Source organism: Arvicola amphibius, chromosome 7 (assembly GCF_903992535.2).
Source record: "Arvicola amphibius chromosome 7, mArvAmp1.2, whole genome shotgun sequence".
Classification (NCBI taxonomy): domain Eukaryota; kingdom Metazoa; phylum Chordata; class Mammalia; order Rodentia; family Cricetidae; genus Arvicola; species Arvicola amphibius.
The window spans coordinates 95,211,471-95,322,544 of record NC_052053.1 but is presented as its reverse complement, the minus strand read 5'-3'; the positions used below and the strand labels follow the sequence as shown (position 1 = coordinate 95,322,544).

At 40.2% G+C, this 111,074-nt stretch overlaps 2 protein-coding genes across 6 annotated transcripts; both read left to right on the top strand.

Annotated features, from left to right (window-relative positions):
• Nucleotides 1-854: 854 nt before the first annotated feature.
• Rbm25 (RNA binding motif protein 25) lies at nucleotides 855-53,255 on the top strand. Of its 5 annotated transcripts, XM_038336015.1 has the most exons (22): nucleotides 855-1,038; nucleotides 9,035-9,100; nucleotides 12,046-12,163; nucleotides 12,272-12,392; nucleotides 14,785-14,834; nucleotides 16,641-16,808; nucleotides 21,181-21,238; nucleotides 22,542-22,699; nucleotides 24,448-24,495; nucleotides 29,512-29,697; nucleotides 30,791-30,844; nucleotides 31,064-31,147; nucleotides 34,456-34,736; nucleotides 37,397-37,619; nucleotides 37,717-37,806; nucleotides 40,481-40,554; nucleotides 41,420-41,570; nucleotides 43,049-43,373; nucleotides 43,772-44,046; nucleotides 47,335-47,433; nucleotides 48,770-48,817; nucleotides 51,715-53,255. In XM_038336015.1, exons 3-22 carry the CDS (start codon nucleotides 12,122-12,124, stop codon nucleotides 51,805-51,807), a joined length of 2,628 nt encoding a protein of 875 aa, XP_038191943.1. In that variant the 5' UTR covers nucleotides 855-1,038; nucleotides 9,035-9,100; nucleotides 12,046-12,121; the 3' UTR covers nucleotides 51,808-53,255. The 5 variants fall into 5 exon arrangements, with proteins under 5 accessions (XP_038191943.1, XP_038191944.1, XP_038191947.1 ...); XM_038336016.1 differs by lacking the exon at nucleotides 9,035-9,100; XM_038336019.1 differs by lacking the exon at nucleotides 12,046-12,163.
• A 5,791-nt stretch (nucleotides 53,256-59,046) lies between these two features.
• On the top strand, nucleotides 59,047-105,107 carry Psen1 (presenilin 1). The gene is made up of 12 exons (XM_038336040.2): nucleotides 59,047-59,173; nucleotides 68,303-68,374; nucleotides 68,468-68,607; nucleotides 85,301-85,551; nucleotides 87,536-87,677; nucleotides 91,239-91,306; nucleotides 93,748-93,968; nucleotides 97,935-98,033; nucleotides 98,602-98,688; nucleotides 101,811-101,984; nucleotides 102,878-102,996; nucleotides 104,522-105,107. The coding sequence occupies exons 3-12, from the start codon at nucleotides 68,521-68,523 to the stop codon at nucleotides 104,675-104,677; spliced, it is 1,404 nt and encodes a 467-aa protein (XP_038191968.1). The 5' UTR covers nucleotides 59,047-59,173; nucleotides 68,303-68,374; nucleotides 68,468-68,520; the 3' UTR covers nucleotides 104,678-105,107.
• The last annotated feature ends 5,967 nt before the right edge of the window (nucleotides 105,108-111,074 follow it).

Here is a 111,074-nt window from a genome sequence, read left to right as displayed (position 1 = left end):
ACAACAACTAAGGAAGACGGCAGGGAGTACGAATGATAAAGTGGTCAGGGTTTGCTACTTGTCGCTCCGGGGCTCCAGTTCTCCCAGGACAGTTTTAAATCTCTCACTCTTACTTTCTGCCTCCTTGGCATAGCACCAGGCAAGATCCCTACGAGTCAATGGTAAGCCTTCAGAGTAGCAAGAAAACAAATTAGTGGATACTGCTTATAAACTCCATAAATTGAATAACCCAGAAACTTGTGAGCATTCACTTTTTCATTATTTTAATATTCTTCTTAATCATTCACACACTACAGAAAGCTGTATTAAATATTCTTACAGGTTTCTGAAGCTATCAAGCATCTAGTTACCTTTTGGATCCTATTACCTAGCCTAAGTTGAAGTGCGTGTACGCACAAAAAGTCCAAAAAAAAAAAAAAAAAAAAAAAAAAACAACCAAAACCCAACGTAGTCAGTTGTTTTCGAAGGACAAATGACATTTGGGCTTTCTAGTGAGGATCTCGATCCCGCACAGGCTATCAGTTCATTGAACCTCAAAGAATCAAGAGATCAAGGTTCTAATTCCCGGAAAAGAACCACCAAAAAGTGATAAACCCTCTAACAAACCCCGCGCGGGTAACCAGCCAGAACCTTGACCTCAAGATGGCGTCGCGTAGTCAGAAGATTCAATCGGCTCCAATCAAAAATGGCAGGGCGGGTCCTCACGTACAGCTCGAGTCTCTCTAGGCACCACCAGGCGCTGCTTCTCTATGGTTATCCTTCTGTGCGCAGTGACTCAGAGGCAACAGTGGCGACTATCTAGGTGCACTCTTCTCTATGGTTTTCCCTCTCCACGCCTCCTGGCGCAGTGCACGCCGGGCAAGAGGAAGACCTCCAGAAGCTCCCCGCGCTGCGCGGCTGGGTTTGCGGCCTATGCGAGTAGGCGCTTCGGACCCAGGCTCTCAGCCCGGCGGCGCTCGGAACCCTCGAACCGGTGGAGCCCACTCCTAACCTGACGCCCAAGAGGCCGCGAAGACCGTCCCGTTTTCTCAGCGGCGGGTGAGTTGACGCTTCCGAACGCTTGAGGAAACCGGTCGACCGGGGACCTCAGCTGCCGGAGGAGGAGGCGGAGGAGGAGGAAAAGCCAGGGTGGCTGCTGAGGGCCGGGTGGGGTGGGGGTGAGGGGGTGGGGTGGGGGAGGGGACGGGCACGAGGCTTGGGGCTTCTCCGCTCCTCCAAGGCCTCGGGAAAAAAACAAAAAAGAAAAAAGAAAAGGCTGTGGGACCGGGCGCCCTCGTAGGCCGGGCCCATGTCCTGAGCGTGCCTCCGTGGATTTCTGTCGCCCACTCTCTCTGTCGCTTCCCGTTCCGTCTGGGAGTGGATCGCTTCGGCTCTGACGGGACTCCCTGTTAGACACGGCTAGGATCGGACCTTGTAGGCCGGGGCCCGGCGGCCCCTTTCTCCTCGGGCCTCCAGATCCACCCCTCGCTAGATTTCCGGGGCCAGGGACTCCCGGGGCTTCAAGGCTGTCTGTGCCTTCAAACTAGCCTGCGCCCACTCTTCTAGCGGGGTGCGGGCCGCCAACGCATTTCTTTCTCTCTGGTGGTCGGTCTACTTGGCGCCGCCAAAGAAGGGCCCCACCCCTCCTTGAATTTAGCGAGTGTCCACTTTTTTGTTTTCGAAAGCCCCTTTCCGGCTCGCCGAAGACGGTGATAGTTTCCCATTCTTGTCCCCTGTCTTCTCGAAAGGATGCTCGATCTCCATTCATTCTAGGTAGCGCCGATCTTCATATTAAAATGCATTACCATCCTTTTGTTTTCAGTATTGATTTTTAAATACGCTTTTAGAAATAGGGCATGAAGGTTATCTTGACGTTATGTAATAGTAGATTAATATTGGCCTGAAAATGCCGTTTTTATACAGGGCAGAGTAAAGCACACCACAAGGAGGGGAAAGGATTGGGTTTCTCTTGCATCACAGTGCTTTGGAACTGAAATAAAGTGTAGTAGGTAGCTGGCCGTATCGAACACACAATCTTATTTTTTTTGTATTGTCTGTGAACATCTTCAATTTCCTTCATTTTTCAAAATCTCTTGATTTTTGAGTATATTTTAGACTTGAAGAAAGTCACAAGTAAGAGGGTCTCTGTATACCATTGATGCTTGTAAGACTGTATATAGAACTAGGAACTGTAGACGGCTTAATGGGGAAATCTTCACACCACAAACGTAATTGTGAAAAGTTTAGGTTTTTATTTTTAAGGGTATTCCAAAAACCTTGAGAGGTCTCAAGTCATTCGGTTGTTCAGTTCTTGTGATTCAAGTGTGTTCTTATTAAACTTTTTTTAAGTCTTGGTTTTCTTCATCGATAAAATGAGTTTGTATTACCACCCACTTTACGGATTGGACTTGGGGACTGAAAAAGTGTATGTAAAATTCTCAGTAAGATATATATTCCTATAACATGATGGTTTATATTGATAAATGTCACTTAAGAACTAGAATGAGATGTTTCAGAGACTTTACATTTCTGCCTGTGTGCTCAGAGTAGACTTTAATAGTTCTATTAATTTTTTTGTCTTGTTTTTCGAGATAGGGTTTCTCGGTAGCTTTGGAGCCTGTCCTGGAACTAGCTCTTGTTGACCAGGCTGGCCTCGAACTCACTGAGATCTGCCTGACTCTGTCTCCCTAGTGCTGGGCTTAAAAGTGTACATACACCACCACTGCCCAGCTATTGATTATTTTTTGTTTGTTTGCTTGTTTGTTTTGTTTTTCGAGACAAGGTTTCTCTGTAGCTTTGGTGCCTGTCCTGGAACTAGCTCTAGTAGACCAGGCTGGCCTCCAACACACAGAGCCCCCCCCCCCCCCCATTAAAGGCTTGCATCACCACTGCCCGTCCTGGCTATTGATTCTTAAATTCCTTTCTTTCTTATTGAGACCTTGTAGCATAGTGAAAGCAACCTCTGAATTGGTAATTTCAGGATCGTGGGGAACCTTGGTGTCTCCACCTACTTAACTGTGTATCCCTGAACAAATTAGCTTTTTTTTTTTTTTTTTTGGTTTTTCGAGACAGGGTTTCTCTGTAGCTTTGGAGCCTGCTGGAACTAGCTTTTGTAGACCAGGCTGCCCTCAAACTCAGAGATCCGCCTGCCTCTGCCTCCCAAGTGCTGGGATTAAAGGCATGTGCCACCACTGCCCAGTTTAAATTAGCTTCTTAATCCATAAAGACAGTAACAGTTGTACAGCAAGTAATTTAGGAGATTAAAAATGGCGATTCTGGGGCAGGCCTCAGTCCCAGCACTTGGGAGGCAGAGGCAGGTGGATCTCTTGTGAGTTCAAAGCCAGCTTTCTTTGCCCAGAACAGCCAGAATTTACACAGGGAAACATTGTCTCCCCCCCCCCCCCAAAAGGACTTCTGAACATAAAAATAAAAATGTTGACATCACATTGTTTTGGGGGGGTTATCATTTCTTTTTTCTTTTTAAAATTTATTTTACGTGTATGGGTGTTTTTGCCTCCCTGTATGATTGTGTGCCACATTTGAGCCTGGTGTGGCAGGAGGCAAGAAAAGGATCCCCTATAGCTGGAATTAAAAGTTGCTGGGAAACACCATATGAGTACTTGGCATCAAACCCACGCAGGTCCTCTGGAAGAGCTATACAAAGCTCCTAACTAGCCGGGTGCTGGTGGCGCACGCCTTTAATCCCAGCACTCGGGAGGCAGAGGCAGGCGGATCTCTGAGTTCGAGGCCAGCCTGGTCTACAAGAGCTAGTTCCAGGACAGGCTCTAGAAACTACAGGGAAACCCTGTCTCGAAAAACCAAAACAAAAAAAAAATAAACAAAAAAAAAAAGCTCCTAACTACTGAGCTATCTTCTTCTTTTGATAGGATACCAAAGACTGCTAGGAGAAAATGTTTCATTGTGTTTTTTGTTTAGCCGTCATAGTTTTGATTAAATATTTTTATTCTGTGATTATCTTTTTTTTTTTTTGCAGTATTGAGTCTCTTGATGAAGATACACATACACATATTTTTCTATATGTTAATGTTGAGTAAAGACTTCATAGCTGACCAAGGATTTTTTCACAAGTTAATTATTATTTTAAGATTTATCACTTATACAGTGTTCGGCCTGCATGTATGCTTGCCCGCCAGAAGAGGGCACCAGAATTTATAGATGGTTGTGAGCCATCTATAATTGAACTCAGGACCTCTGGAAGAGCAGGCAGTGCTCTTAACCCCTAAGCCATCTCTCCAACCCCCAATTATTATTATTTTTGGTTATTTGAGACAGGGTTTCCCTGTTAGCCCTGGCTGTCTTGGAACTCTCTGTAGACCAGGCTGGCATCAAACTCAGAGATCCACCTACCTCTGCTTCCTGCGTGCTGGGATTAAAGGCATATGCCACCATTGCATGACTAGTAATCACTATCTTGAAAGAAAACATCCTTTATATTTTTTTAATCTTTTAAAAAATATTTTTGAGACAGGATCTCTTTGGCTGTCCTGGAACTCAACTATGTGTACCAAGCTGGCCTCCAACTCATGTAGATCCACCTGTCTCTGCTTTGTAAGTGCCAAGATTAAAGGTGTGCTCTACTGTACCTGGTCTTAAAAATGTTTATAGGGCTAATATAGTTATTTATTTACTGTATGATGCTGGGGAGCAAATCTAGGGCCTTGGAATTAATTAGGCAAGTTCTGTACCTTTGAGTTAGTGCTTCAGTCTTTTTTTTTTTTCCTCCCACCCTCCTCACCGTGCTTCATCTGTCTTAGAACTACCATTCACAGTAAAGGGGATTCTGATTCCTTAAAGCCTTCAGTACCTCTGTACTTTTAATCTTGATACAGGATTTCAGTACTCAAATTCAAACTTTTGCCCTGGCATCCCCAATGCTGGCTTCTTTGAGACAAGATCTCTTTGGCCCTCCTAGAACTCATATGAAGATCAGGCTGGCCTCCAACTCACTGAGATTCACCAGGCGTGCTTCTTTTTGTACTTAAAATAACTTTTTTTTTAAAAAAAAACATATTTGGAGAAAATATTACTAAGAATTATTAGTTTTGCAGTTTTATCCTCATTTTTTCTTAAAAATTTGAGATAGCATCTCATACTCTAGCCCAGACTGGTTTAAACACATATTGTACTACAGGCTGACCTAGAATTCATGGCAGTTCTCCACTTTTGCCTTTTTACTTTGACATAATTTAAAATTTACCCAAAGTTAACAAAGTAGTACATGAATTCTCAACCATTCTAACTCTTGAGTTTCCTTAGCATCTACCTCCCTTATGCAGGTATTACAGGGATGTGCCACCACTGACAGCTAGATTTGAACATTTTTGCCAATTTGATTTTGTTCTTCCTCATTTTCTTCTGACATATTTGTTAGTAAGTGGCTGAAATAATGCTTCTAAACTCACAAATACTGTAGAGTAATTCCTGGAAGCTTTAGGATTTTTTAAAATTTTTATTTAAAAATAGTACAGTGATAACAATCAGGAATTTAATATTGGTACAATTTTTTTTAATCTTCAGTATTGTTTAATTTCGGTAGTTGTCCTTAATTGATAACTGTTCTTGCCTGGTAGTGGTGGCACATGCTTTTAATCCCAGCACGTGGGAGGCAGAGGCAGGCGGATCTTTGTGAGTTCGAGGCCAGCCTGGTCTGCAAGAGGGACAGGCTCCAAAGCTACAGAGAAACCCTGTCTCGAAAAACCAAAAAAAAAAAAAAAAAAAAGATAACTTCTTTTAAAAATAGTAACTTTAGAAAGCTCAGTGATTTTTTTTTTTTTTTTTAATAAATATACAGAGTTGTATAACCATTACCCAAAAGTATCTCTCTAGCCAGGTGGTGGTGGCACATGCTTTTAATCCCAGCACGTGGGAGGCAGAGGCAGGTGGATCTCTGTGAGTTCGAGACCAGCCTGGTCTACAAGAGCTAGTTCCAGGACAGGCTCCAAAGCTACAGAGAAACCCTGTCTGGGAAGAGAAAAAAAAAAAAAAAAAAAAAACACAAAACGTATCTCTCTAGCCTATTTGGGAAGCACTGTGTATTCTACCTTAGTTTGTGGCAATCATTGATGTATCTATATAGGCAGTGCTGCCTTTTCCTCATTGAAAGTAAAAATTTCTGAGAAAAAAAAGTTTATGTTTTGGAGATTCAAAACACTTTAGTATTCCCTTCCCTGTCTCTTGCCATCCAGTTTTTCTATGTATTTCCCTGTCAACAGGGCCTTCGCTGTGTTAGTAGACGAGCTCTGTGTCAGAGTTATCCCCAATCTGCTGAAAAGTTGTGGTATAAAAGTTTCTTTTCAACCTTTTCATTATTTGGGCACAGATTATTCCCTCTTTGCTCACAGTCTCTAGTAATGTGCAGATTGTAAGCAGGATAGGAAACTGTTAAATTAATAGTCACATGCATTGTAAAGCCATTGAATTAATTGTAAAGGTAAAAATCTTACCCTTTCGTAACAAATACAAATGCTTCCTAGAGGAGAGCTTGCAACAAGAAGCTAGGTTCTTATGAGTGTTTGCTGGGGGAAATAAAATGTATTGGCTCATTCTTAACCATTTCAGAAATTTGGTATATTGTCCCAAGAGAGCTAATGTGCCACTCTTTCCCTGGTGACATTTGGATAAGTATGCAGTAGAGGATTGGTTATATGTTGTACACCTGTGGCATTCCCAGGTGTAGAGATAAAAAGAGTGGACCAAGAAAAAGTAAAGTGAGAGTAGAAGTAGAATGAATGCATATGGTGGGAAACTATAAATTATTTTATCTTTTCCTTTTTAGACAAAATACCTGTGTAAATTATACATAATAAAATTAATACATTTTAAATTGCAGTGAGTTTTTGACAAGTTGGGTGGCCACTATTATAACAGATAGATACTGGGAATGCTTATATCACAGATACTTGTTACTTCAGGACATAAACTTCATAGTTAACAAATAAAAATATTTTTTAGTCTTTTAAAAGTTAAAACATATTAGGCTAGGCATGGCAGCACACACCTTTAATCCCAGGATTTGGAGGCAGGGACAGCAGGATTGTTTAGGCCAATCTGGTCCTCATAGTCAATTAATTTCATAACAGCCAGAACTACATAGAAGTGACTAGGTGTGGTGATATTACATTTATATTTTAATAAATAAAGCTTGCCTGAAGATCCGAGAGTAAAACAGCCCCTCTGATCAGTTTATAGACCAGGCCGTGGTAACACACACCTTTAATCCCTGTAGCCACACTAGTTTGTCATAGAAACTGGGAGATGCCTTTGATCCCAGTGGTGCATGCATTTAATCCCAGCCCTGGAGAGGACTGTAAGACAGGAGGAGACAGTTCACAGACACAGTCTCATTCTGAGATTCCTGGAGGCAGGATCGCTATTTCAGACTGGGGTTGAGGTAAGAGCCAGTGGCTGACTGCTTTGCTTTTATGACCTTCGTGTTGAACCCCAAATTCTGTTTCTGAGTTTTTATTAATCGTGCTACAACTGGATCTCAAAAACAAAAAAACACCCCCCCCCCCCAAAGCTCTGTAAATCAAAAACAAAAATCAACTTGTAGCCAGGCAGAGGCAGGCAGATCTCATAGAGTTCCAGGCCAGTTTGGTCTACAAAGCAAATTCCAGGATAGCCAGGACTACCCAGAGAAACCCTGTGTTGACAAACAAACTATAAAACAAAACAAAAAATAAAAATTAAAAAATCCCACATCAAACACATTATTATAATTAATATTAAGATAATTTCAGTATTGATAACTATCTTCTCTCCCATCCAAGTACTAACCAGGCCCTACTCTGCTTAGCTTCTGAGATCAGACGAGATGGGACACCTTCAGGGTGTATGGCCATAGACTTGATAACTATCTTGTATTCGATATAATCCTCAGGAAATCTTTTTGGCTGTCTTTAAAATATGTCCAGAATCTAGCAACTTGTTAACTTCTGTCTCCTACTGGGCACACTCTTGTATTATTGCAGTAGTTTCTTGCTTACATCCTATTTCCTTTCTGGTTTAACAGGGTGACAATGATTATGTTAAGTGAGAAACCTTTTAAAATGTGTTCCATTCCATTTAAAGTAGCAGCCCAGACATTTACATTGTAGTACTTAACTACACTCTACTACACTCTTCCCCTCTTCCCCAGCTAATGGTCTTTTTTTTTTTTTTTTTTTTAACCTGACTCCATGTTTATTCTCCTTGTGACATAAAGTTGATTGTGCTGATCTTCCTCAAAGGCTTTGTGTGTGTTTTTTTGTTTTTTGTTTTTTTTATTTTTTGCTTGCAAGACTCTTCCCTCGGATATGAATAGGCCTTCATGCCTCAGCCTATTTCAGATCTTTTGTTCAAATCTTCTTCACTTAGTGAGGCCTGACCTGATTACTGGAACTGAAAGTAAACCTTTCCCTAGCTCTTTTTCTTGCATTATTTTTCTATAAAACCTTCCAACTTCCAATGTCCCTAAAACTTATAAGTATATTTTTAAGTTTGAGTTTACTTTAAAAATAGAATCTGGTACACTTTGTTATGGTTCTTTCATTTCATATAACAAGTATAAAACTGTTCATAATTTGAATTGTCAAAAGCATCAGGAATGTCTGATTTTTGATTTCCCAACAAGGGATCCATTATCTCAAAGGAAAAGGGACTGTTCATAAACATTAACTGTTGACTAATATTTTTTCACCTTGAAGTCCAGCCCATGTTAAATTTTGAACAGCTTTAAATAAAAGGGAGGTATTTCATAGAAAAATTAGAAATGTATGCAATATTTATATTGAAACTAAAATGTATCTGGTTAATTAACTTTTAATAGTAAAAACCCTAAAATATAGCTTAATCCTTAAGAATATAGCTTTACTTTAAAAATACTGTTTATATCTAATAATTGTGGGAGAGAAGTGTCTGTAAAAGTGAATCTATGGCCCAAGGTCATAGCATTGTGAAAGTGGACTGTTGCTGATATGTAGTAGCTGTTAAATAAATTTGTCAATGGGTCCTCAGGCATGTTTACTCCTCATTAATTAATTTATTTATTCAACAGGTGCTATACCAACTGCCTTCCTAAGAAAGTGCTGAGCTAGAGTATTATTATAATACAAGAGCTTCTGTAAGTAGGATAGTAGCCTTCTGTTTTAACAGATACACCTTCCCTCTCCTTTCCATGCAAAGCATTTGTAATACAGGTTATAAAAAACTCAATGGGGAAGGGGAACAAATGAGAGCATAGTATAAAATGTATGAAGATATATAATTGAAACCCATTATTTAATGTGGTAATTTTAAAGGTAGTAATTACAAAAGAAAAGCAGCACATAGAAATTGAATGCACAGTATCTTTTAAACTTTGTTTCCTTTCTGAAATGTGCCTATGAGTAGCTTTTCTAGCATCTTTTTGCTACTATAGGAATCATTCTGACAACTCTGATTTGTGAATAAAAACACTTTTCTGAAACCAAAGCTTAAATTTTATAGTTTTTTTTTTAATTATTTTTTTGAGACAGGATTTCTCTATGTAATAGCCATATCTGTCATGGAACTAGCTCTGTAGACCAGATTGGCCTCAAACTCCGAGATCTGTGTGGCTCTGCCTCCTGAGTGCTGGGATTAAAGGCATGTACCTGGCAAAGTATTTTTAAAAGTATTCTTTTTTTTAATATTTTTTTTTTTTTACATACCAATCCCTGTTCCCTTTAAAAAATACTTTTGAAGTTGCTGTTTACTTATTTTGGGGTGTGTGTTTAGTGGCACATGTGTGTGTAAGCCAGCTCGGTGTGTCTGAGGTATGAAGTTTAAACGTCAGTCCTGGTGGCAAGTACCTTTACCTACCGATCCATCTCACCAGCCCTTAGAGACAATTAAAAAGTTAGACGAACAGTTGTGAGCATATAGTGAGTGCATGGTTTTCTTTTTCTTTTTCTTTTTTTTTTTTTTTTTAATTTTTCAAGACAAGGTTTCTCAATGTAGCCTTGGCTGTCTTGACTCACTGTGTAGACCAGGCTGACCTCAAATTCACGGAGATCCACCTCTGCCTCCGGAGTGCTGGGATTAAAGGCATGTGCCACCACCGCCCGGCCAAGTGCATGCTTTCCTGTTTCAGAGAAACACTAACAGGTAAAAATAGCTTTAGGGATTGAGGAACTAAACTGAAATAGGTTGTTTTGTTTTTAAACTTCAGATTCTTGTAAGTTAGATACAGTGCTGATAGAAATATAAATATACACATTAGATTGGAGGGAATGATTTAGTACTAGAGTTTGGATGCAAACAGTGATAATCTGTATTACAGAATTATCTGTGGGCTCACAAAATGGCTCAGTAAGGGTGTGCTTGCTCCTATGCTGACAGCCCAAGGTTAATCCCACCAAGACCCAGGTGATGGAAGAATTGACTCTGCGGCTTCTTCTCTGACTTCATACACGTCACACACATACCCAGACACACACAAATAAATAAATGTAATTTAAAAAATTCTAAATATTTACTAAAATAAAATCAGATGTCCAAGAATTTTCATTGTTAATGAACTAAGGCAACTGGTGTTTCTGTATTATATATAATTTTCTGTATAAAGACAAGAATTGATAATGAAGAGATGTTAGTGACACTGAAGGAGAAATGCAGGTAACATTGTAGTATGAATATATTATAACAAAGCACAAATTATTAAATATTTGTGTAGAAAAAGATATGTACAAAACATAACATAGCTAAAGGTTGGGATTTGGTGGGTAAGAGAAAAGTAGAAGATAACTTAATAAGAAGCCAGGCATGGTGGTAGTTGAAAGGCTAAGGATGTTGGGTTTGAGGCCAGCCTGGGGTCCCATATAACGTCTTAAACTGAAAAACCAAATAAATACATGCACTCACCTACTAAAGATAAAAATAAAACATACTTTTGAGACAGGGTTTCATGCAGCCCAGGTTGGTCTCAAAGCAAACAGCATTGCTACATAGCAATCTGGCCTTGAATTGATCCTCATGCCTCAACCTCTCAACTTCAGGGATTACAGTCATGTGTCGCCATGCCCTGCTTGGAAAGAAAATATGTTTAACAGTTGTAAGCTTATTTTCTTTTATAGGTAGAAGAAATTTTGCTAGTTTGGCAGAAGTAACTGCTGCTTAGTATAAAACAAAACAAACAAAAAACTAATTTTATTGGAACCAACGACAAGTTCATTTTAGCTTTTCTTTTTCTTTTTTCTTTTGAGACGGTCTCCCCAAGTAGCCCTGGATGGCTTGACAATGTAGACAATGTGGTTTTGGCTCTTTCTCCCCAGTGGAATCTGCTCAGCCCAGACTTTTGATTTTTTTTTAATATTTTATTATGTGTACAATATATGCCTTCAAACCAGAAGAGGGCACGAGACCTCATTACAGGTGGTTGTGAGCCACCATGTGGTTGCTGGGAATTGAACTCAGGACTTTTGGAATAGCAGGCAATGCTCTTAACCACTGAGCCATCTCTCCAGCCCCAAACTTTTGATTTTTGAGACAAGTCCTAGCATACTCAAGATTCTGCTTCCACCTCTGGGATTAGGGTTACAGGCTTGTGCCACCAGGCCTGGCTAAAGGTTTGCTTTAAGAAAAAAGTAAACTGTATGGTGGTATATACCTGTAATCTTGGTACTTGATATAATGGAGACAGAAGGGTCAAGTGTTCATAATTGTCATCAACTATAGTGTTAAAGGCCAGCTTTGACTACTTGAGATCCGTGTCTTCAAAAAAAAATGTTACCTTATTACAACTTGTGTGCTCTTTATATGTTAGAGCTGTTACTATGTGGGCTGATAGGGGTCTCCTCTTTCTCCTAAGTTTATAATTTAATGACACGTTTGTCTTTAAGAACTAGTTAACACTGAGTTGTCAAATACTGAAGTTTTCAGAGTTGCTCGTTTAAAAATGAATGTATTAGAACACTTAGAAAATTATCTACCCTCCTGGATTCTCAGTTTGTTTTAAAAGATTCGTTGATGTTTGGCATTTAATTTTTTGATATTAACTGAACCTCAAAATTTTTTTCTTCCTTTATATGTATTCCCACATGATTGTAGGAGTCTATCCTGAACTTAGTTCGTGTACATTTTGGGAACTTATTTTAGAAAAGATCTAAGTTTTAAAAAATTCTCAATGGACAGACAGAGAAAAGAGGGTCTTTGCCAACTCCTTTGGGTAAGAAACTTTAGAATTTTGCAGATACTCTAAAAATGAAGGTCAACAATATAGGCATGTCGAATTAGAAAGGTTTCAAATAAAATGATTTGTCATTTTTTTCTTTAGACTGGTGCAGTCAGAATGTCTTTCCCCCCTCATTTGAATCGCCCTCCTATGGGAATCCCAGCACTCCCTCCAGGGATCCCACCCCCACAGTTTCCAGGCTTTCCTCCTCCTGTACCTCCAGGTAAGTTTGATCATATTTTTAAATTTTTTTAAGGCTGAGTCTTTGTCATTGTGATAATACCTTTGGAACATGATACTCGTGATTTATTAGTAAAGATGTGGTAGTCTTACTGTGAAAATGGATATCTGATTTTTATGTGGCCTTAAGTTGTTTGGGGACAGAATCTGTTGCTCCAGGTGCACCCTTACCTCTTAGCCAGTCCTTCATGGTCCTGCATGCTGGGGTTACAGTTGAACCTCCTCTGTACCTGTTTTGATTTGTATTTGTTGCTGAGTTTCAAACTCATCTTGGAAATTTCTTATTTATAAGCTTCAAAAATTTAGAAAATAAAGTTAGCAGTGACTATTTCCTCTTATAGCAATATCAAATAATAGTGTTGTTACTGGCCTGTTACTGTCAAAGGGAAACCAAATGATAGTTGATTTATCTTTCAAGATGTCATAGACTAACGTTTACATTTTTATTTTTGTTTTCTTTGTTTTAGTTTTTCATGTGTGTGTGTGTGTGTGTGTGTGTGTGTGTGTGTGTGTGTAGCCTTGGCTGTCCTGGAGCTTATTCTGTAGACCAGGCTTGAACTCACGGAGATCCACCTGTCTCTGCCTCGTAAGTGCTGGGATTAAAGCTGTACCAACACTGCCTGGCTTTTTTGTTTGTTTGCTTGCTTGTTTTTGGTTTTTTGAGACAAGGTTTCTCTGTGTAACAGCTCTGAATATCCTGGAACTGGAGTTGTAGATCAGACTGGTCTCAAACTCAGAGAAAGAAAGACTTGCCTGACTCAGCCTCCCGAGTGCTGGAGTCATTGCCTCACTTGTGTTTTGTTCTTGTTTGAACATTTGGTTTTCCTTTTTTTTTTCTTTTTTTTAATATTTATTTATTATGTATACAATATTCTGTCTGTGTGTATGTCTGCAGGCCAGCAGAGGGCACCAGACCTCATTACAGATGGTTGTGAGCCACCATGTGGTTGCTGGGAATTGAACTCAGGGCCTTTGGAAGAGCAGGCAATGCTCTTAACCACTGAGCCATCTCTCCAGCCCCTTTTTTTCTTTTTTTTTTTAAAAATATAATAATTTATTTAAATTTATCTTATGTGCATTGGTGTGGAGGTATCAGATCCCCTGGAATTGAAATTAGATACAATTGTAAACTGCCATGTGGGTGCTGAGAATTGAACCCAGGTCCTCTGGAAGAGCAGCCAGTGCTCTTAACCACCTAACCATCTCTTCAGCCCTGGTTTGGTCTTTCAAGATAAGGTTTCTCTAGTTTTGGAACCTGTCCTGGAACTCGCTCTGTAGACCAGGCTGATCTCGAGCTCACAAAGCTCTGCCTGCCTGTTTCTGCCTCCCTGAGTGCCAGGTTTAAGGCGTGCACAATCACCTCCCAGATTTTTGTTTTTGTTTTCTTGGTTTTTTTGGAGACAAGGTAATGCCCTGTTTCCTGAGTTTGTTTGGAACTGTGTAGCCCATTATTGTCTTGACTCATGGTTATCCTCTTTCCTCAGTCTTACAGGTAATTGTCACCACACCCCAAATTTCATCTCTTACTATTAAGCGCACACACCTTAATGGGGACTGGAGAGGTTGAGTCAGGCTTTCAGCTGTGTCTGGAACTTGCTGTGTAAAGGGGCTGTTATACTTCAGATCTTCTTGTCATATCTCCTAAGTGTGGAAATACATATATGTTCGCCGGCATGCCTAGATCTAAATATTTTCTTGTATGTACTTTTCTTTGTAGCCTTGGATATCATATATGGGGGCTTCTGATTATATTCATTATTACTATTTAGTGTATGAGCTTGTGCTCAGGTACAAATGCAAGGATGTGCTATGGGATAGGTACGGAGGACAAAGGACAGCTAGAAACAACTCTCTTTCCACCATGAGGTTACCAGGGACTGAACTGAGGTTACATTTTTTAATCTGCTGAAGAACCATCTCTCTAGCTCTCTCTGATTAATGCAGGATGTTTTTGTGGGACTGGGGCTTCTTTTTATGCAAGTATGGCTTGCCAGTGGTCCCTATGCTTTTGTTTTATGTGGGTGCTGGAGATTGAATGCCTGTCCTCATTCATGCCTGTGAAACAAATACCTCACTCTGTCAGACATGTCTAGCCCACCCTGTAGTTATTTTTAATTGTCGTCGTCTTCTCCTCTTTCTCCTCCTTTCTCCTTCCTCCTTCTTCCTTCTTCCTTCTTCTTTCTTCTTCTGGTTTTTCGAGACAGGGTTTCTCTGTAGCTTTGTAGCCTGTCCTGGAACTAGCTCTTGTAGACCAGGCTGGCCTCAAACTTACAGATCACCTGCCTCTGCCTCCCGAGTGCTGGGATTAAAGGCGTGCGCCACCACTGCCCGGCTTAATTGTATTCTTAAAATATGTTATGCTTTTTTCCTTTTAGGGACACCAATGATTCCTGTACCAATGAGTATTATGGCTCCTGCTCCAACTGTAAGTATACATTTTTGTTTTTGAGACAAGAGTCTCATCACTTCCTGATGAGTCTTGGATTTACTTTGTAGCTGAAGATGACCTTGAATTTAGATTTATTTTTGCCTCTCCCTCTTAAATGCTGGTATTACAGGCATATTAACCATGCCTGGTTAATGTGTTGGGGATTGGACCTAAGGCTTCATTTTTATAGGGAAGTACTCCAAGTTGAGTACTCTACCTTTCAACAGTAAATATAAATGAAAAAATAAGATTTAGAATACAGCTAGTACTTTTTGAAATATAAAATTTGTTAACCTTAGATAGCTTAAAATGTTTAAATGTGGGACTGGAGAGATGACTCAGTTGTTGGGAGCGCTGACTGCTCTTCTGAAGGACCTGGGTTTGAATCTCAGCACCCACATGACAGTTCACACCTGTCTGACTCCAGGTCCAGGGGACTCGACACCATCACACAGACATACATGCAGGAAAAATACCATTGCACATAAATTAAATAAGTAAAAATATTTTAATGTATGTTTGTGTTCTACTTGTCAATGTGGGCAGAATTTGCATGCAGTGCTTTTGGAGGCTTGAAGATGTTGTGAGCCACCTGCTGTAGTTGTTTTGAACTGAATGTGAACCTTCTGTAAGAGTAGTGTATTACTTTTTAAAAAAAGGACTTATATTTATTTAGTTTACAGTGTTCTGTCTACATGTGTGCCTGCAGGCCAGAAGAGGGCACTAGATCTCATCACAGATGAGTTGTGAACCGTGTGGTTGCTGGAAATTTGGAAGAGCAGTCAGTGCTCTTAACTGCTGAGCCATCTTTCCAGCCCCTATTAGTTACTTTTATATTGCTGTGACAGAACACGAGGACAAAGGCGATTAATAGAAGGAAGGGGATTTACTTTGGCTTACTGTTGTAGAAGGATTAGGGTCTGTATTGTAGGAAATCTTGGCACAGACGGAAATGATGGCTGGAAGAGCTGAGAGCCTGAATCTGAAATACCAGTAGATAGCAGAGAGTAAAAAAAAAATGGTGGAAATTTTTAAACTATCAAAGCCCACCTTCTACACTTCTACAAGGCCACACTTCCTAAACCTCGCAAATAGTTGGGCAATTTTTTTGTTAAAATTGCTTTTTTTTGGGACAGTGTCTTACTTTTTAGACTGGCCTGGAATTCATTATGTAAACCTGGTAGGTTCTTTAACTCAGTGGGGATCCACATGTCTCCCTGGTGTTAGGATTAAAGATGTGTGTGTGCCACCATACCTGGCCTAGTTCGGTTTTTTTAGAAGCTTCCAAATGACACTCACTTTGTATTGTAGAATAGAGAAAGGTGGAATTGGGGTTTGGAGAAATTATACTCGTTCACAGTTTTTTCCATGTCTGTTGAGTTGTAATGAATTCTTTGTTAAGTATATAGATTTCTGGTTAAAAGTGAAAATAAGCTAGTAACACAAGGACCTTATAAAAAGCAAAAGTGTGGGCAGTGTTGAATTTGCTTTCAATTTTGTTCTGATTATAATTGTGTTGAAATTTTTATGTTTTTAATAATCTCATGGTTTATGTTTTAAAATTTTAAACATGGTAAGCAAAAATGCTTGACTTTCTATCCTTTTTAAAGGTAATTAATGGAAATTTATGAAAAATAAATTTGCATTAATGAAACATACTACATGCTTAAGGAATTTTTGATTAATTATGTAGGGCCTTTAATAATATGCTATATATTTATACTTTAAATTTGGAGTTTTTAGCATAATGTCATAATTTCAGATCAAATATTTTTGTCTTTCTATATTTTGTCTTTATTATAGGTTCTAGTACCTACTGTGTCCATGGTTGGGAAGCATTTGGGAGCAAGAAAGGATCATCCAGGCTTAAAATTAAAAGAAAATGATGAAAATTGTGGTCCTACTACTACAGTTTTTGTTGGCAATATTTCAGAGAAAGCCTCAGACATGCTTATACGACAACTCTTAGCTGTAAGTTAAACTGTGTTCCCCCCGCATAATAATAATCTCGACTATCCTGACTTCCAACTCACTGAGATCCACCTCCTAAGTGATCATGTTGAAGGTGTGTGCCATCACCATCTGGCTATTTTCTACTTTTTTAGACTTACAAAATCAAATTTTGAGGACATCCTGGTCTACATAGTGAGTAGAAAAAAAAAAAGAAAAAGGACTATTTCGTTTTTTGTGGCTGGCTGGCCTCAAACCCAGCAACGTGCTTCTTCTGCCTCTCAGGTAGTAAGGTCTAAGGCCTGTGCCCTCATGCCTAACTTCTCAGTCATTTTTTTTTCTTAGCATTTTGTTATGAAAAACAATTTAGATCTGCAGAAGAAAAAAAAGCAGGGCAGTGAGCAAGCACATTAGTATTCTTTGATACAGATGCATCAGTGAACTTAATTTTTAGTTTGTTTTTTTGAAACGGTTTCTCTGTAACTTCTCAGGCTGTCCTAGAACTTACTCTGTAGACGAGACTGGTCTCAAACTCAAAGCGATCCACCCACCTCTGCCTCATTGAATTGAATTGAATTGAAACCTTACTAGTTTTCAGTTTATGATGTAATGAATGAATGAATTTGTTTCATTTAATTATAGGCCTCTTTTAGATAACTCTGGTTTTATTTTGCTTGTTTCCTTGACACAAGGCTAGATCTTTCATAAAATATTTCTCAGTTAGAAATTGCTCAGTATTTGTTCAGATTTTCTACTCATTTTTTTACACAAGTGTTTCATGTTGTCTTTATTCCCAGTTTTGGTGATGCTGAGTTAATTTAGTTAAAGTGATCAAAACTTACCATAATAAGAGTGTGTTAGTAATCTTTGGATTAATATGTTGTGATTTTATGAGTACTTAGTGAATAGATTGATTTTGTTTTTCTGTAGCTTTGGAGCCTGTTCTTGAACTCCCTCTGGAGACAGACTGGCTTTAAACTCAGAGAGATATGCCTGTCTCTGCCTTCCAAGTACTGGGATTAAAGGAATGTGCCACCACTTATCAAAGAAAATTTTTGTACAGTGTATTTTGATCATTAGAAGATTTTGACATTGGTGATAATTTTGATTCTTTTATTCATAGCAGAAATAGCATGTTATTTAGATACCTTGAAGTTTTTTTTATTTAAAAAATATCTTTATTATAGAGCAAAAAACCTAATTACTTTTTTCTTTTTTTTGGTCCTCAAACTCATAGAGCTCCACCTGCCTCTGCTTTAAAAGTGCGGGGATTAAAGGTGTGCGCCACCCTCGCCTGACTGATTATTTTATATTTGTTGAGTATTTTGCATGTATGTTCACCATCTGTGTGCCTGTTGGATCCCTTGGAACTGGGGTTACAGATGGTTATGAACCACCATATGGGTGCTGGAACTTAACCTAAAGTTTCTGAAAAAGTACAGTTGCTCTTGACCACTGAACTATCTCTCCAGCCTTAAACAAAAATCATTGGTACATGGGTATTGCTGCTTCCCTTGAAAACCTGCTTCTCCAGGCATTGGTGGTGAACGCCTTTAATCCCAGCACTTGGGAGGAAGAGGTAGGTGGATCTCTGTGGCCAACCTGATCTAAAAAGCTAGTTCTAGCACAGGCACCAAAGCTACATAGAAACCCTTTCTTGAAAAAACAAAGCAAGAAAGAAAACCTAGTAACTTGAGGCAATTTTTTTTAACGTATGTAAAGGTGGAAACAGAGAACTGGCAAAGTCTTTTCCTTCTTCCTACATACTTCATGTGCCCTCAGTCATGCACACATTTTACACATACATATACATACACAGATACACATACACAAACACACAATAATGTAATATAATAATGTAGAGATTTTTTTTTCAAGTGGTCAAGTGTTGGTTCATGACTTTAATCCCAGCACTTAGGAGGAAGAGGCAGATGGATCTCTGACTTTGAGGACATCCTGGTCTACATAGTGAGTTCCAGGACATCTGGAACTGTACAGAGAAAACCTATATTGAAACAAAAATGACAATAATTTAAAAAGAAACATACATGCTATTACATGGAATGGTATTAGATGGATTTGTAATGAAAAATAATGGTGCTTATTCTCATGCTTTCACTAATGCTACTTTTATTTTTTTCTTTTGTTTTTTTGTTTTTTGTTTTTTGAGATAGGGTTTCTCTGTAGCTATGAAGGCTGCTTTGGGACTCATGCTTTTAGACCAGGCTGTCCTCGAACTCACCGAGATCCACCTGCCTTTGCCTCTTGAGTATGGGATTAAAGGTGTGCGCCACCACCGCCCAGGTCATTTATTTGATTTGTTTTTAAAGATTTTACTTATTTATACAGTATCCTGCCTATAGGCCAGAAGAGGGCACCAGATCTCATTACAGATGGTTGTGAGCCACCATGTGGTTTCTGGGAATTGAACTCAGGACCTCTGGAAGAGCAGTCAGTGCTCTTAACTGCTCGGCCATCTTCCCAGCCCCCTTGATTTTTTTCTTTTCTTTTCTTTTTTTTCTTTTTTTTTTTTGGTTTTTTGAGACATGGTTTCTCTGTGGCTTTGGAGTCTGTCCTAGAACTAGCTCTTGTAGACTTGGCTGGCCTCGAAATCTTATTTTTTAAGTAATTCAGTAGCTTTTTCCATTTTGTTGGTTGTGTGATCCTTAGCATCAAATGAAAAAACAGAATCCATAAATTCCAGCTTTGTTAAATTTTAATGTTTTATGATTCATACTCTTTCTTTCATTAAAATAAAATGTTAAAATTGGAAACTTTTTGGGTGCAGTCGTGGCACATGCCATTAATCTCAATACTTGGGAAACAAAGGCAGGAAGATTTCTGTGAGTTTGAGGCCATCTTGGTCTACAAAGCGAGTTTAGGTCAGCCAGGGCTACACAGAGAAAGCCTGTGTCGAAAAATACTGAAAAATAGGACAAAAAAACCAAGCTCCAGTTACCTTTCTTTTTTTCTTCTTAGAGACGAGTCATAATTTATTTTTTCTTTTTGAGATGTAGTTTTTTTTTGGTTTTTTTTTTTTTGTTTGTTTGTTTGTTGTTTTTCGAGACAGGGTTTCTCTGCAGCTTTAGAGCCTGTCCTGGAACTAGCTCTTGTAGACCAGGCTGATCTCGAACTCACAGAGATGAGATATAGTTTTTATAGCCCTGACTGTCTTAGACTTTGGTGTGCATGCCAGTCTGGTCTCAATCACAGAGATTAGCCTGCCTCTGCCTCTGTAGTGCAGGAATTAAAGATTTGTGCCACCTCATCCTATGAGTCACTGTTCTGTTTTTGGTTTTGGGGGGCACTCAGGATAGGATATAAGATTTTTTTTTTAAAGATATATTTGTTTATTTTATATTCACACTCTAGAAGAGGAGACCAGATCTCATTACAGATGGTTGTGAACCACCATGTGGGTGCTGGGAATTGAACACAGGTCCCCTGAAAGAGCAGCTAGTGCTCTTAACTTCTGAGCCATCTCTCCAGTCCCCAGATGTAAGATTTCTTAATGAAGACCTGGGGGGGAGGGACAGAGATTCCATATAGGGAAAAAGCAATCAATGCATTGTCCAAGAGGACCGTGATCAGCCATGTCTTGCAGAACATAAAATAAGCCGTAGAATAAATGATAAAGAATACCCCCCTCCTGTTACTTTCTGCTAGCAGCTAATAAGACTCCCTTTTTTCTTTTTTTCCCCTTTAAGCTTATCTTTTTTTTTTTTTGGGTTTTTTTTCTTTTTTTTTTTTTTTTTTTTTTTTTCTTTTTTTGAGACAGGCATTCTCTCTGTAGTCCTGGCTGTCCTGGAACTCATTCTGAGGACCAGACTGTCCTCAAATTTAACAGCTTTCTTTTGTCTTACCTTTTGAGTACTAGAATTACAATGTGACACTTGCCTGACTAAAGCTTTATGTTTTTGTTTAAGCAATTTGTTACATGTCTTGTGTTTATGGGAGACTTAGTATCTTTTTTAACAAGATTAGTTGCTGGCATGATCTTTCTTTTTTTAAAAGATTTATTTATTATATATACAGTGTTCTGTCTGCATGTATGGCTGCATGCCAGAAGGGGACACCAGATTTCATTACAGATGGTTGCTGGAAATACCTCAAAGACCATTGGAAGAGCAGCCTTTACTCTTAACCGCAGAGTCATGTCTCCAGCCCACTGGCATAATCTTGTTTGTTTTCTGTTTTCCCCCCTGTATTGATGGTGTCATTATTTTGAAACTGGGTCTCAAATTGGGACCCAGGCTGCCCTCTAACTTTTTCTACCTGAGCCTCTTGAATTACAGGTGTGAGCTATCATACTCTGTAACTTTTAATTGTGATCTTACTTGTCTTGAAGCTATTTCATTTTATTAATTGGTAAATTCTTAAATTTCTTTTTAAGAAATGTGGTTTGGTGCTAAGCTGGAAAAGAGTACAAGGTGCTTCAGGAAAACTTCAAGGTAATACGTATTTTCCTTACTTGTTGCCTTTATTGTAACCTGTTTGCATAAATCACTTAGCATGCTTTAATTTTCTATTAGGATGTATTAAAAGACAATTGAGCTGGATGATGGTAGTGCACATTCAGGAGGCAGAGGCAGGCAGATTCTGTGAGTTCAGTGCCAACCTGGTGTACAAGAGCTAGTTTTAGAATAGGTACCAAAGCTAAACAGGGAAACCCTGTCTTGACAAACAACAAAAAGGCCATTGAGAAGGTTTTTGGCTGAGATTTGGGATTCGAGGATTCAAAAATTGCAATAGAATGGAGGTAGAAGAGGAAAAAGTTAAAATTACTAAATGGTTTTCTCATCCCCTTTTTAAAATATGGTTCTAGTGGTTCTTTTTTTTTTTAAAGATTTTATTAATTGCCTGTAAGTTATGTGTGGGTTTTTGCATGTGAGTTCAGTGCCCATCAAAGCTGGAAGAGAGTATTGTATCCCTTAGAGCTGGAGTTATAGTTGGTTTCCAGCTTCCTGGCGGATTCTGGGAATCTGTCTTCAGTAGTATGTGTTCTTAATTGCTGTGCTATCTCTCCATCTCTACCACTAGTTTTACATGTTTAAGGTTATTTTGTCTGAAAGAAATGCCGCCTGGTTCGGGTTGAGCATTTAGAGCTCAGGAAGAGAGGAAAGATAATCACATGACTTATTTATTTATTCATTTATTTCTTTTTTTGACACAGGGTTTCCCTGTATAGCTTTGGAGCCTGTCCTGTAGACCAGGCTGGCCACAAACTCATAGGGATCCACCTATCTCTTCCTCCTGAGTACCGGGATTAAAGGCGTGTGCCACTGCTGCCTGGCTTTTGTTTACATTTCTCTAATGTCAAATTTTAAATATTTATCCCATTCAGGATATAGGTGAGCTTCTTTTTTGAAAGTCATTGGGAATTTGTTCTAAGTCTTCTGATAGTTACAGCTATTCCAATCCTCCTTTGCTTCTATCTATGCCCTGTCATACCCAACTAAAGTCTGGATGCTTAAAACTATATCTTCAGTCTATTGACTGTCGTTTTTTTCTTTAATTTCTTAAATTTTATTATTTTTCTTTCCACTGGTCTTTTATATTCTTTTGTTCTCTCTCTCACACACAAACACAGACCTCATTGGTTTGCACATGCTAAAAGTGAAATGGTTATTAGAGAGTTAAAGAACAGGATTGGAGTGTTGACTTCAGTACCCTCAAGTAATGTCTTTAATCATTTTACTTTGCATTTTTTAACTTTTTATAACTTAAAATTCACAATTTTTTATTTATTTCTAGCTTTTGGATTTTGTGAGTATAAAGAGCCTGAATCTACCCTCCGTGCTCTCAGATTATTGCATGACCTTCAGATTGGAGAGAAGAAGCTACTTGTTAAAGTTGATGCAAAAACAAAGGCACAGTTGGATGAATGGAAAGCAAAGAAGAAAGCTAATGGGGTATGCAATATCTTTTCTAATCTGGGTGCACTAGTTCAGTGTGAATACTTCATATTGTCATAAATCTAAAATGGGGACTCAAAAGATCATTATTGTAATATGTGCTTATGGCATGTGCAGGAGTGTATTTTCATAGTTTGTAGTTAAGTGTTTTATCTACCCACAGTGGGTGGATGACTGTTGGTTTGCTTGTTCCAGGTTGGGATGAAGGTAGTAAGGGAGGCTGGACAAGGTAAACTTGCCAGAGAAAACACTTGTACAGACTATTCCAATCAGAGCTAATTCATTAAGGCAGCTTTGTAAGTAAGTATAAAATATTTCAACCTACACAATGTTTATTAGTACCCTCTCTTAGATGCACACAAATTGGATTCTAAAATGACTGGAAATTAGTCGTACTACTTAATGTACTGGGGTGACTTAGAACATTTTCTTATTTTTCATTTTAGTTCTGTTATTTTTAATGAGGACAAAGTTTTTTATGTCTTGTGTGATAATGTATCTATTGTCTCCTTCACAAAACAAATCTTAAACCTGAGTATATATTGCGTCCATTTTTTTTCTTGTCTTCATTTCCACTTCCCACTAAAAAGCAAAGTAACCTTTCTTCTCATCAAACTTTCATATAGCTTCCTTTAAAGATTATTTTTTAACTCAAATTTAAGCAAAATATAAAAGGAAATCAAGTTTTGCCATACCCAAAGTACTTTAGATATTTTGGTCTCATGTTCTTGAAGACATTTTCTTCTGTGTGACTAAATGTAGTTTTCTGTTGTCTTTTTTATTTCTTTCAATGCTGAGGGTAGAGCCCAGAGCTACTGTTTGACAGGCAAGCACTCTGCCACTGATCCATATTCCCACCCCATGAGTATGAGTATAGTGTTAATTAGAATAGTTTCATTTCATAAAAGCAGATTAAAGCCAGCTGTGTGGCTTTGGGAGGTAAAGGCAGTTGGGTTAGGAGTTCAAGCTCACCAGTTATACAAGGAATTTGAGTCTATTCTGGGCAACATGAGACTGTCAAATCAAAAAGGATTATTTTATGAACATCTTTCCCTCCTGCTTAATTCTGGTTTTCTTTGGACTTCTAGTACTTAAACAATTTCACTGACACACATTCTGCATATATTTATACAGTAAAATTATTGTTGCTTATTTGTCAGACCCAATCTTGGTTTGGATTTCTTTACAGGTTTGGATTAATATGCTATTAATTGGGTCTTTACAGAGTGAAGTCTACGTTTTGTGTAGTGCTTGGGTTTTATTGTATTGTGTATCTCTTGGGTTTTGTTTTGTTTTAAAAAATTTATTTTTATGTTTGTTGAGTGAGCACGTATGTTTATGTACATCATTTCCATCTATTTCCCATTGAAACCAGAAAGGGTCATTAGTCTCTTAGAACTAAGCAGTTGCCAGCCACTGTATGTATGTTGGGAAAGGAACGGATGTCTTCAAGAGCAGCAAGTGCTTTTAACTGCTGAGTTTCTTTCCAGCTGCTGTTTCAGCTTTTCTCTTTTCCTTTTATAAAGAAAGGATCTTCTATGCCGCAGTGGCTTCTTTCTGTCTTCCTGTGCAATATGACCTTGAGCTCTAGTTCGCCAATGTGCTGGGGTTATACTCAGATACGCTATTAATTGGGTTTTTAAAACATTTATATTACAGTTATTTGTGTGTATAGATACGTGTATAGGTACGAATATGTGCGTGGAAGTCAGGATAATTCACAAAAGTTCTCTTCTATCATGTAGGTCCCAGGGATCAAATTGAGGCCCGTTGGCGTATTGAGCCATCTGCTGGTATCAGCCCACAGACTTCTTAATTTTATTATTAATTAATTATAGTAATTAATTATATAATTAATTAATGATTTTTTTGGTCCTTATTGCCCATCTAAGTTCCTCCATTAATATTTTGTCCATCCAGTTATAATTAACATGTCCTTTGATTCATATAGCTGTTGTGTGTTAAAACTTCCTGGAGAGAGACAGCACACAGGTCTACTCACTCCATATAGGAAGCCAGTGACAGACCAAAATACGGTAAATACCACCAAAGTTCAACTTGGTGAACCAATGATCATTCTGGTTTTTCAGGATGGGGTTTCTGTATAAGTTTTGGAACCTGTCCTAGAACTCACTCTTGTAAACCAACCAGGCTGGCCTCAACTCACAGAGATCCACCTCTCTCTGCCTCTTGCATGCTGAGATTAAAGGCATACACCACCACCACCTGGCTGAACCAGTGAATCTTATTGGTGTTACTTCAGGAATATGGGTGAGGCGTTACAGGATCAGGAATGACTCAAAGATTGCTACCTCACCAAGGTCCTCTCCAACATGAGTGACAGCTTACAGATATTAGGAAACCTGAAGCAAACTTCACAGCCGACAGGCAGCTCAGCAGGTTAGAGCGTGTCCTTTCAGAGTCACTGACAACTATACTGTTTTCTGCTTCATTCAGGCAGCCCATCTGGTGGTTTTTTTAATTTTTAATTTTTTTATTGTTTATTTATTTATTTTGGGCAGCTTTCTTACAGCTCAGTTCAAATTCGTTCTAGTCTCAGCTTTTATTTGTTTATTATTATGTATACAATATTTTGTCTGTGTATGTCTGCAGGCCAGAAGAGGGCACCAGACCTCATTACAGATGGTTGTGAGCCACCATGTGGTTGCTGGGAATTGAACTCAGGACCTTTGGAAGAACAGGCAGTGCTCTTAACCTCTGAGCCATAATCTCTCCAGCCCCTATTTGTATCTTAATAAATAAAGCTTGTCTGAAAATCAGAGAGTAAAACAGCCCCACTGGTCAGTCAGTCTTACCAGTGGTAACACACACCTTTAATCCCAATAGCCACACTAGTTGGTGCATGCCATTAATCCCAGAACTAGAGAGGATTATAAAACAGGAAGAGACAGCATTCAGGCACAGTCTCATTCTGAGATTCCTAGAGTCAGGGTTGCCATTTCAGACTGAGGTCGAGGCAAGAGCCAGTGGCTGGCTATTTTGCTTTTCTGACCTTCAGGTTGAACTCCCAATTTCTCTGAGTTTTTATTAATCGTGCTTCAGTGAACTCAGAATAGTGACCTACCTTATTCCAAGTATCTAGCTCAATTCTGGACATGCAGAACTTTAACCACATACATTAAAATAATGAAAGAACAAGTGAATGATCAGACAGACACACAGAATGCAAGGTATTCTAGCTCCAAGGACTAAGAAGACTGCAGCTGAGGTGCTGTTTTCATGAGACAGAAACTAAAGTTCCTGCTTGATTGCTTTCCAAGGCCTTGAGACAGGACAGCCTACACCAAAGGCCACCAAATCAAATAGGTAGGCAAATAGGTTGGACCTACTTGTTGCTTTCCATTTGCTCAGCAATCAGTGTAAATATAGATAAGCCTCCATGATTGTTTCAAGCTGTGTTTTGTTAACCATGCTTTCAGGAATAAACTGATAGGCTGTAGAGATGGCTCAAGGGTTACTAACTAAGTTTTACGGAGGACCCAGGTTTGATTCCCAGCACACACGGCAGCTTATAAACTGCCTTTAACTCTAGTTCCCAGGGATCTGACACCAGCTTCTGGCCTCCCCTCTACAGCATCAGGCATGCAAGTGGTACACATATATGCAGGAAAAACACCCATACACATAAAAGAACGAATTAGTGTGTGAAGTGATTTCCTCTAACGTTAGTATTTCGTAGGGAGACTCTGGTCGATGAGGTTAGCCTGGTCTACCTATTAAGTCAGGCCAGCCAGTGCTTGTACATATCTTAGAAAGCAAAGCAAAATGATGAGATTTAACTGGTGAGTGCTGGAGTACAGATAATCTCTGTATAGCCACATGTTTTACATTCTGGTAGATGAAGGTGCTCCAGGTGAACATCTTCACATAGTCCCTTCCAAATTCATAATGTTTACTGAAGGATCTGTGTGTTTGTTTAGGTTCCCCCAGAATGGCTTCTTTCATTTTATAGAAGTTAGTCTTGATAAAGTTTCTTAGATTTGTTACTTTGTTAGTATTACTTAGTATACATTTTGTATTTGGAGGTAGAAGTTAAAATTGGGAAATAGAAAGTTGTTGGCGAAGTCAGCGAGAGCTTTAGATCAGAATAGACAACCTGTCTAATGACTTTTCTATCTCAAATTAACTTCTCTCCTTACATGTTATTTCAACACATTTTTGTTTTAATGATAATTAGCAGTCAGCTAAGAGACAGCCTTTCCTAGCTTTTCTTTCTAAAGATGTAGATTGTAAGGAAATCAGCCATTTGAAAGGTTTATTATAAATTCTATATGGTTATAATTTTGGCAAATAGCTATGTTCCTTAAATTTTCAGTGTTTTTGAATGGTAATTTAGAGTCTGAGTTTCTTTTACATTAGCAGGCCTTTGAATTTACAACTCCATTCCTATTCCTATGGTCAGAAACCCATGGAGAGTCTTTTGAGGGAAAGAAAATTAGAAGTGTAGGATATGTCACACAGATTGTATGTTTTTTCTTCTGGTTTCTTTTTTAGAGTATTTCACTGTGTAGCACTGTTTGGTCTGAAACTCACAGAAATCCCACCTGCCTCTGTCTCCGAAGTGCTGGAATTAAAGGCCTTCAGCCCCACCCACACATGGCACAATAGTATGCTCTTCAATTAATATTTTGATAGTGTAGAGTTAGTTATCAAAGGCCAAGTTTCAGGGAGCTGGTTTTGGTGGCACATAGTTGTAAATCTCAGCACTTAGGAGTCTGAGAAAGTATAGCAATTTCCAGGCCGGTTGGGGTTATACCTTGGCTTTGGGCAAAAACAAAAGTAACAAAATACTCCAAACCTGGAATTTAAATGTAAATGTTACCGGAGCATTCTCTTTTAGAAAGGCATAGTGTATCATTAGGATTTTAGTGACAGGTGTATAAATTTGAAGACCTTATTGTCCTTATTTCACCAATTTAAAATAAACAGTCTCCACAATTACAGTTTACTGCATATTGTTGATAAATATTTTTAGTAGTTTAATTACAGTCTTGTGTAAAGCATCTTGTCTTTATCTAAGACGCCAAGTAGAAAATTTGGCTACAAGAAGATTGAAGAGGCAGGTTTGAGAAAGTAAGAAACTAAATAGAGTGGGTTGTTTTATTCTTGACACAATGTCTTATATTATCTGTCATACCCTTCTATTTCTTAGTGTATGTTCATAATGTTTGTGGGCAAATTCTTCTTTAAATATTTGTGATTTTTACTTTCTAAATATGTAAAACAATGTGTTCAGAATAAGGATTTGTTAAAATTAAACGTTGATTAACTGAATATATATAATATATATAAGTATATATATTATATTCACATATATTATATATATTATTATATAATATATATTATATATATTTCCAATGGTAGAAACATCTTAATGGTTGTTATGAAATAACGGGTAAGTTATAATTACTTAAGTAACCACAGAGCATGAGGTTCAGCTTCAGTAGAGTTGAATGTGTTGTTACCAAAAGCCTGGCATTTATGTGAAAGATTGTAGTCATTTTTCTCTTGATGTTTTGACAGTTGAAACCAGGATGACACATGTTAGACAAGTCCTGGACGGCTGATCTGTGTTTCTGGCTCTACAAGCGTGGTTTTTTAAATTAACTTTATATCTGTGGGTTTTAAGGCATGATTAGAAGCAACAATGGCATGTTTTTTTTTGATTGTTTGTTTTGTTTTGTTTTTTTAATGCTAGACTGATTTTCTTTTTGAGATAGGGTCCCATTGTGTAAGGGAAGCTTTCCCTGGTAGTTATCTTCCCTTAGGACTGTTTTTATTTGTTACCTTCCCAGCTTTGAGTAAAGGTTCAATTCTTCACTTTTCACTTATGGACTTTGCAGATTCATTTTAACTATTTGAGACTTTTGTGTGCAGTTGGAAGGGAAGATAAGATTTTGTGTAATCTCGACTACCCGCAAATTTGACATCCTATGTCTTGTCTCCCCACTGCTGTGAATACAGGCATCAGCCTTCATTGGCCAATCAGATATTCAATCTTAAATGATCGTTATTAGAGTCTAACTAATATTTTTTTAGAAACATTGAACAAGTCGTTTGTGTCTGGTTTGATTGATTCTTTTCATTTACTTTTTTAAGACTTTTTTTTTTTTTTTTGTATAGCCCTAGCTGTCCTGGAACTTGATTCTTGAAGTTGGGTATGCACCTGCCTCTGCCTCCTGAGTGCTGAGATTAAAAGACATACTTCACCATTCCTGGCTAGATTTTGATTCATTATTAATGATATTGCATATGTGACTCAGGAGAAAGAAGCATATGTGGTATATATAGAACACGTGGAGACATGGTTTCACTCTATAGCTTTGGTTGTTCTGGACCTGTATACAGATAAGTCTGACTTTGAACTCACTGGCCTCTGCATCCTGGGTACTGGGTTTAAAGGAGTGCACCTTCATTCCTAGCTAGGTATATGTTCCATTGGAACTGTAGAAACCAGGCTGGTGAGGTAGCTGATTAGGTAAAGGAACTTTACTGCTAGACTTGCCATCCAAGTTTGATTTCTGAGATCTTGAACCAACATTCAAGTTATCCTCTTGACTTCCACATGTATGCCATAGGACACACACATATACACACATAGAATTTTTTTTAAAGATTTAATAATATATAAAAACGTGGGGAAAGAAGCCATCATTTTCAGCATATAATGTTCTTAATGTTTACATTTTGTAGATATAGCTATCTCATATTTTTCTTTGTTTAGCTTATTCATATTCTTTGGAATGATTTTTTTTCGATTCTCCCCAAATTTGTCTTGGTTTTTTAAGAATGCAAGACCAGAAACTGTTACTAATGATGATGAAGAAGCCTTAGATGAAGAAACAAAGAGAAGAGACCAGATGATTAAAGGGGCAATTGAAGTTCTAATACGTGAATACTCCAGTGAGCTAAATGCACCCTCACAGGAGTCTGACTCTCACCCCAGGAAGAAGAAGAAGGAAAAGAAGGAGGACGTATGTGTTCTGATAACACAGTCATTTCTAATATTTATTTTTCTGAAAAATTATGTTGTTTCTTTAGAAACTTTGGGGTTGTTTTTATCATGAAAAATGCTTTAACTGTATATATTTATTATTTAGGGATAGGGAAATGTTCTATTTTGGCTTTCAGCGTTTTTTGGGGGGGGATTTTAAGTTTTATCTTTGGCTAGATACACTTGTATTACTTTAATTTTTCATTTGATCATAAATGTGGGTCTATTTAGTATGTCTATTGGGAAATATAGTTTGTAGAGTTAGTTAGGTATTAGGTAAAATAGAACTTCCTCTGTTGATGTGGATGGAGAAAAATAATTGATAAAGGAGAATAAGTTATAGAAATACTGTTCTTTGGTAAGAATTAAAGGCAAATCTTTTTATGTGGTAGACAAATTTTCTTTTGTGCATCAAATACATATCAAGTGGCAAATGTTATTAATATTAAGTATGGTTGTTTTCTACAGCTTAGAGTTTTGGAAGCTTTTTTTTCTTTCCTAGTATTGTGAGATAAGGTTTCTCTGTGTTACAGCTCTGGCTGTCTTGGAACTCATTTTTTAAAAATTATTATTTCTTAAAATTTATTTATTATATGTGCAATCTTCTTTCTACTATATGCCTGCATGCCAGGAAAGGGCACCATATCTCATTACAGATGCTTGTGAGCCATCATGTGGTTGCTGGGAATTGAACTCCGGACCTTTGGAAAAGGAGCCAGTGCTCTTAACCTCTGAGTCCTCTCTCCATGCTGGCTTTTTAACTCACAAAGATCCGCGGGCTTCTGCCTTCTGAGCTCTAGGATTACAGGCATATACTACCACCACTTTGTCAGTCCTGCTTTTAAGACACTTTCTCCCTGTCCTTGTCAGAAGAGGTTGTAAAGATAAGGAAATAATTTTTACTATAATTTGAAATCAATATATCAAAAGTAATTGTTCCAGTGTAAGTATGTACTAAGTTGAATTACAGCATGATGTTTTTAATAAATAAAAAATTATAAACATAAATAAAAATGTTTTAATAGTAAAAACAACATAATGTTTTAAAAAAATCATTGTGGGTTTCTCTGCAGATTTTCCGTAGATTTCCAGTGGCCCCATTGATCCCTTACCCACTCATCACAAAGGTTCGTTTCAAACTTACATTTTGATTTTATGTGTGTACTACTAATTGCCAGATTTGTGCTTTTTACTATTTTTATCATATTACATTAAATTTTATTGCCAAGTTGGTGTTTTTTTCTTAGTCAATTTTGTAATACTTGTACAAAATACTGAATCATTTTATATTAATGTATATATTAATGTATATAAATACTCATTCCTTTCTGTTTCCTTAATTTTAGGAGGATATAAATGCTATAGAAATGGAAGAAGACAAAAGAGACTTGATATCCCGAGAGATCAGCAAATTCAGAGACACACACAAGGTAGTATTCTTATATTTTCACTTGATACCAATCTAGACTTTTTACAGAATCCAAAGCAAACAGACCAGAAAATCAACTTTACATTATTAGAGTATAATTTATTGCCTTGTAAGGCTTAGTTATTACTGAGGTAGAAACAAAAGAAGACCAGCACCACATTTAAAAGTGGTCATTACTTAATTTTTTCCAGTCACTGACTACTCAACAGTCATCTCACTTTAAAAGAACAAGTTAATTCATAGATTTCAACATAGACGTCAAGGTCAGATTTAACTATATTTAGGGGGCAGCAGGATACCATACATACAATTTAGTTTATTTTTGTGGGCAGTTCTTTAATCTTAGGAAAACTTCTTTTTAAAGAGCTGAGATTAAAATTTAAGGTTTATATTTGTGTAGATTTAAGTTTGAGTGGGGGAAATTTTAAAAATTAGGTCAGTGATTACCAGACTTACCAAATTATAGATGCATGGAAGAACTGTAAATTCCCATAAAGCTAATCTATTCATTGACCCCCCACCATTATGATAGAGATCATATGGTGACTAATGCAAGATGAAACTCTCAGCTTGGAAAGTAACAAGGAATAGGATGTAAGTATGAGCTTCTGTTTTTATTATATTTATGGATGCCCCCTCAGAAAAATATGCAAAGGGGTAACTGGCTTGGAAATTGGTATTTGTGTATAGTAAATCCCACTCACGAGTTTTGCCTATTTAAAGCTTCTCTCAATGACAGTACCTCTGTGAATGTTGGCTGATATTGAAGGTGGTGCTTTTGGATGGTGAAATGCAAAATGCATGAGATGTATTTTGATGTTTGAAGTAATGAGATCTTACTGTTTCTGACTAGATTGAGAGATACATAACATAACTCAGTGGTGTTAAGTGTTCATTTTCTCTATATTGAGTCTTACTGGTTTCAAAATCCAAGTTGATGATTAATGCTAATGAATAAATGCTGCTGAACACTTAATGTCCAGTTGCCCAACCATAGCTCACAACGGTGCTTTTTCTGGAAGTAAATGTGTTTAAAAGCACAACTGTAACTCCCACAACTTGAGAGTTACAATGGTGGTCTGTGCATTGTCATTGTAGAATACTTTTATATATATGTTCAGAATTCCAATTCAAGGCCGAGTAAGCTTAAAAATGGTATACAGTTGTGTGTGTGGTTTACCCCTTCTATTTTTATTTGTTTATTTTAAACCTTCTCATGTTATTGGTAAATTATGAGGAAATCAACTTTGTAAAAATTTTTAATTGAGAAGATATTACTTCATCATTTTAAGGGTCTGTCAGGCATTTCACTGCCTTAATACTGTTTTACTGAGGGGAATGTTCCTAAAGATCAAAAAAGAAAAAAATCACACTGGTTCTCTTTGGGTGGTGTGGTTAAGGGGATATTTGAATTCTTAGTAAAAATGAGCTCAGTGAACCTTTGCATGTTTTGGTATGAGTTTATTAAATAACCACAGACTGTCAGGGTATCAGCGTGGCAGGGGGCGTCCATTTACAGCACGGATGAGTCTGAAGAGAGAATAAGGTAAGATTTTTGATTTTTTTCTTTTTCTTTTTTAACCTCTTTCCTTTTCTCTTCATTACTTAATTTTTAAGGAATCATTTCATTTCTTTCTTGCATATTTCTTAACATACATGCATATATGCTATCTATCTGCTTGTGTGCATACACATATTGAATATATAAATAACTTTAGAATGCATTTGTTATGGACTTGATTTTCTCACTTTTGCTTACATAGAGCAATTAGGACTTTAAAATGAGTTGTGAAAGATTGTTTTTACATCAGAGATAAGGTAGCATAGTAGTAAAAAATAGGAGTGAAAAAATTGAGGACTTTTAAAAAAGAAATTAAAAATCTGTAAGTATATATTATCTCCGAAATAAGTTTCTTAAATGTATGATACTGAGGTAAGTTTTATATAGTCTAGATTCATTTTAAAATATAAATTTTGAATTCCATTAGGAATGTTCAGAAATTAGAAATTACCCCTGTAGTACTTTTCAGTTTCTGACCTCTCTCTCTCCATGTCTCCTATCTTCCCTTTCTAATTTCAATGTATTCAGTATTGGCTCTGCCTGTACACTTAGTTCAGCAGCTGAATATATTGATGCCTCATACACTAGCTTTTCTTTCATAATCCTCTATCAGTTCTTTTGTCCGTGAGCAAGACAAAAAGTACCTGACAGGTAAGACTGCTTTTTAAAGTTTTAAATGCTTTACATGACTGAGAAAAAGAAAAATGCAGATTTTATTGTTGCAGTTTAAATTTCATTTCTGTGAAATTAAATGTAGAACTTCAGGAATAAATGTGTTTTGTTTTCATTTTGTCTTACTTGATTGGGGTTTTTGTTGTGTTTTCTTTTTTTCCCCTTCTTAGTTTGTATAGAAATCTTGTGGTACACTGGTAATCTTTCAGGGATACACACTTGGTCTGACTGTTATTTGGTTTATTTGTGAACCATGTACTTGCTCTTCCTCCCAGAAACATAGCTTGTAGGCAAGGTTAATCCAGTGTTGGCGGTCCATGTCCTAGCACAACATCTGTAAGTTAACATAAGATCCTTGCAAGGGTGGATTTATCATTGTAAATATATTTTTTTATTGTCTTACAGGCATAATGGTGGGCATAACTGTACTGCTTTTAACTTTTAAATTAAAATGTTGCAATTATGTACACATTGCTTGAAGTGAGTGGTTTTCAAAGTTTCTGTATTTGGTGGACCATCCATTTTGTAATGGTGGGAATACATATTTTCATGGTAAAGAAAAAATTTCTGACCGAATTCAGCTTCTGCTTTTTGTGGAGGGTGGGCAGCCTAGAGTGCAGAGGATTGCTGTATAGTGAATTAAATGTTTTCCACCTCTACTTAAAAACCCTCATCAAGTAATCTTCAAGTTGTGAGCCATCTAGGATTCTAAATACTATCACTGTTCCACTGACTTAGAGATATTCATAATGGGCAGAATTAAGCTTTAGCCGATTGTCTTTCTAGGAATTACTAGAAATCACCACATTCTTCATGGTTGTTTTAGAAAATGTATAGTTAGTGGTCAGCCACTCAAGTTTCCCCAACCCAAGATTGGAGATTTTTGGTTTGTGTAGAGGATATGATTTTGCACAAAATCTGGCATTCTGATTGTTTTAATTTGTCAAATAAAGCCACAAGTATTTAAAGCCTTGGTGGTTTGATGCTTTTCTTACCATTATTGGGCATTGTGCCAGGGAAATTATAAATACTGGAGCCACAAAACTAACTCTAAAAGTACTTTTATTGGTTTCTAGAAACTGGAAGAAGAGAAAGGCAAAAAAGAAAAAGAAAGACAGGAAATTGAGAAAGAACGGAGAGAAAGAGAGAGGGAACGTGAAAGGGAACGAGAAAGGCGAGAACGGGAACGAGAAAGGGAAAGAGAACGTGAACGAGAAAAGGAAAAAGAACGGGAGCGGGAACGAGAACGGGATAGGGACCGTGACCGCACAAAAGAGAGAGACCGAGATCGAGAGAGAGATCGGGACCGTGATCGAGAAAGGAGCTCAGATCGAAATAAGGATCGGAGTCGATCAAGGTAAGAAGACTATATATATAAAATTGATTGTTTTTGATAATGTAAATGAATTACAAAATTGCCATTGATACCATTTTCATTTAAGTTTCTCATAGCCTGCCTATCTTGTATACACAATAATATTAGTGACAGGTTAAAGTAACAGTATTTTTTTCTGTTTTTTTGGAGGGGTAGGAGAAAGTCCTTTCAGTATAGCCCTGGTTGTTCCGGAATATTTTATGTAGACTAGGCTAACCTGAAACACAAAAAGAGCTTCTCCTGTTTCTGCCTCCTGAGTGCAGGGATTAATGGTGTACACCATCATAGACTCGCACATTATTTTTGTGTTTTGTCTGCATGTATAAACATGTATCATGTATGTGCACGAAGAGGTTGTTAGATCACCTGGAACTATAGTTGTGAGCCACCATATTGGTCCTGGCCCTTAAGGACGAGCAACAAGTGTTCTTAACTGTTAAGATATCTCACCAGTCCTTTATTTTGTTTTTTGAAGTGAGCTCTTTGTGCATCAGGTAGCCTGGAATTTCCTCTGTAACCTAGGGTGATTGTGAATTCATCCTTTTGCTAAGCTTTGTGTGTGCTGGAGGCCTTATGGGCATGTCCCATCATGCTAGATAGGATGTTGGGCACAGGGCAAGCTCTCTGCTGCTGGGCTACTTCCCAGCAACAGCAAGTTTTCTATAGTTACTCTTTCTCTCAGGCCAGTTTTTAAAAACCTGTTACTGATTGTTACCTCAGTATTAGGAAAGACATAGTTCCATTATATCTCTGAGTTGGTAGACTGTTTTTCTATTAGCAGTCAGAAGTCAATTCTACTAGAATTGTTTTTAGAAGCAGGTGTGTGCGTTTCTTTTTCCCGATGTCCATTTATCCATCTGGTTTAGTAATTTCACCGTTTAAGGTGGTCTTTTAAAACTTTTGGTAATTTATAATATTTAGAGCAAAATAAAAAAAGAGCAGTGATTGAGAAGATAGGAAAACTCATTTTTTTCATATATGTTACTTGTGGCAATGTATCTTAAAGCCTACTTAGATACCATGACCAAAAGTAAATTTTTTTTTTTTTTTTTTTTTTTTTTTTTTTTTTTCGAGACAGGGTTTCTCTGCAGCTTTTTTAGAGCCTGGCCTGGAACTAGCTCTTGTAGACCAGGCTGGCCTCGAACTCACAGAGATCCGCCTGCCTCTGCCTCCCGAGTGCTGGGATTAAAGGCGTGCGCCACCACCGCCCGGCCAAAAGTAAATTTTTAAAGAGTTTATTTAGGATTTCTATTGCTGTGAAGAGACACCATCACCACAGCATTTCTTATAAAGTGGAACATTTCACTGGGGCTGGCTTACCGTTTTAGAGGTCTAGTCCATTATCATTATGGTGGGATATAGTGTTGTGCAGGCAGACGAAGTGCTGGGGAAGGAGCTGAGATTTCTATCTTTGGTCCCCAGGCAACAGGAAGTGAATTGTATCCTACATGGTGGTTGGGGGGGGGGGGTGGTTTGAACATAGAAAAGCCCACCCCTACAGTGACACTTCCTCTAACAAGGTCACACCTCCTAATAATGCCACTATCTAGATGAATAGTACATTTTATATTTTCTCTTCCTTGTCGTTATAGCGCTTAATGAGAATTTGGCATTCTCTGAAATTATACAATTTCTTTTTAAAAGTTATCCTTCAAAACCATACCTGGTGGTGCACATCTTTAATTCCAGCACTTTTGGAGGCCAGCCTGGTAGCCAGTTCTAGACCAGTTAAGACTGTACTCAACACACACACACACACACACACACACACACACACACACACACACACACACACACACACACACGCTACTGCGATGGCTCAGGGGTTAAAAGCACTATCTTCTCGTCCAGCAATCCTGAAATCTAGTGTTGGCTTCTGGCCTGCAGGCATACATGCAGGCAGAACACTATATAAAATAAATACATCTGTAAAAAGACATGCACAAATAAATGTCCATTAGTAGCATAATTGTCTCAAATACACACATGTATTTATTTATCTCTGGGTATTGTGATGTATTTTGCAGTGTAACTTTTTTTAAGGTTTAGTTTTAATTGTGTGTGTGTGTGTTTATCAGTATGCATGCAAATGTGGTATACTACAACTTGAGAGGTGTATCCCTAGAGCTGAAATTATAGGCACTTGATATATACAGCATGCCAAAATTTTCTTTCTACGTGTTTGCCAGCATTATATTCCTTGATTGTTAGTGATGTAGTATTAACAAAAATTTCTGACAGTCTCACATTTCCCAAGGTGGTCTATGTAGGTAAAGATAGCCTCAAACTTTTTCCATATTTCCTCCCAAATACTGTAATAACAGGCATACCTTGCCTGACTCTAGATTGGCTTTTTAATATGTTTACTAGTTTTTCATTTTTTTTTTTTTATTTTTTTGCCTTCATGTTTTCATTCCCTTATGGGGGTAGGGGGATGACGATAATATTTCTCTGTGCTCTGACTGTCCTGGAACTCAGCTGAATTTGTACCTTTCAGTTTAGAGACATTTACAGTTCTCTAAAAATTAATTTTAAAATCTGACTTGATTATATATTGATATGTAATGTATATTACAGCTTCCCTTGGTCCCTAAAGAAAAAGAATAGAGTGATAAAAAATATTTAATGTTTTATTTCCAAAGAGAAAAAAGCAGAGATCGTGAAAGGGAACGGGAGAGGGAACGAGAGAGAGAGCGAGAACGGGAACGAGAAAGAGAACGAGAGCGAGAGAGAGAAAGAGAAAGAGAACGGGAGCGTGAAAGAGAGAAAGACAAGAAGAGAGACAGGGAAGAGGATGAAGAAGATGCATATGAACGAAGAAAACTTGAACGCAAATTGCGAGAGAAAGAGGCTGCTTATCAAGAGGTAACCTGAGGAAATGTGTTATACTCACATAGGTTGGTGGCCATGTTTTACAGAGTCCTGTGTGAAATTTTAAAGTTTTGAAACTTTTTTCTATTAGCGCCTTAAGAATTGGGAAATCAGAGAACGAAAGAAAACCAGGGAATATGAAAAAGAGGCGGAAAGAGAAGAAGAAAGAAGACGAGAAATGGTGAGGTTTTAGGTGTAAGAAAGGTGTTTGTCAAGTTCAAAACATTCAAATCTGACACAGAAAATGTTATATATATGACAGCTTCTCAGTTAATAATTTTTTGTTTCGGCTTTTTAGTATGGTATCACTGTAGCTTTGGATGCCCTGGAATTAATGATGTAGATCAGGTTGGCCTCGACTCGACTCATAGAGATCACCTGGATTTCTCATTTCAAACAGCTTTGAGATAGTCAGTACGCATCTCCTCCTACTTTTCAAAAATGTTGCTGCCCATTAATGATATTTAGTATAATATCTATCTGCTGTACTGGGTTATAGAAACTTAGAATTAATTTGATGTCGTTTGGTTAAGATTTTAAAAACTTGCTGAGCTGACAAGATGCCTCATTTTGGAGAATTGGCTCCAACAACCACCCTAAAGTTTAATCTGCAAAAACCTCTTGGTTGAGAGAAAACTGACACCCTCTGTTTGTACCTTGACCTCCATACCTGTGTTGTGGCATCCACAGGCTCATACACAAAACTTAGTGCCATAAATTTTTTCTTTTAAACAGTTCTGCAAAATTGTTGAATTAGTTAGTGCAGATGTGTGGATTGTTTGGAGGGAACAGATTTATCTTTTTTTAAATAATTTATTTAATTTCACTGGTGTTTTTTCTGCATATATGTATTCTGAGGGTATCATATCCTCTAGAAGTTGAATAGTTAGCTGCCATGTGAGTGTTGACAATTGAAGAGCAGCCAGTGGTTGCTCTTCAATGATAAGCCAGCTCTGTAGTTGCTCTTGGCAATCTTTTAAGCAGAAGTATATTTAGCATTTATCAAGAAGTTTTCTTGCTACTATATTCTCTTTATACGGTCATAAATTTAGTTTTGTTGCATTTACCCTGGTAATTGTTAAGCATGAACAATTTCTTGAGAGTAGTGATAAAAGGTGCTTCAATAGTATGTTCTATGTGTTGTGTTATGCAGGGTGTTGTGGCACACACCTTTAATTCCAGTACTTGAAAGGCAGAGGCAGGTAGATCTTTGTGAGTAAGAGGCCAGCCTGGTCTACAGAGCTAGTGTTAGGACAGCCAGGGCTACACATAGAAACCCTGTCTATGATAAAAAAGAAGAAAAAAGATGAGAGATGGGATTAGGAGAAACAGACAATGTTGTGCTTTCTGTGAAAAAAATCTGTAACCTTTAGACAAATACTTTCTTTACAAAAACATTGTTTCTGAATTTAAAAAAAATTTCCTGTTAACTTAAGTATTTTTTCATGTTTAAGTAACAGATATATTCAGTACAAGTGAACGTTTCCCTGAGTAGTAAATTTTATTTGCATTTCTGTGTACTTTATGTCGCCTGTCCTATATAGCTGTATTTTGAATATTTGAATATACATAAGATTACTGTTATTGTCAACAGACCTCTCCTTATCATATCCCAGCCTGATGCCTTGGGCTGGACCATACAGAAGTGTTTGTTCATAATTTTGAAACAAGTATAGAAAAAATATGAGTGTTTGAGATATGAAAGAGTTTTGTTCCCAGTATTTTGGAAGTACTACAGAAGAAGGCTCATTGTGCCTCAGGGAGTAGTTACTAAGGAATAGATAGATGATTCCTATGGATGTCTGTTACAGGACTTTGCATCATGATTGCTGAAAGGTATTAAATTGTTAAGTCCGAAACTACTATTGGCTCTACATATAGATGTGAAATCAATTTTTAGAATGTGGACATTATTTAAATCTAAATCTTGAATTTTACTTAAATCACTTACAGTTTTATTTACCCTGTAGAATATTAAGATACGTTTGCCTGTCAATAACAGTATCATATTGTATTGCTTTTTAATGTCTTCAGGTTTTTTTTTTTAAAAGATTTATTTATTTATTATGTGTACAACCTTCTGCCTCGATGTATGCCCTCACACCAGATCTCAGTACAGATGGTTGTGAGCCACCATGTGGTTGCTGGGAATTGAACTCAGGACTTTTGGAAGAGCAGCCAGTGCTCTTAACCTCTGAGCCATGGCTCCAGCCCATGTCTTCAGGTTTAATTGGGAGTGTGTAAAAGGAGCAGCGGGCTGCATTCCTGCTGCCCAGCTCCTGGCCGCCCGGCTACCTTATGCCCCAAAATAACACACAAATTGTATTCTTTTAAACACTGCTTGTCCCATTAGCTCTAGCCTCTTACTGGCTAATTCTCACATCTTGATTAACCCATTTCTAATAATCTGTGTAGCACCACGAGGTGGTGGCTTACCGGGAAAGATTCTAGCCTACATCCGTCTCAGGTCGAAGATTCATGGCATCTGACTCCCCCTCTTCCCAGCATTCTGTTCTGTCTACCCCACCCACATATGTTCTGATCTATCAGGGCAAGCAGTTTTCTTTATTAATTAACCAATGAAAGCAACAGATGGATAGAAGACCCACTTACATCAGGAGTGTATTTGAAAATTATATTTAAAGGATATTTGTTTACCATATTGTATACGTGAAATTTTTTGCATCTCTGATATGTCCTAAAATTTTAATTTGATACCCATTTCTATGTGAATAAATGAGAAGTATTAAAATTTTAAGTAATATAGATGTGGAGAAAATATATTTTCCTAAAGGAAGGAAGGATTCTAACTCTTAACCTGAGTTTTCCATACTTTATCCTTTATTTCTACAAAGGCTAAAGAGGCTAAACGACTAAAAGAATTTTTAGAAGACTATGATGATGATAGAGATGATCCGAAGTACTACAGGTAAGCAAGTATGAACTGATGGGCTGTTTGTGAATATGAGGCTAGCAGGTGTGTTTATGTTTAGAACCAATAATCCCATGTGTCTTTAGAGGGAAGCCTATGGTAGAGGGTCGTTTAAGAAAACTGTTTAGATTGTTTAGAAACTTGTCTTCAGTGTTTCAAAAGTTTTCCATCTGCTCCCCACCTACCATCTCCATATTGATACATTACTGTGAAGTTATGAATTGAACCACTTTGTATTTATTGGATGACCTATTTTGCTGTATGTAGTCTTTTAATTTATAACTTCCTGCCTTGTTCTACAGATTGAGATTAAAATCGTGTGTCATACCCCACTCGTTTTGGTAGAATAGTAAACCTCTCATGTTAAGCGTTCACTCAATTGTCTGAGTTACACCCTCATCCCCAAAAGTTCTTTATTATCTAAATACCTTAACTGAAAAAAATGCAAAATTAAGTGTTGGGGATTCACTGTGGAATAGGTACAACAAAGCTGTCTTCCAGCCTGGTGGTGGCGCCACACACCTTTATTCCCAGCACGCCAGAGGCAGTTTGTTCAAGGCCAGTCTGGTCTACAGAGCTACCCTGTCTTGATTAACAAAACGAAAACAAAACACAAAAACTTGTCTTCCCCTTGAACATTACCTATTGGCTTTTAGGCACATTAGAATGATTTTTCAGAAGAAAATGACAACTCGGTGCTTACTTGTTGGTTAGGGTTAGGGCTATGTTACACATTAATGTAGAGAGTAGAACACTTGAGTCTTAGCATTCAGTTATGTGGTTTCTAATATTGAAAAATGTTGGAAACATTCTGTGTTTAGGCAGTGATCTGATTATTAAATGAGTCCTTTTAACTTTTTAGGGGGAGTGCTCTTCAGAAACGGTTGCGTGATAGGGAAAAAGAAATGGAAGCTGATGAACGAGATAGGAAGAGAGAGAAGGAAGAACTTGAGGAAATCAGGCAGCGCTTACTAGCAGAAGGACATCCGGATCCAGATGCAGAGCTCCAGAGGGTGAGATTACAACACTTGAAATTGTTTGATTTTAAATCACTAGAAATTTTAAAGTCAGCTATGTTGTATTTTTGTTTGTAGATAAAGGGAATATACAATATGATGGAACTTAATGGTGCTGTTATTTAGTAGGTTAGTAGTACTTCTGTTAGTTTTAGTGCAGAAGTCGTCAAGCTGAGTTGAATTACACCTTTCTGTATTTGTGTATGTTGGGGGACACTTCAGAGGTGTGATGTACATGTGGGAGCCAGAAGTCAGTCTTGAGTATTGTTCCAGAGAAGTGATCTTCCTTAGTTTGAGACAGAGTTTCTCATTGTTAGGCTAGCAGGCTGTCTCCACCTTGCCAGTATTGTCATTACAAGCACATGGGCTTGGTTTGGGTGTTGTTGGTACTAGAAGTCAAACTCCCATCCTCATGCTTTCACAGCAACCACTAATCCAACGGTGATATTTCCCGGGACCTTGAATTCACAAATCTTTGTAAAATGTCAACACCCCAGTTAAGTCTCCCATTACTGGTGACTATTTCTTAATAAAATTTGGATAGAAAGTTGTCCATACAATTTTTTTTGTTTTGTAATAAAACTATAGTTTGAAGTATTTTCTTACTAAAGAGGTTTTCAATTCATAATGTATCATTTTAAAAAAGGTTTATTTTTATTTTATGTTACTTGGTTTGGTTACATGTAAATACGTCACATTCTTGTCTAGTACACCCTCAAAAGTTAGATTCTCTGAAATTGGAGTGATGGTTGGGAGCCACCATGTGGGTTCTGAGAACTGAGCCTGGGTCCTCTTAAGGTACAGCAGATGCTTTTCATCACTGAGCTGTTTCTCCATCCCAGTAGTCTATTTTTAAGCAGAGCAGACTGTTAGCAGATGTACCGTGCTCTACTTTTGCATCCAAGAACTATTAGTTTTGAAAATACTTTTAGTTTTTCTATTAAGTAACAATAGGACGTTTCTGTATTTTTACATGTTACATACCTCAAAAAAACATGTCTTTCCATGTTCCCTTTTTGCTGTTTACTGAGTTGAATACCCTGCGACTGGAGTTACAGACAGTTGTAGCCAGACACCCAATGCTTTTAACCTCTGAGCTCTCTCTCTCCCCCTAGAACTCAGTTCTTATTTAATATTAAGGTTTATCTCAGTGGTCAAATAAAATGTTACTATTTTGGGTTTTTAAAGATTTATTTATTTATTGTCTATACAATGTTTCTCCTGCATGTACACCTCCATGCCAGAAGAGGTCACCAGATCTCATTCTAGATGGTAGTAAGCCACCATGTGGTTGCTGGGAATTGAACTCAGAACCTCTGGAAGAACAGCTAGTGCTCTTAACCTCTGAGCCGTCTCTCCAGCATCTCAAGTAAATCTTTTATCAGCTGTTTTATGTAAGATGTGTAAAGCAAATGGAAGAGTTAAAGTGGTCGTCTTTTTTTAAGGTTAATCAGGTAGTGTTTTTTTGGCTGCAGATGGAACAAGAAGCTGAGAGGCGTAGACAGCCTCAAATAAAGCAAGAACCAGAATCAGAGGAGGAAGAAGAAGAAAAGCAAGAAAAAGAAGAAAAACGAGAGGAGCCTATGGAAGAGGAAGAAGAACCAGAGCAAAAGCCTTGTCTTAAACCCACTCTGAGACCCATCAGCTCTGCTCCATCTGTGTCCTCTGCCAGTGGCAATGCAACACCCAACACTCCTGGGGATGAGTCTCCTTGTGGTATTATAATTCCTCATGAAAACTCACCAGATCAACAACAGCCTGAGGAGCATAGGCCAAAAATAGGACTAAGTCTTAAACTGGGTATGTTTGGTTTGCCTTCCTTTGTTTTCCTTTCCTCCAGTGTCCCAACAACCTTCACTGTAAGGTCAAAGACAATCCATATAAATATATGGCTCCTTGGTAGATAGATAGCAAAGTATTCAACAATGCCTTTCTAGCTCACGATTGTTTTCATAGTTCTACTAGTGCTCCTATATCTCCAGCTGCCTCAAGCTCTGAGAAGAAGTGAAAAGTTAAATTTTCTAGCACTTGTGAGTAGAGAGTTTTTTTTTTTGTTGTTGTTGTTGTTGTTTTTAACAGTTGGGATCTTTCTCTGAGAACTTGTGGAAGTATATTTGCATTTTATGAGGGATGGTGGGTTGTCAAATTTAGCATTTGAAAATGTTGTTTACTTACTAAGCTAGTGTTTTTAACTATAGGTGCTTCCAATAGTCCTGGCCAGCCTAATTCTGTGAAGAGAAAGAAACTGCCTGTAGATAGTGTCTTTAACAAATTCGAGGATGAAGACAGTGATGATGTGCCCCGAAAAAGGAAACTTGTCCCCTTGGATTATGGTGAAGATGATAAAAATGCCACCAAAGGCACTGTAAACACTGAAGAAAAGCGCAAGCACATTAAAAGTCTCATTGAGAAAATTCCCACAGCCAAACCTGAGCTCTTTGCTTATCCTTTGGATTGGTCTATTGTGGATTCCGTGAGTAGCGCATTAATTATATGTTGCTGTATGTGGCTAGTTTTCAATGTGACTAACATATATACAATCTTAATAACAAATAAGGTGGAATAATCTTCTTGGCATGGCGAATCTTGTCACTAGGTAGGTAACTTGGCAGAGGTTTTTGTATCTCCTTATAAAATCATTTCATTGTAGCTGGGTGATGGGGAGTGCATGCCTTTGATCCCAGTATGGTCTATAAAGGTAGTTCCAGATATCAGCCAAGGCTATGCAGAAAACCTTGTTTCCAAAAACTTATTATAATAAAAATTAGTATAATAAAAAAATTATTATAATAAAATTATTATAATAAAATCAGCACTAAAAACACCACGCAGCTAGCTACATTAAGATGGCCATTTAGGTCAAGCAGTGGTAGCCCGTGTCTTTAATCCCAACATTCGGGAGACAGAGGCAGGCCTCTGAGTTCAAGGCTAGCCTGGTCTACAGAGCAGGTTTCAGGACATCCAGGGCCGCATAGAGAGACTAAAAAATTTTGTAAGCAGAAGTTATTCTAAAACTATTGAGCTTTGCTTGGGGTTTTATACTTTCACTGTCAGTTACTTTTTTTTTAATGTACTTATACATCACACATAGAATAATAAAACAAAAAACACCATGTAGTTGAAATAAAAAAACAATTAGCTTTATAACTCTTCTCTTTGACAATTTCTATTATCCTTTTTTTCTGCAATTTATCCTTCAGTACCTAATACTGCCTTTTTCTCTGCCATAGCCTTATCCACCATCCCTCTCACCACCCTCCTACCCCCTGGCTCAATACTACCTTTTAAAGCCTTCTCTTTAAATGTTAATAGGGTTCACAACACACAGTAAGCTAAGTGACACGTAGGGGATTTTTTTGAGTTTGGGTGAGAACACTTAATATTTTATGCTTAAGTTCATCTATTTTCTTGCAAATTTAATGATTTTTTTCTTTGTTTTCTTTATTGATTTTAATTGAGCTCCATATATTTTTCTCCGCTCCCCCTCCCATTCCTCCTCCTTCCCCCCCCCCCCCCCCCCCCCATGCTCCCAATTTACTCAGGAGATCTTGTATTTTTTTTCTGTCCTAGGTGGATCCAAGTATGTCTCTCTTAGGTAGGGTCTTGGTTGTCTAGGTTCTCTGGGATTGTGGAATATAGGCTGGTTATTCTTTATGTCTAAAAGCCACTTATGAGTGAGTACATATATCTCTCTGGATTTGGGTTACTTCACTCAGTATGTTTTTTGTTTGTTTATTTGTTTTTAAATTCCATTTGTCTACAAATTTCAAGGTGTCATTTTTTTTTTAACTGCTGAGTAGTACTCCATTTTGTAAATGTACCACATGTTTCTTATCCATTCTTCAGCTGAGGGGCCTCTAGGTTGTTTCCCGGTTCTGGCTATTATGAAATAATGTTGCTATTAATGTAGTTTAGAAAATGTCCTAGTCGTGTGATTTAGCATCCTTTGGGTATATGCCCCAAAGTGGTATTGCTGGGTTTTGTGGTTGACAGATTTCTAATTTTCTGAGAAATTGTCATACTGATTTCCAAAGCGGCTGTATAAATTTGCACTCCCACCAGCAATGGGGGAGTGTTCCTCCTTACTCCACATCCTCTCCAGGATAAGTTGTCATCATTGGCTTTGATCCTGGCCATTCTGGCAGTTGTAAGATGGAATCTCAGAGGTTTGGTTTTGATTTGCATTTCTCTGGTGGCTAAGGATGTTGGAACATTTTCTTAAGTTTCTTTTGGCTGTTTGAGATTCATTTGTTGAGAGTTCTCTGTTTAGGTCTGTATCCCCTTCCCCTTTTTATTGGATTAATTGTTCTTTTGATGTCTAGTTTCTTGAGTTCTTTGTATATTTTAGAGATCAGTCTTCTGACAGATGTGGGGTGGTGAAGATTTTTTTTTTCATTTTGTTCCATAAAGGCTGCCGTTTCATCTTGTTGACTGTGTTCTTTACAGAATCTTCTCAGTTATTGTTGCTCTCAGTGTCTGTGCTACTTGCGTTATATTTAGGAAGTGGTATCTTGTGTGTTCAGGCTACTTCTCACTTCTCTATGAGGTTCAGTGTGATTGGTTTTATGTTGAGGTCTTTGATCCATTTGGACTTGAGTTTTGTGCATGGTGGTAGATATGAATCAGTTTCATTCTTCTGCATGTTGATAACCAGTTATCCCAGCAACATTTGTTGAAGATGCTTTCTTTTTTCCATTTTATAATTTTAGCTTCTTTGAAAAATCAGGTGTTCATAGCTGTGTAGGTTGATAGCCAGGTCTTTGACTCAGTTGCATTGGTCCTTCTGTTTGTTTTTATGCCAATTTCAAGCTGTTTTTATTACTGTAGCTTAAGTTTGAAGCCAGGGATGGCGATGCCTCCAGAAGTTGCTTTTTTTTTTTTTGTACAGGATTGTTTTGGCTACCCTGTTTTTTTGTTTTTCCACATGAAGTTGAGTATTGTTCTTTTGAGGTCTGTGAAGAATTTTGCTGAGATTTTGATGGGTATTCCATTGAATCTGTAGATTGCTTTTGGTTAGATTGCCATTTTTACTATGTTAATCCTACATAACCAAGACCATGGGAGAGCTTTCCATTTTCCGATGTCTTCTTGGATTTCTTTCTTCAAAGATTAAAGTTCTTGTCATACATGTCTTTCACTTGTTTAGTTAGAGTTACCCCTAAGATATTTTGCTATTTTTGTACTTGTATACTATACAACTTAAGAGTGTTTACACATACAGTAACCTAAGTAACTCATAGGGAATTTTTTTTTCTGAATTTGAATGAGAACACTTAACGTTTTATGCCTAAGATTATCCATTTTCCTGCAAATTTCATGGTTTTGTTTTTCTTTATACATTTTTTAATTTTTTTATACATATTTTTTAACATGTGCCAGACATTCATTATCCATTAATCTACTGATAAATATCTTGGTTGGTTCACTGTAGTAAACAGAGCAAGGAAGTTCAGATAGCTCTGTGACAGAGTTCTCTGACAATAACCTAGGCATAGACTACTGGGTCATACACTAATCACATCTATCTGTCTGTCTGTCTGTCTGTCTGTCTGTCTGTCTGTCTATCGATAATCTATCTATCAATCAATCATCTATCTTATCTATCTATCTATCTATCTATCTATCATCTACCTACCTACCTACCTATGAGGCAGCGCCTCACTGTAAACTCAGGTCTTCTAGTTTTTGTTTCTTGTGTTCCGGATTTAATATCTATGCCCCTACAGTTGACTTAGTTCTTCAGTCTTGCTTTGTTTTGCAGATGCTGATGGAACGAAGAATCCGGCCATGGATCAATAAGAAAATCATAGAATACATAGGCGAAGAAGAAGCTACATTGGTTGATTTTGTTTGTTCTAAGGTTGGGTTTTTTTTTTTCCTGCCTCCATCTTCAACATTTATTTTAGACACTTCCTTAAGAAAAAAAATCCTGCCAAGTACATGATAATTTAGTTTTAATTAAGTGACCTGTTATTTAAAGGAAGTCTCCTACCTTTAGACCCATCATGCCACAACTTTTTTTCTGAGTCAGGGAGGACAGAATTGGTGTCTGTTCTCAATTATATTTTCTCTTTTCTACTGCAAATGCCATGCCACCGTGGTTTTGTCTTTTGAGTTTGAATTTTGCAGAGGTAGCCAATAGTTTGTTTCCTCAATTTCTTTGGCAGTCACCGTCTTTTTGAATAGTCCTGTCATTAATGGTGTTTAGGTAGTGATTGATTAGAGTTCTTGACACAGTGTATTCTATGGAACTTTGTCTTTTAACTTTGTAGAAGTATACAAGTCTCAAATGGCATCCTTACTATATTTGTGCATGAAGAAATTGAACCTTAGGGAAAGGTGGTATCTTGGCCATTTTTATACAATATGTAGCATTTTCAATTCTATAGGCTTTTTTTTGTTGTTGTTGTTTTATTTTGTTTTGTTTTGTAGAGTAGACAGTTTCTTATAGCCCAGGCCGAGTTTTTCCTTGCCTCCATTTCCTTGGTGCTAGAATTAATGGCATGTACCAGTACACTCAGCCATCATCCAGCAAGATGTGTTTTATTGTGTATGTCCTCAGAGTATAGTGTCATTTAATAAGATGGTTATTATAGTGGGAGCATCATATTCTTGTAATAGTATAAATGTGTTAATCTTCCACTATCCTCTGCTTAAAATTATTTTAGGATTAAGACTTACATAGCCAAGTGTGGCAGATTTCTGTAATCTTAGTACTCAGGAGGCTGAGGCAAAGAATCACAAGTTTGAGGGCACCCTAAGTTGCATAGCATGAGGGGGTGGGGAAGGCATTTTGTAAGTAATGATTAAACTGTTTTAGTGGTTAGGATTCCGGGTTAAAAAGCTTAGCCAGATAATAGTGGCACACACCTTTATCCTTAACACTTAGGAGGCAGAGGCAGAGTGATCTCTGAATATACAGAGCAAGTTCCAGGACAGACAAGGTTTCACAGAAACCCTTTCTCTTGTAAAAAAAATAAAAAATAGAAAATAAAAAGCTTTTAGAGCCAGACATGGTGGGGCTTGTCTCCATTTCAAGCATTAGGGAGGCAGACTGATCTCTGTAAGTTCCAAGCCTTCCATAACTAAATATTGAGACCATGCCTCAAAGTAGAGCACCTTCCTCAGGCACAAAAAGCTTTCACTACGGTTTAGAGGTTTTGTACAGCTTTGTAACGGTTATTTGTTTCTTTTAGGTTATGGCCCATAGTTCACCTCAGAGCATTTTAGATGATGTTGCCATGGTAAGTTAGAAAAACATTGTTATCTATGTGAACAAACTGCTTTATAAATTTCTTGCATTTTCTTGCTAAAAATTGAAATTCCTAATTGTATTTGATTTTGTATTATGGTCAGTATTTTCTTTTATTGAACATTGTAATTTTATAAGCAGAGGGAGGAAAGAGGTTTACAATTTAAATGAAAAGTACTGCCTGAAATATGGGGGAGGGCCTGTTTAACCCTAACCCTAGCACATTTGAGTAGAACTGGTAGTTTGAGTGAATTTAGAACTGGTAGGCTAATTGTGGAAGATTTCTTACAACTAAGCAACTGGGAAAAGGTTGCTATCATGGGCTGGAGAGATGGTTCAATGGTTGAGAGCATTGGCTACTCTTTCAGAGGTCCTGAGTTCAATTCCCAGCAACTACATGGTGGCTCACAACCATCTGTAGTGAGGTCTAGTGCCCTCCTCTGGCGTGCAGGCATACATGGAGGCAGAATGTTGTATAAAGGTTGCTGTCAGAGAATAAGATGATAAGAAAGTAGAGCTGGGCTGAAGTTGCATTCCTTTAATCCCAGAGTATTAGTCCAAATGATGGCATGTGCCTATCATATACCTTAGGAATTCCTAAGAGCATTGAGACATTTATTAGAGAACAGTATGGGAGTTAGGTTTCAGCACAATGGTATATGTTCCATACCCCAAACAAACAAACATGCAAGTAATTTAAAAATTGTTTTTTAGCTAGGCTGTGGTGGTGTACACCTTTAATCCTAGCAGAGACAGGCAGATCTCTGTGAGTTCAAGGCCAGCCTGGTTTACAGAGCAAGTTCCAGGACAGCTAGGGGTCTTTGACACACAGAGAAACCCTGTTTTGGGGGGGGGGGGGGGGTTTGCACTAAAAAAAAAGCTTTCAAGGTGTGCAGGCACATGTAGATAAGACTTCTTACTGTCAGGTATGATGCTTTACAACCAATATAGTAGAAATGTGCTCATGCAGGGACACCCACTTTGTAGACCAGGCATGCGCACAGGTAAAAGAAAGTGTAAAAAGTAATGTCCTTTTGTATCTAAATGAATAGCTGAGATAAAGTGCTTACTGCTTACCCAAAATCTAATTAAAATGTTGAGTGTGGCAGTGTGCTTTCCTGATCCCAGCATGGAGGGATCCCTCCCCAGAGGAGGTGGAGACAGATAGTTGGAGCTTGTCCAACCACTTCTTTTAATTGGTAAGTCCCAGGTTCTAGTGAGAGATTCTGTCTGGGAAAACAAGGTGGACAACTCCTTAGATGACACCACAGGTTGATTTCTGCCGTCCAAGAACTTGCACCTCTGCACCTCAAAATACCAGAATGAAAGCTGGAGAGATGAATAATTGAAAAGAGCACCTAGTGCTCTATCATGAGATCCAGGTTTCTAGTCAGCAACCATGCTGTAAGTCAGACACACCACCTGCACACTTGTAACTCCAGCAGACATGGAATCTATAAATGCTTCTTAGATGTTTAAGATAGATTTTTAGCTCAAATAGTACTTTATTGCTGATAAATATATTTGGTGGTTTTATTACAAACTTTGATTGTATATTGTGATTTGTGTTCCAAGATCATTTCTCAAGCTACGGCGAAATAATGACCCACAAATGTGTTTAGAAGTTTAAAGAAACTTCATTTGAGAATTTACTGATCACTATGTAGCATGTAGCAAGGACTCACCTGCAGCTATTCTTAGTTCCTACAGTAGTACTCGTGGTATGATGCAGCAAAATTTCTTACATTTTTACAGCTCAAAGAATTGAGACTTAGTGAGCTTCATATGATTCTGCCAAGTACACATCCAATAGATGGTAAAGATTTGAACCTAGGTTAATAGGATTGGGCTCTCAAATCTTAGAGGCAGTTTAGGGAAGAAACCAGGCAATAAGAAGTTGCTTTCCACTCAAGCAGTGATATCCTGGAATTTCATCATAGATAATGTCTTTAAGGAAGTTAGGTATTTCATTGCTTTTAACAGCAGGACTGAAGGCCAGAGCCTTATGTCTGTAGGTTAAAGTAGTAGTATTGAGAACATTATGTAGTAATTAAATCCTAGGTAGATAGTAAAATAACCTAGTTTATTTAACAGAAAAAGATAGTGTTCTTGTATCCTGTGGCATCGGTGTTCTCTTAATTCTGTTTACTGCATTCTAGAGACTAGTAAATTCTCATGCAATGCTTAATTCGGTGTCACATAATAACCGTTTATTAAATGTTAGGTACGATGATGAGTCTGACTTGGGATAAATAATATTACTCTATTTAAGTAGATAGATATATATTTAACTTGTTCATAAATTACTTTTTATGGTAAGGTTTTGCTTTATGTGGTTTGGCCAGTCATATATAAATGTAATGTCTGTAAAATTAACATCAAAATAAAAGAAAAAATATTATGGAGGCAAAAATGGTGACATGTCTGTAATTCCAGCACTCAAAAAGGGGGACGGTTATCTTTGTTTTCATTGAAGTTTAGAGCTAGCCTGGGTTGTGTGTCTCAAAATCAAACCAGTAAACAAAAGTACAATGGAATAAATTTAGTAAGTAATGGGATTTGGCTAAATTACTTTTTTTGGTAACTTAAATATTCTGTTTAAAATCTTTTTCATCCTGGATAATTTTTATTTTTGGTTTATTTGAGACAAGGTTTCTCTGTAGCTTTTTGGAGCCTGTCCTGGGACTCACTCTGTCAACCAGACTGGCCTCGAACTCTCAGAGATTGCCTCTGCCTCCTGAGTGCTGGAATTAAAGGCGTGCGCCAACACTGCCTGGCCGGATAATTTTTCTTTAGGTCATTGCGTTGATTGTGCTTATGGGTAAGAGTTTTGCATGTTACTGTTGACTTGACATGCCACTAATTATCTTTACATCTTTTGTCTTCTAGGTACTAGACGAAGAAGCAGAAGTTTTTATAGTCAAAATGTGGAGATTATTGATATATGAAACAGAAGCCAAGAAAATTGGTCTTGTGAAGTAAAACTTTTTGCATTCAGAGTTACATTTCAGATTTCTTCTTTCACACCCTTCAAAGAACTTTGAATTTTCTGTGTCTTCAAAGACATTTGTGAGATCTGTAATTTTTTAATGTAGAAAATGTGAATTCTTTTGTCCTCTAATTTGTTGATACCATGTGTACGCGCTTGGTTGTAAAGTCCTGAATCCCTGGTTCTCTTTATACTCACCAGGTACAAATTTGCTGGTGTGTTTTATAAGCTGCAGCTACTGTACACAGCCTATCTCATGTAATCTTGTTCTGCTGATTCGTCCCTTGTAAATATTGAAATGACCTCCCAATTCTTTTGCAGGATTCCACCTAATATTAAAACTGTACTGTATAGGCACCAACATGGATAATTTGAATACTAGTCATACTCATTACCATGTCACCCCACTCCCCTGATCAGATATGGCAAGCCCTCGTAAAGGCATGGGGTTTAAAGTTAGAGTGCAGACCTAGCAGACAGCCACTCCTAATGTATCTATATTGATGTGTTTATGTCAGTGTATGCATAAAATTCTTTTTAAATTTTCTTTGCTTTCCCTTAAACATTTCGTAATTCATCAATAGACTCATAAAGGAAAAGTGATAATTGTGCCAACCCAAGTAACTAGTATAATTACGGTGTGAGTTTCCCAGAGTGTGACATTCTGCAGTGATCAACAGTCTGCTAAACCAGATTTGTGTTTCTCTGTGTATAGGATGGTATATCATAGTCTTATTTCTTCTCCAATTTGAAGGCTCAGGATCGAAGCAGATTCTAAAGTTCTGGAGCAGTTTAACTCAATACATTTTGAACTTACTTGTCTTCGTTTAATTTGGATGTATTCCTTTTAATAAAATAAATTCCAAAGGGAGGGGAGGAGCCCATCTTATTTAATACAAATTACCAGGAGGCACCTCTAGCACCAGTAAATAAGTAAATAAGGTAAGTTTACAAAAGAGATTTTGACAAAACACAATAGTAATTCACCATGGTATTATATCTTTCTTCCAAAGAAACATCATTCGTGGCAGTTTCGTTTCCTACCATAAATTCTTATTACTTGTCATCACACTATTATTATATTGATGACATGTTTAGAGAAATCTTAGAATTTAATAGTGATCCAGAAGAACACCAGGGGACAAAATTTATTTGAAAAGTACGAAGTTCCAAACAGTTATTAACAAATAAGGTGCAGCTGTTGCCATGTTTGTTTATTAAAGATTGAAGTGTTAGGGAAATGGAACTGTGAGATTGAGTTACTAAGTTTTTATTTTAATTTTTTTTCTGTTAAACATCTTGAGGACATCCAAAACACTGTTCTTAATGTTGAACCTTGACATGGCTTCATTTTGTAAATATTTCAGTTATTAAAAATGTATATATTTGATCTTGGAAATGCTTTCTTTGAGTCTTATAAATAAATGACATTATGTTATAATTGTGTAGTGCATATACTAGAAAACAACCCAAAACTAAATTTTTAAATGAGTTTTTATGGTATCAGAAGATCAAAGAGACCTTGTTTACCTTATTTTGGATGAGGCTGTCATCCATGGATATCTCTACATAGTGTTGTTCTCTAAAGGAAAGTTGCAGAAGAATGACCCTTCCAGTTAGAAATTTATTTATTAGCCATTTTTCAGATTTATCCCTCCACTAGCCCTATACCCTCTTTAAGTCATTTGTTTCTTTGTCTTCTAAACACATTGGACATTTGCTTTGACCTCATGCTAGGTTTTATTTAGCTAATATTACCATGAAGTTTTATTCAAATAGATTGACTTTACCGTGCTAGTCTTTCAGATACCTGTAAAAACTAGAGATGTTTACCTGAAGCTTTTTGGAGTATATACCTTATACAGAGTAGCATCTCCCTGTAAAAAAATTAGGAGAGCTGGGATGGTCATGTGGGTGGCAGAAAAGGTGGTTAAATTAAGCTTATACTTTAAACCAAGTTTTGCCATTAAAGCTTCTTAGTTTTTATAATAAATCTATACATTCATTTTAGGTTTTATATTGGTTGGTATCGCTCATTTAAGATATAAAAATGAAGTTTATTATATATACAATATTCTTTGTGTATGTGCCTACAGGCCAGAAGAGGGCACCAGATCTCATTACAAATGGTTGTGAGCCACCACGTGGTTGCTGGGGATTGAACTCAGGACCTCTGGAATAGCAGGCAATGCTCTTAACTACTGAGCCATCTCTCCAGCCCAACACATGAAGTTAAAAGTAAAATGCTTTTCCTCATTTGACCACAGAATAAAATTAAGTATATTTTGAAAAAGAGTAGTTAAAAATGTTTGACACAAATTTTTCTCACATTTGAGTGGGCCTTTTTGTTATTTGTCTTGTTAAAATGCCTATGTGATTTAGTAGGGTGGATAATACCTTAAAAAGATACAAGCCGCTTTCTCCCCCCCACCCATGACAGGGTTTCTTTGCGTAACAGCCCTTGCTGTTCTGGAACTGTCTCCATTGACCATGCTGGTCTCAAACTACAGAGCTCTGTCTGTCTCTCCTTTCTGAGTGCTGGGATTAAAGGTGTGTCACCACTATGGGCAAATACCTAAGATTTTATAATTACCAGGTGATACTGGTACCAACTGATCCACGAGTTACATTAAGTTGAATAAGATTTTTCAGGTGCCTGCACATCATTTTATCTTGACAGACTATACGGTGGCAATATTTTTTTGTTGTTCAAAGTAGATTTTAGAGAAAATAGCTATTTTATTTTATTGAGACTGGACAATTTTCAAATCAAATTCAGGCTGTCCTTGAATTTCCCATGCTTCCATTGCAATCCAAAGGGCTAGGCTACAAGTGTGCAAATATGGTGATGCTTGAGAACAGTAGGTAGCTATGTACAATATGTTCTATTTGTGAACATCAAAACAACCCTCCAAAATAGTGCCCTAGGTCAGTGTCCTCACCAGACCCTGAGGATGTTCTTTTAAAAGTTTGATATTTTAGCTCTATGATTTTTTTCCCTATAAACTATGTAATAACAAATGTTGGTGTTTTCTTCACAGTAAAGTTTCAGATAATCTAACAGCAATACCTGTAAAATACAGGAAAAAATCAGTTTTGCCTGGCGGTGGTGGATCACGCCTTTAATCCTAGCACTCAACACAAATTAGGAAGAAGAGATAGGCAGATCTCTGTGAGTTCAAGGTCAGCCTTGTCTACAAGAGCTAGTTCCATAGCTACTGTGAAACCCTGTCCTGAAAAACCAAAACATACAAAGTAAAATAAAGATAAGAAAAATAAGTCTTGAGCCAAAACAAGTATTGCGCCCCCCCCCCTTTGTATCTCTACCATGAAGAAAATAAATTAGCAAATACATATAAATAGGCCTCCAATGTTTGTGAGGCTTGTTTTCATCAAACTTTTGGTATCAAGTTCTGTGATTTCAGAACGGCTATGGATTTTTCTGTTTATAGTTCAGCTTTTTATTTATTACATACAATTTTAATATCTTTATAGTTCAAAATGTGCCTTTATTTTTTTTTTCAATTTTTTGTCCTTTTTTGTTACTTGCTTTTATTTTTGAGACAGGGTCTCACCTTGGCTAGCCTGGAGCTCACTATGTAGATATCTGGCCCTACTTAAGTTGTTTTTTAATTTGATTTTTGAGACAGTGTTTCTCTGGGTTGCCCTGGAACGCACTTTCTGTGTAGACCAGACTGGCCTTGAACCCTGGTGCTGGGATTGAAGGCACACACCACTGCCTAGCTCCCTCTTTGAGTCTGTTCGGTTGGTTGGTTTTTGATCTTAGTTTTAGTTTTCGAGACAGGGTTTCTCTGTATAGCCTGACTGATAAGGCTTGCCCTAGTGATCTGCTTCTGCCTCCCAAATGCTGGGATTAAAGTCATGCACCACTGCCTAAGTGTTTCTTGAAGCAACCAAATTAGGAATAGTTGTAAATATCCATAGAGAAAAATAATTATAAAAACGAGTGAAAAAATGTTACATACTTATTAGTTGGATCAACCACCTTTATTTTCTCATAAAGAATGGGAGTTAAATTGTGTAGTAGCCAAACTTTTTTTGTAAAGGAGAGTTTATATTGATCATGGTGACCTTAAACTCACAGATCCTCTTGCCTCTGCTGGGATTAAAGGCATGCATCACCACACACACACAAAACCACTCCATTTTAAGTGTGTACTCTTTGTTTTTCGAGACAGGATTTCTGTGTAACAGCTGTCTTCGAACTCTAGACCATGCTGACCTTGAACTCCTCTGCTTCCTGAGTGCTGGGATTAAACATGCCACCACTGCCTGACTTTAAGTGTGTACTTTTTAATTGGGATTGATTTTTTTATTGAAGTCCTTTCTTCCACATCCCCTTCTCCCCTGTCTCTTCCTGTCATTGTCTAGATTTGGCCTAGACCCATTTGTGTAATCCATGTTGTCCTCAGTTTACCAAGAAACCAAGTCAATATTCCATTCCTGTTATGATAACAAAAGGAAAACTGTGGAGTCCAACAGCTGAGGGTTCCGTTTCTGCCTTTAGTGTTCTAGTGTTGATAGATGCATCCAGTTACAGAGATTGAAGTAATTAGTGAGAAAACATACTAAACTTTGTTTCAGATGAGTTTATTTCTAGGCAAGAATCTAAAGTATGGGCAAACTTTTGATTGAAAGGCAATTCAATATTTCTATAGGAATTATGGTAGTGTTAATGTATATGAGTAAAAGCAAATGATCATATGAAACTGTTAATTGTGTGTCTTTGGACTCATTGGTACACCTGGCCTTGACAAGGCCCTGGCTTTAGTGATGACTTCATTTACACTCTAGTCTTTGAGGCTCCCGCTTAAGTAGCACTTTCAGGTTCAGGCTTCACTCTTCACTAGTTAGTCACTATTGGATTTTCTCGCCGCATTTTGTTGTTCATACCACTGTTCTGTTGCCACGTTCTGGATATTGGGGGAAAGAAATGCCCTATTGCAGAGACTCTGAGTACTCTTGGTGCTGATAATTCTTAGGTTAGCTTTCAGTGTTTCTAGACTCAATGTTACGGTTCACTGAGAAATATTGAATGACTTCTTGCCTACTTACCCACAAAACCACCACATGCAGCAAATAACCCTCAGCCCTATCAAAGACTTGTTAGAAAAAGTATTGGGCATTGTTTCTTGAATTTCTAGTTCTCTAGTTCCTGAATGTAGCAAACTTAAGTCCTGCCTGTTGTAATGACTCCATGTGAGTCACCTGGAAGACCTCTCTTCTGGCCACCCCTACAGTTTCTTGAGCCTTGTTCAAGTAATTTTCTTTGAACTAATTTTAAGACAGGCTCACCTTGAAGTCTTCAATACTGCGTCAGTTCCCAAGGCGTATTCCACCACAAACCAGCTCAGTTCATTTTCTTCTCTTAGTTTCAAGAACAAAAGAATTAACTTGGGTTCCATCTCCTTTTCATTAGTAATTCCAAGAAATCATTTACTTTGTACCTTCCAAATGTCTCATTCGTCCTGTTGGAAGTGTGTGTAATTCTCACTATTTCCACTGATGCCTTGTGGCAGCATGATTGGGATACACGATAGCTTATCTTGACTCTCAAAACATTTGCTGTCTTCTTGGTATGCACAGGTGTCAATGTTTAGTCACCTTTGTGCTCCCCTAATGTGTCTTCACACCATCTCTTGGGTAATGCATCATGGGTGCTCATATCCCTGGAAAGAGGAATATAGAAAACAGGAAAAGCATCTGTAGTCCAGTTTGTGTGTCTTCACCTGCCGCTGGCACCTTTTCCCCAACCCCCAGACAAGGTTTCTCTTTTCTCTGTAGACCTGGTCTCTCAAACTCACCTGCCTCTGCCTTCCTGGGATTGACAGTGTGTACCATCACACTGGGCTTTGCACATAACTCGTGAATTTTATAACATGGGTGAACTATGATTTTTTTCTTTATTTTTATATACCAATACTCCATGAACAAAATGCTATGTTGAGGTTGGTTCTACCAAAGATTGCAGTTAGGATGATGAATAATTTACAAATGCGTTTTAGCCTGTCTTTGTTTAGCGCTTGTATTGTGCTCACTCTGTGTGGTCTCCACTATTTTCTGTATTCTTCCCATATAAATGTATTTTATTGGGGGAAAAACTAAGGGTAAGAAATTTATGGCATGAAGTACGTATGGTATGTCTCCTCCCAGCTGCCATTCTGCTGGTGTGAAAGATAAACATGAAAATTTTATGCATGAAAATATTGCATGAAATCTATATTGAAGCAGGGTTGAGAGTGTTGGGAGAAAATGGAGATGGTTACTCTGGTATTAGAATGAGGCATTCTGGGAAATAGAATAATTAGACCCTGCGTAGCCCAGTTTGCCCTGTGATATGTTAAGAAGCCAGTTTTGACCTCAGCTCACTGACCTGGCCTCAACTACTGAGTTGGATGACAGACATAACTGTTAACAATCGTCTTTACAATTACATAAAATCTTACAGATACAAAATCAAAGTAGGAAACATTTTCTGCTCTCCAGATGCTTGCATCTTGGAAGACCTTTTCAGAGTTGGCGCCTAGAATATTGGGGTAGTTTCTCAGATTCTTTTTACCCACCAATCGCTTTAATTTATTGAGGGCACGGACAATAAATTATATCCATTTTGAGCAACTATACAAATAAGTAATGTGAAGAAATGGGAAGTGTTCGGTTTTAAATGTCATCACAAAATGGAGGATGATGTGCAAACGCGTACGGTGTATACAGAATAGGTTTTCTGCTTTTCTTTTGTTTTGGGGGGGGGGGAATTTTCGAGGCGGGTTCTGTATAGTTTTTGGTGCTTGTCCTGGAAATAGCTCTTGTAGCAGGTTGGCCTCGAACTCACGGAGATCCGCCTGCTGCTGCCTCCCGAGTGCTGGGATTAAAGGCGCAGACCACCACCGCCCGGCCCAGAATAGGTTTTCAAGGCCGTATTTGTCTTTAGGGTGTGTTTGATACCGGCAGGGTACACAAATCTCAGAATCCAACCAAAAAACAAGGGGAAAATGTCTTCGCTTTTAGCATGGGAGAACACTAGATCATTCTTAAGCCCTACAGCCGCCTCAGATCGCCCAGTATCTTACTTAGACCCACAGCATCCTAGCTCTAAATGAGCAAAGACAGCTGCAGCCCCAACCCTCACAGTCTGCGCGCGCCACCGGAAGTCCTGTTCACTGACCGGGCTTGTAGACAACGTCATGGAGGCCGGAAGTGACGACACGGACGAGGCCTTTAGGGCGGGGCTTAGGTCGACCTGCTCTGCGGGCCGCGAGTTCTCGTCGGAAACAAAACAGTGGCAGCAGAGACCGAAACCTCCGGTGCGAGCCGGCCGCCTGGGCGCGGAGAGGGAAGGTGAGTTTCCGGATTGTGCGGGACGGACGGTGTCTCTGCCAGCTGCGGCAGCTCGTTTTGCTGAGGGCCGGGGCCTGAGCCTCTGCGGGCCGCGCAGCGGGCGTCCTCGAGGATGAGGGGCGGGGTCCGGCCGGGTGGAGACCGAGGAACCCCGCATGGGAAACGAGGTCGGCCGGTTTGTCGGGGCCCGGACAGGCTAAGAGTGACCCCCTTCGAGCGTTGGTCCGGAAGTGCTGGCTTTCCCGGGCGGCCCGGAGTAGGTGGCTGCCGTTGGGGGTGGCTGGCTGTACGGGAGTGGAGCGGGAGATAGAGGAAGCGCCCTAGGCTGGGTCGGCTTGAGCAACTGGTGAGACTCCCGGTCTCGTGTCTCCAGTGTGTCCTAGTCCAGAAGTGAGTGGCACTCAGGGCTAACTTCTCAGTGTCTCCATTCCCAGGCAGAGAGTCGTACCGCCGGCGCTTGTTCCTTCATCAGAGCAGTTAAGATGCATGTGCATGCCCGACGCTTGTAGGCGTCTTTACTGCTTCCTTTTCTTCCTTTTCACGTTTAGCGATGTGACACTGTGGTGGACAGAAATTGCTACAGGTACATCTGTCTGGTAGTGAGCCTGGAGTGCATAAGAGAATTTAGGTGACTTTTATGTAATTAGGAGAGATGAGAGTTGCAGTAACGGGAATGTATACAGGAGAAACGTGAGCAGGACAAGCGATCGGTTCGGCCAAAGTGTGAGATTGAGTTCAAGAATGAGAGAGAAATGAGGAAGTTAGGAAGTGGTTTGAAAATACCACTTTTGAAGTGTCAGCGGGTGAAGATGGCCTGAGGTTAGAACTGTAGGCATGGGTCACTTAAGTAGATTTGCTGCTTGATGTTTGAGTAGCTAACTGGGTGACAGGAACTCACAAAGAGCCGGGTGGAAGGAGGGTAAGGAGGCATCTGAGGATGAATGTAGAGCCATAATAGTGCAGTGTCACAGAAACCAGGAGGCAGGGAGGCTTGAGGTTGAGGAAAGCTTTGTCAGCGACTTGGAATGAAAAGCCTGGTGTTGTAGAAGTATCTGAAAATCGGAGTAGCATTGTGCCGTTGAAAGAGGAAGGTGAACCACAGAGAGTAGTTTTAAGTGTGCCAACAGACACGTTTGTAAAGGTTACAGAAAACAGGTGAAATTCGTTTTAATGATTTGTTAAACCAGTATAGCTAGCAGTTTTTTTTTTAGCTTGTAATCATTGTAAAGATGAACTTGTCTTCTCTGCTAGATCTTAACTGAAAATAAAAAAACCAATATCTGATTTCTAAAGTATCCCAGGCACATGTCACAATGTTCTCTTGTGTAAAAGAAACCGAGTTCCTCTTTGGTGCTGGAAGAATTCTTGTTTGGTTTTCATAATGCCTTGCCCAGTTCCTGGTTTAAGTTGAGTAAAAGCAGAAGAATTTAGGCCATGATAAATATCAGAAGCTTACAAGCTAATTAGATGTAAATATTCATTTTTAATTAAGAATTAGTTGTATTCTATCCATTTCCACAGAAGGTTGAGACAGTGACTCACAATAATCATAATTTCATTACAGAGTTATTAAAATTTAAAAGAATAGAAAATAAAAAAATTAAAATAACATTAGGGGGAAAGTCTTTATAATTGCCAGGTATGGTGGCATGCGTTTGGAGTCCCAGTTAGTTGGAAGGCTGAGCAAGAAAATCAAGGCCAGCCTTGATGAGAGAGAGACAGCGAGTGAATGAGATAAGATTAGCCCTATGTGATCTGAACCTATTAGAGTCTGTAGTCTATTTATAGGCTGTGTAGGTAGATAGGACATATAGTACAGTGTGTGTGAGAAAACTGTAGACTCTCATTGTGTGGGTGTGTGTATGTGTGCACACGTGTACTCTATATGCAGAGCTACAGAGTCATTGTCTATATATGTGGCTGCGTGCATCCATGCTTGCAAATACAGAGGCCAGAGAAGGACATTGGATGTTTTTCTCTATTACTTAGCACCTTATTTTTTTATTTTTTTTTTAAAAATTATTTTATTGTTTTGTATGCAGGGTTGGGGGATGGCGGTGACATAGTGTATGTGCACAAGTTTGAAGTGAGTTCTCCTTCCATCTTTAAGTTGGCATTGGGGATTGAACACGTCTCTAGGCTTGTGGGGCAAGTACCTTTACTTCCTGAGCCATCTCCATAGCCCCCCCCCCTTTTTTTTAACTTAATCGTTTTTTTTTTTTTTTGAACAAGGGTCATCCTATATAGCTGTGGATATCCTGGAACTCACTATCTAGACCGAGGAATGCTTCACCACATCCAGCTTTAATTTTTGAAAACTTAATTATGTGTGTGTATCCATAATGGGGATCATAGTGCCATGATACAAAGGACAATTCACAAGGTAACTTTGTGGAATCATTCTTGTTTACATCATGTGGGTTCTGAGCATGGAATTAAGGTTGTCGGATATATGCAGCAAGTGCTCATCAACCCTGTACCTTATTTTGTAAGCCAGGGTTTCTTTACTGCACCTGAAGCTATTTCAGCTAGAGGGCTGACCATCAATCTCCTGGGATCCTCGTCTCTACCCCCCACTGCTGGGATTACAGGCACAATAGCTTTGCCTGGCTTTTCTGTGGTGCTAGGAATTTGAGCCCCAGTCCTCTTATTTTCACAGTAAGTGCTTGTACCCACTGAGCCATCTGCCCAGATTCTGTATACTCTCTTAATATACTTTGAGGCTGTTGGTTTGTTTCGCTGTAGACCTAGATTTGACTTCTGTGATTCTAAGGCTCTTGGAAGTACTATCAAGCATATATTTGTATCACATTGCCTTTACAAAATCCAGAAAACATCTATATTCTAATACGTTTAATCCTGAAGGTTTGACTAAGAAATCCTCAGCTGATTTTAGCTCGTCTTCATTGCATCTTCTGAGCCAGCCAGCATTACCACTTTTAAAACAAGCTGCAGCAGGAAGTGCCCATAGCAGCCCTCCTTCAGAGCTAACAGCCTAGAGCACATAGATCTCACTCAAGGCTCTGCTTCAAGGTGGAAGTGTGGGGCAGCTGGGACCATTTTGATTTAAGCATCTTCTTATAGGGCCTAGATGGGGAGGGCAAGGAGTACCAATCCATGTTAGTGCTTTCTCAAGGCAATGTCGAATGTATAAAAGGGCAGGGCCAACTGCACAAGCATAGCTCACATATCTGCCGGTGTCTGTCAACTAAGGTCATATTGACAAAGGCACATAGGATTTCACCTAAAGGCTTAGATGGTAGATAACGAACTTCACCCATCATGAGGCCAAAGAGACATTGGTTCCAGAACCACTAGATTCCAAAATTTGAGGATGCTCCAGTTCAGTCCTTATATAAAATGATATAGTATTTGGGGCGAGAATATAGTCATATATAGAGACCTACACTGGATCCCTAACACTGAAGAACAAAATCTGAACAAAAATATATTTGTTACTTATAATCTATACACATAAATCCTCTTGTATACTTTAAATCATTTCTCCATTAGAATATCTAATAACACAAATAATTGTTACACTGTGTTGGTTAAGGAAGAACAAAGAAAACTACATGCCACATATTTTCAGTCTAGTTGGTTGAATCCAAGAATTCTGAACCAGAAGATATGAAGGCTAACCATTCTTTTGGGGATACTGGGGGAAGAGAGAATATTTACTGAATAATAATTTTATCTCCCACAGATGGTTCACAGAGGCGGAGTGGGACGGGACAAGGGAAAAACACACGCTCAATAAGATGCGTCACCACCCTTGCTCCTTTTAGTTCTGTCACTTTCAGATCTCTTGGAGGGCGGGGGAAATGATTTGCTCTCTGTACCTTAAAGATTAAGAGTCTGTCTTGGCTATTCCTAAATTAAGGGATTTTTATTTCAGTTATAGAATACAGTTTAGAGTTTGGTTACATTTAGTATTGAATGTGAGCCTTCAGAAACTCAAGTAGAACCAGGTTTGATAGTAAACACTTGTAATCCTAGCAGGTGGGAGTTGGAAGCAGGAGGACCTCAAGGTCAAGCATTTTGAGCAAGACCCTGTTTAAATAAATACATAAATGACAGGGTATGCCTTTAATCCCAGCACCCAGGAGTTTGAGGTCAGCCTGATCCACATAGCTGAGTACAGGCCAGGCGGAAGGCTACAAAGTGAAACCCTGTCCCAAACAACCAACCAACCAATGGGAGAGCCAAGGTATGGCTCAGTGATGGAGCACTTATTTGCTTCCCACCAACCAAAATAAACAAATCAAAACTGGAATCAGCATTTGGGCTGCCTATCAAGGAGCAGCTGTCAAAATGACAAGTAGAAGATAGAGTGGGGAAAGTGTGTGTAGGGGGGGCGGGGAGGGACAGCCAAAGTGCCCGTTTGTACAGTCTGTTGGTCAGTTGTGAGACTCTGGCCCCAACTTTTGTGAGAAAGCTTTAATTTTTTTTTTTAACAGCCAGCCTTGGGCTCATGGGACTTCCATCAGTCTCAAAAAGGAAGTAGATATGTGGTAATAACAACAGAAAGATTGCTCTTGATAATTCTTGTCCCCTTAGGGTCAGATATCACTTCATGAGGTTAAAAAGGCCAGCTTACCTTAAATATGCCATCCACCTCAAATATCCATCATAAAGTCTTTAAAATCTGTAGCTCAGAACCCACTCATGTTCTGCTCCTTGTGCATTTTCTTGTAGCCCTCTTGGGTCTCTCTTTGGAGTATATACATTGCTAAATAAGCTTTTGCTTAGATTATGTGTGTGTAGGCTGAACCCTCCCCACTTAAGAAATAAGGCCCTAACTTTAGGCCATGGCAAGATATATGCGGAGACTGCACCTTTGTTTTCCGGCCACCCAGACCTAAATAATCACACAGAAACTATATTAATTACAACACTCTTTGGCCTATGGCTCAGGTGTATTTTTTGCTAGCTCTTACATCTTAAAATTAACCCATTTCTATTAATCTTTGTATCACCACGAGGCTGTGACTGGAACAGTAACGTTCTAGCATTTTTCTCCTTGGGCAGCTACATGGCTTTTCCCTGACTCCTGAACTTCTGATTCTCCTGCCTGCATTCTTCTAAGTATTGGAATTAGGAATGTTCAAACCCATATCTAGCTTATGTGTGTGGAGACTGAACCCAGGGATTGGTTTGTGCTAGGCAAGTACTCTAGGAACACGCTACCTTTCTAGCCCTGTGGCTACTTCCTTGAGTGGGATTTCTCTTAAGAACCTATTCTGAAACTTGAAACATTCATTGCTCCTGAGATGTGTTTGAAGTGTTAGTTTATAGAGGTTTCTAGTTGAATAGACTTTATTTTTTTCCTCATATGTGGTATGTGGATGTATGCATGTTTTGTTGTATGCCCGGGACTGATTTCTGGATCTTTTCTAGATCACTTTCCACCTTATTCTCTGAGACATAGTCTCGATCAAACCCAGAGCTCACTGATATAGCTAGTTTGGCAGGGAACTTGCTTTGGGAATATCCAGTCTTTGCCTCCAGTGTTCTGGGATTAGAACTGAGCTACCAGACCCACCCACCCAGTACCGAAGTGGGTCCTCCATCCCACAGCAAGCACTCTGACCCTGAGCCGTCGCCCCAGAACCTGCATAGACGTTTCTGCGGAGCATGTCCGAGCTCTGAGTTTATTCATAGTTCTGGGGCTCTTTTCCCCTTTGTATGTATATTTATCTGTCTTGCTTTCCCTAGTACTAGGGATGGGCCCCAGGGTCTGCACATACTAGGAAGCAGATCTGCGTCCCACTTGCTAGTGTCATTGTCTGATAGAAATTGTAGTTGCTCATCAGAACAATGATCGCTTTTTCCTTTGTCTGACTGCCTGAGTTGTGCTAGGAACAAGCCCAAAGCAGAGGGTAAAGTATTTGCTAGATCAGAATTGATGTGAAGGTCTAGTAAAGAAAATATACTGTGGACAGAACTATGGGGAGGATGGTCCATGAGCGGGAACGGGATCCTTTTATAGTAGTCAAAAGACTGATTACCTGGCCTTATCTCCTGAGCCATTCGTATGGGATCCACTTTGAGTACTTTTTTTTTTTTTTTTGGTTTTTCAAGACAGGGTTTCTCTGCAGCTTTTTTAGAGCCTGTCCTGGAACTAGCTCTTGTAGACCAGGCTGGCCTCGAACTCACAGAGATCCACCTGCCTCTGCCTCCCGAGTGCTGGGATTAAAGGCGTGCGCCACCACCGCCCGGCACTTTGAGTACTTCTGTACTCAAAATTTACTCAAAAATGTACTAAAAAGTCCTTGTAGGCTGGCCATGTCAGGTAAGGCACTCTGATAATTAGGTCAGCAGCACAGGCTCCATAGGTAGGATCTGATTGTTAGTGAGGGGTTTTGCTCTTTTACTTTTGGCCCTTTGATTTCGGCCCTTTGTTCCCACAGGGTCTGATAGAAAGGAAATAGATGGCAGTGAAGAGCTTCAGTGCCTCTGTTCTCGGCACCAAGATCTACATCCCTTCTCCTCCCTTGCAGTGCAGGTCCCTTCCCGGCTACTGGCTTTTGGTGTTCACATCTCTCAGCTGAGAATGTTATCAGATTTGCAAGTACCTTCTGCCATGCTGCCTGAGCCGTGGGGTCATTGACCTTTTCCATCACTCTCTTCAGCTGTTCTGGATCAAAATCAGCTCGGTTTTGGCCTGCCCCTGTCTTTGTACCAGCAGTGTGTGTCTGTTCCCCTGCCGTGGCATGGCCTGCTTCTGCTTCTGGGCTCCTTCTGAAGACAGTTCTATCAGGGAGGCTTTTCTTATGCACTGTGATCTTCAGAGCTTCGGGGGAGGCCTGTGATTTCTCTAGGTGACCAGAAGAGCCCTGGGCTGAGCATCCTCACCCCCTGGGCTCTGGATTGGTGGTGTTGCTCATTTGCTCCTTATCCCTGCACAGGCAGATCTGTTTGCCGGAGACTGAGGTGCTTGCTGTGTGTGACATAAATGCAGAGTCTTGGGCAGAATTTTTGTCTTTTGTTTTGTTTTTTTGGGTTTTTTTTTGTTGTTGTTTTGTTTTTGTTTTTTGGAAGGGCAGGCAAGGAAGGTTTTTTGAAAGTGAGAGAAAGAGCTCCCTGGAATAGGAGTGGAGGGTGGAGTATTAAAGAGAGAGCTGTCCCTTCTTGAGAATTTTTATTATTTTCAGAAATTTTTGTAGATTTATGTGTATAAGTGTTTTGCCTGTGTATAAATATGTGCACATCTGTGTGCCTGATGCCTCTGGCAGTCAAAAGAAGACATCAGCTATCTGGAAACAGGAGTTAGGAATGGTTTTGAGCTGCTGTATGGGAGCAGGGAAAGAAATCTGGGTCCTCTGCAAGAGCAGCATCATGTGCCCTTTAGCCACCAAGCCAACTCTGTGTCCTCAGGGAGCTTTTCTACCCCATTTATTTATTTTTATTTTATGCGCATTGGTGTTTTGCCTGCATGTATGTCTGTGTGAGGGTGTCAGGCCCCTGGAACTAGAATTACAGACAGTTGTGAGCAGCCATGTTGGTGCTGGGAATTGAACTTAGGTCCTCTGGAAGAATAGCAAGGGCTTTTAACCACTGAGCCGTCTCTTCAGCTCCCCATGGGAACTTTTAAAGAATCAAATGGAATATGATTATGAAAAGAACTTTGAAAATAGCATTGGGAATATGCGGAAGTGGTGGCTGTGTTGTTATTGATGGTTCTTACAAGATTTGTCTGCCAGAGCTCCAGTGTGTCTCTGCTAACGGCTCAACAGACTGTGTGTGTGTTAGAGAGACAAGTAAAAACGGCAGTCCTGTGTAAAGATAAGTGCTAGTACTGTCTGTGGAAAATGCTTTAAATAGCTCAGGTTTCACTTTATACTGAAAGCAGTTGCTGATGTTAGGGATCTTGTTTACTTGTGAGCAGTAGTTTTGCTAGTGGTAAAAATTACTTTCACAAGCCTTTAATCCCATCACTCTGGGCAGAGGCAGGCGGAGGGCAGCCTGGTCTGCAGATCGAATTTCAAGACAGCCAGAGCTATATAGTGAGACCCTGTCTCAAAAAACCAAAAAGAGAAAAATGAGTTTAATATAACCTAGTCTGAATTGCTGTAAAGCCTTAGGCAAGGACAGTGTACTATATGTGGGTTTGGATGCCTTTGTTTACCAGATAAGACCTTGGTTGAGATAGTTGACTTCTTCGTGGTACATCCCCCTCCCCCCCGCTTTTTTTTTTTCAAGACAGGGTCTCATTATATAGGCTAGGCTGGCATCAAACTCTGAGAGATTTGCTTCCTGAGTGCTGGAATTAAAGTATTGTGTTACCACACCCAGCTATTTGATTTTATCGTAAATGAGTGGATAAAGTGAATAACTAATTAGATGTTTTTACTTTCTGTTTAAATTTTGCATAGAAGGAAGGAGACAGATGAACATGAAAGAGAGCCTGCAGTGACTAGAAATTTGCCATGAGAAGGCTGGGGTGTGGGTTGGTAGAAGGCTTGTCTAACATGAGTGAGACCTTGGCCTCCATTCCCAGGAGCCCCCCTCTCTTAGAAAAGCTATTTGTTGGGGATAGAGAGACGGGTCAGTGGTTAAAGGGTGCATTCTGCTCCTGGAGAGGACCCAGGTTTGTTTTCCAGCTCTTAACCCAGGGCCTCGAAGCACTGTGCCACTGAAGTCAGTGCCCTCCCCTCCTCTGCTGTGAAATGAGACGGCTAGAGAAGGCTTGTGAAGTGAGAGAGCTAGGCATCTATGGTATGAAGATGGAAAAATTAGTTTAGAGTTGTCAGCACAGAAACCTTTATAAGAAGCCTCAGAGGTAGACAGATCTCTGAGTTCAAGGCCAGCCTGGTCTACAGACCAAGATCCAGGACAGCCAGTGTTACACAGAGAAACCCTGCCCCCCCCCCCAAAAAAAAGGTAAAACCAACAATAAGAAAAAAAGAAATTTGAGACCGTCTCTTAAAATCATGTGACTTCTTAGTTTGAAGTTAAAAAGTATCTCAGTGCTTGAGGTCTCATTGCCATACTGCTCCCTAAAAGTACATCTGTCAGCCAAAGGCCACACAGAGCAAGTTAACACATTTCTTCTGACTTGCAAATGTTTGAGTGGATTTGACTATTATGAGTAACGTGGTACAATCCTATTTCATACTAATCCAGGAGTCAGCACATGACAGAAGCCCTTCAAGGTCCTTAAGCAGCTCGGCCTGGAAGAGAACACATGAGAGAAAGGTTTGTTTTTACAGAATGTAATTCATGAGAGTGTTTAAAAACAAGTGAGTAATCTTAACAGCTTGAAGTTCTGCCTTGTTTTTCCCTTTTCAGAATTCCAAGAGGCTCTGTTTTCCTTGAAAGGGTATTTCTATACAGTTGCTCCAATGACAGACATACCTGCACCCTTGTCCTACTTCCAGAATGCACAGATGTCTGAGGACAGCCACCCCAGCAGCACCGTCCGTAGCCAGGTACAGTGTGGGCTTCTGAAGCTTTCCCACCACCCTCATCATGCGCCTCTGGAAGATGCTGAGCCTGGGCTGGGCAGCTTTGTTCTACTTTGGACATTTTTATTTACTGAACACTAAGCTGGGGGTAAAGTATCATAGCCTTGGTGAATGGGGTCCCAAAACTACTTTTGTTTGACTTTCTTGTGCTGGGAACTTATCCTAGTGTACTGAGCTGCTCCCCCAGCCCATAAGGCTGTTACCACATGAGTGTTGATGCAGGTCCCGCTGGCCTCATCACCTCAGCTGAGACTTTCTTCAGCTTCCTGAGCTATGAGGACCTCATGGTCCACATTATTCGTCATGATCTTACTCTTCTACAGGAAGAAGGGATACGTTTTATTAAGTTTTCTAGTTTCTGAAAGTGTTCAGTAAGTATTTAGTGACAGTGATTATACAAGGTAAAGCATCAAAGGTCTGAGTTCAGGATAGGGCTGTGGTACATGGTGCAGTACATACACTCTTCACAGACTACATGAACACACAGAAATCTGTCTGTTGTAACCCTGTTACTAAGCCATTCCTGACCAAGTACAGACTCCATAGTAGGCCTGTGAAGTGACTGGGGAGTTGGTGGAGCTTCCTGAGCTACAACTAGGGTGGAGGAAGCCTTGACAGGGGCAGTCTAAGTTCTGTAAGGCTGACTTTGGGGAATTGTGTATACTTGTTACTAAAATTTGTCATTAAAGGCAAGTCACACAAATGAGTCTGAGGGACCTGGAGAGGTGGCTTAGGGGTTCAGAGCAATTCCTGCTCTTTCAGAGGATCCTGCATCTACATGAGGTGGCTCACAACTGCCTGTTAACTCCAGCTCCAGAGGATCTAATGCCCTCTTCTGGTCTCTGAGGGTATCTGTGTGTGCGCGCGTGCACATCTATACATGCACACATGCACATACACTAATAGGCTCAAGATTTTCTTTGTGTTCTTTGTAACCCTGTTAGCTAATCACTGCTGACCGAGTGCAGACTTCACAATAGGCCTGAAGATTTAGGATTCCCGACTTTCTCATCAGTAAAGTTAGATGATTTGCTGACTAGTCTAAGTTATTGTCTAACTTAAAATGTTTTGATAACACAAGTTTGGGTAGCCCAGCACTAGAGAGTAGGACTTCAAGTTTTAAAACTCTTAACTACAGTTCTGAACAAATAGTTTCAAGATTGAACTGGTTACTCTTACCACAAGTATAATGAATTGAAGTCATTTTGGAAAAGACTAGCCAAATCTTTATAGTCTGCTAGTTGACATTCTTGTCTAAGTTTAAGCACCATTATATGTTGTTAGGTAACATAGTTGGACATAACATCTAAAAAACATTTCTTGTTCCAGATGTCTTAGCATAACCTCTTTTATTTAATTATTTTTATTTTATGTGCATTTGTGTTTTACCATGGATGTCCTCTCCCCTGGAACTGGGGTTACAGACAGTTGTGAACTGCCATGTGGGTGTTGGAAGAGCAGTCAGTGCTCTTAGCCACTGAACCATCTTTCCAGCCCTAGCATAACCTCTATAACAGATGCAATGATGAGCTGTAGGAGTCCCAAAATATGTTTTCATCTTGTGGGCTGCTATGTATAATCTTATTTATAGTGAAGGGACTTTATGTTGGATAAGAGTCACTATTTTTTTAAGTCTAAATATTTATAAAAGTTTTATTGTATAATGTTCTAAGCATCTAGAGTAGTGGTTTTCAATCTTCCTAATGCTGCAACCATTTAATATAGTGGGAACCCGCAACCATAAAATTATTGTTGCTGCTTCATAACTGTAATTTTGCTACTGTTATGAATCATAATATAAATATTTAATATATAGGATAGCTGATGTACAACCCCAAAAGAGTTGTGACCCACAGGTTGAGAAGCACTAATCTAAAGCATAGCAAATAAGTAACTAACTAATCTAAAGCATAGCAAATAAGTAACCAACTTTCTTAAAGTTAAAGGCTGTATTATTTGGCATGTACTTCTTGTTTGTAAAGATGGTTAAGATTTTTCTGTTTTTATGTCTGTTGACCTAGGTTTCTGTCCTTCCTGGTCCTGCAGCCATTCATTTTCAAAGAAACACGCAGAGGTCTGCATTAATCATAAACTGGTTGGCTTATTAGCTCAGGCTTCTTGTTAACTAATTCTTACATATTAAATTAGCCCATAATTCTTGTCTGTTAGCCATGTGGTTTGGTACCTTTATCAGTGAGGCATTCTCGTCTTGCTTCCTCTGCAACTGGGTCACGACTGCAGACTGACTCTTTCCTCTTCCCAGAATTCTCCTGTTCTCGTTGCCCCACTTCTGCTTCCTGCCTGGCTACTGGCCAATCAGTGTTTTATTAAAATACAAGTGACAAATCTTTACAAAGTACAAGACCATTGTCCCACAGCATATGTCTCTTGAAAACAACAACAAAAATGCATTTCTATGATGTGGCAGTTCAAACCTAGATATTTGTACATGCTGTGCAAGTACTCTACATACACCCCAGCCCCTGTTTCTATTTATTGATCCTAAATTCAATGAAACCATAACCAAATAAAATAGATTTAATTTGGAAAGAGACACTAGTTTTGTGGGAAAACAAACAATATAGAAAAAAAATTGAAGTGCCTCTTCCCCATCCCACCCTCTGTTCTTAGGAGTTACTCTTCTAAATTTGACTCTTCTAACATGTTTACTATAAATATGCAACAAAGACAGACTTTTGCAACTGTACATGAATCAGCCCAATCGCCTTTGTTCTCTTTTGTGGATATATAAAAACTTGGTTTACAAATGTTTGGTAGTTCCCAGTTTCTCAGTATACTGAGCAGATCTGTTGCCGGTGGTGGAGGCTTGAGAGGTCTCAGAGATAGAGACCAGATTGAGATCTCTGTCCAGTGTTGCTCAGCTCTGAGACAGTGAGTGGAGAACTGAAAGAAAGTTCTACTCTAGAGCAGTAGTGCCCTTGGAGTGTGCAGGCTTTTCGGGAGAGTTCTGGGTGGTTTATTTCACAGGTGAGCCTTAATGGAAGGGCTGAATGGGGGTTGTCCAGATAGGAATCCAAGTAGGTTGGGGTTTCTTCCTCTGTAGGGTTTCTTACCCTTTTTTTTGTTCTTACAAAGTTTTTGATGTGTCATGGGAATAGATGCATGATGGGAACAGCCAATTTTGCAAGGCTAAATGAATGGAAATTCATTCTAAAAAAGCAAAGTCTGAGTTGGCTATGCTGGTCCCAACCAATTTGAACAGTGATGTGGTAAGATAAAACACAGCTCTGTTGCATTATTCTCTAAACCACCAGCAGTTTGTCTGTCCTTTTTTCCTGTGCCTGTATAGCCTGTCTCAGATCTGCCATTTTTAGTAGAATAATTAGCATGACCTGTCTGTATAGTGGAACAACTGTCACAGGAGTCCACTGGAGATTTCATGGTTTCCCCACTACATACACATACACACACCCTACTTTACTACCTTCTGTCAGCTTACCCATACTGCTTCAGTGCGGACATGACTTTCATGTTTGTTGATGCCATTGATTGGTTATGTGTGTATGGACTGGAGACTAAAAGATGGTATAATTAAATAATGGTTCATCTATTTCTGAAAAATGCAAGGTTTAAAAAGCAATAAATAACCATAGCCCTTTGTGTTCTAAATTACCATTTAAATTAGGTATTCAAGAAGCTCTAATAGAGCCCTGGGTATTTGGCTATAGTTGGAGAAACAGTAGTAATTACCTTGTTGTTCTCTGAAGTACAGTCCTGTGATGCAGTCAAGGCTGGCTTTAGCCTTGCCAATCTTCCTAAATGCAGGGATAATAGATATTCATCACCATACCCGACTCTTCTTTTGTACTCTTTTGAAATATCTTAATATTAGTATTTTTTGTAATATGTAATAAATGTACCACTCTTGTCACTGACGGTAGTAGTGGAAGAGGCTGGGAGAATATGTGAAAACTCTACCCAATGTCCTCCGTTTTTGTTTCTGTTTTGTTCAGAGACAGGGTTTCTCTGTGTAGTCCTTGCTGTCCTGGAACTCCCTCTGTAGACCAGATTGGTTTCAAACTCATAGAGATCCGCCTGTCTCTGTCTCCCGAGTGTTGGGATTAAAGACATGTGCCACTATTGCCTGGCTCTGCCCAATATTCTTATGAACTAAAACTGCTAAATGTATATTGAAAGGAAGATATGGACTATCACCACACATGAAGGAAGGCTTTGAAGTTTTTATTGTTTAGAAATACGGAATTATTTGTGATGGAAATGAGATTTGTCTCCATAGTTAGGAAGAACCAAAGTAGGTGGTGTGTGGGAGAAAAGATGAATCAAGATTATCGGTTTTTCACTTAGGGCTTTATTATTGTATATTTCTGACACTGTTTAACTTTTTCCAGTAGTGATACACACCTTTAATCCCAGCACCTGGGAGGCAGAGTTTGAGGCCAGTCTGGTCACAAAGCGAGTTCGAGTTCCAGGATGGCCAGAGCTGTAACTCAGAGAAACCCTATCTCGTACTCTCCACCCCCGCTGCTGCCAAAAAAAAAAAATTGCCCATAATGAAAAGTTTATTGCTTGCTCTAGTAACCATGGCTGTCCTGGAACCTGTCATGTATGTAGCCCAGGCTAGCCTTTAACTTACCATCTTCTTTCCTTAGTCTCCCATGTGTTCAGATATAGGCATATGGCACCATGCCTAGTGAAAACCTTTCTTTTCTTTAATTTCTCTTAAAATAACGCTGTGTCTATGTCTAATCATTTTAGTAGGTACAAGATTTTTAATTTTGGAAACCCCTAAGTATTTTTAGTATTATCTCCTTATTTTAACAGCTTTGAAAGCTGTTTTTTGTTTTGTTTGTTTTTGTTTTCCTGAGATAGGGTCTCTTTATGTAGCCTTAGCTATACTGGAACTCAAAGCATATTTTAAAATTCCTTTAAAAAGATGCTTACATTTTATTTTATTTTAAAAGAGAATCAGTCTCTTTTAATTTAGATTGGTTTCACAATTCTGCCTTAGTTTCCCAAGTGTTATGATTATAGGTGAGTGTTATGATCATTTTGATGGAGCCAGGCTGTATCACCCAGACTGGTTTCAACCTGGAATTATAAGCATCTACAACTGTACCCGACTGGCAGTCTTTAACAATGGTTTTCTCATGATATAGTTGGCATATGATAAACTACACATAGTATTCCATGTGCTGACTTTCACATGTATAAATACTCTTAAAATTCTACCATGGTCAAGATAATGAACAGATCTCATCAATCCCAAGTTGCCCCAAACTCTTTGTGTTGTTTCTCAAGCCCTTCTGCGCCCCAGCAACCACCAATCAAATTTTTGTCACTGCATTCTAGTTTTGCTCTTCTAGAAGTTTATATAAATAGAATCATGCTGGCATGGAGAGATGGCTCAGCCTTTAAAGACTAGGCTTATAATCAGAAATAAATAGAATCATGCAGACCTTTTTGTCTGGCTTCTTCCATTAGCATAATTCAAAATTAATGGATATTATATCAGTAGTCTCCTTTCTATTCCTGAGTTGGATCTAATTGTATGCTTGTGCATAGTTCTTTGATCATGTGCTCATTTCAGTATTTGGGGGGTTTTCAGTCTGGTGACATACTGCAAATAAAGGCAGAGCATAATCCAGTATTTCAGGGTATATTTAGCTTCTTGAGATACAGTTTTCCAAATTGGTTACCATCAGTGTATGAGAGTTCTATCCAGTTCATCCCATTCTTGTCAGCACTCAAGGGTCAGTCCTCAGCTCTGCAGCTCTTTAAAAGGCATATTGTAGTATCCTATCTGATGAGCAGTGTTGGGTGTTTCATGCTGTCACACTGGTGGCACTTTCTCTGGTAAAGTCTCACAGTTTGTTGCCTATTTTTAAATTGTTTGTTGGGGTGGTTGGTTATTGTTTTTTGAGTAAGTTGCTTTCTTGCTACTAAGTTGTGAAAGTTCTTTAAATTCTGGATAATGTAAGTTATAATATACATCTTGAAAGTATTTTTCCTGATATTTGGCTTTTCTTTTTATTACTGGTGTTTTTTGAGCAGCAGTTTTGAATATTGAGGAAGCACTTTTTGTCTTTTTTTTTTTTTTTTTGGTATGGATATGGTTTGTGTGGATATGTTTGTGTTATTATCTAAGAAATCTTTCCCAAGTTTTTGAAAGTTTTTGTCCACATTACTTTCTTTATAGTTTTATGTTTTACATTTATCTGTTATTGGGCATTATGGCACACGCTTGTAGTCTCAGCTACTTATTTGGGAAGCAGAGGCAGGACCATCACTTGAGGCAAGCCTAGACAACCCAGGCTCAAAGACAAATCTCATTTTGATCTGTGATGTAGTTTAAGTTGGTTTTGTATATGGTCGCACAGTATGGGTCAGAGTTCATTTTTCTGCATGTGAGCATGTCAGCACTATGTTATGAAGAAAACTGTTGTTTACAGTAAAGTGTCTTTGTATCCTGGCACACATCTGTTCTGTCCCATTGGTCATTTTGTCTTTGTACCAGTGGCACATCGCCACGATTACTGTAAGTGTATATTAAGTTTTGATATCACTACCTAATTGATTGTTATTTTGATTTGGGTTTTTTGTTTGTTTTTTTTTTTAAATATCAGTTGAGTATGGCATTGCATACCATTAATCCCAGCATGAAGGAGACAGAAGCAAGCAGACCTCTGAGTTTGAGGCCAGCCGCTCTACTTAAGCCGTTGTGTATTTTAAGTCCTTAGTGTTTTTTTCTATCAGTTTTACAAAGTTTTCTTTTAAAAGGCCAACTGACAATTTGAATTGCATTGAATCCATTCATATGTTTTGTAGAGGATTTGTGGAATTGATATCTTTATAATGCCAGTCTTCCATTGCATGAATAGTATATTTCTATATTTATTTAGGTCTTTTAATTAAAATTTTCAGTTGTGGTAGCACAAAGTTTAAAGTATTCCCTCTTAACCATTCTTTAGCTCATGGTTTAATATAAACCACATTCACATTGTGCTCTAGAATGTTTTCATTTTGCAAAGCCAACATATCCATTGAACTGTCATCTCCACCTCCACAGTGATATAGTTTCTATTTCTCCATGTGACTATTTTAATGGTTGTCTTCTTATGGCTTGCTTACTTCACTTACATAGTGTTCTCAAGACTCATCTATATTATAGAATGTGACAGGACTTCCTTGTTTGTTGCGTATTTTTTCCTTCCTGCTCCTTCTTCTCTGTCCTTTCCAACGTAGCCAGGACTACAGGTGTACCCCACCTTGTCTGGCTAGGACTTCTTTAAGTCCAAGTAATACTCTGTTACATGCTGGCATGTTTAAACTTGGGGGAGGGGTATCCTGTGGACTTCTGTCTCCTGGCTGTAGAGGATGATGTGCTTTGATTATGTGTGTATCTCCCTAAGAGCCTGTTTTCAACTCAGTAATTCAGTATATGTTATATATGCCTGAAATGGAATAGCTAGGTCACTTGCTATTTTTAATTAATTTGAGCAGGATCTTGTTATGCCTCAAACTTATTGTCCTCCTGCCCTAATGTCCTGAGTGCTGGGAATACAGGCTGTGCCCCATGGCTAGCCCCACCCTCTCAGGAATCCACCTGTTACTTTCCTTATTGGTTGTGCCTTTTATGTTCCAGATAATAGAGTACAAGGGTCATAGTTTCTTCACATCACCATTGCTGTTACTTCCTGTTCGTTTTTCTGAAGCTGGTTTTTCTTTCCTAGCTTTGCTATAACTAGGCAAGCACTCTAGACTGAACTACACCCAGCTCCATTTTGTGTTTTGTTTTGTTTTGTTTTGTTGATGATGGCTCTCCTAATGGTGTGAGATAAGCTTTGATGTGTTTTGCAAATGAAAGTTACTAGTAGTTTCTTTTGTTTGTAGATTACCTATTCACTCTACTACAGGCTCCTTTGGTGCATTTTTTCTTTTGTAGTTATTTTATATATTTTATTCACGTTTTTTTAAAAAAAATTCCATATTCCTTCCTACACAGCTGCATGTAAAAAAAACCCACCATAAACAATTTGAAATACATGTCGGAAAACAGATATTTGGCATAAAGCTTATTTAAATTTTTCTTAAAAAATATTAATTCAGAGTTTCAAGAAATTTAATAAAATTTTCAGTGATGATTATTTCTGAAATGTACAAAATTTAAATATTATAAAAAGGTTAAACCAAAATATGAAAACTTTTCCTCCTTAATAAAAAGTTCAGACAATATGTCATAGCGAGAAAGTTCAAAAGGTTATAGTGGCTGTCTTCTCAGTCGCCCTCGGAATTGCTGTCCCTTCTCATGGGGACAGGGCCTCGCACTGAGGACAGCAACACGTCTTTGATAGGCTTCATGGGGTTCTCCTCGAGGTCTGTCTTGATTGTTCCCGACTCAGACAATTTCCACTCCAGCTCCTTGGTTGTATAGGTGTAAGATCACCCAGAAGCCAGCTCTGGTAACTTCTTGAACATAATCCTTTCCTGAGATCTCTAAAACTAATCCAGATTTGTTCCTCAGCTGATTTGCTTTCCACTCAGCCAGCTCGATAGCACGTTCATCCTCCTCACTGAATTCATCCTCGTTCTCCTCCAGCTCCTCCAAAGTCATCTCTTCGTATGCTTCCACCACTGACTGCTGGAGGAGTGCCTGCTCCTCTTTTTCTGCTCCCTCCTTTTCCAGTTCCTTCAGGCTCTCCTTGGGGGCAGGATGCCCTTTTTTGCATAGGATGTCATTCCACTCGGTGTCTGCATTGGTCCTGCTTGCCTCCACTCACTCGGACCAATCCTTTGGTGCATTTTTTATGGTTGGTGTAGTTATTTCTTTTACTTCTATTCTTTAATTTCTCTTCGCAACATTTTTAATTTCAAGTGTATAAGGTATTTGGGGCAGGAGTCCTAGACTACTTTTGGTTCTGTAGCTCACTGGTCTCTCAGACCTCAGGAGAACTATTGTGTTCACTGTTACAGTTGATTAGCATTGCTGATAGAAGGCACATCAGGCAGGCCCGAAGACACTTGCATGAGATTCCAGTGGATTTGTGCAGACAGCGCTTCAGTTCTAGCTACAGCACATGGCAAAACACGTGGACTATTTTCAGTCAGGGAAACACATTTGGGCCTCAGTGTCCAGGATTTTTATTGGTTATGGTCCATACAAACATGGCTGCTTTGGTTCTCCTCCCCCTTCAGACTGACACTGTTCTTGATAGAGATCACAGTCTAGGTTGCTGGAAGGCCTCTCATAAACAGTCCTAATAAGATATTCCAAGGGCTTATAGATATCTTCTAGGATCTGGGTGAGCCAAAATATTCTTGGCAGGTGCAGAGTTTAGAAAATCCTAGTACACTAAGTTGGTAGCCTTACTGTTCAATAGACGCTTAAATCTTACCTTCCACCTGGCTTGGCTGTCTGGTGTCATACTGCCCCAAAGTAATCACATCCCAGGTTTCTTAACCCTCTGTTTATTCTTTGCAGAGTGGTCCCAGAGTGTAGCAGTCTTGTTTATTTGTGTGCCTTGTATCAGAGTAGTTCAGGAGAACAGGGCCTGCCTGTCTAGTTTCCCTGCTTTTCTCCTGGCTCCCAGCATCCTGTCTGGACATGGCTTATAGTCACTCTTACCCCTATTGTAACAAATGTAGCAATTAACATTTAGAAACTGAAACAGGAAAAATGGTGAAAGACATGAATATAGTTTTGTTTTGTAGTTTGGGTTTTCTTGGTTTGTATGGTTGGTTGGTTTTTTCAGACGGGGGTTTGTGTTTTTTTTTTTTTTTGTGTGTGTGTGTGTGTGTGTGTGTATAAAACCTTGGCTACCCTGGACTCACTTCATAGACCAGGGTGATCTGGCACTCAGATCTGTAGTTGGACTTTTCTTTGGATTGCCAGCCATCTTCCAAATAAAGACATGGAGACTTATTATTAATTATGAATGCTCAGCCTTAGTTTAGCTCTTTAACTTAATTTAAACTGTTTTTATTCATCTACATTTTTGTCTTGGGGCTTTCTACCTTTTTTTGTTTCATTCTGTATATCCTACTTTTCTGCTTCCTGTCATCTCTTTTGCTTTCTTTCCAGAGCCTAAATTTCTCCCTCTCCTTACTCTCCCTGCCTGAAAGTTTCACCTATGCCTTCTCTTTTGCTATTCACTGTTCAGTTTTTTATTTGACCAATCAGGTGCGTTAGGAAGGTAAAGCAAAACAACCATACATCTTTACATAATTAAACAAATGCAACACATGTTTGCATAATTAAACAAATATTCTGCAACATTTTCCTTTTTTTGTCCAAATAAAAAGAATTTAATTTTAACATAAACAGTTATCAAGTAAGAATTATATTTACAATATCCAGTCCATTTGTATTTGGCAAATTCAGAGCTTGGTAAGTCCAAAGTTTTATACCTAAACCACTTTCTATCATAACTTGTATTACCAACCTAGAAATATCTTTTTAAACCTTAAAACATTTTTTAGATAAACGACTTAAGATTTTATGTTTATCAACCTTTGTAAATTTTGCATCTCTTTTGCAAGCTTTTTTTCTGCATTTGGTAACAAAAAAATGGTATAACGATCTAGTCTTCAACCCCATCAGAGACACAATAAGGGTAAAATATTACCTGAGTAAACAGGAAGTGCAGAACAACTTCCAAAACTATAGGAATGATAGAGACACCTGGTTGCCTTGACAGTCAACCAAGGTTCTTCTGCAATATTGGGACATCCATCTTTGACCTATAGGCCTAGAATATCTGACAGACTTAAGTGAAGCAGGAGTTTTGAAGGACTGTCTCTGCAAAGTTTGGCAGCTACTTTCTTTTATGTCCTGCTTGTCCAGTTTTTACAGTATACTGTCAGCAGTTGAACCAAGGGCAGTTTCTTGCTCAAATGGCTAGCTTTGACACAGTGAAAGCAAATTTCATATGGAGGTTCTTCAATGCCCATCATCCTTTTATGAAGTAGATTGATGCTGCCAAGAGCAGATGTCTTGCTGTCATGAAAAGCATTAGGTTATTAAATATCTTAAATGCCATATTCTGTAGGTCTCTGAAGCTTTTGAAGATTACTCGTCTATCTAAAATAAATCTGTTTAGCTCTGAAAACATATCTAATATAACTACAAATTTGATTGTTATAGGGAACTTTTAACTTGCATTTTTTAAAAAAATATCCTAAACAGTTTGTAATAATAGCTTTCAAGGACTAGAACTTTATATTACATTTTTAAACGAGCTGCATGGGTACAATACCTTAGACAAGAGTAGAAACATATATAACAAAAATAACCTTAAATTTGTATCAATATACAAGAATCCATAAAAATATAAAATATTTGAGATGAATAGTTGTCTTTTTGCCCTGTTTTATATCCCCACTAAATGATGGCAGACATCCATAAACCATCAAAAGACTGAAAACCACCCACCCTACCTCTTGGAAATGTGGGTGCTGTGCTCTCTAGATTGCTTCCTATTTTCTGGGGGTGATGGCATTTCCAGGCGACCCTGAGAAAATTGAGGTAATGGTCAAGTCCTAAGAAAATTAGCTGTAAAATCTGTTGTCCAGTGTTTATGTAATGGGAAAGTGCAAGGCTTATCTGAAGCCCTGGCTAGGATAGTCTGTGAGTCTGGGCCATCTCAGGTAGCAGCTTTGAAGTTGTTCTGAATGAAGAATTCTGAGGAGACTGCAGCAGAAGCACCCGGGAAGGCTGGTTCACCTGGACCACCCATTTTCAGTGGTGTCTGGTTCCCTTGCTCTGAAAACATAAACTTTCAAAGGTAACATATATACCTGCACTAACATACAGCCAACCAAAGATGATTTTGTATTTACATCTTTGAGCAAGTAAAAGTTATCTGTCAACTTTATAAGTTTATTTGGACTCTATAATGAACCCTCTATCCATGCCATACGAAAGGATGGCATGTAATAATAAGTCATGAGGACTCCAACTAACAAGATATATCCTGTCTCTTGTAGTCTCTCTAGGTTTATTTCTTTATATCCCTAGCCAAGATTTTCAGGAGGTTTCCCCTAGTCAAATATGGTCTCTATTAATTTTGAAGGAATTCACAGCCTTTCATTTCCTGTGTGAACAAAAACATAACTTCTTCCCCAACACAATACATTTTCTGAATTCCACTTAAGAGTTAAGGGGGCTGGAGAGATGGCTCAGGGGTTAAGAGCACTGACTGCTCTTCTAGAGGTCCTGAGTTCAATTCCCAGCAACCACATGATGGCTCACAACCATCTGTAATGAGACCTGGCGCCCTCTTCTGGTGTGTGGGCATACATGGAAGCAGAATGTTGTACACATAATAAATAAATAAGTTTAAAAAAAAAAAAAAAGAGTTAAGGCATCCCTAAAGTATCTAGGCTGGTTTAATTCAGCAGTTCCTTTTACAGTCTCACATCATCCCTCAGCAGCTGTTCGCTCACCAGCGTTAAAGAATCGGAAAGCCAACATACAGGATCTAGACTCCCTGTGCATTTCCCATCTTTTCATGGCTTATTCTTTTTATATTCTTTTTATATTACTTTACCCTTTTTTAAAGACTTATTTATTTTTAAACTACTTACCTTTTCCCCTATTTCTACCCCCACTTTATTTCTTAGACACCTGTGCACATTGTATAATCTGTTTAAAAACTTTTTCGGTCTGGACCTGTTTTACTGTGCACTTGTAGCATTCTCTGACCTCATGAGCCAGACCTTAAACTGCTGAGCAGCAGCTAGACCCTCCACTGTGTGGCTCTGCTTCTCCTCCGGTCCATACGAGCCGAGCCATAAACCTGCAGACCTGACCTGGCCGAGAGCTGTCTGTAACTGGGAGCTATGTTTAACTGAGAGCTGTATTCAACCACCCAGCTCTAGGAAGTTGGTGCCCTCACTGTGGCAAGTGTGTTTTACTTAGCTTGCCATTTTATATAGTGTGGTGACTGCTCAAGTGCTGTGCTGCACAGCAGCTCCTCTTAAAGGAGCCATGTTCTTTTTTTTTTTTTTTTTTTTTTTTTTTTTTTGTTCTTTCTCAGGCCCTATGTGGAAATTCAGGATCCACCTGCCTCTCCCTCCCAAGTGCTGGGATTAAAAGCATATGCCACCACTGACTGGCAAGAGACCTTAATCTTAAGAAAATAAGAAACTAGTTGTACACTTTTTCATATTTCTTACTTTAACACCATCTAACCTTTACAATATGCTGTACCTTTCTAAAAGTGGAAAATACAAAGACTAGGGCATTAAGCAAAAGAGTGGATGTGTGTGTGTGAGAGAGGGGGGGGAGGAGAGGAGAGAGGAGACAGAGACAGAAAGAAAGAACAAATATTCACTGCTAAGTTAAACCACACTCTCCTAGACCATTGAGAGAGAGAGAGAGAGAGAGAGAGAGAGAGAGAGAGAGAGAGAGAGAGAGAGAGAGAAGACAGACAGACAGACAGACAGACAGAAAGAAACAAATATTCACTGCTAAGTTAAACCACACTCTCCTAGACCATTTTCGGCTCAAAAGAGGGCAGGGTTGGGTCATGCTCCTCATCAACCAGAATATCCAGTGTAGGAGTGAGTGCTGATCTCTGTCATACCAGCTTTAGTTAAACTGTTCACACAGACTGATGACAGGACTGTGGTGCCAAGAAAGTCACACCTATTTAGTTCCTGGCGAACATTGACCCATCAGTTCATTAGAATTGTATTGCTAAACACAGACGTCACAGTTTTGGCTGATGACTTGATCACTTCCTCCTCTGGGAAAATAGAAGCCTAGTTTATCTCTGTTGCTGTTTTCTAAATTTATTATTCTGTGTGTGTGCGTGCATGTGCTTTAGTCTTTATGACTTTGTATTGCTCACAGGATAAAGTCTCAAGTCTCTGATAGGGCAAATAAAGTTTCCTTAGAACCTGTCCTAAAAGCAGAAACTTTTCAAAGAGCAGAGTCTCTAGAGCCAGGACCCTTTTAGGGATACTGGGTTTATACCCAAGGTCTTGCTCATGATGAGTAAATGTAAATGAGCTACATTCCCTTTTCAAAATTTTATTTTGAGACTGGGACTTAACCACACTACCTTCAGACTTTCATTTCTCCTGCCTCAGATTCCTGAGTAATTAGATTGTAGGTGTGCCCCACCACACCCATCTCAGAGTCTAGAGCAAACTGATTTCAGTGTTGCCACAACAGAGGACCTGGGATGTAGTAGGATTCTCCTGATTACTTGTGAAATAGTGTCTTAGTTACTTTTCTGTTTCTTTGGCAAAACACCATGACCATGACAGGGTACAGAAGGAAGGGTTCATTTGGGTCTGTGCTTCCAGAGGGTTGAAGGCCATCAGCATCATGGCAGGGAAGCATGGCAGTAGACAAGCTTGGTAGCCGAACTGGAAGTAGAGAGAGCGTGCACTAGGAATGGCGAGACTTTTAAAGCTACCCCTAATGACTTATTTCTAGTAAGGCCACACCTCCTAAGTCTCCCAAACAGCACTATCAGTTGGGGACCAAGTATTCAAACATCTGAGCCTGTGGGGGACATTTTCATTCAAACCACCACAAACGGATATGCTCAAGTGAAATCAAAGAGAACCTTAGCCTAACAGGTATTCCAAGATCCCATATTGTCTCTCAATTGGCAGATTAGGAGAACTTTTTTTCTGGAGGCAGGAGGCTCTGGGTTGAGACCCTTCTACAGTTGCTAGCTGTGCCTGTTTCCTTGTCTATGGAGTGATGGCAATAGAGGGACTAAAAATTAAAGGATATGTAATGTCATAGTTCTTCTTTCAGTGGAATAATTTTTTTTAAAGATTTATTTATTTATTTATTTATTTATTTATTTATTTATTATGTATACAACATTCCTTTCATGTATGCTTGCATGCCAGAAGAGGGCACCAGATCTCATTATAGATGGCTATGAACCACCATGTGGTTGCTGGGAATTGAATTCAGGACCTCTGGAGGAGCAGTCAGTGCTCTTAACCTCTGAGCCGTCTCTCCAGCCCCTCAATGGAATAATTTTATGCTGTTACTAAGGGTGGGCTGTATTATTACTCTCTTGTGTGTGTAAATGTGCATGGCATGGCATGCATGTGGATGTCGGGGGTACTGATGTAGAGGCAGTTCTCTCCTTCCACCTTCCCGTGAGTTCCAGGGATGAAACACAGGTTGTTTCATTGGGTGGCAGGTCCCTTTACTTGCTGAGCCATCTTGACCATGGAATGTGTTTTTTAATGAATGATTGTGAGACTCCACAGTAATGGTTATTATGCTCTGTAGTCAGAACTGATGTTTGAGGGTAGCCTGTTTTCAAATCATCGTCCTGAGAGAAGTTAGCTTAATCAGTCTTCATTTAACCAGCAGTGACTATATCAACAGTGGAAGTTGGCTCTTTCCTTCCATCATGTGGTTTCAGGGAATTGAATTTAGATTGTCAGGTTTGATCACAAGTTCCTTTGCCCACTGAGCCATCTCACTTGCTCTGGTACTGCTCTTTTTATTCGTTTCACCATTGACAAAATTTAAGTTTTAACTAATGAACAGTAAATACCAGAATAAAAGTAAAACTTGGGAAAAATAAGAAAATAGCTGGGCAATGGTGGTGCATGCCTTTAATTACAGCACTTGGGAGGAAGAGGCAGGTGGATCTCTGTGATTTCGAGGCCAGCCTGGTGTGCCAGGACAGGCTCCAAAGCTGTCTCCAAAAAAAAAAGAAAGAAGAAAGAAAGAAAGATAAGAAGATAAAGCCACAAGGGTCAATGAGATAGATCATTGGATAAGGGCACAAGCCCCCAAACCTGATGACCCAAGTTTGTACCTGTATACACACACACACACACACACACACACTACGGTAAAGTCAGGATGAGGCTGTGGCTTGGTAATGGCAGGACAGTTGCTGAGCATGTGTGAGGTATGAGACCTTGGGTTCAGTCCTCAGCATCACAGACAAAAGAAAGAGGGCTTGATAACCCTAAGCATAGAATAGATATGAGCCTGACAAGACAACCCTGGGTTTAACTAAGGAAGTGAGGTCTCACAAAGATTGTGAACTCATCATCCTCTAGTGTCCATGTTCACTCCCTGCTGTATTAGGCTCAGTGAAGGTTGGGAAGGAGAGGACATGGAACATCAAGATTGTGTAAGGCCATTTGCTGTCCTGGTTTTTGTTTTGTTTGTTTTGTTTTGTTTTTGAGTCAGGGTTCTTCTGTGTAATGCTGGATTACCTAGAACTCACCGTGTAGAATAGGCTGGCATGAGTTGTTAAGTGTAAGGATTAAAGGCATGCGCCACCATGCCTGGCTGGGAGAATTTATTTCAACTAAATATTTTGAAATGATTGTAGTTTTACATGGCATTATGAGAAAGGATACAGAGAGATATCTTGAACATTACTACATATTTTAAAGTCTTATTAATAATGAATCCTAGCACTCAGGAGGTGTAGGCAAGCAGATCTCTGAGTTTGAGGCTAGCCTGGTCTATATAGGGAGTTCCAGGACAGCCAGGGCCATACAGAGAAACCCTAGAAAGGACAGCATACCACCTATAAGTTGGCTCTTTCTTGCTTCATATTTTCAAACTTAAGTATTGATTGGCTCATTACTATTAATCCCAGGTATAATTCTTACAGAATGCCTTGATTGTGCTGAGAGTCTGATTTACTGAATGGTTTTCTTGTGCTTTTAGAGTGACAGTCAAGAACGGCAGCAGCACCATGACAGGCGGAGACTTGACAACCCTGAGCCGGTATCTAATGGTCGACCCCAGAGTAACTCACGGCAGGTGGTGGAACAAGATGAGGAAGAAGATGAAGAGCTGACCTTGAAATATGGAGCCAAGCATGTTATCATGCTCTTTGTTCCCGTGACCCTCTGCATGGTGGTAGTCGTGGCTACCATCAAATCCGTCAGCTTCTATACTCGGAAAGATGGGCAGCTGTATGTATTAGTGTTTGATTCTCAAGGCCAGTGTGACTTTTTCCATGTCAGAGCCTGTTGTTATCCCCTTGAGACCTCTGTACTCACAGAGCATGGTCTTTTCTGATTGCCAGAGCCAGTAGGGATGACGGTGGTTGATTACTTGCTACTTTCAGTGACAGAAAGAATGATGGAGAATTATTCCCAGGATACAGTCATGGTGGACCTGAGTTTATGTGACACTGAACAGGGTGGCCACCGTCGTTCCTGTCTCAGGACCGTCGGGCCGTCACTCTTACTCTTGGACTGCTGGAGCTTCTTTGCTGCTGTTCTATTTTGAGTCGAATTCTTACTTTTCAGCCAGGCAGGCGGCATGATTGGCATGGGCCTGCAATCCCAGCACTTGGGAAATGGCTCATGGGAATTTAGAGGTTTAGGAGCCCTAGATATGGAGGTTCAGCATGTGGCGGTTGAGATACAGCGTGGTGGCTAGCATATGCCTGTAATCTTAGCACTGGGGGGTGGAGAAGGAGTAATCAGGAACTCGTGGCCAATTTTGTTTTACGCAAATTCCAGGCCAACTATTGTCTTCTTGGCTTGCCTGTTAAATCTTTAACTATAACTGCCTTCATCTTCTGCTAGAACTAGATCCTTTACTAGTGTTTCTCACTGTGTCTCAGGCTGGTCTGGAATTCATTGTGTGGTCTAGGCTAGCCTCAAGTATTTGATCCTCCTGCTTCAGCCTCCTGAGTGCTAGGATTACAAGTGTGTACTACCATACCCTGCTTTATGACCTTGTTACAGAAACTCAAATTTCTCTCAGAGTAGTACAGGGGTAGGCAGCCCAGCACTGGTCTGTTGGCCTTTTATTCATGAAGCACCTTGGCTCCTTTCTTCCACTTCTGTCCTCTAGGTTCCTCCAGGGTCCAGACTTAGAACGTCAGCCTTCATTCAGACAGCAGGAGGAAGTTGGGAAGGAGATGTAGTCGTCACTTAGCAGGGGCACTCCTTTCAAGAACTTCCTTATAACACACACTCAAAGTTCTTTGGCCATCATTTAGTCTCATGACCACATCTGCTATAAGGGACAGAAGAAAAGTCACTAGGCCAAGAACCTTGGCACCAGAAATAAAGGTATTTTTATATAAGTGAAAAACAAGGAGAAGACAACTCATATTGTAATCACTCTACAGATAAAAGACAGTGGTTCAAGCCTTGTTTCCTCCCTCTAATAATTGTTGTTTTGCCTAGGTAGTTTATATGGCAGATCCTGGCTATTTAACAGATTCTAATGACCCATGGAGAAAACATTGGGTGAGATTATTATTCCAGTACACAGCATCCACTAGATGGAGCCAGTGCCTGGCTCATGTGTGAGTGCATCTCTATAGAGCCTAGCTATTTCCTTTTACCTGAAGCAGTTCTTTTAGAGGATAGCTATTTTTCTTAGGTTAAAAATTCTTAGCTATAGGTTTGGAGAGATGGCTCATCAATTAAGAGGTTGTACTACTCTTGTGGACGTCTTAAGTTTGATTCATAAAACCCCTACCAGGGAGCTTCTGCCTTTAACTCCAGCTCCAAATGATTGGATGCCTCTGCCCTTCATGAACATCTGCACACACGCGCGCGCGCGCGCACACACACACACACATAATAGTATACATCTGTGTATTCTTAAAAATTGTTGGTTAGCACCAGAGTGATACAGACCTATAATCCCCACAGTTGAAAAGCGGAGGCAGGAAGATCACATATTCAAGTACAGCCTGGTCTACATGGTGAATTTCAGGCTAGCTTGGAGTTATTTACTAGATTCTGTCTTAAAAAAACTAACCAAACAAAAAAAAAATTCTTAATTGTCTGATTAACTGTGAAAGGTACATTCTACAGCACTCAGTTAATCAAAGGCCTCACAATTAAATACAGTTTTAAAGGGACTATATGGTTTGAGATATCCATTAACACTTTCGTATTGTTTTTTTTTTCTCTCCCTCCCTCCCTCTAGAATCTATACCCCATTCACAGAAGACACTGAAACTGTAGGCCAAAGAGCCCTACACTCGATCCTGAATGCTGCCATCATGATCAGTGTCATCGTTGTTATGACCATCCTCCTGGTGGTTCTTTATAAATACCGGTGCTACAAGGTGAGCATGACGTACAGCTTGGCTTTCTGCCTTGATCTTTCCAAACGTTGTTAGTATGTAGGAAGGAAAGAGAGGGTGTGTGTGTGTGTAGGAGAGAGGCGGGGAGGGGAGGGTATATGTGTGTGGGGGCTGGGGAAGCTGTGCTTGCCAGTGTACATGCACAGTGGAGAGGACAACTTTGTGAAATAGGTTTTCTCCATCTTTTTGTGGGTTCTAGATATCCAATACTCAAGGTTGTAACACTTGCATTTACCTCTTGAGCCACTTCACAACCTTCTCGTCTTGTTATATACTTGACTAGTAAAGAAAAACATGCCTTATATCTGGATCTAAGTTTTAGCTATTTTTCTTTCCTTTCATTCTGGAGCATGTTTAAAGTACCAAGACATGACTGGGAAACAGATGTCTCCATGTAAGATCATGTAACACAACGGTGGTGGCGCACGCCTTTAATCCCAACATGCTGGAGGCAGAGGCTGGCGGATCTCTGTGAGTTCGAGGCCAACCTGGTCTACAAGAGCTAGTTCCAGGACAGTTAGGGCTACAGGGAAATCCTGTATCAAAGAAACAAACAAACAAAAAACCCACTAAGGGATACATCCAGCAGAGGGAAACTACCCAGGGTTTGGAGTGAAGCAGGGCTAGAGAAATGTCTTAGTGGTTCCAGGACAGCCAGGGCTACACAGAGAAACTCTGTCTTGAAAAAACAAAAGCAAACAAAACAACACAAAACAAAACAACAAAAAGTAAGTAAAACAAAACAAAGATCATGTGGCTTCGTTATTTTAATTTATATTGTGCCTGTGGCATTCTAAAGGGATGTGCCCTAAGACTTTTGTGTATATCCTTATTGACAAATAGCACTATAGGATTTTGGTGTCGCATAAAGCCACCTTCAGATGCTGTTGTTTAAATTCATCAGTGACTGGCTAGCTCACTTGAGCTCTCAGCATCATTTGTGTGCTCTCCTGCCCTGGCTGCAGGGGAAGAGCAGTAATGATGCAGGCCGGCCTCAAGCCCTCCTCCCTCCTTTCTCTCTCTCTAAGTGAGGCTTCCTGAATGTGAGTCATCTAGCACATATTCAGACTTGTATCCCAGAGAAACAACAGCTATTGCAAGTCATGGACGCTTAAGATCATTCTCACATAATAGGAATACTAAGTGTTAACTCTCTAGATATTACAGTCTACTTTCCTCTGTGTATTTTTTCTGTATATTAAACGTGGTTAAAATGTATGGTCAGTGTGTGTCCTTTCTTAACACTTTTTTGGCATAAAGGCTTAGAAAATATTTCTGTAGCTATGTAATATTTAGCTTGGTAAGTATAATTTTTATCTTCTGAGCTCTCCCGGATGTTGTTTCTGTTTACTACTGTAAAGGTAATGTCTTTATGAGTAGACCTTTTCCAGTTACTTCCTTAGGGTAAAATCCTAAACTTAAAAATTTAATCATCTATGTTTTTGGGTTTTTTGTTTGTTTGTTTGTTTGTGTTTTTTCTGAGACAGGGTTTCTCTGTGTAGCCCTGGCTGTCCTTGAACTTCCTCTGTAGACTAGGCTGACCTCAAACTCAAGAGATCCTCCTGCCTCTGCTTCCTGAGTGCTGGGATTAAAAGTGTGTGCCATAACTGGCTTTCTACAAGTTTTTAACTCTTAGTGTACCAAATTTGTTTTTAGACTTATTTATTTTGCTTTATGTGTATGAGTACTTTTTATGTACGTACATACGTATACCACATATATGCCTGGTGTCTTCCAAGGTCAGAAGAGGGTGTTGAATCCCCAAGAACTGGAGTTAGATGTTTCTGAGCCACCATGTGGGTACTGGGAGATGAACTCTGGTCCTTTGGAAAAACAAGTGCCCTAACCTGCTGAGCCATAGCTCCAGACCATTATTGTTTTGTTTTTAGGATTGATTTTGTATTTATGTGTGTGTGTGCATGTTTGTCTGCCACATATGTGCAGGCCAGAAGAGAATGTGGGTCTCCTGGAGTTAGAGGACTGATGGGTGTGTGATGGGTATGGAAACCAGATCATGTCCTCTGGAAGAACACTAAGAACTCAAAGCCACCCAGCTAGCACGCTAGCCCATGAATTATTTTTCAAAAAGATTTACAATTTGTATTGATCACCAATAGCAAGTGAAGTATCTGTATTTTAACCTTCACCAGCGTAAATTTCGCCCCTTTTGGTAAAATACCCTTAATTAAGCCAAATGTGGTGACACATATATTCATCAGAGGCAGATAGGTATTTGTGAGTTTGAGGCCACCCTGTTCTATTACTAGTTAGGGCTTGATGGAGGAGGGTCATCTGTCTATGTGTTACTTTCATTGGTTAATTAACAAAGAAACTGCCTTGGCCCTTTAATAGGACAGAAAATTAGGTAGGCGAAGTAGACAGAATTGTGGGAGAAAGAAAGCAGAGTCAGGCAGACGCCTCAGGCAGTCGCCATGCCTATCCTCTCCGAGACAGACGCAAGTTAAGATCGCTCCTCTTAAGCTACCACCTCGTGGTGCTACACACATTAATAGAAATGGGTTAAGCAAGATGTGAGAATTAGCCAATAAGAGGCTGAAACTAATGGGCCAGGCAGTGTTTAAAAGAATACAGTTTCCGTGTAATTATTTTGGGTAAAGCTAGCTGGGTGGCGGGACGCAGCCCGCTGCTCCCATCACTACAAGGGCTACATGGTACACCCCTGTACCATGTACAACATAAAACACGTACACACACACACACATTTTTATAGGGTGAAACTCAGATGACTGCTAGTCAAAATCAAATTATTTTCTATACCCATGGCTCTAAGATCATAATCTAACCTTACTAGATGAACCTTTGAGCATAGTGGTGTTAGCCTGATGCATAAGTGTTGTGGTCTGACATTTTGTGGAGGCCCCTGAAGAGGAAAAGTGCGTGATGTTGACAGGTCGTCAAATATTCAGAAGCAGAAGCAAATGCCTAAGCTCTCCCTTCCTTGAATGTTTGTTCTTTAAGGTTCTCTGTGCCCTTCCCACTGCGGCTATGTATGTGTGTCTGCATGCCAGTGTTTACCTGCCAGTCCCTTCCTTGGCTTAGTGGGCACATTCTGGAGCTCGACTGATTATAGGCTAGGCTTGTTCTTTGATTCCTTTTCAGATTTAATTAGGGGTGGGATTCTGCCTTCTCCCAAGTTTATTCTCCCCCAATCTAGATTTCTTGCTTTTCTTTTTCAAAATCACCTGTGTACTTGGATAGAGAGCTGTGGATTCAGCATTGTATTTCCTGAAGTCTCCCTCCCTCCAGTAATTTTGGAATATTATTTCATTTCTGTGAATTTTTACATTTTCATATATAGAAAAGAAACCACCGTCTATAAGCTACCTCTACTTCCCTCTAATTTTTTTTTTCCATGCAGTGGAAAACAGTTGCCAGCATGTGCCAGGTTGCAGGTTTCATCCCAAGCAGCACAAGGAAAAAACAACAACAGCAACAAAAAAACCCAGAGTGATAGCATGTATCCTGTTCCTTGTTTAGGAATTATGGAGTCTGTTGGTTATATTTGAGCTCTCTCTCTTCTAGGTCATCCATGCCTGGCTTATTGTTTCATCTCTGTTGTTGCTGTTCTTTTTTTCATTCATTTACTTGGGGTAAGTAATAAAGTTTCCTGGCCTCTTTATTATTGTGGCATCCTTCACTACCCTTAGAAGTCCATTTTCTCCTTCTACTCTGGGTTCTGTGGATCAAACTCAGGGAGTCAGGCAGGCTTGCCTTTACCCACTGATCTGGTGTAGGAGGTCCTGTCTATGTGTTGCTTTCATTGGTTGAGTAAAGAAGCTGCCTTGGCCTTTTGATAGGACAGCACTTAGGTGGAGTAGACAGAACTGAATGCTGGGAAGAAGGTCAGAGAGAGAGCCGCCATGGAGCTGCCAGGTCAGACATGCTAAATCTTTCCCGGTAAGCCACAACCTCGTGGTGACAAACAGATTATTAAAAATGGGTTGAATCAAGATGTGAGAGTTAGCCAATAAGAGGCTAGAGCTAATGGGCCAGGCAGTATTTAAATGAATACAGTTTCTGTGTGATTATTTCTGGTGTAAACTAGCCAGGTGGAACGAGACCAAAAGCAGGCCCTCTCTCCTCACTACACTGAGCCATCTTGCTGGCCAAGTAGAGGTGGGGAGCTCATGCCATAGCATACATGTGGGCAACTTGGGGGTGCCAGTTCTCCCCTTCTACTGATTAGGTCCTGGGGATAGAACTCCCCTCATCAGACTTCACAAGCGTCCATGCCTGCTGAGTTAACTCAGCAGTGGGGATTTTCTTGTTCTTTGTTTGCAATAAGTAGATGTGTAAGGATTCACAGCAGGGGCTGGAGAGGTGTCTCAATAGTTAATAGCACTGACTATTTTGCAGAGGACTCAGGTTTGGTTCCCAGCACCCTCATGGTGGCTTACAGCCATCTGTAACACAGTTGCTGGGAATCCCCCATCCTCTTCCAACTTCTTCAGGCACCAACCAGATCCACATACCAGTACACATACATATATTCAGACAAAACACTCAGACACATAAAAGAATATGTGTATTTGGGAGGCTGGGGAAATAGCTCAGTTGGTAGAAAGCCATGGATTCCTTTTCCACCACCACATAAGCCTGGTGTGCAAGCAGCGGGATCAGTCAGTAGTTCTAGGTCATCCTCTGTTGCCAATTGAGGGCAAGCCCATCTTCAGCCCTGCGTGACAGTAAAGTGTGCATTAGGTAGCCTCTGGAAGGATACATAAGGCTAATACAGCAGTGCTTTTCCTGGACAACAGAACTATGGACGGGGAGGGAGACCTGTTGTCCATCTTATATTAACTTATGCATATCTCCTGAAGAGTTGAGATTAGCTTGATTTTCCTATTTTTGAAATGATTAGTATAATACACATTGCAACCTCATTCAGAAATATCAACATTTTACTTTATTTTAGAATTTCAAAATAGGAGAAAAATCATCTGGATCGTCCCCTTGGCACACAGTTTGTGCTTAAATATATTTTTTCTCTATAGCTACTTAGGACATCTCCTGTAGTTGCAATCTCTTTAGATGATAGATTTTATTCTCCAGAAGTTAAAATGGTAATTTTCTTCATCTGAAAAAGTTAAGCAGGGTCTGTGGGGAGTTGGTTCATGTGGCACTGTGGGCTGGTCAAGTGTGAGAACCTGGGTTTGGATACCCAGAACCCATGTAGAAACCAGGTATAGTGGCAAGCTCCTATAACCCCAGCAATGGGAGACAGAAATGGATGGATCCCAGGGACTTGCAGGCCAGTCAATCTAGCCAAACAGCAGCAGCAAGTTGTGTGAGAGATGGTGTTTCAAAAAATAAGGTGGATGTCAAGTTTATGCCTCTGCATATGCCCTTGTAGGCAAGCTTACCCATGTATACCACGCAAAGTGCTAAGCATTCTTTTCCTTAAAGGGCTAGGAGTGAGTAAAGGGAGGTCCAGTCATCCTTCTAGAGATTAATAGATGAATCTCCAGCTCTGTTCTCTTTTCCTTTACTGGGATTAAAGGCATGTGTCACCCCCACCCGGGTTCTGGCTGTGTTCTTGGACACTTTTCTCATTAGTGGGATTGGGGTTTGTTTCTTTGTTTCTGTAGCAACAGTGTGTCAGACTATATTCTTTGCATGTGTATTTGTATAAAATTTATGTTTTGTAATGGATACCTTAAGTTTCATTATGAAAATATTTATGTTTCTGCTATAAATCTAATTGGTCCTTTTTTTGTTTGTTTCAGATAGTTTAGGATTTCATAAAATATGGTATAGGCAATATGATTAGTTCTTAATTTTTGCTCTTATTTTTACAGATGTGACCTGTATTCATTCATTAATGTGAATAATGTAATACCTGTTAAAATAAGTTCTGTTTGAGGGAAGTGTGATTTTAAAAAGATGTTACATAAATAACAGTACAGCATTGGCCATGGTAAAAAACATAAAAATGGAATTTGAGAGATAATGTTTCAGAATCTTAGTTCTAAACTATGTAACATGAGATTATTACATAGAAGCCACCTTAAATCCTTGTTTATTTTTCCAGGGAAGTCTTTAAGACCTACAATGTTGCTGTGGACTACATTACAGTTGCTCTACTCATCTGGAATTTTGGTGTGGTGGGGATGATTGCCATTCACTGGAAAGGCCCACTTCGACTGCAGCAGGCGTATCTCATTATGATCAGTGCCCTGATGGCCCTGGTATTTATCAAGTACCTCCCTGAGTGGACCGCATGGCTCATCTTGGCTGTGATTTCAGTATATGGTAAACTCAAGACTGACACTTTGTTCATCACAGAAGTCCTCACTGCTGTGTTTTCCTTCCTCTTCTAGTTCTCTTGATTTAAGGAAAGTCTTAACGGCTATTTCCCATAGCTCTCTAGTGTTCTTTCCTTTTAAAGTGCTGAGGATTTTATCTGGAACTAGTTGGTGCTAGGCACGTACTGTGCCATGAGCCCCATCTCCAGCCCTGAGAGTAAGGACTTGCAGTTTCAACTTGGTGTGTGCCAAATTGATGGGAGGAGCCATAGTTCTCTGGTCAGAAGATTTAGAGTCAATTCTTTCTCTTAGCATATGTTAGGGCCTGGCTTTAGTTTCTGGACAACAGTAAGCAAAAAAGCAAAATAACATCTATAATCAGTAGTTTATTGAGCTTTGATTTCCTTGTAAGTTGGGAACAAGTATGCAGGAATGTAGGAGTTCAGTGAATTGAATATATACTGAGAAGTGCTAGCAGCCGCCTGACACGTAGAATGTTGAGTTTGTTCTTTAAGAATTATTAGGTAATTCTTTATATAAGGCGTGTGTTGTGGCATGAATGTATAGTTCAGAGAACTAACCCTGGAGTCAGTGCTCTCTTTCCTTCAGGCAGGTCCTGGGGGTTGAATGAGCTCAGACTGTCAGGCTTGGTGGCAGATACCTCAGCTGACCCATCTCTCTGCCCCAACTCATTTTTTTTTACTTTTTTTTTTTTTTAAATGTCTGTGAGTGTTTGCCTGTATATCTATGCATGACACACAGGCCTTGCGCCTGCAGCGGCTAGAAGAGGATGCCGTATACTCTAGAACTGAATTTTCATCCAGTTGTGAGCTGCCTTGTGGGTCCTGAGAATTGAACCCAGGTCTATTAGAAGAGCAGCCAGTGATTTTAACCTCTGAGCCACCTTTTATCCCTTCCTCAATTAATTTTTTTAAAATATAACTTCTTTATTTTTATTTCATATGCATTGGTATTTTGCCTGCATATATGTCTGAGTTGAGGGTGTTGGGTCTCCTAGAACTATGTTACAAATAGTTGTGAGCTGCCATATGGGTGCTGGGAATTGAACCCAGGTCCTCTGGAGGAGCAGTTAGTGCTCTTAACCACTCAGCCATCTCTCCAGCCCCTCTTCAATTAATTTGTAAGGTCAAAATCATACAGCAACTTCAGTGGAATCACCCCTTTAAAGATGACATTTTTACTGATGTGGTGTGCACAGCTGTGATCTCAGCACTTGATCAGTAGAGGTAGGAGGACCAGCCGTTTCAAGGTTATCCATAGCTAATATAATAAGTTTGAGACCAACCTGGGCCCTTTAAAACCTTTTTCAAAAAAAAAAAAAATCTAAGAATGAAGTTTACATTTGTAAAACAAGCCCAATGCCTGTTTGTTTATTGTATTTGAAGTTAAATCTACAGAAAGACCTGTGAGTAGAGCACATAACTTGAGGGGTCTCAACCTGGATCAGATTTCAGGGAGTCTAACACCAGGCGGTTCATCATCTGCTTTGTTTAAAACACAGTACAATTTGGGGAAAGGTTTCCAGGCAACAATCAGTCCAATTCCAGGTGCACAATAAAGCTTAAGGTGTACCAACAAAGACCATGTGACCGTGAGGGTGGGTTCTATAGCTAAAGGGCCTAGAATCTAGTGTGATCTCTGACCATAGCATAGAGGTCAGCAGGCCATAAAGTTTTGCAACATCTCCCCTAAGAATGGGTAATGGTTTAGGAAGGGAAAAGTCTGGAATAATCATTCTGGGAAATTAGGGTGAGGTCTGTCTCCGGATACACCAGGTCATTAACAGAATCCATTCACAGCTTTCTGGATGGAATCTAGATATTTGATTTGTATCTCCTCCAGTGAGGAGACACCCCTGTGTGATTAACATTCCTGGTTCCCTTAGTGCTTATCTGTGAGTACAAGGACCTCTGTGCCTACAATAATAACTGGCATAAAAGTTCTCAATAAGAACCTATCATTTTATAGCCAGGCATGGTGGCATGAGAGGCAGAGGCAGGCAGATCTCTGAATTTGAGACCACCCTGGTCTACAGAGGGAGTTCCAGCACAGCCAGGACTGTTACACAGAGAAGCCCTGTCATGAAAAACAAACTAAAACAAAAACCTCTATCAGTTCAATAATAAAATCAAACCTTGGGACTAGAGAGATAGGTCAGTAGTTAAGGGTGCATACCACTCCTGTAGAGGATCAGAACTCAGTTCACGGCACCCACATACATACACATAATTTAAATTTAAAAAATTGTAAACATGCTTTTGGACAATTAAAGATTCTAATTCTTTAACAACTGCTGTGACATGGGTCCTGAAAAAGTCACAATAATACTCTAGTCATGAGTAACAAGGGGACTGGCTTTATTCTGCAGCTCTTGCCCCACATGAAAGCCAAAAAGAGATCCCTTCTCAGAGACTTCTCAGTGCTCACCGTTCTATAGAACATGGACGTATGTGGTGACCTGTAGCCGGAATCTGTCAGTCCCCCTTGAATTGATGGAGAAAAGCCTTTGGGAACAGAGAAGCTAGTCAGAGTTAGAGAAGTCCTTTACTCTGTGCCCCACTCTCATGGAAACTCATCTTAGTGATGCTTTGTAAATCTGCCATCTGTCTGTTTATTGCTAAGCAGCTTGAAGATTACAGAGGTAAAATAACTTGACCTAAAATCTGAATTCTAAGCCTGTCTTATTCTCTCCATACCCCTCAGCCCCCTGCTCATAGCACAGGTGAGACCTCCTCAGAGCTTTGGGTCTTCGGAACATGGAAGAGCTGTGCCCAGTGTTAGATAGTGACTCTCAACTCCGTTTTTTACAAAGCATCAAGATGTTTTGTCAGAAGTGTTCTGAAAACTTTTAAGTAAATTAATTTTCATTCATTTCAGTTGTCCTAAAAATAACTGAATCTATTCATTTCAAAATTCTATAAGGGAAACATGTCATCAAACCAGAATAGTTGCAGGATATGGCCCCTTTAACCCAGTTGAAGATCTCATTAGCTGCCAGCACAGGAAATCCGCTCTCCTCACCTGAACTAATTCGAGTGGAAGTGCTGAGAGCTCTGTGCTGTGTTCTCGCTCTGCAGACGCATGGCCACTGCAGGCCTCTCAGTGGCGTGACGTCGGCTGTCAGGCCTTCCTTTGCAATTTTAGTGTGCCTGTTTGATATTTTTAAATGTTTGAGGTTATTTTCTGAATTTCTAGAACAGAAAATACAAGAAAAATTATAGTTTATGGAAGAAAATGATGTCACATCAGACACAATTTAGGCATATTGCCTCCTCTCTGAGCTGCTATTTTTGTGAAATAGGTCAGTTTTTAGTTCCACATATGTTCTGAGACCTAAATATTTGTGAAGTACTTTATTTGACTGGAAACTGAAAAAAATATTAAACTTTGTCATACAAAGAAGCTATTGTTTTATTTAAATGTGTTGCCCTCTTGTTGCAAGTTCCTTAATTAAGTGTGCTTGCTTTGAGATGCTGGGTATCAAGTTCAGGCTCACATGCTGGACAAGTGCGCCCCCACAGCACACCCCCATTCTGCACTGTCTTTAAAGAAAGGATGCTCTCCTCCAAAGCGTCGGTCTATAATCTGTAGGTGGGATTATTTGAGAATGACTCCCTTCCCCTCGGCTGCCACAGGTTGAAAACTGCTCTAGATAGTTCCTCCTGCTGCTGCTGCCTCTCCTTCCAGCCAAGAGTCGTGTCTAGACCCCAGTAATCATACACTGGAGACTGGGCACACGGCAGGAAGGCCAAAGTGTAATTTACACAGGTCTTCTGTTTCATTTTGTTTAGGTTGCTCTTTTTCTTTCTTAACTTCAAGTGTTTCCATATTTTCCCAGCGCTCCTTTGTCAAATGCATTAACCTGCCCCTCAGTTAAGTCCTTCCCAGCATGTACTCATTTACACAGTTCAGTATATTTTATTGGGTGTCTTTTTTATTTTTCTCTTTCTAGATTTGGTGGCTGTTTTATGCCCCAAAGGTCCACTTCGTATGCTGGTTGAAACGGCTCAGGAAAGAAATGAAACTCTCTTTCCAGCTCTTATCTATTCCTGTAAGTATGCGGAGTGATACTGTGTTAGTGCATTCAGTTTATAGGTGCCCTCTGAGGTCAGAAGTCAGAAGAGAGCATTGGATTCCTGGAACTGGATTTACGATGGTTCTGAGCCACTGTGTGGGTACTGGGAATCAAACATGGGTCCTCTGTAAGAGCAGCCAGTGCATCCATGGCTCTAACCGCTGAGCCATATCTCCAGTTCCAGTGCATTCAGTTTTCTTTCCTTCTTTCTTTCTTTCTTTCTTTCTTTCTTTCTTTCTTTCTTTCTTTCTTTCTTCTTTTTTTTTGTTTTTTTGCAGGGTTTATTTGTTTGTATTTTCAAGGCAGGGTTTCTCTGTGTAGCCTTGGAGCCTATCCTGGATCTCGCTCTGTAGACCAGGTTGTATTTGTTCCTTCACCTGCAGTCTTTTACCGTGTTTTAACCCTCAGTTAATCCTGATTGTTTAACATTTGAGGTGACATCACAGACCAGTGGCTGCAGCCGTAGAGAAGTAATGGCCTTTTGCTTGCTAGCGCAGTGTCCCGGGCTGTAAGAACTCACCAGAAACTTTGTCTTTCTCAACAGCAACAATGGTGTGGCTGGTGAATATGGCCGAAGGAGACCCAGAAGCCCAAAGAAGGGCACCAAAAAGCACCAAGTATAGCGCACAAAGTAGGTGACACTCACTAGTAACTGCCCTAGTTTTACAGGCTCCTTGTCGTGTGTAGATGACTAGTTGAGGTTCTGAAATAGGGATTTAAACCTTCCCTTTGGTCGTGCTCTCTCTCCTTGCTGGAGCTCAGGACAGAGCACTTGCCATTTGAGAAGCCCAGGGCGTAGAGGATGTGTGACAGTGACAGACGTCACAGAATCTCCTAGAAAAGCTGGTCACCCCGGTAAATGCACATAGAACTATTTGTTTTGATTTATTTATTTATTAAGTATACAATGTAATGCTGGCATGGAAGGCACCAGGTCTCATTACAGACGATTGTGAGCCACCATGTGGTTGCTGGGAATTGACCTCAGGACCTCTAGAAGAACAGTCAGTGCTCTTAACCTCTGAGCCATCTCTCCAGCCCCTACATAGAACTAAAAACAATACTTGCCAAGCCACCAGTCCACACTGGACTAAGATGCTGCCGTTAATGTGTATATTTTAAAATAAAAGCTCTCTCTTTCTCGCCCACCCTCCAAATAGATAAGAATGAGAACCCTAACCAAGTGTAGTCAGAACATCTGTAATCTCAGCCTGGAGGTAGAGGTAAGAGGATTGTTAGTTCAGCCTTTGACTATGTAGTGAGAGCCTGTCAACAAAAGGGGGGATGGGGTCAGGGACTCTTCTCTGGCATGTCCAGGGTAACGGAGTGTCTGTCGAGAGGTGAGGTGATGCTCACCTTAAGAAGGTGAAGTACCTTAGTGGATGGGTAATGGTGATGACCAAGGACTGGATTCTAAGAAGACAGTAAGGAAAATCAATTAGAAGCTGTGTCAGAAAGAATTGAGAACGGACTGGAGAGGTGGCTCAGCAGTTAAGAGCACTGACTGCTCTTCCAGAGGATACGGGTTCAATTCCCAGCACCCACATGGCAGCTCACAACTGTCTGTAACTCCAAAATCTGACACCCTCACACAGATATACAAGCAGATAAAACACCAGTGCAAGTAAAATATAAATAAACAAATTTTAAAAGAATTGAATAATGTAGTGTAAAAGTAAAGCAGAAAGAAAATTTCTTAAAAAGACAAAGGAAAGGCTATCCTTTGGAAGTTGAAAAAAAGGGAAAAATAGTTAAGAAAAGAACAGTAGGCCTTGATAGCATTGCTGTTTGGTTACAGAGGCAAAAGAACTGCATCTTGGTGGCTGTGAGAGGAGACTTGATGCTGGAAGCTCAGCTGAGGCTCAGAGCTGTCAGGCCTCATTTTCTCAGGGAGGCAGCAGCACAAGGTGGCATTTGAGGAGTAATAAGTCAAAGGCAAGAGAGGAAGTATTGGAAATGGTTGTTAGAAGCCTAATTTTAAAATACATATGTAAATATATTTTATATGCTTGAGTATTTTGCCTGCATGTATGTATGTGCACATGCATGGTTGGGATCTGCTGAGGGCGTCAGATCCCATGGACTTACGGATGGTTGTGAGCCACCATTTGAGTGCCGAGAGCCAAACCCATCTCTCCAGCCCCAAGTATGGGTGGCATACTGAGCTAAAGGAAAAAAAGACTGTATGTCTTAGGGTTTCTGTTACTGTGAAGAAACCCCATGACCATAGAAACGTGGGAGGAAAGGGTTTATCCAGCTTCCATCTCCACAGCACTGTTCATCACTGGAGGAAGTCAGGACAGGAACCTGGAGACAGGAGCTGATGCAGAGGCCCTGGAGGAGAGCTGCATGGCTGGCTCAGCCTGCTTCCTTACAGAACCAGGGCCACCTGCCCAGAGATGGCACCACCCCCCATGGTCCAGGCCCTCCTGCATCGCTAATTAAGATGCCCAATAGGCTTGCCCACAGCCCGATATTATGGAGGCATTTCTTCAGTTGAGTTTCCCTCCTCTCTGATGACTCTGGCTATGGCAGGTTGACATGGACCCATCCAGCACACTGTATATTATATGAGTATGACTATATTTTTGGTATATTGAGATTTTATTCTTTCAGCAAATGCTGACTTAATACTAGGTGTATGCCCAGTGCTGTCTTAAGCTCTGAGGGTAGAGTACTGAACAGTACATTCCCTGGTGGTATTCACTGTGGTTATAATTTTTGTTCGTGTTTTAATAAATGAAGCTTGCCTGAAGATCAGAGTGCAGAAGTAAGGTACTAGAGGCCAGGGAGGGGTGGCACACACCTTTAATCCCAGGACTTGGGAGACAGAGGCAGAGGGATCCTGTGAGTTCAAGGTCACCCTGGGTTATACAAGATTGAGTCTGTCTAAAATGAAACAGAGCTCACACAAAGGTCATCCCAGCACTTGGGATCACAGGCCTGTAATCCCAGCACTAGGGAGGTGGAGACAGGAGTGATATGGCTGGGTGGAGAGAGGAATGTCAGGTGGGAGGAAACAGGAGCTCAGTGCAGTCTGAGATTTGGTGGACATATTTGTAGCTGAGGATCTCCCCTGCAGTCTGAAGAGACAGTTGGAGGACAGGATCACCCCTTTGGTCTGAGCATCGGTAGAGGTAAAAGAGCTCTCTAGTGGCTGTCTCTCTGCTTCTCTGATCTTAAACATTAACCCCTATATCTGACTCACGGTTTTTATTCTTTTTTTTTTGTTTTGTTTTGTTTTGTTTTGTTTTTGTTTTTCGAGGCAGGGTTTCTCTGAAGCTTTTTTAGAGCCTGTCCTGGAACTAGCTCTTGTAGACCAGGCTGGCCTCGAACTCACAGAGATCCACCTGCCTCTGCCTCCCGAGTGCTGGGATTAAAGGCGTGCGCCACCACCGCCCGGCTACGGTTTTTATTCTTAAGACCAACTAGAGTTTGTGCTACAGTTGACAGGAGCGCAGGCTCTTTACCATTTCCTGCTCCACGGCCTTTGACATCTCCTTGTGGTCATGACAGTTGCAGTGCTGGGCATTATATCCAGACTACATTCAGGGAAGATGGAAGCCATTCCTTCCTTCCTTAAAAAGAGGAAAGAAAGGGGAAATGTCAACACTGTCTACAGTGCCAAGTCACAGTTCCTCAGCTGTAGAGCTTTAATTGGCTGCACTTTCCTCAACCAGGATTCTGCACTCTAGAGTATGAAAGAAATGGCTCTAAGTATTAGAGCTCTAATTGCTGCCTTCTCTCTTAAAGGAACAGAAAGGGAGACACAGGACACTAGTGCTGGGACTGATGATGGTGGCTTCAGTGAGGAATGGGAAGCCCAAAGGGACAGCCACCTGGGGCCTCACCGCTCCACTCCTGAGTCAAGAGCTGCTGTCCAGGAACTTTCCAGCAGTGTCCTAACTAGTGAAGACCCGGAGGAAAGTACGTGTGTCGCCTCTGTCTGCAGTCTTGGGTTTCTTTGAGTGACTGTATTATCCATCTCTTGAGAGTGCATTGAATTGTTCAGGGGAAATAGCTTATTCATGCCATGCAAGCATGAGGACCTGAGTTCAATCTCCAGCTCTCACATTTAAAAAAGAAATAGAAAAAAAATCAGCACAGCTTTAGTGATCCCAGCATTGGGGAGGGAGAGACAGGAGGGTCTGCAGACTCAGGGCCAGTGGGAGACCCTGTCTCCAAACTACGATGCAGAACAACTGAAGAAGACACCAGGTGTCAGCCTTTGGCCTCTTAAACCTGTCAGGTGCATACGAGGTCCTGTCGAGATTCTGCGGTGCAAGTTCTGGCTGTGAGCTAGGCTTTATGTAAAAGTCAGGAGTTATTAATTCAGTTTCTGTGGTTGTTAAGATGGGACAGCAGATCAGTTGGGACTCCTAAAATTCCTGATGTTAAAAAAAAAAGGAAGATAAAGCAAAAAAAAATTTCTGAGGCCTGAATTGTGAATATTGTTTACTGATAGTGAAGTACTATGTGTTTTGATTGATTCGTTTGGCTTTGGTTTTTGAGATAAAGTCTCACCGTGTGAGGCAGACCTCAAACTCCTCCTGATCTTAAGCTGTCCTCCTATTCAGCCTCCTAAGTGGCTCAGAATGTAGATGCATGTCACCACACCTGGCTTGGGGTCATAAATTTGAATTATGAAATCATAGCAGTTAGGTGTGGTGGCACGCACTTGTAGTCCTAGGGCTTGAGTGGCAGAAGCAGTAGGTTCACAAGTTCAAGGCCAACCGGAGCTGTATAACAACATCATCTGGGGAAAAAAACATAGGAAAGAATGACAAGCTTTCTTACATCTTTAATCTTTCTTTTTTTAGGGGGAGTAAAGCTTGGATTGGGAGATTTCATTTTCTACAGTGTTCTGGTTGGTAAAGCCTCAGCCACGGCCAGCGGAGACTGGAACACAACCATAGCCTGCTTTGTGGCCATACTAATCGTAAGTGTGCCCTGGCAAAGATAGGTCAGATGCTGAGTTCCCTGTAACTTTAGGATAAATTTCTTTTAAGTATGTTCATGCACATATACTGTGGAAAATGTGTAGCAAAAAACTTTGGGGAGCCGGATCTTTCCTTCCCCTGGGGCAAGGCCACTGCAGTTTTTGCCCCCATCTGCCCTTCTGTCTCCACTTCCCATACCCCATAGGAGTGATGGGACCACAGGTGAGTGCCCACTACATCCTGCTCTTCATATGTGCTCTTGGGATCAACCTCAGCTTGGCAGGCTTACGTAGCAGTGCTTTTACCTGCTGAGCCATCTCCCTGGCCCTAACAATTTTCTTTGGATTCCAGATAGGCTGAGAATTCCAATCCCTTGAGAATCTTTTTAAAATGGATAATTAGACCCTACCTGAGTAGTTCTTCACTCTGGACACACATTAAAATGGCCTGCTGTTTCCAGCCTAGCTGTGTCTTGTCTGCAAAGAAGTATATTGCTGAGTCTCATAGGCTGCAGCATCATGCGCTTGCTCTTCCTCCACTTGCTTTTGGAATCAGTCCTGTGCTCGTCTTTGTCCCATCCAGATATAGAATAACTACCTTGTTTTGAGTAGTTCTTAAAAATTCTCAGGAAATTACACCTCTTAGACGCTATGTTAAGAGCCTGGTAGCATAGGTGGGAGTTGGCTAGGACTCCCAGTCTATGCGCTGAGCCAGTGCCCAGCGCTCTTATACTGCGCTCGTCCGCCAGGATTGCTTTGGGACGGCAGGTGTGGAGCGAGAGAGGCTGGCCCAGTACAGGATCCCATCTTGTTTATAGTGCCTGTGGCTTTCAGAATTTAGAAAGCTAGGTGTGTTGGTGTACACCTTTAACCCTGGTATTCTGAAAGCAAAGTCAGGTGGCCTTCTGCCTGATTAAATTCTAGGCCATATAGTAAGATCCTATCTTCTTGATTTTGTTTTTTTCGAGACAAGATTTTTCTATAGCTTTGGAGCCTGTCCTGGAGCTCCATTTGAGGCCAGCCTAGGTTGTATGTGATGGTCTTTTAAAAAAAAATCTATTTAATTCAGGCATTGTGCACACTTAGGTCCTGGTACTTAGGAGGCTGAGGCAGGAAAATAAAGAATTTGAGGCCAGTCTGGGCTGTGTATATAAATAAACAAAAAAGCAGCAACTGTATTTTCAGGGAGGGTCACTCTCAGCATGCACAAGGCCCCGGGCATCGCCAGTACAGATTGTTTCTTCCCTCTCATCCCCTCCCATGTCCTCTTTCCTCCCTTTCTCTTGAACCAGCTTTCACTGTGGTGCCCAGGCTGGGCTCAGGTAATCCAGCCTCGGCCTCCTGCATAGCTGGCATGTGCCATAAGGTTCCGTTCCAGAAGCTATGTTTTTCTTTCCTGACTCTAGATTTCATGAGAGTTTTGTTGTAGAAGTTAGGACTGAAGAGAGTATTCACTGTGTGTGGTACTGAGCAGTTGTGTGTGGCCTGCTGCCAATCCTGAGTGTGCATCCCTCCATCCCAACAGGGCCTGTGCCTTACCTTACTGCTGCTCGCCATCTTCAAGAAGGCGCTGCCAGCTCTTCCCATCTCCATCACCTTTGGGCTGGTTTTCTACTTTGCCACGGATTATCTCGTGCAGCCCTTTATGGACCAGCTTGCATTCCATCAATTTTATATCTAGCGTATCTGCAGTTAGAATCCACGGATGTTTCTTCTTTGATGATTAAATACCTAAGGAGGACATACATGACTCTTCCGTGTCCTCATCTAACGAAGTCAAGACTCTAGCTGGACTTTTGCAGCTTCCTTCCACGTCCCCTGGCCACCTGCATTGTTGGACTTTGGGGGGAGACGTCTACCTACAGAAAACGGCTTCTAGCATTCGCCGTTGAAGTGGGCAGGTGTCTCTCCATGCAGACACTACCAGATTTGAGGGACAAAGACAAGAAAATGTGCTGGACCAAGAAGTTGTGTTCTGCCAGGAGTGTGACCCTTGGGCACGGAGATTTTGCCAGCACTGGGAACCCTCAAAAGGCTAAATGAAGTGGTGTGAACCAAGCAGAACTTCCATCTTCTCCACCATGTTGGAAATAAAACCTGTATTAGCTGAATCCTGCACTGTCCAGAGGTTCTGTGAGGAGGGAACACTGGGCCTGGGCCTCACTCGTGGGCTCTTTTGCTGCCCACTTGTAAGTTTAAATAAGGGCACCACCCCCCACAAACTCCCACTCCTGTCACAACTGTGGTGTTGACCATTTTTGTTCTCAGGCACTGACTCGTTATCATCTGTGGTTGCGGCTTCTTCCCAAGGCCAGGCTGGACGAATTTGGGGTTGCTTTATTCTGAGAGTCATATCCTCAGGTTCCAAAGTTTATAATTTCTGGAAGTTATGGAATTATTGCTCGATAGTACTCTGTCTTCCTTAAGTAAGCTCTGGATTTTCCACAGCCTCTTCATTGTTAGACATACTTGCGAGCTTACTTCACCCCTGACGCTTCTCCCTCTCCCTCCCTTGTCCCTGCAGCAGTCCCTATTGACAGCAGACAGGGCAGCTCTGGGAGGTAGCAAATGACCCTGATGACCCAGGGTCCTGACCTCACATGATGCAAATGATATGTGTCGAGTCAGTGCTGCAGCCTGTCATCTGACCCCTCGGAGGCAGACAGGACCAAAGCGCAGGCTGGCTGGTGAAGTGCTCCAGCCTGGTGTTTCTTCTGTCACGGCAACCCTCTGTCAGGGTCAGAGTTCAAACTAGGACTGGGGTAGAACTCAGTGGTAGAATATTTGTCTAGCAAGACCCGGGTTCATTCCCCAGCATTGGAAAAGAAAATAAAACTACAGAATTTGAATTAATGTCCAATGCCAGTAGTTTCTCAGTTCATGAACCAATTGTGTCTAACAAGGCAAGAGTTTGGTGAAAAACTGTTCTTGGTTAGCTGTGGAGAACCTGGAGTCACCAAGGGCAGGGGCCTCCCACAGGCGTGGGTCAGTGTGCTCACCTCACAGGCGGGTATGAAGGGCGGGGCTGTGCTACGGAGGTCACAGGTGAGCTCAGGTGCTGTGGGTCAGTTTGGCAGTATGCACAGACTGAGCAGGAGTGGCCTCAGCCAGGAGATCAGCTGGGCAATGTGAAAAACTTTGATGGTGGGTCAAGAAATGCTTGTTAGCTCTCTCCCAGACTAGCCTGTGAGCCAGTTTGGGCTTCTCTTTATTCATTTTGGGTCACAGTAGTGTGTGTGTGTGTGTGTGTGTGTGTGTGTGTGCGTGTGCATGTGCGTGTGCGCTCACACGTGTGAGAGGGGGCACAGTTGATGACACCTGGTGTTTGGGGCATGCTAGCAAGTGCTCCACTAATGGGCTAACTCAGCCTGGGGAAATTCTAGTAAGAATTCGACTTTAGGAGTCAGGCCTAATCCCTCACTGGGAAGGTGGAGACAGATCTTTGGGCTTGCTGGCCAGCTAGCCTAGCCTCATCAAGGTCTAGGCCAATGAAAGGCCCTGTGTCAAAAAGCAAGGTGGGTGGCTCCTGAGGAACAATACCCACACAAACGCACACACATAAGAGCTGAGGGTGTGTCTTTCTGGTAAAGCACGGGTGCTCAGCACCCTCGGGGCCCTCATCTTACCTGATGAGAAGAAAACTAGGAGCCACACGAGAAAGAGGGACTTGGATAGAAGGTACTGTTTATTATTGTACGCACACGCTCCAGCCCATACATGGAGGTCAGAGATCAGCCCTGTGCTATCTCGGCTCTCTCTACATTTACATGGGTGCTGAGGCTCAGACTCGGGCCACCAGGTGCTGCCCAGCCATCTTTTTACCCCCCTTTGCCCGGACAGCAGAATGGAAGTCACAGCCTTTTGATTCAAGGCGCTTTTGTGGCTCTCAGCCAGAGCAGCTTGTGTAAGGGTCCAAGTGTTTCGTTGTCTTTCATGGACAAGTGGATCCATCCAGGCTGTGTTTGTGTGTGGGTATTAAAGCCCAGGAGAGGAGTGGCTGCAAGCCACACCTGGGATAACGTCACTGAATCCAACCTGCTTAGTGGAAAACCGGTGGAGAGAAAAGCAGTAGCTCTGGGGCTCAGGTCTGATGCTTACAGGATACAGCATTTTTGGGCAGAAGGCCAGCTGCAGTTGGCCGGAGGGAAGGACTCTTTCCTGTTTTTGATCCTGCTGGGCTAGAGGGGTCCTGGGGCCACAGCTTTTACTCTCAGTGACTACATTTCTCCAAGAGAAAAAAAATGGGGAAAGAACAACAGCCAAAAGCAATCTGTCAGCTTCACCACAAAGGAGCAGTTTGTTTTAAACTTGGCTGGAGAGTTCAGTGTCCTTTTGCGATGGGTGCCGAAGTGTTTGCTGCTTGTCCTGTCTGTGGTTTTAAGCCAATGTATGTGTGCGTGATAAGGTCTCCTGTGTAAGCACAGGTTGGACTCAAATTTATGATCCTTCTGCCTTCACCTTACAAATACTAGGATCACACAGACATGAGCCGCCATGCTGAGTCATGTATGTATATAATATATACATTACATTTATTTACTGTGTGTGTAGGCATGGAGCATGTGCTCATGAGGTCAAAGGATAAACAACAGCAGTTGCTTCTCTGCTCCCATCATGCGGGTTCCAGGGATCGAACTCGGATCCTTAGGCTTGGAGGCCTATGCTTTTTACCCACTGAGTCATCTTGCTGGCCCTGTGTGTGTTCTTGATCCTATTTGTTAAACTGCCAAACAAGGTCTTCCACGGTCAGACTTGTAAGGGAAGTAAGTCTCCGTCCCCGACCCACAGAGGCTTTGCACTGGTGACCGTTTGTGACCTCACCCTGGAAGAAAAGCTGAGACACAGGTGTTATTCAGTATCCTGTGTGCTTGGCATGGCACAGGACTCGAAGGCTGCAGAGATGAGCCAGAGCCTTGCCTGTCCTCTTCCCTCGCTGCCTTCGTCCCTCGACTTCCCCTTCCCCTTCTGAAGGAAGGCTATCCTCAGATTCATTACGTAGCTGAGGGTGTTCCTGAACCTCAGCCCTTCTGCTTCTCCCTCCGAAGAGCTGGGTTACCCACACGCACCACTGTGTCCAGTTTACTCTGTGCGGGGGATCAAACCTGGGCCAATTGAGTTACATCCCTAGATCCCACACACGTCTTGACGGCTCTTAACTACTTTTGACCACTGAGGCTTACGAAAGGGATGCTATCAATAAGGTGACGTCATTCCCTCAGAAATCTGTTCTTTCAGCGAGCCCCCTTGGATCCTTGATGCTCAGTTTGAGGATAGCTCAGGAACTGGATATCTGCTTCCACCCTCAGGATGGAAATAGGTGTCATATCTTGCTAAGATAGAGTTCAAAAGCAATCCTGGCGTCTTCTCTTGTCTTTAGGTTATCCAAGCACAGGCAGATTTAAAAAAGGAAAAAGGCACCGGTTTTTGTTCTTCCCAGCCCTCATGGATAGTGCCAGCTAGATACCCGCAGGCTGCCACATCTCAGGGTCCTCTGCACCTCATCAGTCTACACATCTGATAGGAAACCATAATTTGCATATTGCAAAGCCCATCTTGGTGCTGAAATGAACCCTTTCTTGAATGTCAAAGCCATTTCCAGGTGTGTGGGGTAGCAATGTGCCTCTCTTCGGATGCAGGGGCCCCCTCTGACCCTGCCAGGTAGTGCTAGCCCTTGCCTGCACAGTAGGAAGGGTTTCCCTGAAAGCACTTGTATTCAAACGCATACTTGTGGAAGGCTGATGCAGAGTGGCAAGTGCCAGGGTGAGCTTTGCCAAAGTATTCTTTACTCTCACATGGTCACTGCCTGGCTTCTCCTGCTATGGGTAATAATTTGTACATAACAGACTGTGAATATAACTTTTTAAATAAATACTTTCAAACTCTTGGTAAGATATAATTTTGATAATGATTGCAGATTTTCTTCCTGTATTTGTCAAATGAATAAAGAATGCGTGAGCCAGTGGTGCTAGTTTTCTTCCAAGGAGCATTGGGATGCGGAAGCCTGTGCACTGGTTCACAGGTGCCAAGACACCTTGGAGCTTACTGTTCTCTATCTGTAGCAAGCACTATGGATTGTAGCAGAGCCACACCCTTAAAGGTGCAACATCCCATCTGTTTCTAACTGCTGTTCGTGGTTCTGTATTACAGATCTATGGTTCAGCAGCCACAGATAAGTAATTTGAAAAACAAAACATTGCATTTGTATCAAACACACAGAATACTCAACATTTCCTAAATGAAACCACATTTATTAGCAGTCTATATTCTAAATAGCTCAAAGCTGGGCATGATACATACCTGTACACTCAGTACTTAGGAAGTTGAGCCAAGAGGATTGCTATGGGTTCAAGGCCAGCCTGGGCTACACAAGACATTGTCTCAAACAAAACAAAGCAGAAACACCTGGCCGTGGTGGTGCACACCTTTAATCCCAGCACTTGGGAGGCAGAAACAGGCATATCTCTGTGAGTTCAAGACCATCCTGGTCTACAGAGTGAGTTCCAGGCCAGCCAAGGCTATGTGGTGAGACTGTTGAGGAGCAGGGAGGGATTGCTACAAGCCTCACTAGTGGAGAAATGCACTCTTGCTTTCATTAGGTGCTGCCCCTACCTCTCTCTCTGTCCTGAAGTCAGAGACATCTCCATTTCTGAGCTGTGAATAAATACATGATGGGGGTTTGTGCAGTGGCTCAGCAGGTGGAGGTGCAAGCCTGATGACGTGAATGTGATCGCTGGAACCCACCTCGTAGAGAGAATGGACTCCTGCAGCAGCCATACAAAGAATCCTACACCATTAGCTCCGGCAGGGGAAGCCACAGCGTGCCATTGTCCTCAGAAGGAGCAGCTCAAAGGTAGAGCCAGGTGTGGGAGTGCACACTATAATCCCAACACTTAGGAGACAGAGGCCGAAGAGCCAATTTAAATCCAGGGCCAGTCAGACTAGTGGGTAGCTAGCACCTGCCTAAAAAAAAAAAAAAAAAAAGGGGGGGGGGGAATGGCTAGTCATGCCCCAACCCAAACATCCAGAATCCAAATGCTCACTCCTGTCTTAGGGTTTCTGCTGCTGTGAAGAGACACCATGACCATGGCAACTCTTAGGAAACATTTAACGGGTGGCTTACAGTTTGAGTTTTAGTCCGTTGTCATCCTGGTAGGACATGGCAGCATGCAGGTATGTAGAAGGGAGCAGCGGAGGGCTGCTTCCCGCCACCCAGCTAGCTTTACCCAAAATAATTACACGGAAACTGTATTCTTTTAAACACTGCCTGGCCCATTAGTTTCAGCCTCTTATTGGCTAATTCTCACATCTTGCTTAACCCATTTCTATTAATGTGTGTAGCACCACGAGGTGGTAGCTTACGAGGAGCGATCTTAACTTGAGTCTGTCTCGGAGAGGAGAGGCATGGCGACTGCCTGAGGCGTCTGCCTGACTCTGCTTTCTTTCTCCCACAATTCTGTCTACTTCGCCTACCTAATTTTCTGTCCTATTAAAGGGCCAAGGCAGTTTCTTTATTAACCAATGAAAGTAACACATAGACAGATGACCCTCCTCCATCACAGGTAGACATGGTGCTGGAGGAACTGAGAGTTTTACATCTTGATATACAGGCAACAGGGAGTGAAATGAGACACTGGGTGTGGTTTGAGCATAGGAGACCTCACTACCCACCCCCACAAAGACACTCTTCCTCCAGCAAGGCCACACCTCACACCTGCTAGTACCACTACCTTTGGGGGCCATTTCAACACATTGAGGTATCATTTGTTTTCCTGAACCTTGAAGGCGGTGGTACCGTATTCTGTTAAAGGCTCATGGCTTGTCTGCCTCAGCTGGGAGCAGTTCTGGATGTTAGGAGCCCTGCATGGAAGACAGAGAGCAAGCCTGCATTCCTCTCATCGGCAGGTAAGGACCACTGCTCTGTCAGCCAATGTCACACACACCGCATCTTAGGGGTCGGAGACAACTCAGGATCTAGCTAAAGAGGCCATCACAATGGTTCAACAGGTTAAAGCACTTCACATAACCTGAGCGTCACTGCCAGATCTACACAGCGGAGGGAGAAAACCAGCTTTAGAAAG

Bases quoted from the DNA above. Each gene is read 5' to 3' on its own strand.
- Rbm25 (XM_038336016.1), top strand. From the start codon at position 12,122: ATGGACAGACAGAGAAAAGAGGGTCTTTGCCAACTCCTTTGG. The intron at 29,698-30,790 runs GTATGTGTTCTG...GTTTCTCTGCAG, and splicing joins AGAAGGAAAAGAAGGAGGAC to ATTTTCCGTAGATTTCCAGT. The intron at 41,571-43,048 runs GTGAGATTACAA...TTTTGGCTGCAG, and splicing joins CAGATGCAGAGCTCCAGAGG to ATGGAACAAGAAGCTGAGAG.
- Psen1 (XM_038336040.2), top strand. From the start codon at position 68,521: ATGACAGACATACCTGCACCCTTGTCCTACTTCCAGAATGCACAGATG. The intron at 68,608-85,300 runs GTACAGTGTGGG...TTGTGCTTTTAG, and splicing joins GCAGCACCGTCCGTAGCCAG to AGTGACAGTCAAGAACGGCA. The intron at 98,034-98,601 runs GTAAGTATGCGG...CTTTCTCAACAG, and splicing joins TCCAGCTCTTATCTATTCCT to CAACAATGGTGTGGCTGGTG.